Source organism: Ranitomeya variabilis, chromosome 5 (assembly GCF_051348905.1).
Source record: "Ranitomeya variabilis isolate aRanVar5 chromosome 5, aRanVar5.hap1, whole genome shotgun sequence".
Lineage (NCBI taxonomy): Eukaryota > Metazoa > Chordata > Amphibia > Anura > Dendrobatidae > Ranitomeya > Ranitomeya variabilis.
In genome coordinates this window covers 70,631,243-70,762,557 of record NC_135236.1, presented here as the reverse complement: position 1 = coordinate 70,762,557, position 131,315 = coordinate 70,631,243, and the positions used below count along the sequence as shown (strand labels likewise).

Genomic DNA, 131,315 nt, shown 5'->3' with positions numbered 1-131,315 from the left:
AATCGAAAAGGATGCAGGGAGGTCCAAACGGAAGGACACAGGGTTAAGAATCTCCAATATCTTGTACGGGCCGATGAACCGAGGCTTAAACTTAGGAGAAGAAACCCTCATAGGGACAAAACGAGAAGACAACCACACCAAGTCCCCAACACAAAGCCGAGGACCAACACGACGACGGCGGTTGGCAAAAAGCTGAGTCTTCTCCTGGGACAACTTCAAATTGTCCACCACCTGCCCCCAAATCTGATGCAACCTCTCCACCACAGCATCCACTCCAGGACAATCCGAAGATTCCACTTGACCGGAGGAAAATCGAGGATGAAACCCCGAATTACAGAAAAACGGGGACACCAAGGTGGCAGAGCTGGCCCGATTATTGAGGGCGAACTCCGCCAAAGGCAAAAAAGCAACCCAATCATCCTGATCCGCAGACACAAAACACCTCAAATATGTCTCCAAGGTCTGATTAGTCCGCTCGGTCTGGCCATTAGTCTGAGGATGGAAAGCAGATGAAAAAGACAAATCTATGCCCATCCTAGCACAGAATGCCCGCCAAAATCTAGACACGAATTGGGTCCCTCTGTCAGAAACGATATTCTCCGGAATACCATGCAAACGAACAACATTTTGAAAAAACAGAGGAACCAACTCGGAAGAAGAAGGCAACTTAGGCAAGGGAACCAGATGGACCATCTTAGAGAAACGGTCACACACCACCCAGATGACAGACATCTTCTGAGAAACAGGCAGATCCGAAATAAAATCCATCGAGATGTGCGTCCAAGGCCTCTTCGGGATAGGCAAGGGTAACAACAATCCACTAGCCCGAGAACAACAAGGCTTGGCCCGAGCACAAACGTCACAAGACTGCACAAAGCCTCGCACATCTCGTGACAGGGAAGGCCACCAGAAGGACCTTGCCACCAAATCCCTGGTACCAAAGATTCCAGGATGACCTGCCAACGCAGAAGAATGAACCTCATAGATGACTCTACTGGTCCAATCATCAGGAACAAACAGTCTACCAGGTGGGCAACGATCAGGTCTATCCGCCTGAAACTCCTGCAAGGCCCGCCGCAGGTATGGAGAAACGGCAGACAATATCACTCCATCTTTAAGGATACCTGTGAGCTCAGAATTACCAGGGGAGTCAGGCTCAAAACTCCTAGAAAGGGCATCCGCCTTAACATTCTTAGAACCCGGTAGGTACGACACCACAAAATTAAACCGAGAGAAAAACAACGACCAGCGCGCCTGTCTAGGATTCAGGCGCCTGGCAGACTCAAGGTAAATTAAATTTTTGTGGTCAGTCAATACCACCACCTGATGTCTGGCCCCCTCAAGCCAGTGACGCCACTCCTCAAAAGCCCACTTCATGGCCAAAAGCTCCCGATTCCCAATATCATAATTCCGCTCGGCGGGCGAAAATTTACGGGAAAAAAAAGCACAAGGTCTCATCACGGAGCAGTCGGAACTTCTCTGCGACAACACCGCCCCAGCTCCGATTTCAGAAGCGTCGACCTCAACCTGAAAAGGAAGAGCAACATCAGGCTGACGCAACACTGGGGCGGAAGAAAAGCGGCGCTTGAGCTCCCGAAAGGCCTCCACAGCATCAGGGGACCAATCAGCAACATCAGCACCCTTCTTAGTCAAATCAGTCAATGGTTTAACAACATCAGAGAAACCAGCAATAAATCGACGATAAAAGTTAGCAAAGCCCAAAAATTTCTGAAGACTCTTAAGAGAAGAGGGTTGCGTCCAATCACCAATAGCCTGAACCTTGACAGGATCCATCTCGATGGAAGAGGGGGAAAAAATGTATCCCAAGAAGGAAATCTTTTGAACCCCAAAAACACACTTAGAACCCTTCACACACAAGGAATTAGACCGCAAAACCTGAAAAACCCTCCTGACCTGCTGGACATGAGAGTCCCAGTCATCCGAAAAAATCAGAATATCATCCAGATACACAATCATAAATTTATCCAAATAATCGCGGAAAATGTCATGCATAAAGGACTGGAAGACTGAAGGGGCATTTGAAAGACCAAAAGGCATCACCAAATACTCAAAATGGCCCTCGGGCGTATTAAATGCGGTTTTCCACTCATCCCCCTGCTTGATTCGCACCAAATTATACGCCCCACGGAGATCAATCTTAGAGAACCACTTGGCCCCCTTTATACGAGCAAACAAATCAGTAAGCAGTGGTAACGGATATTGATATTTAACCGTGATTTTATTCAAAAGTCGATAATCAATACACGGCCTCAAAGAGCCATCTTTCTTAGACACAAAGAAAAAACCGGCTCCTAAGGGAGATGACGAAGGACGAATATGTCCCTTTTCCAAGGACTCCTTTATATATTCTCGCATAGCAGCGTGTTCAGGCACAGACAGATTAAATAAACGACCCTTAGGGTATTTACTACCCGGGATCAAGTCTATGGCACAATCGCACTCCCGGTGCGGAGGTAGTGAACCAAGCTTGGGTTCTTCAAAAACGTCACGAAAGTCAGACAAGAATTCAGGAATCTCAGAGGGAATAGATGATGAAATGGAAACCAAAGGTACGTCCCCATGAGTTCCTTTACATCCCCAGCTTAACACAGACATAGCTTTCCAGTCGAGGACTGGGTTATGAGATTGCAGCCATGGCAATCCCAGCACCAAAACATCATGTAGATTATACAGCACCAGAAAGCGAATAACCTCCTGGTGATCCGGATTAACACGCATAGTCACTTGTGTCCAGTATTGTGGTTTATTACTAGCCAATGGGGTGGAGTCAATCCCTTTCAGAGGTATCGGAGCCTCCAATGGCTCCAAATCATACCCACAGCGTTTGGCAAAGGACCAATCCATAAGACTCAAAGCAGCGCCAGAGTCGACATAGGCGTCCGCGGTAATAGATGACAAAGAACAAATCAGGGTCACAGATAGAATAAACTTAGACTGTAAAGTGCTAATTGAAACAGACTTGTCAGGCTTCTTAGTACGCTTAAAGCATGCTGATATAACATGAGTTGAATCACCACAATAGAAGCACAACCCATTTTTTCGTCTAAAATTCTGCCGCTCGCTTCTGGACAGAATTCTATCACATTGCATATTTTCTGGCGTTTTCTCAGTAGACACCGCCAAATGGTGCACAGGTTTGCGCTCCCGCAGACGCCTATCGATCTGAATAGCCATCGTCATGGACTCATTCAGACCCGCAGGCACAGGGAACCCCACCATAACATCCTTAATGGCATCAGAGAGACCTTCTCTGAAAATCGCCGCCAGGGCGCACTCATTCCACTGAGTAAGCACAGACCATTTGCGGAATTTTTGGCAGTATATTTCAGCTTCATCTTGCCCCTGAGACAAGGACATCAAGGCCTTTTCCACCTGAAGCTCTAAATGAGGTTCCTCATAAAGCAACCCCAAGGCCAGAAAAAACGCATCCACATTGAGCAACGCAGGATCCCCTGGTGCCAATGCAAAAGCCCAGTCTTGAGGGTCGCCCCGGAGCAAGGAAATTACAATCCTGACCTGCTGTGCAGGGTCTCCGGCAGAGCGAGACTTCAGGGACAAAAACAATTTGCAATTATTTTTAAAATTTTGAAAGTGAGATCTATTCCCCGAGAAGAATTCAGGCAAAGGAATTCTAGGCTCAGACATAGGTGCATGAACAACAAAATCTTGCAAATTTTGTACCTTTGTGGCGAGATTATTCAAACCTGTAGCTACACTCTGAAGATCCATTTCAAACAGGTGAACACAGAGCCATTCAAGGATTAGAAGGAGAGAAAGAGAGGAAGGCTGCAGTATAGGCAGACTAGCAAGTGATTCAATTAAGAGCACACTCAGAACTAGAGGAAAAAAAAAAAAAAATTGTAGCAGACTTCTTTTTTCTCTCCTTTCTCAGCCAGTAATTTAACCCTTTTTTGGGCCGGTCAAACTGTCATGATTCTCAATGGCGAGAGAACATAGCCCAGCATATATGAGAACTAGCTCTTGGAAGATGGAAACTATACTGACCATGAACTAAACCTGCCGCACAACTAGAAGTGGCCGGGTAGCATGCCTACGTTTTTTATTCCTAGATGCCCAGCGCCAGCCGGAGGACTACCTAATCCTAGCAGAGGAAAATACAGTCCTGGCTCACCTCTAGAGAAATTTCCCCAAAAAGGCAGACAGAGGCCCCCACATATATTGGCGGTGATTTTAGATGAAATGACAAACGTAGCATGAAAATAGGTTTAGCAAAATCGAGGTCCGCTTACTAGATAGCAGGAAGACAGAAAGGGCACTTTCATGGTCAGCAGAAAACCCTATCAAAACACCATCCAGAAATTACTTTAAGACTCTAGCATTAACTCATAGCACCAGAGTGGCAATTTCCGATCACAAGAGCTTTCCAGACACAGTAACGAAACAGCAGCTGTGAACTGGAACAAAAATGCAAAAACACACAAGGACAAAAGTCCAACTTAGCTGGGAGTTGTCTGGTAGCAGGAACATGCACAGAAAGGCTTCTGATTACATTGTTGACCGGCATGAAACTGACAGAGGAGCAAGGTTATATAGCGACTCCCACATCCTGATAGGAGCAGGTGAACAGAGGGGATGATGCACACAAGTTCAATTCCACAAGTGGCCACCGGGGGAGCCCAGAATCCAATTTCACAACAGGCCACCAAAAGGACCTGGCCACCAAATCTCTGGTACCAAATATTCCAGGATGGCCCGCCAACACCGAAGAATGAACCTCGGAAATGACTCTACTGGTCCATCTATCTGGGACAAACAGTCTATCCGGTGGACAACGATCAGGTCTATCCGCCTGAAACTTCTGCAACACTCGTCGCAAATCTGGGGAGATGGCGGACAAAATCACCCCTTCTCTGAGGATACAAGCCGGCTCTGAATCTCCAGGAGAGTCAGGCACAAAACTCCTAGACAGAGCATCAGCCTTCACATTCTTCGAACCAGGCAGGTACGAGACCACGAAATCAAAACGAGAGAAAAACAACGACCAACGAGCCTGTCTAGGATTCAGCCGCTTGGCCGACTCGAGATAAATCAGATTTTTGTGATCAGTCAAGACCACCACACGATGCTTAGCTCCCTCGAGCCAATGTCGCCACTCCTCAAATGCCCACTTCATAGCCAACAACTCCCGATTACCGACATCATAATTCCGCTTGGCAGGCGAAAACTTTCTTGAAAAGAAAGCACATGGCTTCATCACAGAGCCATCAGAGCTTCTCTGCGACAAAACAGCCCCCGCTCCAATCTCAGAAGCATCAACCTCGACCTGGAAAGGAAGAGAGACATCTGGCTGACATAAGACCGGAGCAGAAGAAAACCGTTGCTTCAGCTCCCGAAAGGCCTCCACAGTCGCAGGAGACCAATTAGTAACATCAGAACCCTTCTTGGTCAAATCCGTCAAAGGCTTAACAACACCAGAAAAATTAGCGATGAAGCGACGGTAAAAATTAGCAAAACCCAAGAACTTCTGAAGACTCTTAACAGATGTAGGCTGAGTCCAGTCATGAATAGCCTGAACCTTGACTGGGTCCATCTCAATAGTAGAAGGAGAAAAAATGAAACCCAAAAAATAAACCTTCTGGACTCCAAAAAGACATTTTGAGCCCTTCACAAATAAAGCATTGGCACGCAGGACCTGAAACACCATCCTGACCTGCTTAACATGGGACTCCCAATCATCAGAAAAAAACAGAATATCATCCAGATACACAATCATAAATTTATCCAGATATTCGCGGAAGATGTCGTGCATGAAGGACTGAAAGACAGAAGGAGCGTTAGAAAGTCCAAAAGGCATCACCAAGTACTCAAAGTGGCCTTCGGGCGTATTAAATGCAGTTTTCCATTCATCACCCTGCTTAATACGCACAAGGTTATAAGCACCACGAAGATCTATCTTGGTGAACCAACTAGACCCCCTAATGCGAGCAAACAGATCAGATAACAATGGCAAAAGATACTGAAATTTGACCGTGATCTTATTTAGAAGGCGATAATCAATACAAGGTCTCAGGGAACCATCCTTCTTAGCCACAAAAAAGAACCCCGCACCAAGAGGGGAGGAGGAGGGGCGAATAAGTCCTTTCTCCAAAGACTCCTTTATATAACTCCGCATAGCAGCATGCTCCGGCACTGACAAATTGAAGAGTCGTCCCTTAGGAAACTTACTACCAGGAATCAAATTTATAGCACAATCACAATCCCTATGAGGAGGTAGAGAACTGAGTTTGGGCTCATCAAATACATCCTGGTAGTCCGACAAAAACGCAGGGACTTCAGAAGGAGTGGATGAAGCAATTGACACCACAGGAGCGTCGCCATGAATTCCCTGGCAACCCCAACTTGACACAGACATTGCTTTCCAATCCAGGACTGGATTATGAGTCTGCAACCATGGCAGACCCAACACGATGACATCATGCAAATTATGCAGTACAAGAAAGCGAATTACCTCCTAATGAACAGGAGTCATGCACATGGTCACTTGCGTCCAGTACTGAGGTTTATTCATAGCCAATGGTGTAGCATCAATTCCCCTTAGTGGAATAGGGAATTTTAAAGGCTCCAAAACAAAACCACAGCGCCTGGCAAATGACAAATCCATCAGACTCAGGGCAGCACCTGAATCCACAAAAGCCATAACCGGGTAAGATGACAGGGAACAAATCAGGGTAACAGACAAAATGAACTTAGGCTGTAAAGTACCGATGGTGACAGACTTATCAATCTTTTTTGTGCGCTTAGAGCATGCTGAGATAACATGAGCTGAGTCACCACAGTAAAAGCACAACCCATTTTGCCGTCTATAATTTTGCCGTTCACTTCTGGTCAGAATTCTATCACATTGCATAGACTCAGGTGTCTGTTCAGAAGACACCGCCAAATGGTGCGCAGGTTTGCGCTCCCGCAAACGCCGATCAATCTGAATGGCCAGAGTCATTGACTCATTCAGACCTGCAGGCGTAGGGAACCCCACCATGACATTCTTAATGGCTTCAGAAAGACCTTTTCTGAAATTTGCAGCCAGGGCACACTCATTCCATTGAGTAAGCACCGAACATTTCCGAAATTTCTGGCAATACACCTCTGCTTCATCTTGCCCCTGAGAGAGGGCCAACAAAGCTTTTTCAGCCTGGTTCTCAAGATTAGGTTCCTCATAGAGCAATCCAAGGGCCAGAAAAAACGCATCCACACTGAGCAATGCAGGATCCCCTGGCGCCAATGCGAAGGCCCAATCTTGAGGGTCGCCGCGCAAGAAAGAAATAATAATCTTAACTTGCTGAACGGAATCACCAGAGGAACGAGGTTTCAAAGAAAGAAACTACTTGCAATTGTTCTTAAAATTCAGGAACCTAGATCTATCTCCAGAAAACAACTCCGGAATAGGTATTCTAGGCTCTGACATAGGACTGTGAACAACAAAATCCTGAATACTTTGTACCCTTGCAGAAAGATGATCTACACTGGAGGCCAAACTCTGGATATCCATGTCAGCAGCTGAACTCAGAGCCACACCAAGATTAAGAGGAGGAGAGAGGCTAGACACACAGAAACCAAAAAAAAAAAACTCAAGGCTTCTCTTCTCCTGCTTCTGCCATGCAATTAACACTTTATCGGCCGGCTGTACTGTTATGATCCTAGTGGCAAGGATCGCAAATCTGACTAGCTAAGAAACTGAACCAACGACTAGCTCTGGGGAAGTGGTAACTGAATTGACCGCAACCTGATCCTATCCGCAAACAACTATAAGTAGCCGTGGAACGTTACCTGGAAATCCTAGACGTCTCGTCACGGCCTGAGAAACTGACTATTCCTAGAGAGAAAGTAAGTCCTCACTTGCCTCAGAGAAATTACCCCCAAAGATATAGAAAAGCCCCCCACAAATATTAACGGTGAGTTAAGGGGAAAGCACATACGCAGAGATGAAATAGATTTAGCAAATGAGGCCCACTAACACTAGATAGCAGAAAATAGGAAGAGAACTGTGCGGTCAATGAAAAACCCTATTCAAAATATCCACGCAGAGATTGCTCGAGCCCCCGCACCAACTAATGGTGCGGGGGAAGCAACTCCGTACCCCAGAGCTTACCAGCAGCAAGAAATCACATATTAGCAAGCTGGACTAAACTCATCATAAACAGAAATCATATTGCAGACAGATGAGCAAAAAGTAATCAAACAGAACTTAGCTTCTCATGAAGAGACAGAAAACCAAGATAGTCAGGAGTAATCAGAATAGCACTGAATACATCGACAGCCGGCAACAAGTGGAGGTAAAGCAGAGCTAAATAGGAACCTCCCTAGAGAATAACGAGGCAGCTGATCCTAAGACAGACCCGCAAGATAACAAACAAAGCCACCAGGGGGAGCCCAAAAATAAAACTCACGCAATACCACCTGTGACCACAAGAGGGAGCCCGAAAACAGAGTTCACAACAAATACCCACGGTTCAAGAACATCGTCGTCGGCTACGGACAATTCAGCGTCTAGTGAAGAACCGGCTGCAAGAATTGGAGCATCCCCAGGTAGCTCCTCAAAAGGGGACAGCCCTGCAGCCTGGAGAGCGAGTCAGAGTGAGGGAAAAGCGCCCACACAACAAACTAGCGTACCGGTGGGAGAAAAGGCCATACCGAGTGAAGCGGCGTCTCGGCAACGGGGGTCCCGTTTATGAGGTCCAGCCCGAAACGGAAGAGGGGACGCCCACCCACACACTGCACAGGAATATGTTGCGTCCCTGTTTGTCTCGCGATCCTGAATCAGTCCAATTGGCTCCAGCACCCCCACCAGCTGCGCCAGTGATCAATGTAGATGTGGAAGGCGAGGAAGACTCCCAATCTCTCCCAGGGAACCCAGAAACAGGGCTGGTGCCTGAAATTACCAACGTATCGGAGAAAACCTCGACTCCTCCCACAGCAGTTGACACCACCGCCCCTGCTGATTTGAGACGCTCTGAACGTTCAACGGCTGGTGTACCCCCTGTTCGCTACAATCAGGACAAGTTCATCTGGCAGCAGATTGTGCAAGGACTGGAAGATTGCCAACAGGAACTCCTGAAAATCTCGCCCGTGGAATGGTGAGCAGAAAGAGGGGGGAATGTAAGGAGGTGAAGTACAAGAAGAGTCTGGGGCGGTTACCTTCTCGGCTCTATGCCTGGAACCAATGAGCTGTGCTGCAGGTTCCCCAGGGGGAAGACTTAGAGACTGGGACAGGAAGAAAGCCGGGCAGAGAGCGGGAAAGGCACGCGCACAAGGAACAGAGCAGCGTGAGCAGTGGTCAGAGCAGGGTGCAGCTGCGCTCCGGGAGAGAGAGAGTGCCCGGTCAGAGGACAAATACAGGGAGATTGCCCAGAAAGACTGCATCTTGTGAGTACATGAAAGTGGACTCTGCTGTGACTGGAGAGGGGCGTTTTGAGACCCATGTAGAGACATTGGCCCGTGTAGAGACTGCGACCCCCTGGTACCCGCGGTATCAGTACAGAGACTGTGACCCCTTGTACCCACAGTATCAGTGCAGAGCCCCTGATTCCTGGTGAGAGACTTAACAGTGCAGAGCCCCTGATACCTGGTGAGAGACTTAACAATAGACTGACCATCGTTTTCCCGGGATAGGCTGTGCTGTAAAAGCTAAAGACTCAGAGCCTGTGCATGTCACATTAACCCCAAGCAGCGGGCTCCTAGAGACTACTCAGCCCATGGACAACAGAGGGACGACAAGTGCCGCTGTTTCTCGGCGCCTACGTTGGAGAAGACGACCCTTCAAGCAAGTCCTCATCAGACTGATAAGTGTTCTTTTCTCAAGAAATCCTGCTTACTTCAGTTAGACTGTTTGACTCCCATATTTTTGCACTGTTTTATTTTTATTTTTTTAATTTGTTTATTAATTTCAGAATAAAACAAACATTACACATATTTGCATTTGTCATTGTCAATTATACCATAGGATACAAATAATTGCAGAGTTTCATCTTATCCAAAGTTTACAGGGCAATAAACTCTGCATGTTAAATCACTAGTACCTTATAAAATACCTATTTTACAACTTTAACTACTTTAACTATCTATAGTAAGTCGCCGAAAAGAAATCAAACGTGAATCCTGCTCTGCAAGCGATGCCCCCAAAACCACACGTCCACCTCCTTGTGTAAGCATCTAGTCAGTGTAGACTATAGAGTATGATAAGAGGAATTCCATCTACCCCAGATCTTTTCAAATTTACCTGGACATCCTCTATTTTGGTACAGTGTTTTTTCATACGGGATAATCGAATTTACCAAATCTATCCAAGCCCTGAGAGTCGGGGGGGGGGGGGGGGGAACCACCCATCCACCTTAACGCCAGCACCTTCCGTGCCATGAAGAGGGTTTCTCGAAGAAAGATCCCAGTATACTGATCCCAAGTCTCCGTATCCCACACCCCGAATAAGCAGGTCAATGGCTCAAGTGGGACAGGAATCGACAATAAAGATGTTATTAGTGTCGTTACCTCTTTCCAGTAATGTAGAACTACCGGGCACTTCCAAATCATGTGGATAAAATCTGCATCATGTGTATGACACCGTAAGCAATCTGACGAGTGGAGGCGACCCATTTTGAAGAGTCGTGTCGGGGTCAGATAAGTCTGATATATAATATATAACTGGGTCATCCTATTATTTATTGAAGGAGAAACTTTAGTTGGAGACTCCAGAATCTCTTCCCATTCCTCTCCCAGTACATCGGGAAGAAGTCCTTCCCACTTCCCTTTGATAGAATTGATGGTGGACCCATCTCCCACAGATAATAAATATGTATATAAAGAAGAAATGAATCCTTGAGGGCCCTGTGATTTGAGGATACCTATCAAAGGTAAAGATGAAATCGCCCAACCTGTACCCACACTTCGTATGTGCGATTGGAAAGCTGACCTTAGCTGTAAATACCGGAAGAATTGAGATCTCGGGATGTTATAAGTATTTTGTAGTTGTTCAAAGGATACAAAAACCCCCTGGGCATGTACATCACCTACCGAGAGAACACCACACGAAATCTAAAAATCAGTAGATGGGTGATTCAGTAGCTCTGGGAAACAACTATTGCTCCACAATGGCATTTCAACTACTATATCTACAAATTTAATAACTCTTTTAATTTGTCTCCATATTAATCTCACCAGTCAGAGTAAAGGTAGCAAACGAGGAGTACTGACTTTCTCCATCTCCAAGAACCCCAGTGGACAATCAATCCGGGCAGAATGAAGTAAATGACTCTCAGAATTAAGTAGAGAGTTATTGAGCATCCATTTGTTTATCGCCTTGGCTTGTCCGGCAAGGTAGTACAAATAAAAATTTGGCAAGGCCGCCCCACCCCCGTTTTTCGGTTTCTGCAGAGCATATAACTTAAGTTTGGGCCTAGTTTTTCCCCATATAAAGGATGTGATTAAGGAGTTTAAATCTGCAAAGAAAGACTTGGGTATTGATACAGCACTATGTTGAAAACAGTAATTAAGTTTGGGAAGCAATATCATTTTAATTAAATTAATGTGGCCTGCAGGGCCGGACTGGGACTAAAATTCAGCCCTGGCATTTGAAGTTACACAGGCCCACTTGTCACATGGTGACTGTATAATATCTTTGTACACTTGTAGGCAGGGCCGGTTTTAGGCAAAGTGGGGCCCTAGGCAAAGTTTAAAATGGGTCCCCAAATGCTAACATATTGCACATCACACAGAAGCCTTTCTGTTGTATTTACGTGCGCTGAGTTTAGGCCGCTAAACGAGTTTGATCGACAATACTGAAGTTGTTCAACGCTTGTTTCCCGGCCTCTTTCCACCAGCTGAGGAATAATGATGAGACAGAACGATCACTAATAGATCACCATACAGTATCATGTTTTCAGCAGCACATCTACAGTTTACACTGGCAATGTGCTGCTGACAACAAGGCTTTTTGTTCCAGCAAAAACAATCCGAATATGCAGCATTTTACTTGTTTAGTAAAATACACCCCATAGTCCTCCATATATTATAATGTGCTCCATAGTCCTCCATATAGTATAATACACTCCCTATAGTCCTCCATATATTAAAATACACTGCTCAGTCCTCCACATAGTATAATACACTCCTCATAGTCCTCCATATAGCATAATACAATCCTTATAGTCCTCCATATAGCATAATACAATCCTCATAGTGCTCCATATAGTATAATGCACCGCCACAGTCATCCATGTAGTACAATTCACTTCCCATAGTATAATGCACCCCATAGTTCTTCATATAGTATAACGTATTCCCCATAGTCCTCGATACAGTATAATGCAGCCCACATATAGTATAATGCAGCCACCCCAGAGTATAATGCAGCCACCCCAGAGTATAATGCAGCCACCCCAGAGTATAATGCAGTCACCCCAGAGTATAATGCAGCCACCCCACAGAGTATAATGCAGCCACCCCAGAGTATGTAACCCCCATAGAATATAATACAGCCCACCTCCCCATAATATATAATGTAGCCCCCCATAGAATATAATGCAGCCCCCCATAGTATATAACGCAGCCTCCCCCATAGAATATAATATACCCCCACAATAGTATATAACACAGCCACATAGTACATAACATGGCCTCCCCCATAGAATATAATATACTCCCCATAGTATATAGCAAAGCCCGCATATTATATAGCACAAACCGCATAGTATACAGCACAGCCTGCATACTATAGCACAGCTCGCGTAGTAGATAACACAGCCCACACAGCAGTATTCAGCACAGACCACACAGTAGTATACAGCACAGACCACACAGTAGTATACAGCACAGCCCACGTAGAAGTATACAGCACAGCCCACAGAGTAATATATACAGCACAGCCCACAAAGTAATATATACAGCACAGCCCACAAAGTAATATATACAGCACAGCCCACAGAGAACTATATACAGCACAGCCCACAGAGAACTATATACAGCACAGCCCACAGAGAACTATATAAAGCACAGCCCAGAGTACTATATACAGCACAGCCCAGAGTACTATATAAAGCACAGCCCAGAGAGTACTATATACAGCACAGCCCAGAGTACTATATACAGCACAGCCCAGAGAGTACTATATACAGCACAGCCCAGAGTACTATATACAGCACAGCCCACAGAGTACTATATACAGCACAGCCCACAGAGTACTATACACAGCACAGCCCACAGAGTACTATATACAGCACAGCCCACAGAGTACTATATACAGCACAGCCCACAGAGTACTATATACAGCACAGCCCACAGAGAACTATATACAGCACACAGTAGTATACAGCACAGAGCACAGCCCACAGAGAACTATATACAGCCCACAGTAGTATACAGCACAGAGCACAGCCCACAGAGAACTATATACAGCACAGAGCACAGCCCACAGAGAACTATATACAGCCCACAGTAGCATACAGCACAGAGAACAGCCCACAGATAACTATATACAGCCCACAGTAGTATACAGTACAGAGCACAGCCCACAGATAACTATATACAGCCCACAGTAGTATACAGCAGAGCACAGCCCACAGAGAACTATATACAGCACAGAGCACAGCCCACAGATAACTATATACAGCCCACAGTAGCATACAGCACAGAGCACAGCCCACAGATAACTATATACAGCCCACAGTAGTATACAGCACAGAGCACAGCCCACAGAGAACTATATACAGCCCACAGCAGTATACAGCACAGAGCACAGCCCACAGAGAACTATATACAGCCCACAGCAGTATACAGCACAGAGCACAGCCCACAGAGAACTATATACAGCCCACAGTAGTATACAGCACAGAGCACAGCCCACAGAGAACTATATACAGCCCACAGCAGTATACAGCACAGAGCACAGCCCACAGACAGGGCCGGCGTTAGGGGCAGGCAGACTAGGCAGCTGCCTGGGGCCCCCGCTGCCCTAGGGGCCCCCAGCCAGGGGCAGACATACTGTTGATGGCACTGCTCCAGGGCCCAGAGGTGGAGGGGGGCCCCTGCAGGCAGGCCCGGTATCATGCAGGGTCGGGCCCCTCTCACCCCCGGCCCCTCCTGTAATCATGGAACACTGAGTGTCGGGGAGAGAGCGGGGCGCGAAGTGCAGGAGATCAAAAAGGGGGCGTGTCATGCAGGGAAAGACGCTGGCCAATGAACGCTTTCCTTACCTCACAGTGACCAGACTGAGGAGAGCGCTCACTGGCTGCCGTCTGTCCCCCTGCATGGAGCGTCCCAATCGTGAGTACTCGCCTACAGTCAGGGGCCCCGGCTGCACAGCAAATAGAGACAGCAGTGGAGGAAGAGCAGGACTTACAGGGGGTCTTCTGCTCCCTCCACTGTTCTGTTCAGAGCAGGCTGCAGCGTCTCCTCACAGAGCAGAGATGGGGGAGGAGGAGCGCACTGCAGGGGCAGCACGGCAGCAAAATGTATGCTGTGAAGTGACCTGAAAAGTACTGTGCAGTTATAGTGCTCTTTATAACTTATCTCTTTATAATTTTAGTCATGGAACTTTTTGAATTTGAGTCTTTTCCTCCCTTACTGGGAATTTATCATCAGGTGCTGTCTGCTCTGTGCCCCATCCCCCACAGTGGGGTCTGCAGCCTTCTCCAGCTGAACTGACCTGCAGGGCTCATCTGATCACCTATACAAGATTAGTATGTATGTATGTATATGCATGTGTGCATCTGTGTGTATGTTTCTATCTGTGTGTATCTGTGTATGTACAGTATATGTGTGTATGTATATGGTATAGTTGTATGGCTGTGTGTGTATGCATGTACAGTATGTGTGTATCTGTGTATGTGAAATAAATTTGTATGGATATATGGTATATATGTATGTTTATGTGCATGTACATACAGTATATGTATATGTATGTACGGTATGTGTATACTATGTGTATATACTGTATGTGTGTATGTACGGTACGTGTATGTGTATCTGTATGTTCGGTATATGTGTGTGTATGCATGTACGGTATATGTATGTATGTACGGTATGTGCATTTGGGTGTATTTTATATGTATGTACGGTATGTTTGTACTATATGTATATAACTGTATCTGTGTATGTACGGTATATGTGTGTGTATCTGTGTGTATGTACGGTATATGTGTGTACGGCATTTGTGTGAATGTACGGTATATGCATGTGTGTATGTACGGTATGTGTATGTATGATGGTATATGTATGTGTATCTGTGTGTATGTATGGTATATGTATGTGTTTGCATATACTGTATTTGTATGTGTATCTGTGTGTACGTACGGTGTATGTATGTGTATTTGTGTGTATGTATGGTATATGTATGTACGGTATGTGTATACTATCAGTGTATATAACTGTATGTGTGTATGCATGTAAGGTGTATGTCTGTGTATGTACGGTATGTGTATCTGTGTGTATGTACGGTGTATGTATGTACAGTATATGCCGGAACAAAAATCATTGTTCTCATCAGCACATCGCCCAGTTAAAACTGCAGATATTCTGCTAAGATGATACTGTATGGGGACAGATTGATTTACTAGTGATCATTCTCTCCCCAGCCAGTGTAAAGAGGCTAGAAACAAGTGGCGAATGACTTCAATATTGTTGATCACGCTCGTCTAGTGGCCTGAAATCAGCGCATGTAGCTACAACCAAAATGTTTCTGTTGGTGCAATATGTTAGCATTTGGGGCCCCATTTTAAACTTTTGCCTAGGGCCCCACTTTGCCTAAAACCGGCCCTGCCCACAGAGAACTATATACAGCCCACAGCAGTATACAGCACGGAGCACAGCCCACAGAGAACTATATACAGCCCACAGCAGTATACAGCACAGAGCACAGCCCACAGAGAGCTATATACAGCCCACAGCAGTATACAGCACAGAGCACAGCCCACAGAGAACTATATACAGCCCACATCTCTTCTCTTCCTCCCCTCACCTCCTCCGAGAATGGCCCCACAGTCCAGAAAAAAAAAAACTCTCCTCACCTCTCCTCGTGCCCAGCGTTGCTTCCTGGTTCCTGCTCCTGTCTCAGCAGCTGCAGTCTGCCCGGGACACAGCAGGTGCGCGATGATATGACATCATCGCGCACCCGCAGTGTCAGAGGCAGAGCGGGGAATGATGGGAGAGGAGCGTCTGTAGACGCTCTCTCCTCCATCATTGCATTCAACTGTACCGGCGTCTATACGCCGGTATAGTTGAATGCGACGGCGGGGGCGGCGGATTGAGCGGCCCACCACTGGCACCGGCCCTTCTGGCATTTGCCAGAAGTGCCCTATGGCCAGTCCGGCCCTGGTGGCCTGCAACAGAGAGGGAGTTTGCTCCAAGTTATAAATTTAGATTTGACCAAATCCAGTAGTGGATAAATGTTAAGTTGTAGGTCCAACCGACTACATTGAGACATATGGATACCTAGATATTTGAAATTAGAGACGATAGGTAGAGGCGAGAGAGTTTCGAGACAGGGCATCGGAGCATGAGATAGAGGCATCAGAGCAGATTTATCCCAATTTATATAAAGATCGGAAAATTTACTAAATTTTTCTATGGTCGCTATTACTTGTGGTTATGTTTCTTCTATTTTATCTATAAATATTATCATGTCATCGGCATAGAGTCCTATGTTATTCACACGGTCCGCAATATTTATTCCCTTAAGATCCATAGAGGATCTTATGCGTATTGCCAAAGCCTCTATCGCAAGGGCAAAGAGGGCCCGGGACAGAGGACATCCTTGGCGGGTTCCTCTATGCAAGGCAAAAGAATCGGAAATGGAGTAATTCACAGTTATAATCGCCCTGGGATTCTTATATAGTGTGTCTATCCCTCTAATAAATGTATCCCCAAAACCGTATTTTCGTAGGCATGCAGAAAGGAAAGGCCACTCGAGAGAGTCAAACGCCTTGGCCGTGTCTAGCGATGCTAGTGCCCAATTATTATCTGACTCTAGAGAACTGTATTGAATCACCGATTGGACCCGCCTGATATTGATGGAAGTACTTTTTCCAGGCATAAAGCCGGTTTGATCTGGGTGTATAAGGTCTAATATTTTTGCACAGTTTTATTGCTAGTTATATTCCATTGCTTCCTCCCTGCGAGGAGAACCTGATTCCTGTTATTAAACCCTTCAACTGTTGGTCTGTCTGTTCCGTGGTGACATACTCAGTACCTGCATACTATTACATGTTCACATTGTGTCTTTTAAATGCCGGCGCAGTTTTTCCAGGTGAGGTAATTTCAGCTAATTGTCAGTAGTTGTTTTCTAGATTCGCAGCCGATTCTGCCGTCGCTTTTGTGTCTTTCCTTTAGGGTTTATTCAGACATCAGTTTTTCACGTACCAGTACTATCTGTGTTTTTTATAGATAGCACCCGTACCTATGATATCTATGGGGATGCTCATGTCCATGACTTTTTGGTCCATGCAAAATCGCAGAGGCATGTCCAACGTTGATCCGAGTGTCCGATCAAACTCTGCAATGCAAGCCTATGGGTCCATGAAAAAAATCGGACCGCACTCAGATGACATCCATGTGCTGTTTGTTTTTCACTGAGTGATATATGGAAGTGGGGAATCAGTGAAATAACTGATGAAACGCTGATAAAAATCAGTGATGAATCTCGGTCTGTTTTTCTCCTACAAAAAAACCTGAGAGTGGCTGGCATCCTATATGAAGAATGAGCATGTCACTTTTTTTTAACCACTTCATGGTTTCGGAACCTTGAAAGAAGTGACATAAGACGGAACGTGTATGCAATGTCATTTTTATGTACATTTTATGGGGCACTTTTGTGGTGCTTTTATTCAAGCGGAATCTGTCTGAAAAAGACATCATAGGTGTAGTGCTACCACTACCCCACCATGTCATGCTCCCATATGGTGTTTAGTTTGGAACCAGGAAGATCAGGATGAAGAGAGATTAGCAGTACTCTGCAATGTAATCTATTGGGACCTCCTGAAGATGATGTTTTCCACGTTGAAACCAAATTGCACGTCTGAACACTGCTTTTGGGAGCACCATATTGAGTGCTGAGGGGGAGGAGGACATGGTGTGAATGCTGCTAAATTGTTGCATAACACACCTAAGTAATAGAAAAGTGGGTTACACAATATCACCGGCGCTCTGCGTTCCCCCATTATCTTTTTATCTTTACACACATTTAATAACTTTAACCATAATTTTAATGAAAAATTAAGGACATAAGTCGTGACCGGTATCACAATGGCTGCTTAGTCCCAGGGTCGGCTATCGCAGCCAGCCGTAGGGTATTGCTGTGACTTAGTAAAGCCATGTAAGGGTATGTGCACACGTTGCGGATTTGACGCTGCGAATTCGCAGCTGTTTTCCATGCGTTTTACAATAGCACGTTAACCTATGGAAAACCAAATCTGCTGTGCACATGCTGCGGAAAATTCCACGCGGAAATGCGGTTTATTTTCCGCAGCATGTCAATTCTTTGTGCGGATTTCGCAGCATTTTACACCTATTCCTTAGTAGGAGTCCGCAGGTGTAAAAACGCAGGTGAAATCCGCACAAAAGCAGCAGGGAATCTGTAGGTAAAACTCAGGGTGTTTTACCTGCGGATTTTTACCTTAGGGTAAGTGCACACGTAGTCTTGGCCACTGCGGATTTTTCCGCAGCAGATTTGATAAATCTGCAGGGCAAAAACGAAGCGTTTTTACCTGCAGATTTATAGTAGATTTACCATGGTTTTTCTGCGGTTTTCCACAGGGGCAGCTGTAAAACCGCTGTGGAATCAGCAGAAAGAAGTGACATGCTGCGGAATGTAAACCGCTGCGCTTCCGCGCGTTTTTTTCCGCGGCATGTGCACAGCGTTTTTGGTTTCCCATAGGTTTACATTGAACTGTAAACTCATGGGAAACTGCTGCGGACCCGCAGCTGCAGAAACACTGCGGATCCGCAGCGTGTGCACATACCCTTAGGCTGTGTGCACACGTTGCTGATTTTTCACGTTTTTTTCGCTATAAAAACGCTATAAAACCGCAAAAAAGCGTACATTATGCATCCCATCATTTAGAATGAATTCCGCAATTTTTGTGCACATGATGCGTTTTTTTCCACGAAAAAAAAACATTGCGGTAAAAAATGCAGCATGTTCATTAATTTTGCTGGGTTTTTTTTTTTGCGGATTTCCCACTGTATAATACATTGGTAAATGTCCGGAAAAATCTGCAAAAAAAACGCACCAAAAACGCGCAAAAAACGCATGCAGATTTTTTGCAGAAAATTTCAGGTTTTTCTCAGGAATTTTCTGCAATAAATCCTGAACGTGTGCACATAGCCTCAAGGTCCATATATAAGGCACAATTATCATGATAATTTCTCCTAGAAACACTCATTTCCCGATCATTTTCTATGTCATCTTTACATGACATAGAGAATTATTCTATGTAAAAGCTCATTTTAAAATCGCATTGCATATGGATTGCATATGGATGCCATTGAGAAACATCGCATTGTATTCACATGACTCTCGTCCGACTTTTTAAGGAACATCGGACTGATATTATTAACGCTGATGGGAATGAGCCCTAAATCCGCAGCTGTGATGACAGTTCCATGTAAAACCTGAGAAAAGTGTGGACTTAATATAATTCGCTACTTGGGGGCAGTAACCCTTATGGGAGAAATGCCTGAGTTTACATTACCTGGCAGAACATTCTCCAGACGTGGCAGAAGAGTCGCTGCCTGCTCTGCTAGAAGTCACGGATAGCTCCATTATTTTTGGGACGTCCCGGTAGCATCGATATGTATAGAAATACAACCACTGAGGACTCTCAATTCTAAATATTTTTCTATAGAAATACAAAAAGGATTGAAATACCTGGAAGAAGCAGAGACTGAATAAAAACATATGGACAAGTGACCCCAATGCATGAGCATGAAGCTGAAATATAAGCACATTCACATGGTCAGTATTTTACCTCAGTATTTTACCTCAGTGTTTTACCTCAGTATTTTACCTCAGTATTTTACCTCAGTATTTGGTCAGTATTTTACCTCAGTATTTGTAAGGCTAGGTTCAAATTGCGTTAGGGCAATCCGTTAAGCGCATAGCGCTAGCGGATTGCGCTAACGCAATGTTTCTCTAGGGTCCGCGTTCGCCGTCCCCGCTAGCGCAGATCCCCGATCTGCGCTAGCGAGGGACGGACCTCGGACGCCCCTCGGACACTGCAAGCAGCGTCCGAGGTCCGTCACAAAAGAACGGCACATCGCTAGCGCGTGCCGAAAATGGCAAGCGCTAGCGATGCGCTACAGGCAGAAATCACATTGCTGTCAATGGGCGCGCTAACGGACCCGCTGCATGGCGTTAATTGCGACATTTTCGCCGTGCAACGCAGTCCGTTAGCGTTAACCCATTAACGCAATGTGAACCTAGCCTAAGCCAAAATCAGGAGTGGAACAATCAGAGGAAAAGTATAATAGAGACACGTCACCACTTCTGTATTTATCACCCACTCCTGGTTTTGGCTTCCAAATACTGAGGTAAAATACTGACCAAATACTGAACATGTGAACGTGACCCTAGAATAAGCTTCCTATACATGGGAAAACCAACACGTTTTTATCCAAAGAGGTTTTAAAGAAAAAAAAAAAAAAAAAATTACGTCAGTTTTTTTTTTTTTTCCTTGCAGATTCAACCTGGAAGTTTCAGGCGGCAAAAAAGGCTGAAAAGAAAAAGCATTATAACCACATCAGATTTGACAATCGCCTAGAAAAGCATGAAAATTCAGTCGCAGTTTTCCATTTTCAAAAAAAATCAGTGTGAACACGTCCTTAGAAAACGTTTTTGTTTGTTTTTGCACTGACTCACAACATTTTAATAATAAAAAAAAATTAATCAAAATATCTAAATAGATTTCCAATCATTTCTATGTGATCCTTGTCACATAAGATGTCATGGGATATAAAAAATAAATAAATGCATGCCCCCTCCCCCGAAATAAAAATTACGCTCATGAATGAATGGGGGGCTAAATGTCCAGTAATAAGGGGGTTAAAGAACAGGGCCTGGACAGATTTACACCATTTGGAGGTTAATGGAATTTTCCATATACTGACAGCAAGCAGAGTTAGAAGAATAACACAATATTATTTGCAAAAATGTAAAAAGCCTGAAAAGAAAAAGATTGCATGCTGTATATATGAAGCTCTGCAGTGAAATGAGAACCTGTGTGTGTATAAGACCCTATAACAGGACTACCACCCCCATCATACACGCACCCTGACTGCAGCAGGACTACACTATGTGCTGCACAGACCGTGATTGACAGCAGGCGCGGCCAACCAGAAAGAAGGACCTTACAGCCAATCAGCTGCTAGCCACGTGGAGGGGGTGGGGCTACCATCCAAATAACAGATCAGCAGAGGCGGAGGGGCGGCAGTGCCCGGGTGACGGCCAGAGGAGCAGGAGGAGGCGCTGCGGAGACAGTCACAGGTCAGAGGCCCCTCTATGGGACGTGTTCACTGCAGCTGACGCATTAGGGGGTCTCTGGCTGTCTGTTCTATGTGGGGGGACAGGTAGCTGTGTTGTACCACATATTATGCCATGTAACTGCATGTCACATACTTTTTGCACCAGGATACGGCCAAGTGGGCACAGGGGTGCCAAATAGTAACCCAGGTTCCAAAATATCATCAAATAGTTATATATCTATAGCCGTTACATCGACCACAGGATGGGAAGGGGGGGAAGCGCCTCAAGAAAAAAGGGTACCTTAATGGGCACCGAGAGTGCCCCTCCCCCTGATGGCACTGCTTTGTAAGTTGAATCCGACAGTTGGTCAGTATCAGCCTGAAAGGGTATGTTCACATGCTGCGTTTTTTATTTTTTTTCATGTGTAAAAAAATAAATAAAAATGTATTTTGCAGTAACTACAAAGTGAATAAAATTTCAAAGATGCGTTTTTGCTGCAGAAACAGCGTGTGATGGTGTGAACATGTCCTAGACTTATTCTTTGCTGACAGAGTTCTGCAAACTTCTACTCTCCAGCTGTGCCTTTCCAGTGCATTCCTACACTGTGCCTTTTCCAGGATGTTCCAAAGATGTGCCTTTTCCGGTGTGTTCCCACGCTGTGCCTTTCCGGTGCATTCCCACACTGTGCCTTTTCCAGGATGTTCCAACCTTGAGCCTTTTCCGGTGCGTTCCCATGCTGAGCCTTTTCCGATGCATTCCCACGCTGAGCCTTTTCCAGTGCATTCCAACGCTGAACCTTTTCCGGTTCGTTCCCACGCTGCTCCTCCTTTCCGGTGCGTTCCCACACTGCTCCTTTCCAGTGCGTTCCCACGCTGCTCCTTTCCAGTGCGTTCCCACACTGTGCCTTTCCTGTACGTTCCCGCACTGTGCCTTTCCTGTGCGTTCCCGCACTGTGCCTTTCCTGTGCGGTCCCACGCTGCTCCTTTCCGGTGTGTTCCCACGCTGCTCCTTTCCGGTGCGTTCCCACGCTGCTCCTTTCCAGTGCGTTCCCACACTGTGCCTTTCCTGTACGTTCCCGCACTGTGCCCGCTGCTCCTTTCCGGTGTGTTCCCACGCTGCTCCTTTCCGGTGTGTTCCCACGCTGCTCCTTTCCGGTGTGTTCCCACGCTGCTCCTTTCCAGTGTGTTCCCACGCTGCTCCTTTCCTGTACGTTCCCACGCTGCTCCTTTACTGTACGTTCCCACGCTGCTCCTTTCCAGTGTGTTCCCACGCTGCTCCTTTACTGTACGTTCCCACGCTGCTCCTTTACTGTACGTTCCCACGCTGCTCCTTTACTGTACATTCCCACGCTGCTCCTTTACTGTGCGTTCCCACGCTGCTCCTTTACTGTGCATTCCCACGCTGCTCCCTTCCGGTGCGTTTCCATGCTGCTTCTTTCCGGTGCATTTCCACGCTGCTCCTTTCCGGTGCGTTTCCACGCTGCTCCTTTCTGGTGCGTTTCCACGCTGCTCCTTTCCGGTGCGTTTCCACGCTGCTCCTTTCCTTTACGTTTCCACGCTGCTCCTTTCCGGTGTGTTCCCACGCTGCTCCTTTCCGGTGTGTTCCCACGCTGCTCTTTTCCGGTGCGTTTCCACGCTGCTCCTTTCCTGTGCGTTTCCACGCTGCTCCTTTCCTGTGTGTTCCCATGCTGCTCCTTTCCGGTGCGTTTCCATGCCGCTCCTTTACGGTGCGTTTCCATGCTGCCCATTTCTGGTGTGTTTCCACGCTGCTTCTTTCTGGTGCGTTCCCACGTTGCTCCTTTCCGGTGCATTTCCATGCCGTTCCTTTCCGGTGCGTTCCCACGCTGCTCCTTTCCGGTGCGTTCCCACGCTGCTCCTTTCCGGTGCTTTCCCACGCTGCTCCTTTCTGGTGCGTTCCCACGCTGTGCCTTTCCTGTGTGTTCCCACGCTGCTCCTTTCTGGTGCATTTCCACCCTGTGCCGGTGGGTAAATCTGCAATATATTGCAGTACCAGCAAAGTGGATGACATTTCTCAACCTGAGTCGCACAAAAAAAATATACAGTAAAAATTCAATACAGCAGAGATCTTAAGGCCTTGTGTACATAAGGAGGGAGCTTTCTCTACAAACTTCCTGGAGAGAAAATTACTTGTGAGATTTGTTGAATTTTATCTATGATACACAGCAGGCTTTCCAAAAATCTGCATGTACGTCGCTGTGTACATGTGATATTACGCTGCAGATTAACACTTTGGATTCTGCCCTAGATTATTCAATTTGCTGCAGATCCTCAGCGCTACTGCAACTAAATCCATAGCAAAGGGGTCCAGTCTGGAGGTATCCACATTGTCTCTATTGAGAGGGCGAAACTCTGCTCTCTCGCACAGGTGCAGGGCTTGTTACAGTGCAGTAATCGGGGCTGTGTGTTTGAAAGGAATCTGTCATCAGATGTACGCTGCCCCAAACTCAGGCTATATAAATCAGTCTGTGCGATTGCAGCCAGGTATATTTTATTCTGAAACACTGCAGCATTTCAGAGTAAACATACTTTGAAAAAAATGTCCCCGGGACTATGGAGTTAATTTCTCCAAACTTTTTCTCCAGATTTCTGGTGAAAAAAAAAGCCTTGAAAAGTTGCATTTATTTGCACAAACACAAAAACAACAACTTTTGGAGTGAACATTGTCGCCGCAGTTCCAAACAAGTTGGTGGAGGTGGGGGGCGTGGTGACCCCTGCTCACCAAATACATGAGGAGCGGCAGCGTTTGATACAAATTTAATTCCAGCAAGGGCTGGAGTAATATTTGTGGCGAAACGTACATACCGGTGCACACCAATACTCTCCTCGCCTGATTCATTAAGAGGCACGAGCAGCTGCTCTAAATTGCCCCCTCCAGGGTCACTGTGTCTAACCCCCTGCTCAATGCAGGATTCACTAAACTATCCCAGATGTCCAGCCTCTGTTTGAAGACTTCCATTGAAGGAGAACTCACCACCTCTCGTGGCAGCTTGTTCCACTCATTGATCACCCTCACTGTCAAAAACTTTTTTTTCTAATATCTAATGTGTCTTCTCCCTTTCAGTTTCATCCCATTGCTTCTAGTCTTTCCTTGTGCAAATGAGAATAAAGATGATCCTTCTACAACGTGACAGCCCTTGAGATATTTGTAGACGGCTATTAAGTCTCCTCTCAGTCTTCTTTTTTGCAAGCGAAACATTCCCAGATTCTTTAATCGTTCCTCGTAGGACATACTTTGCAGTCTGCTCACCATGTGCATCCTACAAATAACTCACGGAGCAAACAGTCCAAAACTCATGTTTTTATCCGCTCACCATCCTGGTAGCTCTTCTCTGAACTTGCTCCAATTTTTTTTAATGTTTTTTTTAACCCCTTCATTGCCGGAAGTATTTTTGTTTTTGTGTTTTTTGCTCCCCTTCTTCACAGAGGCATAACTTTTTTTTATTTTTTGTCAAAATAGCCATCTGAGGGCTTGTTTTTTGCAGGACAAGTTGTCCTTCTGAAAGACACCATTGATTTGAACATATAGTGTACTGGAAAATGGGGAAAAAATATCTAAATGTAGTGAAATTGCAAAAAAAGTGCAATTCTACAATTTTTTGTTTTGCTTTTTTACAATGGTCACTGAATGCTGAAACTAACCCACCATTATAATTATCCACGTCATTACAAGTTCATAGACACCAAACATGTCTAGTTTTTTTTTTATCTAAGTGGTGAAAAAAAAAGTCAAAGTTTGTTAAAAAAAAATTGCGCCATTTTCCTATACACGTAGCGTCTCCATTTTTCGTGATCTGGGGTTGTGTGAGGGCTTATATTTTGTGCGCTGAGCTGACGTTTTTAATGATACAATTTTTTTGTGCACTTTTGATCGCCTGTTATATTATTTCAAAACACTCTTTTTCGGCGATTACTTTGTATCTCCGTTCATACTGCACACACACAAATGATACACCATTAAACTTGCCCCCTTCAGCAAGAAAATAGCCAAACAAACCACACATCCATGATGTGATCACAAAATACAGTTTAAACATTAATTTTCATAAACCTGCAGTAAGGAAAAATGACCTGCAGGTGGCACCACACTACCCCAAAGCACACTACCACAAAGCTGCTTACAGACATCACAAACAAATCCTAACAATTGCCTTGGGGGCTTTCCAGCTTGCCGAACTCCTTGCCCAGCCAATTTCAGGCACATTGGAGGATTGCACACTTCCCTGCAGGTGAGTCACATATGCAAACACATTTGTAAACATGCACTGGCTATTCAATTGCACACTTGCTCCATTTATACTCCACCGACACACACAAATGATACACCATTTCAAAGGTCAAATTACCTGCAGGTGGCATTTGCCTTGGGGTCTTTCCAGCTTGCCTAAGTGCTTGCCCAGCCTATTTCAGGTAAATTCGAGAATTGCACACTTAAGTGCAGGAGGGTCACATATGTAAACACATTTGTAAACATGCACTGCTTTTTCAGTGATTACTTTGCCCCACACACACAAATGGTGAGTCACATATGCAAACACATTTGTAAACATGCACTGCTTTTTCGGTGATTGCTTCGCCCCACACACATAAATAATACACCATTTGAAAGGTAAAATTGCCCCCTTCAGCAAGAAAAGACACAAACAAACCACACCCACGAATTGATCAATACATAAAGTTTAAACATTCATTTTCAGAAACCTGCAGAAAAGAACAATAACCTGCAGGTGGCACCACAACCGCAATACATTTTTTTTAGCCTCTACTTATCAAACCAATTTATTGTATTACCAATCTACATACCGTATATACTCGAGTTGAAGCTGAGATTTTCAGCCCACTTTTTTGGGCTGAAAGTAACCCTCTCGGCTTATACTTGAGTCATACCCAGGGGTCGGCAGGGGAGGGGGAGCGGAGCTGTGAAATAATACTCACCTGCTCCTGGGGAGGTTCCTGCACATCCCTGGTTCCCAGGCGCCGGCAGCTTCTTCCTGTAGTGAGCGGTCACATGGTACCGCTCATTACAGTAATGAATATGGACCCAACTCCACTCCCATAGGGGTGGAGCCGCATATTAATTACTGTAATGAGCGGTACCATGTGACCGCTCACTACAGGAAGAAGCTGCCGGCGCCGGGGAACAGACGTGCAGGGACCGAGCCCGGAGCAGGTGAGTATAACGCAGTGCGCGATATTCACCTGCTCCCCGTTCCACCGTCGGCGCCGCCGCGTCTTCCGCGTCCTCTGCAGTGATGCTCAGGTCAGAGGGCGCGATGATGCGATTAGTGTGCGTGCCGCCCTCTGCCTGAACAGTCAGTGCAGAGGACGGGGAAGACACAGCGGCGCCCATCGGTGGAACGGGGAGCAGGTGAACATAGCAAGTGCTGGGGGCCTGAGAGGTGAGTGTGTGATTTTTTATTTTTTTTAATCGCAGCAACAGCATATGGGGCAAATGTCTGTGTGGAGCATCTTATGGGGCCATGTGCAGCATTATATGGGGCAAATATCTGTATGGAGCATCTTATGGGGCCATGTGCAGCATTATATGGGGCAAATATCTGTATGGAGCATCTTATAGGGCCATGTGCAGCATTATATGGGGCAAATATCTGTATGGGGCCATGTGCAGCATTATATGGGGCAAATATCTGTATGGGGCCATGTGCAGCATTCTATGGGGCAAATATCTCTACGGAGCATCTTATGGGGCCATAATCCACATTTGTGGAGCATTATACGGGGCAAATGTGTCTATGGAGCATCTTATGGGGCCATAATCGGCATTTGTGCAGCATTATATTTTAATATGGAGCATCTTGTGGAGCCCATCATAAACTGTATGGAGCATTATATGGGGCGTATTTTGTATGGATCATCTTATGGGGCCCATCATGAACTGTATGGAGCATTATATGGGGCTCCTGATTCAATATGGATATTCAAAATCACTTAAACTACTGATGTCTCAATTAATTTTACTTTTATTGGTATCTATGTTTATTTTTGAAATTTACCAGTAGCTGCTGCATTTTCCACCCTAGGCTTATACTCGAGTCATAAAGTTTTCCCAGTTTTTTGAGGCAAAATTAGGGGGCTCGGCTTATACTCAAGTATATACGGTATATAAATACGTCTCTGTGTTCATCATCTCATTAAATACATTTACATTTGACCAGCTTGATTTTCCTGAAATTGCCAGCGCCCCGACAACCAATGTGCAAAAATTTTGCACGGGCCAACTAGTTGCATTTTAATGCAATGTTGTGGTGACCAAAAAAAGTAATTCTTGCATTTTCACTCGCTACTCCGTTTAGTGATCAGGTTAATAATTTTTTTATATTGATTGGTCAATTCTGAACACGATGATACCAAATATGTGTATTTTTGATTTTTTTATATATTTTATTTTGAATTGGGCGAAAGGGGGGTGATTTGAGCTTTTATATATTTTTTAAAACTTTTTTTTTTTACTTTTGGCATGCTTCAATAGACTCCATGAGACTAGAAGCTGCCATAACCCGATTGGCTCTGCTACATACAGGCGATCGGGATGTAATTTATCTGGACCAGGAGATCTAAATTAATTTAAATTAGTTAAGTGTTCCCTTGCGATCTCACTGTTCATAGATAGTGTGGATTCTTTTTTTTCCTCGATGGCACTGTGAAGATCAGTTGCTGTTACAATTGCTTTCTTAGAGAATACAGATGCAAAATAAGAATTTAAAAGTTCGACCTTCTTAACAACATTTTTGACCACTTCACCCTTTTCATCCAGTAAAAATCCTATAGTAACATAGTAACATAGTTAGTAAGGCCGAAAAAAGACATTTGTCCATCCAGTTCAGCCTATATTCCATCATAATAAATCCCCAGATCTACGTCCTTCTACAGAACCTAATAATTGTATGATACAATACTGTTCTGCTCCAGGAAGACATCCAGGCCTCTCTTGAACCCCTCGACTGAGTTCGCCATCACCACCTCCTCAGGCAAGCAATTCCAGATTCTCACTGCCCTAACAGTAAAGAATCCTCTTCTATGTTGGTGGAAAAACCTTCTCTCCTCCAGACGCAAAGAATGCCAGCTTGTGCTCGTCACCTTCCTTGGTATAAACAGATCCCCGGAGAGATATTTGTATTGTCCCCTTATATACTTATACATGGTTATTAGATCGCCCCTCAGTCGTCTTTTTTCTAGACTAAATAATCCTAATTTCGCTAATCTATCTGGGTATTGTAGTTCTCCCATCCCCTTTATTAATTTTGTTGCCCTCCTTTGTACTCTCTCTAGTTCCATTATATCCTTCCTGAGCACCGGTGCCCAAAACTGGACACAGTACTCCATGTGCGGTCTAACTAGGGATTTGTACAGAGGCAGTATAATGCTCTCATCATGTGTATCCAGACCTCTTTTAATTCACCCGATGATCCTGCTTGCCTTGGCAGCTGCTGCCTGGCACTGGCTGCTCCAGGTAAGTTTATCATTAACTAGGATCCCCAAGTTCTTCTCCCTGTCAGATTTACCCAGTGGTTTCCCGTTCAGTGTGTAATGGTGATATTGATTCCTTCTTCCCATGTGTATAACCTTACATTTATCATTGTTAAACCTCATCTGCCACCTTTCAGCCCAAGTTTCCAACTTATCCAGATCCATCTGTAGCAGAATACTATCTTCTCTTGTATTAACTGCTTTACATAGTTTTGTATCATCTGCAAATATCAATATTTTACTGTGTAAACCTTCTACCAGATCATTAATGAATATGTTGAAGAGAACAGGTCCCAATACCGACCCCTGCGGTACCCCACTGGTCACAGCGACCCAGTTAGAGACTATACCATTTATAACCACCCTCTGCTTTCTATCACTAAGCCAGTTTTTAACCCATTTACACACATTTTCCCCCAGACCAAGCGTTCTCATTTTGTGTACCAACCTCTTGTGCGGCACGGTATCAAACGCTTTGGAAAAATCGAGATATACCACATCCAATGACTCACCGTAGTCCAGCCTATAGCTTACCTCTTCATAAAAACTGATTAGATTGGTTTGACAGGAGCGATTTCTCATAAACCCATGCTGATATGGAGTTAAACAGTTATTCTCATTGAGATAATCCAGAATAACATCCTTCAGAAACCCTTCAAATATTTTACCAACAGTAGAGGTTAGACTTACTGGCCTATAATTTCCAGGTTCACTTTTAGAGCCCTTTTTGAATATTGGTACCACATTTGCTATGCGCCAGTCCTGCGGAACAGACCCCGTCGCTATAGAGTCCCTAAAAATAAGAAATAATGGTTTATCTATTACATTACTTAGTTCTCTTAGTACTCGTGGGTGTATGCCATCTGGACCCGGAGATTTATCTATTTTAATCTTATTTAGCCGGTTTCGCACCTCTTCTTGGGTTAGATTGGTGACCCTTAATATAGGGTTTTCATTGTTTCTTGGGATTTCACCTAGCATTTCATTTTCCACCGTGAATACCGTGGAGAAGAAGGTGTTTAATATGTTAGCCTTTTCCTCGTCATCTACAACCATTCTTTCCTCACTATTTTTTAAGGGGCCTACATTTTCAGTTTTTATTCTTTTACTATTGATATAGTTGAAGAACAGTTTGGGATTAGTTTTACTCTCCTTAGCAATGTGCTTCTCTGTTTCCTTTTTGGCAGCTTTAATTAGTTTTTTAGATAAAGTATTTTTCTCCCTATAGTTTTTTAGAGCTTCAATGGTGCCATCCTGCTTTAGTAGTGCAAATGCTTTCTTTTTACTGTTAATTGCCCCTCTTCCTTCTTTGTTTAGCCACATTGGGTTTTTCCTATTTCTAGTCCTTTTATTCCCACAAGGTATAAACCGCTTACAGTGCCTATTTAGGATGTTCTTAAACATTTTCCATTTATTATCTGTATTCTTATTTCTGAGGCCAGATTAAGGGCATCTCCAAGCTGGTCAAACTTTGCCTTCCTAAAGTTCAGTGTTTTTGTGACTCCCTGACAAGTCCCCCTAGTGAAAGACAGGTGAAACTGTACAATATTGTGGTCGCTATTTCCTAGATGCCCGACCACCTGCAGATTTGTTATTCTGTCAGGTCTATTAGATAGTATTAGGTCTAAAAGTGCTGCTATAGCATGTTTGACTTTTCTTTTGCCTTTGACATAGGATGTTGGGGCTATTTTACTGCTTTTGGGCTCCCTTGCAAGCCTCACTTCATTACTGGCTTTTGCTCTTCTAACACTTGCCTTGCATTCCCTGCAAACGGCATTATATTCTTTAAAATATATGAATATCCCCCTATATTTCTTGGATTATTAGTGAGTCCAGTCGCACCCTGATCTGATCCCTTTGATTGACAGTCTCTCTGTATGTACATAGGGAGAGACCTGTCAGTCAGCGGGAACGGGGTGGGAAGAAGCTATGGGAACCGGCCTCTAGGGCTAAGAATACAAGAAATATAACGTAATCTTCGGCTGGCTTTTCAAAGTAGGTTTATGGTGAGTTCACACAGGGCGTTTTTGCTGCGTTTTTTTGCTGCTTTTTTATGCTAATTTTCAGCTGCTTTTACAGTACCAGCAAAGCCTATGATATTTCAGAAATCTCATGCACACACATTGGGTTTTTGTTTGATCAGTATTTTGTGCTTTGCGGCGTTTTTTTTTTTACATAAGGCATGTCACTTTCAGTGTTTTTTCAGCATTTTTCACCCATTGACTTGAATGGGTGGTGAAAAAACGCTGCAAATACGCTATGTTGACTTTTCTTGCAGTGTATATGCTGCAGAAAAGTCAAGGACAGCCGGATATGACCTCACACCCGGCCCTGCTACATCTAGATGGCAGGCTGCATGATGCGTCCATGCAGCCTGTCATCCAGCAGTGGACCCCCCTTTCACTTGAATGGGGAGTCCGACATTAGTGTTTGCCATGCTGTCATATGCATGACAGCGCCGCAAACACCGATTCTGATCGGCGGAGAAATCATCCCCGACGGTCAGAGAGCCGCGGCTCCACGCTGTCAGAAGACAGCAGGAGCGATCAGCTGTGATCAGAGGTGTAAACTTCACCTCCGATCACTGGTGTCAGCTGATGGGACTACTGCTCCCATCATCTGACACCTGCCACCGCTAATTACAGTGAAAGCAGGAGCGGAGGATGGGAGTATTCATCTGCTGCTCCTGCGCTATAAATAAATAATGAAAATAAAAACCGGCATGGGTTCCCCCCTAATTTTGATAACCAGCCTGACAAAACTGACAGCTGGGGGCGGCAACCCCCAGCTGTCAGGTTCAGCAAGGCTAGTTATCAAGAATAGAGGAGTCCCCTATTTTTTATTTTTTTTTTAATTATTTAAATAATTTGAAAAAACAGTGTTGGGTCCCCCCATTTTTGACAACCAGCCTTGCTAAAGCTCACAGCTGGGGGCTGGTACACTCAGGCTGGTAAGGGGCCATTGATATAGGCCCTCTCCCAGCCTAAAAATAGCAGCTTGCAGCTGCCCAGAAAAGGCGCATCTATGACATGCAACAATTTTGGCGCTTTGTCCGTCTCTTCCCACTTGTCCTGTAGCGGTGGCAAGCGGGGTAATGAGGGGTTAATGTCACCTTGCTATTGCAAGGTGACATTAAGCCGGCTTAGTAATGGAGAGGCGTCAATAAGACACCTATCCATTACTAATCCTCTAGTTAAAGCGTTAAATAAGCACACACATGCAGAAAAAAGTATTTTAATGAAATAAAACACCACACAGTTTTGACCATATTTTTATTGTTCTGCCATTCCAAAGTGAAGCCCTCAATCTTCTGTAATAAAAATATAATAAAAGAACAAAATTACACTTCCTGATTCGTCGTAGTCCAATATAACGAGTGTCCCACGACGTATCTGGGGGAGATAAAGCTTACAACCGGGAGCGCTGCTAATGTGACCACCCCCAGCTGTAAACTACTGGGGAATGTAGGAGACGGAGCCGTGACGTCACCGAGCCTGCGCTCCCTCACTGCCTGACCTGAAGTTACCTCCTACACCATGGGAAAATGCTGGGGAAGAGGATACCGCAGGTAATCTATCTATTCTATCCTATCTATTCTATCAATCTATCTATTCATTCTATCTACAGGAAGTTTTTTTTTTCTCTGTGTGCACTCAACTTTATTGGCATGCACAAAGAGAAAAAAACGCAAGAAAAAAACGCACCTAAACCTGCGTTTTTGGCGCAGCTTATTTCCTGCCAGGGTGATCAGGTTTTGCTGCAGAAAAAAACCTCTGTTTATTATGTTATTTCTTACCAAAATTATTGCGCTTTGTAGCTATTTATTTACCACATTACATCATATTTTATAATAATTGGAAAGATGATTATGATTATTATTACATATAAAGTAAAAAAAAAATGTATCCTTTTTCCCCATAAATGAGAAAATTCTTGTCTGATCAGAACAGTAATGAAAAGCAAAGGAGAAGCCTTCTTAGGCAGGTCATAAGATTCCTTAGCCCGGTTTCACACGTCAGTGGCTCCGGTACGTGTGGTGACCGTTTCCTCATGTACCGGAAACACTGACACACGTAGACACATTAAGGGCTGTCCCACACGTCCAGATAATTCCGGTACCGGAAAAAATCGGTACCGGAGTTATCCGTGTCCGTGTGCCCGTGAGCTCACGTAGGCCATACGTGCGGCACACGTGTGCCGCCCGTGTGCCGAGTGGGTACCACACGGAGCGTGTGGTACCCACGCGTGTGGTACACTGCATCGTGCTGAAGCCGCGATTCATATCTTCTGTGCAGCAGCGTTTGCTGCATAGAAGATATGAATAATAGTGTTTAAAAGAAAGATCTATGTGTCCGCTGCCCCCCCACCCCCTGTGCGCCCCCCCGCTGTTCTGAAAATACCCGCTTCCCTCGTTGGCTGTCGATGCTTCCTGGTCTGACCGCGCCTTCTACTGTATGTGGTCACATGGGGCCACTCATTTACAGTCATGAATAGGTGGCTCCACCCCTATGGGAGGTGGAGCCACCTATTCATGACTCTAATCGGCGGCCCCACGTGACCGCATACAGTAGAAGGGGCGGCCAGCACAGAACACTGCGAGGGAGGCGGGTGAGTATTTTCAGAACAGCGGGGGGGGCGCACAGGGGGTGGGAGGGCGGCGCACACATAGATCTTTCTTTTAAACACTATTATTCATATCTTCTATGCAGCAAACGCTGCTGCAGAGAAGATATGAATGGCGGCTTCAGCACCTTGTGGGGGGGACAGCGCTTACTGTAGCGCTGTCTCCTGCACGCCACACGGACTGCACACGGAGAAGGTCCATGTGTGGTCCGTGTTTTACACGGACCCATTGACTTTGATGGGTCCGTGTAATACGTGCGCTCCCACGAACACTGACATGTCTCCGTGTTTGGCACACGGAGACACGGTCCGCAAAAAATCAATGACATCTGCACAGATGCATTGATTTTAATGGGTCTACGTGTGTCAGTGGCTCCGGTACGTGAGGAAACTGTCACCTCACGTACCGGAGCCACTGACGTGTGAAACCGGCCTAAAATAAATGTGTCTCTGCAGATGTCAGCGTGTTTTCACGGACTGTGTGTCCGTGTGCAAAACAGAGACATGTCAGTGTTCGTGGGAGCGCACGGATCACACGGACCCCTTAAAGTCAATGGGTGCGTGTAAACATGTACCGTACACGGATGCTGTCCGTCTGCTTTTTTTTAATGTCATAGGGTTAAAATTGAAACAAATTGTTTCAATCCACAGATGACACACGGATGGCCTACGTGCACACACGGACACGGATAGCTCTGGGACCGTTTCTTCCGGTACCGGAAATATCTGGACGAGTGAGACTGGCCTAAGGCTGAGTTCACACTTTGGTTTATTTGGTTCTCATGTAAAATCTGCAGCATAGTACAGTTACTGCAGACTGGATGAGATTTAGCTTTTTCTCCTCCACATTGCATTTGTTTTTTTGTTTTTGGTGCATATCTTGCCTTTAAAAAAAACAAAACACAAAATCTGAATATAACTTGCTCACAGATATGCTGTGTAAAATCTTGCACGAAACAAGTGACCCCAGCCTGATGGTAAACCATGCCGTCTGGCGGCCTCTTGCTGTAGAATTTTGCAGGTTGGCAAGTTCAAGGCCCTTTGTGATAGAGTAAAGAAAGCTAGGTCCCCAGCACTCACGTGTTGGAATTGGAAAATTGATTTTTTTTTTAATTTCAATGCACAAATCCAATTACACATTTCATCCCATCCCAGGCTTTTTTGACAAAGCTTTATTGATGCGCTTAGGCCAGTCTCGCACGTCCAGATAATTCCGGTACCGGAGAAATCGGTACCGGAGTTATCCATGTCCGTGTGCTCACGTGGCACATCAGTGTGGCACACGTGCGGCAGCCGTGTGCCGCCCGAGGACCACACGGACCGTGCAGGAGACAGCACTACAGTTAAGCGCTGTCCCCTGCTTTTGGTGCTGAAGCCGGCATTCATTCCTTCTCTCCAGCAGTGTTCGCTGGAGAGAAGGAATGAAAAATCAAGGTTTTTTTTTTTATTTTATTTTTTTGTTAAAAATAAAGTTTGGGGTCAAATCCCCCCCCCGTGCGCCCGCCCGCTTGCAGAGAAATACTCACCCAGCTCCCGCGATGCCTCCTCTCAGTGCCGGCAGCCTGTTCTGTGTGAGCGGTCACGTGGTGCCGCTCATTACAGTGATGAATATGCGGCTCCACCCCTATGGGGTGACGTGTGAAACCGGCCTTAGGTGCAGATTCCATGTGTTTTTTTTATGCCACCGCTGCCACTGCATGTGCATTTTTTACCTTCGCATTTTCCACAAAAACTCTGTGTCCCCGCTAGAGAAACTGACAAGCTGGAGATTGGAAACACGCACCGCAGGGTTACATTACGCAGCGTTAAAAAGAAGCCCAGTAGGCAGAAGATTTCTATAAATCCCATCCACTTTGCTGGATCTGTAAGACGCTGCATTTTTCACGCAGCAAAAATAGTGTCAAAAACAGACCAAAAGCTCATTGTTCTCCTTCTATGCACCTCTTCAGCGATTCTCTTATGCAAGAGAATCGGATCACACTAAGATGACGCTCAGATCAAACTCTGACAGTGTCATTTGCATAGTCGTCCCGAGAGAATATACATCAGTGTGAGCGAGCCCTAATCATGATTTCCACATACTGAGTAATTTCCTTATATTCTAGATTAGCCTCGATTACAGGACACTGGGTGATCACATTAGATTTTTGAGTAAGATTGATTACTAGATCCTGATTGATCGACCTGTTATATTCTGTGGCCACACACTGCCGACGGCTGGGCGACTAGAGCTCCGTCCACCTGCAGAAAGGTAATGGCTGCACAGTTGGCCAGTGGCAAGCTTCGGGTGTGTGGAGCATGTTGATTGCACCATTAACTCCTTCACGACCCTGGACGTATCCATAAGTCTAGGTCCGTAGGTACTTACCAACCTTGGACGTATGGATATGTCTTGGCGACTTCGTGTGCACACTCGGCACTTTAACCCCCTAAATGCTGCGATCGAATGCAGAATTTAAAAGGCAGGCAGAGGGAGCTCCTTCTGCCCCCTGATTGGCGCCCCTGCGATGGCATCACGCAGGCCTGATCGTTGCCATAATGACACCCGGGTCACCATGCACTGCGCATGATCTAACTAACCTGTGTCTGCATGGCTGACAAGCTATACATCATTGCAATGATCCTGCATTGCTATCCTATATAACAGCAATCAGACTGCAAAAAGTGAAAGTCCCATAGTGGGACTAACTAAAAAAAAAAGGTTATAAAAATATTTAAAAAAATAAATAAATCATAATATAATGGAAAAAAGCATGTACACTGCTCAAAAAAAGTAACTGAATTTTTATACAACACAATGTAACTCCAAGTCAATCAGACTTCTGTGAAACCAACTGTCCAGTTATAAATCAACACTGATTGTAAATCAATTTCTCCTTCTGCTGTGCAAATGGAACAGACAACAGGTAGAAATGAAAAGCAATTAGCAAGACAACCCCTATAAAGGAGCTGTTCTGCAGGGGGAGACCACAGACCATTTCTCTGTTCTCATCTTTTTAGGCTGTTTTGGTAATTTTTGCTTTTTGTCATTGCCCTCACCTCTAAAAGTACAGTAGCATGATGCGGTGTTTATAACCCAGAGAAGTTGCTCAGGCAGTGCAGCTCATCCAGGATGGCACATCAATGCGAGTTGTGGCAAGAAGGGTAGCTGTGTCTCAGCACAGTGTCCAGGGCATGGAGCAGCAACACCGCGACCTCCTCTTTTGTGCATGTAGGAACAGGAGAAGCAGTGCCAGAGCCCTGCAAAATGACCTCCAGCAGGCCACTAACATCCATGTGTCTGCTCAAACTGTCAGAAACAGACTCTATGAGGGAGGTATGAGTGCCCAACGTCCACAAGTGTTTGTTGCGCTTACAGCCCAACACCATGCAGGACGATTGGCATTTGTCAGAGAACACCAAGATTGGCAGATTCAACATTGGCACCCTGTGCTCTTCATGGATGTGAGTAGATTCACACTGAGCACATGTGACAGACGTGACCGAGTCTGGAGACGCCATGGAGAGCGATCTGCCTGCAACATCCTTCATCATGACCGGTTTGGCAGTGGGTCAGTAATGGTGTGGGGTGGCATTTCTTTGAAGGGCCGCACAGCCCTCCATGTGCTAGCTATCAAAAAGATGAATGTAAATAAAAATTGTATCTATAAAAATGTCATCTTGTTCCCCCCCAAAAAAACGAAAAGTTATAGCTCTCAGAATAAAGGGATGCAAAAATAATTATTTTTTCTAAAAAATAGTCTTTATTGTGTAAAAGAGCCCAAACATAAGAAAGATATAAATGACATGGCACCCTCAAACCAGTACAGCAAAATCTGAACTTCAATATGACACTTCTTCCCTTCTGACCTTTGCACTGTTCCTCAAAAGTAGTTTTCAACCACATAGTTTTCAATACACATCTGTGTACTCAGGAGAAATTGCACAACAATTTTTGGGGCTCATTTTGCCCTGTTACAGTTGTGAAAATAAAAAAATTGAGTCTAAATTAAAATTTTTGTAAAAAAAAAAAAAGGGGAAATGTTCATTATTTATTTATTTTTTGTTCCACTTTCCATTCTTGTGAAGCACCTATAGGGTTAATAAACTTTTTGAATGTGATTTTGAGCATCTTGGGGGTGCAGTTTTTAGAATGGTCACATAGGCCCCTCAAAGTCGCTTCAAATGTGAAGTGGTCCTTAAAAAATGTTTTTGCTGGAAATATGAGAAATCTCTGGTCAACTTGTAACCCTTATAACTTCTTAACAAAAAAAATGATGTTTCAAAGATTGTACTGATGTAAAGTAGACATGTGGGAAATGTTATTTAACTATTTTGTGTGACAACTCTGATTTTCAGGGCATAAAAATTAAAAGTTTGAAAATTGCAAAATTTTCACCAAATTCTCAATTTTTTTTCACAAAGGAACCTGCAGCAATTAAAATCACCACATGGTGAAGGGCAGAGTGCTCAGTCACTAAGCTAACATACAAATGACAAAAAGCTGACTGGCACATTCAAACTAGTGTGAATAAGTGCATACCAGGAGCAGCCACCTCCATATACAAAAAAAGGTTGCACTCTGTCGAGCCAAAGCATGTAAATGTGAAATATATGAAATATGAATAGCAATACAGCTTTTGAATATTAGGAAAAAATGAGACGCTTTGCACAAAATTTGGCCAAATAATGTCTGCCCATCAACCAACGTCAATGTGGTCTCAAGTAACTGATGAATTTTTTTTGTATATTGTATATGGAGGTAGGTACTCCTGGTACCCCATGGTGAAGGGCAGAGTGCTTGGTCAGTAAGCTAACATAGAAACAACAAAAAAAATGACTGGCACATCAAAACTAGTGTGAATAGCTATTCACACTAGTTTTGATGTGCCAGTCATTTTTTTGTTGTTTCTATGTTAGCTTACTGACCGAGCACTCTGCCCTTCACCATGGGGTGATTTTAATTGCTGCAGGTTCCTATCTACCTGTAAATACAGGCTTTACTGAGAGAGGTGTCCACATTCACCCAGGAATTCGGACATCAACCTAAGGTGTTCACACTGATTAGGGACCCATCAGTTACTTGAGACCACCTTGACATTGGTTGATGGGCAGACATTATTTGGCAAAATTTTGTGCGATCCGTCTCGTTCATTTTTTCCTAATATTCAAAAGCCGTATTGCTATTCATATTTCATATATTTCACATTGACATGCTTTGGCACGATAGGGTGCAACCTTTTTTAGTATATTGTATGTGGAGGTAGTTACTCCTGGTATGCACTTATTCACACTAGTTTGGATGCGCCAGTCAGTTTTTTTTATTGTTCCTTATTGTGGAGAAACCATGATTCGTAGATACTGGTATGCAGAAAAGTCACCCTATGTAATGAATGAAAGCAGAGGCACAGGTGTTGCAGTGCACATTCGTTTACTTTAATCTTGTGGAACCACGGGACCACGAACCGAGAACTGCAGGGGGCGTAACGATGCGAGCCCCAGACACCCATAGTAAAAGCCCTTGTGCAGGGTCAGAATGGAATGCCCAGGGGACGCAGGTGCTACCTACAGACAGAGCCTGGTTATGTGGAAGCTGGCCCATAGTCAGGCGGGGATATTCAGGCAGGGATAATTGACAGAGTAGTAATAGTTAGATTACTGGTAGCGTAAGCAAGGGATGGAGCTGGCTCAGGCAATACTGTCCTGGGTCCGGGTTAGTAGAACAGCTGGACCGGGTAGCAGTAGTAGAGGCAGTGCAGGTATCGTTCCAGGTTCCGCGTAAGGAGTCACCAGTAGTCTGAGGAGACAAACAGTATTAGTCGTATACAAGGAGGACTCAGGCAAGGCACAGCGGGGCTCAGAGCAAACGGAACACTAAACCGGAAGTTAGCAATAGGAATCACTTGTTGCCCCGGCGTCCTCCCAGTGGCAGAGGGGCCAGAAATAACACACAGCATAACATGATTGGTTAATAGCATATTTTCAAAAATGTCCGCTGTCTCTTTAAGGCTACGTTCACATTTGCGTTGTGCGCCGCAGCGTTGGCGCCGCAGCGCACAACGCAAACAAAAACGCGGCAAAACGCACGCTAAAACGCTGCGTTTTGCGCCGCATGCGTCCTTTTTGGCCGAAAGTTGGACGCAAAAAAAATGCAACTTGATGCGTTTCTTGCGTCCAACGCTTGTGGCCATGCGGCGCAAAACGCAGCACAACGCATGTCCATGCGCCCCCATGTTAAATATAGGGGCGCATGACGCATGCGGCGCCGCTGCGGCGCCCGACGCTGCGGCGCTGACCGCAAATGTGAACGTAGCCTAAGAGAGCGGGAGCACACGCGTCCTCAACACCATACCCAGGGAAGTCCTGGCCGCTCGCGAGGAAGCAGGAGGAAGGCCAGAGACCACAGCAGGGCGCCGGGGAGCAGAGAGAGAGCGGGGGCCCAGCGGAGGCATGGGAGTAACACCCTAAAAATAAACATACCTACCGTTCTGTATACCTCTTTCAACGAAACTAACACCCGAAAGTAGTGACAACTGCAACTATCCTCTGGATGTCAGATACATCCAGAGGAAGTGAGAGTAAAATGGCTTCTGATTGGCTGCAGTGCTCTCATGACATAATGTCATGCAAGCCCCAGGAGAGCCAGTGCCGACACAACTAGAGTGGCACCGGAGGTGAGTATAGGCTACTATTATTCTACATGGGGGGGAGGGGAATATAATGATTGACAAGGGGTTGTTCGTGTAGGGGACAATCCCTGTAATATCTGTATTGGTATTTGTTGTCTATGTCAATAGGCAAAGTTTATAAACCAGTCAGTCTGGTTCTGTAGAGAAATACAATGTAGATGCTAGTATTATTAGTCTGTAATGTGACTGCTGTGCTTCCTCCAAGGAACAATGTGGAAGGCGTTGCTTCTTCATATGTGCCACTTGTCACTAGTGGGCCTTTTCACAGTGATCCATGCCACATGCGATCTACATCCTATTACTGGTGATGATGCTCAGTTTTGTAGGTAAGTTTTTGTTTTTAATTATAGTTCCATATAATCTATAATTGTGCTATATCTGACCCCTTGAAATATAGTTTGAAATTACTTCCTAGTTTTGGGGCATTTTCATGAGGACATGTCCCTCTGTATAATACGTGCTGGATGTGAGGTCTGTGTGTCTAGGAAAATACTATCGTCATAAGGGCTCATGTATTTGCACAGCTTCATTCCTGGACTGATTTACCCTTCTTCAGCCTATGAGGAATCTCCTCTTCTGTGTTATGACCTACACTGATTGTGTGCTTTTATTCTTCCTCCCTCTCTAGAGTCTGCCTTGTATTTGTGTTGTTGTTTTTTTGTCTCTTTACACTCATATACAGCTTATGTTTAAGTTTGCAGATTGCCTTGAGTTGTTGTTTTTTTTATCCCTATCTACATCTTGGGTGATCTGCCTTCCCTGAAAAATTAAATTATTTTTCCCAACTCCACTTTGCCTTGTACAGACTCTACAATTGCAAAAACGGAACATATTTTATCAAAATTGTTGAATTTTATATTTAAGAGACACATACGCATTAATACAAAATAAAGTGCAAGAGTGCACGCAGCCTTTCAGCAACTAAAAAGATTTATTGATTTAGTTTACAATTATTTCAGGAGAGAAAATAAAGTTAATTAGGCCCCCATACCACTTTCATGTTTTGCCTGCGCTGGAAAAATGACTATTTGAACCTCCCACACCACATATCACAAAAGGTAATCTGTTAGGAAATACAGAACACGAAATGTTACCTTCAAAAAACAGGAATTCGGGAGGCAGTGGAACATCCTCAGAAGATGACAAGTGAGAACAACCCCTTCAGCTAGGTGTTAATACAAATATTGTATCACAGTAAACACTGTGCAATATGAAGGTTTTCTATGGTTGCAATCAAAATTGTTGTCCCTCCCCCCCCCCCCCCCAATTGTAAATTCTGATTATTATCAAAATGTGTACACTTTCTGCAATTTGCAATAAACCAATCAAATCAAAACTAATGGCAGATATGGGAGCTCTACTACATACTAAAGATGCTTGTTTGTCATTAAGGGACTGAATAATTTTAAGACTACTATAGTCAGAAAAAAGTGACATTTTGTGCTGAATTTGGAAAACAAAACTCGATGTTAAAAGTATGTAGATATCGCAAAGCCACAAAAGGAGATTGTAAAAGTCCAAAAAAGGCTGGAGAGGAATCATGGTGGCCATTTAGGGTGTAAGGCAGCTTTAAATAGATCAGCGCAGGTTTTATAACAAATGATTTCTCCAAAATTCAGCTCACAATGCCATATTTACTGACTACTGCAGTCTGAGAATTATTCAACATCTTCATGACCGGCATCTTTGGTACTTAGTAGAGCCCCTCTGGCTGTTACGACCTGCTGCGACCATGATGCATTACCAGACAGCAGCTTCTTGCTGTGTTCCTGAGGTTTCTTTATCCACTCCCCATGAGCAGTGACCTCTTCAAATCCCATCAAAGATTTTCTATAGAGTTCAGTCACACTCTACAATTTTTCAAGACTTCTTCTGAGACTAATCCTTGATTAACTAGGAGGTATGCTTGGAATCATTGTCCTCTTGGAAAGTCCAATAATGCCCATGCTTCAGCTTCCTCACAGAAGGCAAGACTTTTTTATAGGACATCCTGGTACTGGATTTAATTAATTTTGTCCTCCATAAGTTGCAGGTTTTCAGTTCTAGAGGAAGCAAAGCCGCTCTGGAGTATAACCGAGCCACCACCATGCTTATCTGTAGGCATCACAGAGACATCGCCATGCTTATCTGTAGGCTTCATGTTACTTGCCTGTGCCATGCTTCTCTCCTTTTTCCTACAGCCAACTCCGTCTGTGCTAGTCCACACTAGGTTGCTGTGGTAGCCCGAGAAGCACCCCTGATACCAGATTTTATTGCAGGCTCAGGCAGCTATGCACTGCCTGAGTATTGAGGTAGTACGCACTCTACTTATGCTATTTTGCTGCTTTTTTGCAGAAAATAGATGCTAATATGTGCTGTACCAACTACTTAAATCCTTACAACATATCTGGGGCACTATTTGCCTTCAAGAAGTCAGTGATAGGAGTGGAATCTGCACAACATTCACTACTATTACAATGATACCAGAGCCACCAGGTGCTTTTCAGGTGCTGCATCGGTGACAGGCACACAGAGAGGGGCGATGGAGAGTCCTAATAGTGCGCCTTCATATAGCAAAGTGAGAGCAGGAAGGAGTCTGCCCAGCTCTCTCGCTGACAATGTAATGATGCTATAGTCAGAGTGTTGTGCAGGTTCTGCTCCTGCTCTCACTGTGGCTTCTAGAAGGCAGAGCTTGTGTATGGCGCTTCCCTCCCTAATCGACTTTGGTAGATCCATATGACAGGTGTACAGATCTAAGCAGTTGTTATAGCACAGTTCAGCATCTGTTTAATGCAGGAAAGTAGCAAACTAGAGTAATTAACCCTATCACAGTATTTTTTCACACTGCATATTGTGGTAGATCGGCTCACTCGGTTGCACACGGAGGAAGACTCATGCAGCATTCTTAATAAACCAGTGAGAGGATAAGAGACAGCGTTCCCGAGTCAGTGCAGAGTTAGCAAAAATCAACAAGGCCTTTTCTGGCCTAATGAAAAATAAAATCATAACATACTGAACAGTCCGTGTGGTTGCGGGGATCCGCCCGTTCAAGAAAATCAACATACACTGGTTCAGCTTCCTTGTCAGGACACATAGCACTGGAGTTCCTATCTCCAGCCCTACCGAACACTGGGGTGGAGATAATGTGGACAACCTCCCATCCGCTCTATGGTTGTGTACAAAAATCCAGCCCTTAAAATGGCCAATTAACCCCTCTCGACACATAGTCTGCTGGAGGAACCTTCTGGGTTTCAAATCACTGAAGATAATAGTCTCAGTGAAACGTATCTCCCCTCCACCACTTTGCCAGTGACTTTGTCACAATATGCAGCATTAAAATGGAAAAAAATTTAGTTAAAAAGTACCGTAATTGATTTCTGCTAATACTGTGCTGAATTGTACTGTTAATACCTACAACTTTGCTGCAACAAGGTTCCTGACTGCTATCCTGGTGCCTTTGTATCTTTTTGCATCCTTTTGCTTGTTTACACAAGGCAATGATCACTTCTCGTAATTTTCTGGACCACTTTCTTCATAACCCAAGAGTATTAGTGAATTGGAGGCCATTATCCATGAGGTTTGGGCTAAGACTCCTCAGGAACCCTGCCTGAAGTTGGTGTCTGGCTATGCATCACATTTGCTTTTCATGAACGGGTGAATAATTCTGAGATTGCAGTAGTCAGTAAAAATGGCAATTCGTGTCAAACACTTTCTCAATCGTATTCTTTATCTTTCTCACAATCTTTCTCTACTTCTGTATTTCTTTAGTTCTCTCTCTTTCAATTCCAATCTCTCTCTCGATTTCTTGATCTCTCTCTATTATTATTATTCATCCACTACATATTGTGATGGGGTCTTGGAGATGGGAATACCCCATAAGCCCACATCCCTGTTTAGAAGAAGGAATTAAAGGGTGAAGGCTCGGGCTCTCATGGGAACGATAGTAGAAGTAGCCAGCCGACAGTCTGTCCATGGTAGCCCTATTTAGAGTTGCCAGGCCACCAAAGTCACAGCCATGTAGCATTCTCATTCTTGAGGTTTCTCGCTCTTGATCACTATCTCTTTCTCTCACTCAATCTCTTGATTATTCCATCTCAATCTCTTGTTCTTAATCTCACATCTTCGATCTCTCTTTCGAACTCTCTCAATTTTCTCGATCTTTCCTGCTCTTGATTTCTTTCTCTCCCTCCATTTCTCATCATTTTATTTCTCTTTCTCTCAGTTTTTATTCTGTCTTCCTCTCGATTTCTTCTTTTCTTCTTTCTCTCGATTTCTCTCTTTCTGGAGCAAGTGAGTAAAAGAAACGATTTTTGTTCAATCTTCTACACTACAATTATTCTTGTATATAAAATATCGGAGACGCTGAAGGTAATGGAACTACTAAAAAAGCCGATTGCTGTGAGGACCTAGGGTGGGTTGGTTGGGAGTCATTTTATAATCCTCTTCTTGTTACTGATGTCCAAAGCTGAGAAGCCATTTAAAGGAAGTCCGACATTCCCACCCCCACCCACAAAAAAAACCCAAAACTTAAATTGAACCATTTTGATTTCAATTTAGGGAACATGGCCTCTATAATAATCATACGGGCACTGTAGAGTTTAGTAAATGTATTTTAGAGAAAAACTGTTTTATTACATATGTAAACGAGGAGGCTTCGGTGCTCCCTTGGTGTGGCCAAGTGCTCAGTGCACCTGCCCACAGCCTAATTTACAATACTCTGCCCCTTCCTTCATGGCGATTGTCAGCTCTCGCTTCGAATCATTTGAACTGACCCCACAGCCCTTCACATACTGACACTAGAGGGGCTGAGCGCCTGCACACAGTGTCAGTCTGTGCAGGTGCGGAGTTGTCACCCCTCTCCTGTGTATAACAGTCGCTCGCTGCACACAGGATCAGACAGCATTGACAGCTGATGCTGACCGGAGAGGGATGAGAACGTGCACGATGTGATCTGGTGCGCGCTCCCTTCTCCCCTCTCTTGTGTATAGTGGCCGCAAGCTGCTGTGTGATCCCGTGTGCAGTGACTGGCCACCATACACAGGTGCTGTGAGTAACATTGATCATCTGATGACAATGGCTCCTGTCAGTTGGGCGGTACATTTCACAGCAAGTGATCAGCTACAGTCAAAAGTGCTGGAAACTGGAAAACAAGCAAGCGAAAGGATGGGAGCAACTAAGACTGAAGCCAAAATATGATGCCAGGCGGCTGGGTTAGAGCATCTCCAATATTTCAGGTATTAGATATTCAACAGAATATGAACAGAAGATCGATACGATCAGAGAAAGCTTTGGCCCACAGCGCCCACTGCCCCTCTTAGCTGCTCACCCCTGCTCCTCCAAAACCAGCTTCTCCACCATGACAGAAGATCAGCTCTCCACCCTCCTGTCAAGATCACACCTCACCACCTGCACGCTCGACCCGCTCCCATCCCACCTCATCCCTAACCTTTCCACGGTCTTCATCCCAACCCTAACGCACCTCTTCAACCTCTCACTCACAACAGGTGTCTTCCCCTCATCCTTCAAGCATGCCAAGATCACACCCATCCTCAAAAAGCCCTCCCTCGACCCATCCTCTGTGTCTAGCTATCGCCCGATATCTCTTCTTCCTTATGCCTCTAAATTGCTGGAGCAACACGTCCATCTTGAATTGTCCTCTCACCTCTCCTCCTGCTCCCTCTTTGATCGATTACAATCTGGCTTCCGTTCCCATCACTCAACTGAAACTGCCCTAACTAAAGTCACCAATGACCTACTAACTGCCAGGAGCAAGCAACACTACTCTGTCCTCCTTCTCCTGGACCTGTCTTCTGCCTTTGACACTGTGGACCACTCCCTTCTGCTACAAATCCTCTCATCTCTTGGCATCACAGACTTGGCCCTTTCCTGGATCTCATCATATCTGACAGATCGGACATTCAGTGTCTCCCTCCGCCACACCACCTCCTCACCTCGCCCCTTGTCAGTCGGTGTTCCTCAAGGCTCTGTTCTAGGACCCCTTCTCTTCTCCATCTACACCTTCGGTCTGGGACAGCTCATAGAATCCCACGGTATGCAGTACCATCTCTATGCCGACGACACGCAGATCTACCTATCCGGACCTGACCTCACCTCCTTACTTACCAAAATCCCGCACTGTCTGTCTGCTATTTCAGCCTTCTTTTCTGCTCGCTTTCTACAACTGAACATGGACAAAACAGAATTCATCATCTTTCCCCCATCTCACTCTACCCCTCCACCCGACCTATCCATCAATGTCAATGGCTGCTCACTTTCCCCAGTCCCACACGCCCGGTGCCTCGGGGTGATCCTCGACTCTGCCCTCTCTTTCAAGCCACATATCCAAGCCCTTGCCTCCTGCCGCCTCAAACTCAAAAACATTTCCCGGATCCGCGCATTCCTTGACCGCGACACCGCAAAAACACTAGTGCATGCCCTTATCATCTCCCGCCTCGACTACTGCAACCTCCTACTCTCTGGACTCCCCTCTAGCACTCTGGCACCACTCCAATCCATCCTACACTCTGCTGCTCGACTAATCTACCTGTCTCCCCGCTATTCCCCAGCCTCTCCCCTATGCCAAGCCCTTCACTGGCTTCCTATCGCCCAGAGACTCCAGTTCAAAACCCTCACAATGACCTACAAAGCCATCCACAACCTATCTCCTCCATACATCTGTGACATGATCTCCCGGTACCTACCAACACGCAACCTCCGATCCTCTCAAGACCTCCTTCTCTACTCCCCCCTCATATCTTCTTCCCACAACCGCATCCAAGACTTCTCCCGTGCTTCCCCCATACTCTGGAACTCTCTACCCCAGCACATCAGACTCTCGCCTACCATAGAAACTTTCAAAAAGAGCCTGAAGACTCACCTCTTCCGACAAGCCTGCAGTGATCCTGAACCTACTGAACCGCCGCACAACCAGCTCTACCCTCTCCTAGTGTATCATCACCCATCCCCTGCAGACTGTGAGCCCTCGCGGGCAGGGTCCTCCCTCCTTATGTACCCGTGTGCCTTGTTTTTGCTCATGTTTAATGTTTGTCTATATTTGCCCCGTACTTCACATGTAAAGCGCCATGGAATAAATGGCGCTATAAAAATGAATAATAATAATAATAATAAAATTCCCAATAGTCATTATCTACCAAACGTGGTCCAAGAAGAGACAACTGCTGAGCCAGGGGCGTACGAGGCTCATTGATGCACGAGGATAGATAACATGTCTGGCAGGGCTGTTGAGTCGGTAAGCCACAGTTGCGACTCCGACTCCTGGATTTTATCAGGTTCTGACTCCGACTCCGACTCCGACTCCTTCATAAATGGCCAATTCGTAACAATAAATTTACTGTTGTAAAATATTAACATCGTGCTTATTCAGTTTCTCACCATCATATAAGTAATCAGACCACTTAGAGCAAAAACTATATTTATTAGAATACAATTAGAATATGACAACCTCCAATCTGGCTTCCGCCCCCGCCACTCCACCGAAACTGCCCTGACAAAAATTACTAATGACCTAGTCACAGCCAAAGCTAACAGACAGTTCTCCATCCTCCTCCTTCTTGACCTGTCCTCTGCTTTCGACACAGTCGATCACTGCCTACTGCTACAGATTCTTTCTTCCCTTGGCATCAAAGACCTCGCCCTGTCCTGGATTGCCTCATACCTATCCAACCGCACATTTAGCGTTTCCCACTCCCACACTACCTCCTCATCCCGCCCTCTCTCTGTCGGAGTCCCTCAAGGCTCTGACCTAGGACCCCTACTTTTTTCCATCTATACCCTTGGCCTAGGACAACTCATAAAGTCCCATGGCTTCCAGTACCACCTGTATGCAGACGACACTCAGATCTACCTCTCTGGCCCAGATGTCACCTCCCTGCTGTCCAGAATCCCGAAGTGTCTGTCAGCCATATCCTCCTTCTTCACCTCTCGCTTCCTAAAACTCAATGTAGACAAAACCGAATTCATCATCTTTCCCCCAACTCACGTATCCCCCCTACCCAGTCTATCTATTATGGTGAACGGCATCACGCTCTCTCCCGCTCCTGAAATCCGCTGCCTCGGGGTAACTCTTGACTCTGCCCTGTCCTTCAAACCTCACGTCCAAGCTCTTGCCACCTCCTGTCGCCTCCAACTCAAAAATATTGCCAGAATCCGTTCCTTCCTCAGTCCACAATCTACCAAAACTCTTGTGCATGCTCTCATCATCTCCCGCCTCGATTACTGCAACACCCTCCTCTGTGGCCTCCCCGCTAGCTCCCTTGCACCACTCCAGTCTGTCCTCAACTCTGCTGCCCGCCTAATCCACCTCTCTCCTCGCTACTCCCCTGCTTCTCCCCTCTGCAAATCCCTCCACTGGCTCCCAATTCCCCAACGAATCCAGTTCAAACTACTAACACTGATCTACAAAGCCATCCACAACCTGTCCCCTCCCTATATCTCTGAACTAATCTCCCACTATCTTCCCTCACGTAATCTTCGTTCATCCCAAGACCTCCTACTCTCCTCCACACTTATTCTTTCCTCACATAATCGCCTCCAAGATTTCTCCCGAATATCCCCCATCCTCTGGAATTCCATGCCTCAACACGTCCGATTATCCACCACACTCGGATCCTTCAGACGGAACCTGAAAACCCATCTCTTCAGGAAAGCCTGCAGCCTACAATACCCGAGCCGCCACCTCACCACCGCCTGAGCCGCCACCGCCTCACCCCTACCTTCTGTCTCTTCCCCACTATCCCATAGAATGTAAGTCCGCAAGGACAGGGTCCTCTCCCCTCTGTACCAGTGTGTCACTGTAAACCTGTTTACTGTAAATGATATCTATAACTCTGTATGTAACCCCTTTCTCATGTACAGCACCATGGAATTAATGGTGCTATATAAATAAATAATAATAATAATAATAATAATTAGAATATAGCAATTCTTGTAAGTAAATATGCAATAAACACTGTTATGCAGTTAATAAGAAGAAATCTATAAATTTGTCCTCAGAAAAAGTATTGCCTCTGTCAGATCCTCCTTCATGGATGCCCTCAAATCTGATCTAATTATTTTGAGAGCAGAGAACAACCTCTCTACACTAACTTGGGTTGGTGGCAAAGCAGTAACCACTCGGGCAACATCTCTGACAATGTCAGGATACAGAGGAATCGCTTGTTGCACTGTTATTTTTGATGAACGGTCAAATTTCTCAATTTCTTTTAGTGCACATGAAAAATTCTGCTGAAATGTACTGGCTGTGTTTGATGGGGATGACTCTTCTTCTATGCGGGAACGCTTTGCACGGTCCTTGTGATCCAAATATTTTTTCTAAATTAAATTCTTCATCAGTTGATGAGGGTGAAGATGTGGCAGGACGACCAAATTCTTCTTGTTCCTCCTGACTGTTCTGCAACCCTTTCATCCTTACTGCTATTTCAAACAGAGCTTCTTTTCCTTTAGTTAGCTGTTGATCATCTAGAAGAATCCGATGCATTGGGTCTACATAAACAACTGCTAAAAGAATGTTATTTTGTAATAGTAGCTCCTCTCTCCGTTTCATTGATGTAGCAATGCCACTTGCAATTAACCCTCCTCTTTGGGACAGGTGAAACATCAGGTTCTTCCACTCCTTTAAGAAAATACCTGGAGTTAAGTCCTCTGCTTGTAATTTTTTAGTCACTGTAAATGGGTGCTCTAGTAATTTTTCCAGCTCAGTCACCTGATTCCACTGACTTTCATTTAGCCTCAGTTGAGGGTTAGCTGTCATGATCTCTGCAGGCAGAGATCATAGCAAGCCTATAGAGGGACAAGCTCTCGGAAGATGGAACTATACTGACCATGAACTAAGCCTGCCGCGCAACTAGAAATAGCCAGGTAGCATTTCCTATTTATCGCTAGATGCCCAGCTCTGGCCTAAGACCTAAATAGCTAGCAGAGGGAAATATAAGACCTGGCTCACCTCTAGAGAAATATTCCAAAGAAGACAGTAGCCCCCCACATATAATGACGGTGAGTTCAGATGAAACAACAAACGCAGCAGGAAAATAGTCTTAGCAAATTTGAGGTCCGCTTACTAGATAGCAGAAGACAGATAGTATACTTTCATGGTCAGCAGAAAAACACTAACAAAACACCATCCAGAGATTACCTTAAACTCTGGCATTAACTCATAACGCCAGAGTAGCAATCCCTGATCAACGAGAGCTTTCCAGACACAGTAACAAAACTTCAGCTGTGAACTGGAACAAATAGGCAAAACAAAACATGGACAAAAGTCCAACTTATCTAGTAGTTGTCTAGAAGCAGGAACAAGCACTGAGAGGCATCAGATAACATTGTTGACCGGCAAGAAACCACCAGAGAAATGAGCTTAAATAGCGACACCCACTACTGATGGAACCAGGTGAAACAGGAAAGAGGATGACAAGTCCAATTCCACAAGCGGCCACCGGGGGAGCCCAGAATCCAAATTCACAACAGTACCCCCCCCTCAAGGAGGGGGCACCGAACCCTCACCAGATCCACCAGGGCGACCAGGATGAGCCCTATGGAAGGCACGAACAAGATCAGAAGCATGAACATCAGATGCATTGACCCAAGAATTATCCTCCTGGCCGTAACCCTTCCAGTTGACCAGATACTGGAGTTTCCGTCTGGAAACACGAGAGTCCAAAATTTTCTCCACAACGTACTCCAACTCACCCTCAACCAACACCGGAGCAGGAGGCTCAACTGAAGGTACAACAGGTACCTCATACCTGCGCAATAACGACCGATGAAAAACGTTATGAATGGAAAAGGACGCAGGGAGGTCCAAACGGAAAGAAACAGGATTAAGAATCTCCAATATTCTATAAGGGCCGATGAACCGAGGTTTAAACTTAGGAGAAGAGACCCTCATAGGGACAAAACGAGAAGACAACCACACTAAATCTCCAACACAAAGCCGAGAACCAACACGACGATGACGGTTGGCAAAACGCTGAGTCTTCTCCTGGGACAACTTCAAATTGTCCATAACCTGCCCCCAGATGTGATGCAATCTCTCCACCACCGCATCCACTCCAGGACAATCCGAGGATTCCACCTGACCGGAGGAAAATCGAGGGTGAAACCCCGAATTACAGAAAAACGGGGACACCAAGGTGGAAGAACTGGCCCGATTATTGAGGGCGAACTCTGCCAATGGCAAAAAAGCAACCCAATCATCCTGGTCAGCAGAGACAAAACACCTCAGATATGTCTCAAGGGTCTGATTAGTCCGCTCGGTCTGGCCATTAGTCTGAGGGTGAAAAGCAGATGAAAAAGACAAATCTATGCCCATCCTAGCACAGAATGCCCGCCAAAATCTAGACACAAATTGGGTACCTCTGTCAGAAACAATATTCTCAGGAATACCGTGCAATCGGACAACATTCTGAAAAAACAGAGGAACCAACTCAGAAGAAGAAGGCAACTTGGGCAGAGGAACCAAATGGACCATTTTAGAGAAACGGTCACAGACCACCCAGATGACAGACATCTTCTGGGAAACAGGCAGATCTGAAATAAAATCCATCGAGATGTGTGTCCAAGGCCTCTTAGGAATAGGCAAGGGCAACAGCAGTCCGCTAGCCCGAGAACTACAAGACTTGGCCCGAGCACAAACGTCACATGACTGCACAAAGACTCGCACATCTCGTGACAGGGAAGGCCACCAGAAGGATCTTGCCACCAAATCCCTGGTACCAAAAATTCCGGGATGACCTGCCAATGCAGAAGAATGTACCTCAGAGATGACTCTGCTGGTCCAATCATCCGGAACAAACAGTCTATCAGGCGGACAACGATCCGGTCTATCCGCCTGAAACTCTTGCAAGGACCGCCGCAGATCAGGAGAAACGGCCGACAAAATTACTCCCTCCCTAAGGATACCTGTGGGTTCAGAATTACCAGGAGAGTCCGGGTCAAAACTCCTAGAAAGGGCATCTGCCTTAACATTCTTAGAACCCGGTAGGTATGACACCACAAAATTAAAGCGAGAAAAAAATAAAGACCAGCGCGCCTGTCTAGGATTCAGGCGTCTGGCAGTCTCAAGATAAATCAAATTTTTGTGGTCAGTCAATACCACCACCTGATGCCTAGCCCCCTCGAGCCAATGGCGCCACTCCTCAAACGCCCACTTCATGGCCAAAAGCTCCCGATTCCCAACATCATAATTCCGCTCTGCGGGCGAAAATTTGCGAGAAAAGAAGGCACAAGGCCTAATGACGGAGCAGTCGGAACCTTTCTGCGACAACACTGCCCCAGCTCCGATCTCCGAAGCGTCAACCTCAACCTGAAAAGGCAGATTCACATCAGGCTGACGCAACACAGGGGCAGAGGCAAAACGGCGCTTAAGCTCCTGAAAGGCCTCTACAGCATGAGGGGACCAATTAGCAACATCAGCGCCTTGTCTGGTCAAATCAGTCAGTGGTTTAACGACATCCGAAAAACCAGCAATAAATCGGCGGTAAAAGTTGGCAAAGCCCAAAAATCTCTGAAGACCCTTAAGAGAGGAGGGCTGAGTCCAGTCACAAATAGCTTGCACCTTGACGGGATCCATCTCAATGGAAGAGGGAGAAAAAATATACCCCAAAAAGGAAATTTTCTGGACCCCAAAAACGCACTTAGACCCCTTCACACATAAAGAATTAGACCGCAGAACCTGAAAAACTCTCCTGACCTGCTGGACATGAGAGTCCCAGTCATCAGAAAAAATCAGAATATCATCCAGATATATTATCATAAATTTATCCAGAAAATCGCGGAAAATATCATGCATAAAAGACTGGAAAACTGAAGGGGCATTAGAAAGACCAAAAGGCATGACCAAATACTCAAAGTGGCCCTCGGGCGTATTAAATGCGGTCTTCCACTCATCCCCCTGCCTGATCCGCACCAAATTATACGCCCCACGAAGATCAATTTTAGAGAACCACTTAGCACCCTCTATACGAGCAAACAAATCAGTAAGCAATGGCAATGGGTATTGATACTTAACAGTGATCTTATTCAGAAGCCGATAATCAATACATGGTCTCAAAGAGCCGTCTTTTTTTGAGACAAAGAAAAACCCAGCTCCCAAGGGAGAAGAAGATGGACGAATATGTCCCTTTTCCAAAGACTCCTTTATATATTCCCGCATAGCAGCATGTTCCGGCACAGACAAATTAAACAAACGACCCTTTGGATATTTACAACCCGGTATCAAATCTATGGCACAATCGCACTCACGGTGCGGAGGTAACGACCCAAGCTTGGGTTCGTCAAAGACGTCTTGATAATCAGAGAGGAACTCAGGGACTTCAGAGGGAATGGACGACGAAATAGAAACCAAAGGTACGTCCCCATGAATACCCTTACATCCCCAGCTCAACACAGACATTGCTCTCCAGTCCAAGACTGGGTTGTGAGACTGCAACCATGGCAATCCCAGTACCAAATCGTCATGTAAATTATACAGCACCAGGAAACGAATAATCTCCTGGTGATCCGGATTGATACGCATGGTTACTTGTGTCCAGTATTGTGGTTTATTATTAGCCAATGGGGTGGAGTCAATCCCCTTCAGAGGAATAAGAGTCTCCAAAGGCTCTAAATCAAAACCACAACGATTGGCAAAGGACCAATCCATAAGACTCAGAGCGGCGCCAGAGTCAACATAGGCGTCCGTGGCAATGGATGACAAAGAACAAATCAGGGTTACAGACAAAATAAACTTAGACTGAATGGTGCCAATGGAAACAGACTTATCAAGCTTCTTTGTACGCCTAGAGCATGCTGATATAACATGAGTAGAATCCCCACAATAGAAACACAATCCATTCTTCCGTCTAAAATTCTGTCGCTCGCTCCTGGACAGAATTCTATCACACTGCATACTTTCTGGCGTCTTTTCCATAGACACCGCCAGATGGTGCACCGGTTTGCGCTCCCGCAGACGCCTATCAATCTGAATAGCCATTGTCATGGACTCATTCAGACCTGCAGGCAAAGGGAACCCCACCATAACATCCTTAACGGCATCAGAGAGACCTTCTCTGAAAGTTGCCGCCAAGGCGCACTCATTCCACTGAGTAAGCACAGACCATTTACGGAATTTTTGGCAGAAAACTTCAGCTTCGTCTTGCCCCTGAGATAGTGCCATCAAAGTTTTTTCTGCCTGAAGTTCCAAATGAGGTTCCTCATAAAGCAAGCCCAAGGCCAGAAAAAACGCATCCACATCGCGTAACGCAGGATCCCCTGCTGGCAATGAGAAGGCCCAATCTTGAGGGTCACCCCTGAGCAAGGAAATCACAATCCTAACCTGCTGAGCAGGGTCTCCAGCTGAACGAGACTTCAGGGACAAATAAAGCTTACAATTATTTCGGAAATTCTGGAAGCTAGCTCTATTCCCTGTGAAGAACTCCGGCAAAGGAATTCTCGGCTCAGATACCGGAGCATGTACCACAAAATCTTGTAAATTTTGTACTTTCGTGATGAGATTATTCAAACCCGCAGTTACACTCTGGAGATCCATTATTGTCAGGTGCACACAGAGCATACAGAGATTAGGAGGAGAGAGAGAAAAAAAGACTGCAGCAAGGCAGACTGGAGGAAAAAAAAAAAAAAAAAAAAAAATTCCAGCAGACTTCTTATAACTCTCCTTTCTCAACCTGGGTCTTTAACACTTTATGGCCGGTCAAACTGTCATGATCTCTGCAGGCAGAGATCATAGCAAGCCTATAGAGGGACAAGCTCTCGGAAGATGGAACTATACTGACCATGAACTAAGCCTGCCGCGCAACTAGAAATAGCCAGGTAGCATTTCCTATTTATCGCTAGATGCCCAGCTCTGGCCTAAGACCTAAATAGCTAGCAGAGGGAAATATAAGACCTGGCTCACCTCTAGAGAAATATTCCAAAGAAGACAGTAGCCCCCCACATATAATGACGGTGAGTTCAGATGAAACAACAAACGCAGCAGGAAAATAGTCTTAGCAAATTTGAGGTCCGCTTACTAGATAGCAGAAGACAGATAGTATACTTTCATGGTCAGCAGAAAAACACTAACAAAACACCATCCAGAGATTACCTTAAACTCTGGCATTAACTCATAACGCCAGAGTAGCAATCCCTGATCAACGAGAGCTTTCCAGACACAGTAACAAAACTTCAGCTGTGAACTGGAACAAATAGGCAAAACAAAACATGGACAAAAGTCCAACTTATCTAGTAGTTGTCTAGAAGCAGGAACAAGCACTGAGAGGCATCAGATAACATTGTTGACCGGCAAGAAACCACCAGAGAAATGAGCTTAAATAGCGACACCCACTACTGATGGAACCAGGTGAAACAGGAAAGAGGATGACAAGTCCAATTCCACAAGCGGCCACCGGGGGAGCCCAGAATCCAAATTCACAACAGTTAGCCATGTCTACAAGAAAGGTTTTCAGTTCAACCAAGCGCTGAATCATTAAGTAAGTACTGCCCCATCGTGTGGCTTGATCAATAATTGCCCCTTTTCCAGCAGGTCTCTTCAAAATTGAGTCAACTTTAGGGGTTCTGGCAACAGTAGCCAATTTTCTCACCTTGCTAATCAGTGCAGCAGCATGTCCTTCTTGCAGACTGTCTCTTATAGCCAGCTGTAGAGTATGCACAACACAGTGCATGTGATGAATGAAAGAACGTATTGAAGCAGTTTCAACAAGATCATCTAAACTATCATGTTGCTGTTCATCTGAAGCAACTTCAGTTTGCTCCTCAGTTACAATACTGTGTTCCTCTATTTCAAACATTTCTGAGTCTGTGGACCCAGAATGTTCTTCCAGCTGCTGGTCACCATCATTACTCTCATTCATTAGCTTAATAGTACTTATCATATTTGAAGCATTGTCAGTTACGACAGAAAGAACTTGCTCTTTTTTAAGTTCATAGTCTTGCAGAACCTTTTCCACCAAGACGTGGAGAAACTCACTGGTGTGATGAGCTTTGGTGTCTTTTACTGCCAATGTCTTGGTAACTATTTCATTTTTGTCACAAACAAATCGGACATTGATGGCAAAATAGTTCACTCTGTGACGTGTGCAGGCATCCATTTTAAGAAACAGAAAGCGTCCCTTGAGAGTTTTTTTAAGTTCTTCCTTTTGTTTAAAAGCTTCTTCGATTACTAATTTTCTAATACTCTCTCTCTCCAGAGAAACACCAAGCTTGCGGGCCATTTCCCAATTCAGACACATAAAAGCTGGTCGTGAAAATAATGAAATAGGCACACTATCCTTTACAACTTGCTCTATGATCTGTTTTTTAAATGTATCTACTGTCATTGTCACAGTAACTTTGTCACTGACAAAATATCTTGCAACTGATGGCTGCAAAGTTCTCTGCTCCTTTGTTTGGCTGGAAGAGCTGGGCACTGGTTCATTGGTTTGGATGCAGTCTCTCTCATCCACTGCTTTCAGTACTTCTGGATGAAAGCGCTGTAAATGTCTCTTTAGATTAGAAGCTCTGGTAGGAGCATTTTTATCTTTGCCTGAATATGCACTGATCTTGGCTTCACAGCATTTGTTTTCGTCTGGATCATTTGTCATACACTGACAGACATAATGTTTTCTATCTTGAGTGATGGTGAAATGTTCAAATACAGCTGATTTAATGTGACACTTATTTGACATTCTCAGGTTTTTAATTCTGCATTCACAATCCAAATGACAATTGTTTTTTCTAAAAACAATTGTACAAAATTGCCAGGTTGTACAACTGATATAGTGGTCAGTAATACTGTTATTCCTCATGTACTCACAGTTAGCTGATGCAAAATTTGTTGAAATGATAATACTTCTTACAGTCTTCCTCTTCTGAGTAGCAACTGTGAGATGCTTGGAAGACGCACACCTAGTAAACATCTAGTCTAGAGGAGGAGCTTTACTACTAAGAATTTGCAACACATTTTCACTTTCAGTTTCATACATTGTAAGTAGGGGGGTTGGGGCAGCATGAGGTTAACCAAGTATAAGATTAGATAAGGGCAGTGGAGAACAGTGACACACAAGAAGTAAGAAATGTCTCTATCTCCAGCAGCACTGCTTATCACTGTTGTTCATAGTTTGATAGAACATATATATTTGAGTAACATTTATAAAATTCATATGAAAGTTCAATTATGAAATATTAATAAATTTTTTTTAAAGCTGGAGTCGGTACATTTCTACCGACTCTGACTCCGACTCCAACCAAAACTAACTCCGACTCCACGACTCCAACTCCACAGCCCTGGTGTCTGGTCCGATTCAATAAAAGGGATATGCAGTGCAAATTACTGTTGGGCACTATGGGCATAATGTTTTCTTTTTTCCGTATCTGTTGTGAAATTGGATTTTGGGCTCCCCCGGTGGCCACTGGTGGAATTGAACTGGTGTGCATCATCCTCTCTGTTCACCTGTTTCCATCAGGATGTGGGAGTCGCTATTTAGCCTTGCTCCTCTGTCACTTCCATGCCGGTCAACATTGTAATCAGAAGCCTTTCTGTGCATGTTCCTGCTGCTAGACAACTCCCAGCTAAGTTGGACTTAGTCCTTGTTTGTTTTTGCATTTTGTTCCTGTTCACAGCTGTAGTTTCGTTTCTGTGTCTGGAAAGCTCTTGTGATCTGAAATTGCCACTCTGATGTTATGAGTTAATACTAGAGTCTTAAAGTAATTTCAGGATGGTATTTTGATAGGGTTTTCAGCTGACCATGAAAGTGCCCTTTCTGTCTTCCTGCTATCTAGTAAGCGGACCTCAACTTTGCTAAACCTATTTTCATACTACGTTTGTCATTTCATCTAAAATCACCGCCAATATTTGTGGGGGCCTCTGTCTGCCTTTCGGGGAAATTTCTCTAGAGGTGAGCCAGGACTATATTTTCCTCTGCCAGGATTAGTTAGTCCTCCGGCCGGCGCTGGGCGTCTAGGGATAAAACGCAGGCTACGCTACCCGGCTACTGTTAGTTGTGCGGCAGGTTTAGTTCATGGTCAGTTTAGTTTCCATCCTTCCAAGAGCTAGTTCGTATGTTTGCTGGGCTATGTTCTCTTGCCATTGAGAACCATAACAGTTTGACCGGCCTAAAAGGGTTAAATTAATTGACAGAGAAAGGAGAGAAAAGAGAAGTCTGCTGAAGATTTTTTTTTTTTTTTTTTTCTCAGTTCTGAGTGTGCCTGCGGGTCTATATGAGTCCATGACAATGGCTATCCAGATCGATAGGCGTCTGCGGGAGCGCAAACCTGTGCACCATTTGGCGGTGTCTACTGAGAAGACGCCAGAGAATATGCAATGTGATAGAATTCTGTCCAGAAGTGAACGGCAGAATTTTAGACGAAAAAATGGGTTGTGCTTCTATTGCGGTGATTCAACTCATGTTATATCAGCATGCTCTAAGCGTACTAAGAAGCTTGATAAGTCTGTTTCAATTGGCACTTTACAGTCTAAGTTTATTCTATCTGTGACCCTGATTTGTTCCTTATCATCTATTACCGCGGATGCCTATGTCGACTCTGGCGCCGCTTTGAGTCTTATGGATTGGTCCTTTGCCAAACGCTGTGGGTATGATTTGGAGCCTCTTGAAACTCCTATACCCCTGAAGGGGATTGACTCCACCCCATTGGCTAGCAATAAACCACAATACTGGACACAAGTAACTATGCGGATTAATCCGGATCACCAGGAGATTATTCGCTTTCTTGTGCTGTATAACCTACATGATGTGTTGGTGCTTGGATTGCCATGGCTGCAATCTCATAACCCAGTCCTTGACTGGAAAGCTATGTCTGTGTTAAGCTGGGGATGTAAGGGGACGCATGGGGACGTACCTGTGGTTTCCATTTCATCATCTATTCCCTCTGAGATTCCTGAATTCTTGACTGAATATCGTGACGTTTTTGAAGAACCTAAGCTTGGTTCATTACCTCCGCACCGGGAGTGCGATTGTGCCATAGATTTGATTCCGGGTAGTAAATACCCTAAGGGTCGTTTATTTAATCTGTCTGTGCCTGAACATGCTGCTATGCGAGAATATATAAAAGAGTCCTTGGAAAAGGGACATATTCGTCCTTCGTCATCTCCCTTAGGAGCCGGTTTTTTCTTTGTGGCTAAGAAAGATGGCTCTTTGAGGCCGTGCATTGATTATCGGCTTTTGAATAAAATCACGGTTAAATATCAATATCCGTTGCCACTGCTGACTGATTTGTTTGCTCGCATAAAGGGGGCCAAGTGGTTCTCTAAGATAGATCTTCGTGGGGCGTATAATTTGGTGCGAATTAAGCAGGGGGATGAGTGGAAAACCGCATTTAATACGCCCGAGGGCCACTTTGAGTATTTGGTGATGCCTTTTGGTCTTTCAAATGCCCCTTCAGTCTTTCAGTCCTTTATGCATGACATTTTCCGCGATTATTTGGATAAATTTATGATTGTGTATCTGGATGATATTCTGATTTTTTCGGATGACTGGGACTCTCATGTCCAGCAGGTCAGGAGGGTTTTTCAGGTTTTGCGGTCTAATTCCTTGTGTGTGAAGGGTTCTAAGTGCGTTTTTGGGGTTCAAAAGATTTCCTTTTTGGGATATATTTTTTCCCCCTCTTCCATCGAGATGGATCCTGTCAAGGTTCAGGCTATTTGTGATTGGACGCAACCCTCTTCTCTTAAGAGTCTTCAGAAATTTTTGGGCTTTGCTAACTTTTATCGTCGATTTATTGCTGGTTTTTCTGATGTTGTTAAACCATTGACTGATTTGACTAAGAAGGGTGCTGATGTTGCTGATTGGTCCCCTGCTGCTGTGGAGGCCTTTCGGGAGCTTAAGCGCCGCTTTTCTTCCGCCCCTGTGTTGCGTCAGCCTGATGTTGCTCTTCCTTTTCAGGTTGAGGTCGACGCTTCTGAAATCGGAGCTGGGGCGGTTTTGTCGCAGAGAAGTTCCGATTGCTCCGTGATGAGACCTTGTGCTTTTTTCTCGCGTAAATTTTCACCCGCCGAGCGGAATTATGATGTTGGGAATCGGGAGCTTTTGGCCATGAAGTGGGCTTTTGAGGAGTGGCGTCATTGGCTTGAGGGGGCTAGACATCAGGTGGTGGTATTGACTGACCACAAAAATCTAATTTATCTTGAGTCCGCCAGACGCCTGAATCCTAGACAGGCGCGCTGGTCGTTGTTTTTCTCTCGGTTTAATTTTGTGGTGTCCTACCTGCCGGGTTCTAAGAATGTTAAGGCGGATGCCCTTTCTAGGAGTTTTGAGCCTGACTCCCCTGGTAATTCTGAACCTACAGGTATCCTTAAGGATGGAGTGATATTGTCTGCCGTTTCTCCAGACCTGCGGCGGGCCTTGCAGGAGTTTCAGGCGGATAGACCTGATCGTTGCCCACCTGGTAGACTGTTTGTTCCTGATGATTGGACCAGTAAAGTCATTTCTGAGGTTCATTCTTCTGCGTTGGCAGGTCATCCTGGAATCTTTGGTACCAGGGATTTGGTGGCAAGGTCCTTCTGGTGGCCTTCCCTGTCTCGAGATGTGCGAGGCTTCGTGCAGTCTTGTGACGTTTGTGCTCGGGCCAAGCCTTGTTGTTCTCGGGCTAGTGGATTGTTGTTGCCCTTGCCTATCCCGAAGAGGCCCTGGACGCACATCTCGATGGATTTTATTTCGGATCTTCCTGTTTCTCAGAAGATGTCTGTCATCTGGGTGGTGTGTGATCGTTTCTCTAAGATGGTCCATTTGGTTCCCCTGCCTAAGTTGCCTTCTTCTTCCGAGTTGGTTCCTCTGTTTTTTCAAAATGTGGTCCGTTTGCATGGTATTCCGGAGAATATCGTTTCTGACAGAGGTACCCAATTCGTGTCTAGATTTTGGCGAGCATTCTGTGCTAGGATGGGCATAGATTTGTCTTTCTCGTCTGCTTTCCATCCTCAGACTAATGGCCAGACCGAGCGGACGAATCAGACCTTGGAGACATATTTGAGGTGTTTTGTGTCTGCAGATCAGGATGATTGGGTTGCTTTTTTGCCTTTAGCGGAGTTTGCCCTCAATAATCGGGCCAGTTCTGCCACCTTGGTGTCTCCCTTTTTCTGTAATTCGGGGTTTCATCCTCGATTTTCTTCTGGTCAGGTGGAATCTTCGGATTGTCCTGGAGTGGATGCTGTGGTGGAGAGGTTGCATCAGATTTGGGGGCAGGTAGTGGACAATTTGAAGTTGTCCCAGGAGAAGACTCAGCTTTTTGCCAACCGCCGGCGTCGGGTTGGTCCTCGGCTTTGTGTTGGGGACTTGGTGTGGTTGTCTTCTCGTTTTGTCCCTATGAGGGTTTCTTCCCCCAAGTTTAAGCCTCGGTTCATCGGCCCGTACAAGATATTGGAGATTCTTAACCCTGTGTCCTTCCGTTTGGACCTCCCTGCATCTTTTTCTATTCATAATGTTTTTCATCGGTCATTATTGCGCAGGTATGAGGTACCGGTTGTGCCTTCCGTTGAGCCTCCTGCTCCGGTGTTGGTTGAGGGCGAGTTGGAGTACGTTGTGGAAAAAATCTTGGACTCCCGTGTTTCCAGACGGAAACTCCAGTATCTGGTCAAATGGAAGGGATACGGTCAGGAGGATAATTCTTGGGGGACTGCCTCTGATGTTCATGCCTCCGATTTGGTCCGTGCCTTTCATAGGGCTCGTCCTGGTCGCCCTGGTGGTTCTGGTGAGGGTTCGGTGCCCCCTCCTTGAGGGGGGGGTACTGTTGTGAAATTGGATTTTGGGCTCCCCCGGTGGCCACTGGTGGAATTGAACTGGTGTGCATCATCCTCTCTGTTCACCTGTTTCCATCAGGATGTGGGAGTCGCTATTTAGCCTTGCTCCTCTGTCACTTCCATGCCGGTCAACATTGTAATCAGAAGCCTTTCTGTGCATGTTCCTGCTGCTAGACAACTCCCAGCTAAGTTGGACTTAGTCCTTGTTTGTTTTTGCATTTTGTTCCTGTTCACAGCTGTAGTTTCGTTTCTGTGTCTGGAAAGCTCTTGTGATCTGAAATTGCCACTCTGATGTTATGAGTTAATACTAGAGTCTTAAAGTAATTTCAGGATGGTATTTTGATAGGGTTTTCAGCTGACCATGAAAGTGCCCTTTCTGTCTTCCTGCTATCTAGTAAGTGGACCTCAACTTTGCTAAACCTATTTTCATACTACGTTTGTCATTTCATCTAAAATCACCGCCAATATTTGTGGGGGCCTCTGTCTGCCTTTCGGGGAAATTTCTCTAGAGGTGAGCCAGGACTATATTTTCCTCTGCCAGGATTAGTTAGTCCTCCGGCCGGCGCTGGGCGTCTAGGGATAAAACGCAGGCTACGCTACCCGGCTACTGTTAGTTGTGCGGCAGGTTTAGTTCATGGTCAGTTTAGTTTCCATCCTTCCAAGAGCTAGTTCGTATGTTTGCTGGGCTATGTTCTCTTGCCATTGAGAACCATAACACGTATCCTTTTGCATCCTTTCTTTACACCTTTTATTCTCTCCTTTCTCGTAGTGATGGGTTCCATGTTGTATATCAAGGCATAGGTGATGTGTCCTGCAAACACGTCCCACCCTGTGAAAACTACACCCAAGCACTGAGTGATGCCCCGGTGATTACATACTCTAACGCCCAGGAGGTAGGTTACATTAAAAAAGTGATGCAGAAAGGTAGGAAGCATGCAGAATGATTTTTCAGACAGCTGTATGGAAAACACGGGCCCGTGGCCTCCGCCGATTGCAAACATGACCGTCTGTCTCCATGTGCTCATGTACATGGCTGACCGGTGCCGGAGATGCCTTTACATTGCACACGTTATTCTGGTCCTTAATCCAGACCTAAAGCTGGTCCTTAAGCTAGACTAAGTAGTTATTTTTGTTCTTTTGGTCTGCATGGAAAATGGGCCATGTGCATACGGACCGATCATACGCTTGTCTCCGCGAGACCTCGGTGGCTTGTACTGCTGGGTACAGTTGGGATCTTTCGTACAATACCACCATTTCGTTGTGGTTTCCGTTCCGAACTGGAGCCATATTGCCAATGTTCTCTAATTCTTTGCTTGTCCTGTTAAATGTATTTTTCCAACCCTGGAACAGGAAGATTGGTGTGAACTGATGCTGATGGGCCAGACATTGATCTTCCTCCTGGAGGGCGAGCGAGGAAAATTATAATTGTATTGTACTGTTTAGGGCTCCCGCGTTGGTTGTATGTTCCTCGTTATATATGGATTTTCTCATTAGGACACCCCCTTCAGTATAAGCTACTGGTGTCTGTGGGTAGGTGACTGCGCTCTGTGCCATCCAGGGCTGTGGAGTCAGTAAGCCAAACCTCCGACTCCTTGACACCAACTCCGATTCCTCTAAAATGGACTCCGACTCCGCGACTCCAACTCCACAGCCCTGGTGCCATCATCTTATTAGCTGGGGTGACGGGCAGATCTGGTTTCGGATTACTTGGCACAAGCACCGTTTACCGATTTGATCTGGATAATTGATCTTCTGGATCTGCTGCTTTGAGGACAGAGGTGAGAAGCCCTCTATAATGTCTCATACCTGTCCTAATATACATGGAGAGCTTTGTCTGACTTGTGGTAGCAAACAAAGCTTTATTTGGTAACTCTATTTGCGTTTCTGTTGAATACACCGAACATGTTAGATAAATATGGTTGCTCTTTTTTATTTCTGAGAACAGCACCACGCCTATTCACATAGTTTTAATGGTATATTGGAGTCCCGTTCACCTCAATGGAGCTGAGCTGCTATACCAGTTCTCATTAGACTCCTCAGACTTTCATAAAAAGTAGCTGGAAGTCTTTCACTATTTTTTTTTTTTCTTTAATAACCAGTCGGTTCTCCCTCTCTTGATCCCACAGAATATCTGCCTCCGCTGTGAATAGGGAGCAGATTTCATAGATTATAGAGGAACACTTTTAAGAACAATGTTTAGTTCTGTCCACTAGATGGCAGTGCTGTAGTGTCAGTGGAAGGATTATAGCGGACACTAATGATGCAGAATATAAAGGATCCAGGCCTGGCTTGGCAAGTGTCTAAAAGGAAAATTGGCTTTGTTGGCCATAGCAACCAATCACAGCGCAGCTCTCATTTCATAAACTGATCTGGTAAAATGTAATCTACTCTGTGATTGGTTGCATATAGGTAACAAAGACAGTTTTTCTTTTAGTCACTTTTGATAAATTTTTACACCCCCCTTAGTTACTGTGCTGTTTGACATACAGAATTTAGGGGGATGTATGTAGATGCACAGGGGGCTGCTAGTATACATTTTGGATCTAACCCTGGTTCATACCTTAGGACAGACTAGAATAAAGGGAACCTGTCATGTCCAGAAATGCTATTTAACTCCTGATATAAAGATAGTCTGCGGTAAAAGGACCAGCTTACTGCAGCAGCTACAGGGAGAAAATGAAGTTATATAGGTTTCATTGGTGGCCCAATGTTATACCATGGGGCAGTGCAGATCTGCGATTGTTTTCTCATGCCGAAATAAAAAAACGCAAAAAGAAAAGAAAAACGCTGCATGGCTTCAGACTCCGGATCACGCACCCATACAGTGGAGAAGATGGAGAAATTAAGTTCTCCATCTTCTCATCTGTGCTGCGATTTTCCTCATGCGAGAGAACCGGATCACACTAAGATGTCATTGGTATAATGGGCCTGATTCTGTCGCATTCATTGCTCATGTGACCCCAGCCTAAGTCCAGTTTCACACATCTTGTTATTTATGGTGCCGGAAGGGGAGAATGATGTGTGCAGTCTTCAGCACCCGGCGCCGGGGAACAGCACTATCTGTACAGCTGCTTCTCAGGTGCCGGTACGTGTCACACGGATGACATCCCTGTGTGTCATCTGCATGGACGTGTGCGGGACTATTTGCGGGCCGTGCTGCTGCTAAAAAACGGACATTTTACCCATGGATACACGATCCATGGAAACACACTGACATGTGCACAGGTAATGGATTTACATGTGTACGTGTCTCCAGTACGTGTGAGAACTGTCATCACACGTACCTGACACACTGACGTGTGAAAGAGGATGGGATTTATAGAAGTCTCAAAGAAGTCTTTGTTTAAAAAATATAACCTACCAACAAAAGCCAAAAAAACGCAGCGGCAAAACGGATGTAGAAAAAGTAAAAATCACTCAAACGCAATTAACCAAATTTCCTTGCAACGTCAAAAGCTCAGAATGGGAACAACCAGCCTAACAAGACGATTGTGATCAGGAAACATCCATAACTATAAGGCCACCTTCAGTATTTTACCTCAGTATTTTACCTCAGTATTTGTAAGCCAAAATCAGGAGTGGGTGATAAATACAGAAGTGGTGCATATGTTTCTATTATTTTCCTCTGATTGTTCTGTTCCTGGTTTTGGCTTACAATTAATAATGTAAAATACTGACCAAATACTGCTAGTGTGAATGCGGCCATGGGCTATTTGTATTGTTTTCCATTGCATTTTTGAGTGAGGTTTTTTAATATTCCTGTCCTCCCATCTCTCTTCTTGCTCCCTCTTTGACCGCTTACAATCTGGCTTCCGGTCACACCATTCCACTGAAACTGCCCTAACTAAGGTCACCAACGACCTCTTAACCGCCAAGAGCAAGCGACACTACTCTGTCCTCCTCGACCTGTCGGCTGCCTTTGACACAGTGGACCATTCCCTATTATTACAGACCCTCTCATCCCTTGGCATCACAGACTTGGCCCTATCCTGGATCTCCTCATACCTAACAGACCGGACATTCAGCGTCTCCCACTCACACACCACCTCCTCACCTCGCCCCCTCTCTGTCGGAGTCCCACAAGGTTCAGTCCTTGGGCCCCTGCTCTTCTCCATTTACACCTTTGGCCTGGGACAGCTTATAGAATCTCACGGCTTTCAGTATCACCTCTATGCTGATGACACACAGATCTACATCTCTGGACCAGATATCACCTCCTACTAACCAGAATCCCTCAATGTCTGTCCACTATTTCATCCTTCTTCTCTGCTAGATTTCTGAAACTTAACATGGACAAAACAGAATTCATCATCTTTCCCCCATCTCACACAACCCCCCTCCCAACAAACCTATCCATTACAGTAAATGGCTGCCCACTCTCCCCAGTCCCACAAGCTCGCTGCCTCGGTGTAATCCTTGACGCTGATCTCTCCTTCAAACCACATATCCAAGCCCTTTCCACTTCCTGCCAACTTCAACTCAAAAATATTTCACGAATCCGTACATTCCTCAACCAAGAATCTGCAAAAACCCTAGTCCATGCCCTCATCATCTTTCACCTTGACTACTGCAACCTCCTGCTCTGTAGTCTCCCCTCTAACACTCTCGCACCCCTCCAATCTATTCTAAATTCTGCTGCCCGACTAATCCACCTGTCCCCCCGCTATTCCCCAGCCTCTCCCCTCTGTCAATCCCTTCACTGGCTCCCCATTGCCCAGAGACCAGTACAAAACCCTAACCATGACGTACAAAGCCATCCACAACCTGTCTCCTCCATACATCTGTGACCTCGTCTCCCGGTACTTTCCTACACGCAACCTCCGATCCTCACAAGATCTCCTTCTCTACACCCCTCTTATCTCCTCTTCCCACAATCGTATACAAGATTTCTCTCGCGTATCACCCCTACTCTGGAACTCTCTACCCCAACACATCAGACTCTCACCTACCATCGAAACCTTCAAAAAGAGCCTGAAGACCTACCTCTTCCGACAAGCCTACAACCTGCAGTAACCACCGATCGACCAAACCGCTGCATGACCAGCTCTATCCTCACCTACTGTATTCTCACCCATCCCTTGTAGATTGTGAGCCTTCGCGGGCAGGGTCCTCTCTCCTCCTGTACCAGTTATGACTTGTATTGTTTAAGATTATTGTACTTGTTTTTATTATGTACACCCCTCCTCACATGTAAAGCGCCATGGAATAAATGGCGCTATAACAATAAATAATAATAATATTCGTTGTTATTGTGGGTTTTTTTTTTCGTCTCTTGTTGGTGTCACGTTTTAACCAGCTGCTTTGTTTTTGATGCTTCCTAATCATGTGCGGCCTACGTTTATCCTTGCGATGCGGAAACGCACTAAAAACGCTCGTGCGTTATTTACCTGCAGATTTTCCACATCTGATACAAGTCTTTGAGAGAACTGATTTGCAAGTGAAAAATATCCCTAGTTATTGACTGGAGCAACTCGGCTCCTAGAAGGGCTTGTCCAGTTGAGGCAATCCTTTTAATTTTTCTTCCATAAGTTTAAAGGTGCGAATGCCTTTTAATAAGATCCCCTAATTGAAGCGCAATATGTTGGTGACCAGGTACCTTTCCCACTCTCCCTGTGCACAGTGGGTGCCGTCCACCCTTCTCCTCGGGGACTCTGTGGTGAGCTCTCCAACAGACGGGTTAATGATGAGTCCATCGTGCCTTGCCAAGCTCAGCAGCCACCGCTCAGTGCTGATAAATGGCAGCGATTCCCGCCGTCCGCTGCCTGATGTATGGATCATATTAACGCTGCTGCTGAGTTCACTTTATTCCTCGCCGGACACTGACACAATCCATCTGCAACCAAAGGAGCAAATGGAGTGAGAGTGATGGTCCGGGCCGGCCTGGGTCAGAAGAATGGGGGGAAAGCTTAAGGTGCAGTCAGCGCCGACTTATCGGACCATTCATCAACGAGAAAGCGTCCGGTGACATTTCTACTGTCTTGTGATATTAACGCGCGGTCATTTTTCATGAGGGGAGTCTCTGTTGCCATCAGGTTGGGTCTGACACTGACGTGAGAATGGCGGACATGTGACATATGTTTTCCACTTGTTCCATTGAAAAAAAACCCACTGCAGTCAGTCTTAAGTGGCTGATAACAGCGAACAACAGATTTTATTCAGCAGACTTGGATAATCTAAAGACGTTAGGTCTGATAAGGTAGAGGGGGTAGTTATTGTGGAGCCGCCAGTTGCAGTATGATGTCACGGGCAGGTTGTGATGTCATCAGCTGGTATATCTAAGCCGTACCTCCGGAGAGCGCTTCACGTTGTTTTTCCCGTGTAATTTAACCCATTTTACTATGAAAATGACTCTCTGTGTAACAAAGCCTGTATTAACATAGCTTCCTCTTTCCCATCCCTACGTCTCTGGTATCTTCCCCGCAGCCCCCGCATGCAGGGGAAGCCCGAATGGTTTTCTCCATTGCAGAGGAGGATAGATAACATGAGATTTGAAGAGAGGGGGCGGTGGGAGGAATGGGGGTCCCTCCTCCTCCACTCGGACAGCACACCTAAAGGAGAAAAAAAAGTCAATATACCCTTAATAAGCGGTATCTCTGCCTGCTGCTGCAGCTGCCACTGGTGTGACGGGCGGTGCAGTACCGGCACTGTGACAGCAGGGGGCCCAGCAGACACTTAATGAGGCCATTTACTAATTCTCCCTTCCTAACACATTAGAGATCACATTCATTATCAGGGGCTCTTTGTTTTATCAATGTAAACTAATTCTGCATAAAAAAACTATATCTTGTTTTGGGTTTTTTATCAGCCAGTGTCTCACATTTCTGTTAGTGCTACCTAGACTATAGAAGGATGAATGAAGGGAGGTCGAAGAAGTGATATGGTCATTGTATATTGGCCGTGTGTCGCCTGTTTTCAGTATATGCAAGGAAAAGCGTAGCTAGGATCTGGTGGTAGATGCTATATATATATATACACACACACAGTACAGACCAAAAGTTTGGACACACCTTCACAGTTAAAGATTTTTCTGTATTTTCATGACTATGAAAATTGTACATTCACACTGAAGGCATCAAAACTACGAATTAACACATGTGGATTTATATACTTACCGTATATACTCAAGTATAAGCCGAGATTTTCAGCCCATTTTTTTGGGCTGAAAGTTCCCCTCTCGGCTTATACTCGAGTCATACCCGGGGGTCGGCAGGTGAGGGGGGGCGGGGGCTATGTAATTATACTTAACCGCTCCCGGCGCGGTCCCTGGACGTCCCTGCTTCTTCCAGCACTGCAGCTTCTTCCTGTACTGAGCGGTCACATGGTCCCGCTCATTACAGAAATGAATATGCGGCTCCACCTCCCATAGAGGTGGAGCCGCATATTCATTAATGTATGAGCGGTAATGGTGACCGCTCAGTACAGGAAGAAGATGCAGCGCCGGGGAAGAAGCAGGGACACAGCGCCAGGAGCAGGTAAGTATACGGGGAGGGGGAGCGCAGCGCGATATTTACCCCTCTTCGTTCCAGTGCGGCTCTGTCTTCATCGTCCTCTGGCTGTGACGCTCAGGTCAGAGGGCGCGGTGACGTAGTCAGTGCGCGCCCTCTGCTGAATGTCAGTGCCGAAGACGGAGCCGCACGAGGAGCAGGTAAAAGTGCCGGGGTCCTGAGCGACGGAGAGGTGAGTATGTGATTTTTTTTTTTATGGCAGCAAAAGCAAATGGGGCAAGTGGCTGTGCGGAGCATCTTATGGGGCCATAACACTTGTGCAGCACTATATGGGGCAAGTAGCTCTGCAGAGCATCTGTATGGGGCCATAACACTTGTGCAGCACTATAAGGGGCAAGTGGCTGTGCGGAGCATCTGTATGGGGCCATAACACTTGTGCAGCACTATAAGGGGCAAGTGGCTGTGCAGAGCATCTGTATGGGGCCATAACACTTGTGCAGCACTATAAGGGGCAAGTGGCTGTGCGGAGCGTCTTACGGGGCCATAACACTTGTGCAGCACTATATGGGGCAAGTGGCTGTGCGGAGCGTCTTACGGGGCCATAACACTTGTGCAGCACTATATGGGGCAAGTGGCTGTGCGGAGCATCTGTATGGGGCCATAACACTTGTGCAGCACTATATGGGGCAAGTGGCTGTGCGGAGCATCTGTATGGGGCTATAACACTTGTGCAGCACTATATGGGGCAAGTGGCTGTGCGGAGCATCTGTATGGGGCTATAACACTTGTGCAGCACTATATGGGGCAAGTGGCTGTGCGGAGCATCTGTATGGGGCATAACGCTTGTGCAACACTATAAGGAGCAAGTGGCTGTGCGGAGCATCTTATGGGGCCATAACACTTGTGCAGCACTATATAGGGCAAATATCTCTATGGAGCATCTTATGGGGCCCTTATTACCCTTTATGCAGGATTATATGGGGCATATTTTAATATGGAGCATCTAATGGGGCCCATCAAACTTTATGGAGCATTATATGGGGCTCCTGATTCAATATGGATTCAAAAACACTTAACCTACTGATGTCTCAATTAATTTTACTTTTATTGGTATCTATTTTTACTTTTGAAATTTACCGGTAGCTGCTGCATTTTTCACCCTAGGCTTATACTCGAGTCATTAAGTTTTCCCAGTTTTTTGTGGCAAAATTAGGGGGGTCGGCTTATACTCGGGTCGGCTTATACTCGAGTATATACGGTAACAAAAAAGTGTGAAACAACTGAAATTATGTCTTATATTCTAGGTTCTTCAAAGTAGCCACCTTTTGCTTTGATGACTGCTTTGCACACTCTTGGCATTCTCTTGATGAGCTTCAAGAGGTAGTCACCGGGAATGGTCTTCCAACAATCTTGAAGGAGTTCCCAGAGATGCTTAGCACTTGTTGGCCCTTTTGCCTTCACTCTGCGGTCCAGCTCACCCCAAACCATCTCGATTGGGTTCAGGTCTGGTGACTGTGGAGGCCAGGTCATCTGGCGTAGCACCCCATCACTCTCCTTCTTGGTCAAATAGCCCTTACACAGCCTGGAGGTGTGTTTGGGGTCATTGTCCTGCTGAAAATAAATGATGGTCCAACTAAACGCAAACCGGATGGACTAGCATGCGGCTGCAAGATGCTGTGGTAGCCATGCTGGTTCAGTATGCCTTCAATTTTGAATAAATCCCCAACAGTGTCACCAGTAAAGCACCCCCACACCATCACACCTCCTCCTCCATGCTTCACGGTGGGAACCAGGCATGTAGAGTCCATCCGTTCACCTTTTCTGCGTTGCACAAAGACACGGTCGTTGGAACCAAAGATCTCAAATTTGGACTCATCAGACCAAAGCACAGATTTCCACTGGTCTAATGTCCATTCCTTGTGTTCTTTAACCCAAACAAGTCTCTTCTGCTTGTTGCCTGTCCTTAGAAGTGGTTTCCTAGCAGCTATTTTACCATGAAGGCCTGCTGCACAAAGTCTCCTCTTAACAGTTGTTGTAGAGATGTGTCTGCTGCTAGAACTCTGTGTGGCATTGACCTGGTCTCTAATCTGAGCTGCTGTTAACCTGCGATTTCTGTGGCTGGTGACTCAGATAAACTTATCCTCAGAAGCAGAGGTGACTCTTGGTCTTCCTTTCCTGGGGCGGTCCTCATGTGAGCCAGTTTCTTTGTAGCGCTTGATGGTTTTTGCCACTGCACTTGGGGACACTTTCAAAGTTTTCTCAATTTTTCGGACTGACTGACCTTCACTTCTTAAATTAATGATGGCCACTCGTTTTTCTTTACTTAGCTGCTGTTTTCTTGCCATAATACAAATTCTAACAGTCTATTCAGTAGGACTATCAGCTGTGTATCCACCAGACTTCTGCTCAACACAACTGATGGTCCCAACCCATTTATAAGGCAAGAAATCCCACTTATTAAACCTGACAGGGCACACCTGTGAAGTGAAAACCATTCCCGGAGACTACCTCTTGAAGCTCATCAAGAGAATGCCAAGTGTGTGCAAAGCAGTCATCAAAGCAATAGGTGGCTACTTTGAAGAACCTAGAATATAAGACATAATTTCAGTTGTTTCACACTTTTTTGTTAAGTATATAATTCCACATGTGTTAATTCATAGTTTTGATGCCTTCAGTGCGAATGTACAATTTGTATAGTCATGAAAATACAGAAAAATCTTTAAATGAGAAGGTGTGTCCAAAGTTTTGGTCTGCACTGTATATGTGTGTATATATATATATATATATATATATATATATATATATATATATATATATATATATATATATATATATAGTGTTAATTACATATCAAAACATACCGTAAACGTATAACCGCGCCACACACTAACCAAATAATGATCAAATAATAGTACTGACATACAGTGATAGTATAAATCCACCATACATTAATCAATAATGGTCATATTGTGATTAAGTAGTACTGCCATAAAGTAAGAGCTTATAATACAGCCACACACTAGCCAAATAAAAGCCTATACGGTGATCAAATACCACTTCCATAAAGCAATAGTATAATACCGCCACACACTAACCAAATAAACTATAGTGTGGTATTATACGATCACTTTAATGCCGTACTATATGAACAATACACTAACCAAATAACAGCCATGCAGTGATCACACGGTACCGCTATAAAGTGATAGCATAATGCCGCCAAACACTAACCAAATGACCTACAGTGTTCAAATGGTAATGCTATAAAGTGATAGTATAATACCGCCATACAATGACCAGTTAACAGCCATACTGTTATCAAATAGCATTGCCATAAATTGATAGTGTAATAATGCCATACACTAACCAAATAACAGCCATACAGTGATCAAACGGTACTGCTATAAAGTGATAGCATAATACCCTCAGACACTAAAACCAAGTAACCTACAATGATCAAATTCTACTGCCATAAAGTGATAGTATAATACCGCCATACAATGGGCAATTAACAGCCATAATGTTATCAAATAGTATTGTCATACATTGATAGTATAATACCGCCATACAATGGACAATTAACAGCCATACTGTTATGAAATAGTACTGTCAAAGTATTATTATTATTATTATGCTATAACAATGCCATACACAAACCAAATAGCCTACAGTGATCATAAACTGATAGTATAATACCGCTATAGAATGACCAGTTAAAAACCGTACAGTAATGAAATACTACTGCCATAAAGTGATAGTATAATATCATCATGCAAGACCAATTTTTTTTGTCAGACTATGTGATGCCCAATTTGTAGCACGGTTCAGGGTGCCCACAGGACATGTAAGAATGCCTTTCGGGTATTTAGGCCTAGGCGGCATTGCATCACCCTCCGGCGGCATTACCCACACATCTCGCAGTCAAATCTAATTCCATAAACTCGCAGAGATCATTCAGCGTCCTGTTTGCATAATCCGATAATGGCGGAGACACTAACAGTGCGTCGTTAAAACAGCGTAATAATAGTCAGCACAGTAACGGTAACCCCTTATCGTGCGTCCGCACGGGACAGACAGGCTGTCGCTTTACCTGGTAGATTTCTGCACACAGAGTGTTCCAGTGTCAGCCATGTGCACAGATCTCAGCCACAAGACGGGGAATTTTTAGAGGGGCGAAGATCTGCCTGTTGCGTATGAGGCTTCTGCTAAGGTTTGCGGACTAAGGCAAAGGTGCACCAGATATTTCAATCCCTTGTGGAACCAAAGTGGTAGCTCACGTTTTTCTTTTTACAATAAAAAGTTACAGGTTGTACCAAGTTACTAAATTATCCCCTATATATTAGTATAGGGTATAAGGGATAAATTTTTATCTCTGGGGAGTCCGACTATTGGGACTCCCAAAATGGGGCTCTGAAAAGCCCCATCTGAATAGAGCAATGATCGAGCATGGGCACCTCCGCTCCAGAAATGGCAAAGATCTGTACTCGGCTGACCCTAACAGTCGCAGTGATCGAGCGGAGGTGGCCATGCTTGATCACTGCTCCGTTCTCAGTCCCAGTCTGGGGATCAGTTGGAATACCAGCGGTCAGTCCCTTACAGGGCTGTGGAATCGGTAAGCCAAACCTCCTACTCCTCAATTTCCATGACTCCGACTCCACCAAAATGGACTCTGACTCTACGACTCCGACTCCACAGCCCTGGTCCCCCAGCAATCTGGACATTTTCTCCTATACTATTGATTGTGTGTAACTTGGCACAGCAATCCTTTTTTTTTTTTTTTTAGACTATTTCTCAATATCAATACTGTTTGAAAGTTCTCAACATCTCTGCTTGCTGTCATACTCTTCAGAGCTAATTTCTAATGGCTAAAAATGTCTCATGTTATGATCACAGCGGTGCGCTCTGGTAGTTATACAACCCCTAGGAAAAATAATGGAATCACCGGCCTTGGAGGATGTTCATTCAGGTGTTTAATTTTGTAGAAAAAAAGCAGATCACAGACATGACACAAAACTAAAGTCATTTCAAATGGCAACTTTCTGGCTTTAAGAAACACTAAAAGAAATCAAGAACAAAAAATGTTGTAGTCAGTATTTGTTACTTTTTGTAACCAAGCATAGGGTAAAAATTATGGAGTCACTCCATTATGAGGGAAAAAATTATGGAATCACCCTGTAAATTTTCAGTCCCAAAACTAACACCTGCATCAAATTAGATCTGCTCGTTAGTCTGCATCTAAAAAGGAGTGATCCCACCTTGGAGAGCTGTTGCACCAAGTGGACTGACATGAATCATGGCTCCAACACGAGAGATGTCAATTGAAACAAAGGAGAGGATTATCAAACTCTTAAAAGAGGGTAAATCATCACACAATGTTGCAAAAGATGTTGGATGTTCACAGTCAGCTGTGTCTAAAATATGGACCAAATACAAAAAACATGGGAAGGTTGTTAAAGGCAAACATACTGGTAGACCAAGGAAGACATCAGAGCGTCAAGACCCGAAACTTAAAGCAATATGTCTCCAAAACAGGAAATGCACAACAAAACATATGGGTGGAAACTGAAGACCATGTCTGTGACCGAACTGTAAGAAACCGCCTAAAGGAAATGGGATTTATATGCAGAAAAGATAAACGAAAGCCATCATTAACACCTAAACAGAAAAAAAACAAGGCTACAATGGGCTAAGGAAAAGCAATCATGGACTGTGGATGACTGGATGAAAGTCATATTCAGTGATTAATCGCGAATCTGCATTGGGCAAGGTGATGATGCTGGAACTTTTGTTTGGTGCCGTTCCAATGAGATTTATAAAGATGACTGCCTGACGTGTTGTGAATTCTGCTCTTGGGCTCCCTCCGGTGGTTGTAAGTGGTAGCGCTGCTGTCTCTGAATCGCAGCAATTATCAGGTGTGTTCACTTTTTGCAATTTTGACTGGGCTATTTAGTCTTGCTTCACCCTTTAGTCAGTGCCAGTTGTCCATTGTTCCTGGAGGATTCACATCCCTGCCTGGTCCCTTCTGCTTTGCAGTTCATTTCATCTAAGATAAGTTCTGGCCTTGATTTTGCTGTCCACATGCTGTGGCCTTATTGTTCAGTTCTTTTCTATGTTTTGTCTTGTCCAGCTTGGTCTGTATAAGGATTTGTTTAGCCAAGCTGGTATCTCTGGAGATGCAGATATACCCTCCATATCTTTAGTTAGCTGTGGAGATTTTGTATTTTCTGTGGTGGATATTTCTAGTGTTTTAATACTGACCGCATAGTACTCTGTCCTATCCTTTCTATTTAGCTAAAAGTGGCCTCCTTTGCTAAATTCTCATTTCAGTCTGTGTATGTTTTTTCCCTCTCCTCTCACAGTCAATATTTGTGGGGGGCTGCGTATCCTTTGGGGATTTTCTCTGAGGCAAGATAGTTTTCCCTTTTCTATCTCTAGGGGTAATTAGTCCTCCGGCTGTGTCGAGATGTCTAGGGAGTGATAGGTACATTCCACGGCTACTTCTAGTTGCGGTGTTAGGTTCAGGGTCTGCGGTCAGTACAGGTACCACCTTCTCCAGAGTACGTCTCATGCTGCTCTTAGGCCACCAGATCATAACACTGACGAGAACATGCAAATTTCCACAGTCATTGATGATATGGGGCTGCATGTCAGGTAAAGGCACTGGGGAGATGGCTGTCATTACATCTTCAATAAATGCACAAGTTTATGTTGATATTTTGGACACTTTTCTTATCCCATCAATTGAAAGATGTCTGGGGACGATTAAATCATTTTTCAAGATGATAATGCATCCTGCCATAGAGCAAAAACTGTGAAAACATTCCTTGAAAAAACACATAAGGTCAATGTCATGGCCGGCAAATAGTCTGGATCTCAATCCAATTGAAAATCTTTGATGGAAGTTAAAGAAAATGGTCCATGACAAGGCTCCAACCTTCAAAGCTGATCTGGCCCCAGCAATCAGAGAAAGTTTGTGCCAGATTGATGAAGAGTCCTGTTTGACACTCATTAAGTCCATGCCTCAGAGACTGCAAGCTGTTATAAAAGCCAGAGGTGGTGCAACAAAATTCTAGTGATGTTTTGGAGTGTTTTTTTTGCTTGTTTTTCATGATTCCATAATTTTTTCCTCAAAATTGAGTGATTCCATAATTTTTTCCCTATGCTTAGTTAAAAAAAGTAACCATTACTGACTACCACATTTTTTGTTCTTGATTTCTTTTAGTGTTTCTTAAAGCCAGAAAGTTGCCATTTGAAGTGACTTTAGTTTTGTGCCATGTCTGTGATCTGCTTTTTTTCTACAAAATTAAACAACTGAATGAACATCCTCCAAGGCCGGTGATTCCATAATTTTTGCCAGGGTTTGTACCATAACAAGCCATGTCCATCACAAATTTGCATAATGAGGATGTAAATAATCAAGGTTCAGACTGACAACAAGCAGAGTTCTTCGACAACCCGGGAAATGTTAGATCTTGTATCAGATTTTTTGTTTGTTTTCGTTTGAGTCTGTATTAATCCAACATTAGAAAAAATTGTAGTCTGCTGAATCATTTGGTGGATTATGGAGGTACTCTTGCAGGGGTCCGTGTTGGGACCTGTTCTCTTCACCATTTATTTATTTATGATCTGGTAGAAGGTTTACACAGTAAAATATCGATATTTGCAGATGATACAAAACTATGTAAAGCAGTCGATACAAGAGAAGATAGTATTTTGTTACAGATGGATCTGGATAAGTTGGACACTTGGGCTGAGAGGTGGCAGATGCGGTTTAACAATGATAAATGTAAGGTTATACACATGGGAAGAAGGAATCAATATCACCATTACACACTGAACGGGAAACCACTGGGTAAATCTGACATGGAGAAGGACTTGGGGATCCTAGTTAATGATAAACTTACGTGGAGCAGCCAGTGCCAGGCAGCGACTGCCGAGGCTAACAGGATCATAGGGTGCATTAAAAGAGGTCTGGATACACATGATGAGAGCATTATACTGCCTCTGTACAAATCCCTGGTTAGACCGCACATGGAGTACTGTGTACAGTTTTGGGCACCAGTGCTCAGGAAGGATATAATGGAAGTAGAGCGAGTACAAAGGAAGGCAACAAAATTAATAAAGGGGATGGGGGAGCTACACTCTTCCTCAAAATAAACAGTCTTCTTGGTTGCTATTACTTCAGCAGGAAGAATAGGAGAGATCAGACCTTGTGTATCAAAGATCCCTACCTAAGCGTTTTAGAAGACTGCATCATACGAAGGCTAGATCCAACATTCTTACCTAAGGTGGTCATGTCCTTTCATATGAGCCAAGAGATCCTCCTACCTTTCATCTGTCAAAACCATAAGAATAGACGCGAGCTTGCGTTTCACTCATTAGATGTAAGGAGGGCAGTTCTTCAGTATTTAAGAGGCTACAAAAGATTGGCAAATCTAGAATTCATTCAGGTTGGGGGAAAGAATAAGGAGAAGAAGGCTTCGAGAGCTATCCTGGGAAGGTGGATTAAATCTTTAATCATTCTGGCCTATTCTGCAGAGGGAAGAACTCCTCCGGATAACATCAGAGCCTATTCCACCAGAGCAATCTCTACATCATGGGCATGGGCCTCGGTGGACCAGATCTGCAGGGCAGCGACGTGGTCAAAACTTAATACCTTTTGCTGACATTGTAAATTGGACATTTTGTTAGGCCAAAGGACTGCCTTTGGAAGGAAAGCCCCCCTTCCCAGGCAGTGGTCCCACCCTGAATGTTTCTATGGTATTCTCCTGATGCTGCGGTCAGGAGGGACATCCTGGAAAGGGGGAATTAGACCTGGAAACACACTTACCGGTAGGACTAATATATATACAATGGCATGTAAAAGTTTGGGGACCCCTGGTCAAAATTATTGTTGTTGTTAACAGTTAAGCAAGTTGAAGATGAAATGATCTGAAAAATGCCTAAAGTTAAAGATGACACATTTCCTTTGTATTTTAGGAAAAAATATATTGTCATTTTTTACATTTTAAAAATTACAAAAAGAAAAATGGCCCAATGCAAAAGTTTGGCCACCCTTGGAGATTTGTCTCCTCAGATAACTTTGACCAAGGTTTCAGACCCTAATTAGCGTCTTAGGGTTATGGCTCGTTCACTATCATCGTTAGGAAAGGCCAGATGATGCAGATTTATGCCAAAAAACACCAGTTGCCTATCACTCTGAAAATGAGAATGGTAGAGGCCCACAAAGGAGGAGAAGGCTATAAGAAGATCGCAAAGTGTTTTCAAGTTGCCCTTTCCTCAGTTTGAAAATGTAATTAAGAAGTAGCAGTTAACAGGAACAGTGGAGGTCAAGATAAGGTCAGGAAGACAAAGCAAAATTTCAGTGAGAGCTGCTGGTGGGATTGCTAGAGAGGCAAATCGGAACCCTGGTTGACTGCAAAAGACCTTCAGAAAGATTTAGCAAAATCTGGAGTTGTGGTACATTGTGCTATTGATCCTAGACACCTGCACAGATATGGCCTTCATAAAAGAGTCTTCAGAAGAAAACCTCCCCTGCGTCCTCATCATAAAATTAAACGTCAGGAGTATGCAAAAGAACATCTAAACAAGCCTTATGCATTTTGGAGACAACCTCATCAGTCCACATGACTTAACATAGAACTCTTTGGCTACAATGATCAAAGGTATGTGTGGAGAAAAAAGGCACAGAATTTCAGGAAAAGAACATCTCTCCAACCAGTAAGCATGGAGGTGGATCAGTCATGCTTTGGGGTTATGTTGCAGCCAATGGCACTGGGAAAATTTCTCTGGTAGAGGGAAGAAAGGATTCGATGGTTAGACCTCAAAATAGCAGCTCATGCAAGACGACACAGGAATCTCACAGAACTGGAAAAGTTTTTCAAGGAAGAATGGATGAAAATCCCTCAAACAAGAATTGAAAGACTCTTGTCAGGCTACAGAAAGCATTTACAAGCGGTGACACTTGCAAAATGGGGGTTCTACTAGATACTAACCATTCAGGGTGCCCAAACTTTTTGGTAATTTTGACCAGGGGTGCCTAAACTTTTACATGTCACTCTACATATGGCTGCACAAAGAATGCTATTACAATCTGAGGCCGGCGTCACACTCTGCGTGTGAAAATACGGTCCGTTTTTTACAGCCATAATACACAGAAATGTTCCCAAAATAGTGATCCGTATGTCCTCCGTAGGCAGGGTGTGGCAGCGTATTTTGCGCATGGCATCCTCCGTATGGCATCCGTACTGCGATATTTTCTCGCAGGCTTGCAAAACCGACATCTAATGGATTTACCGTATGTGCTCAAATGTTCGTTAAAACATATATACAGTATGTATATATATATATATATATATATATATATATATGTCAGTGAGACACACACACGGTATATACTGTATTTATATTTAATTCAGCGCTGGATATCCTAAAAGCCGGTAATTCAATTGCCGGCTTTTCATTTCTCCTTCCCAAACCCGACATGATATGAGACATGGTGTACATACAATAAAACATCTCATATCCCTTTTTTTTTTGCATATTCCACACTACTAATGTTAGTAGTGTGATATGCAAAATTTCGGCGCTGTAGCTATTAAATTAAAGGGTTAAATCGCGGAAAAAATTGGCGTGGGCTCCCGCGCAATTTTCTCCGCCAGAGTGGTAAAGCCAGTGACTGAGGGCAGATATTAATAGCCTAGGGGGGGACCATGGTTATAGGACCACCCCTGGCTAAAAACATCTGCCCCCAGTCACCCCAGAAAAGGCACATCTGGAAGATGCACCTATTCTGGCACTTGGCCACTCTCTTCCCACTCCCGTGTAGCGGTGTGATATGGGGTAATGAAGGGTTAATGTCACCTTGCTATTGTGACATTAAGCCAGATTAATAATGGAGAGGCGTCAATTATGACACCTATCCATTATTAATCCAATAGTACGAAATGGTTAATAAAACACACACACATTATTGCAAAGTACTTTAATGAAATAAACACACAGGTTGTTTTAGTATTTTATTGCTCTCTCAATCCAACAGAAGACCCTCGCTTGGCAAAATAATAAACCCACAATATACATACCATCCGAGGATCTGTCAGGTCCCACGATGACACAGACACAGGGTGTCGTAATATTTTATTATTCTCTTAATCCACCTGAAGACCCTCGTTCTGTAAAAAAGGGAAAATAAAAAATCAACAATATCCCATACCTTCCATCGTTCTGGCAAGTCCCACGATGTAAATCCATCTGAAGGGGTTAAATCATTTTACACCCAGGAGCTCTGCTAAAGCAGCTGTGCTCGTGGTTGTAAAAATACGAGGATTGAATGGAGTGAAGGGGAATGTCCTGTAGTTACCTTGAGTCGTGGTGATGCGCCCTCTGCTGGATGTCCTCATATGAACTCGAGCCTGGGAACTTTTCCCACGCTCGAGTTCATATGAGGACATCCAGCAGAGGGCGCATCACCGCGACTCAAGGTAACTACTGGACATTCCCCTGCTTTCCATTCATTCCCCAGGGTTTTACATCCACGAGCACAACTGCATTGGCAGAGCTCCTGGGTGTAAAATGATTTAACCCCTTCAGATTGATTTACATCGTTGGACGTTCCAGAACACCGGAAGGTATGGGATATTGTTGATTTTTTATTTTTCCTTTTTTACAGAACGAGGGTCTTCAGGTGGTTCCTGTGATCGCGTTGCTCCGAGCGTCTCCTCCATCCTCCTCCTTGCAGGCCCTGGATCCAAGATGGCCGCGGGACCTGTCAGATCGCTGTTCTGACACAGTGCATTGCAAAGTGTCAGATCAGCGATCTGACACTATATTATGATGTCCCACACTGGAACAAAATAAAAAAGTAAAAAAAAAAGATTACTTACATGTGTAAAAAACATAAAAATCCTAAATAAAAAAAATATTGTTCCAAAAAAGACATTTCTTTATGTAAATAAAAAAAAACAATAAAAGTACACATATTTAGTATCTCCGCGTCCGTAACAACCCAACCTATAAAACTGTCCCACTAGTTAACCCCTTCAGTGAACACCATAAAAAAAAAAACAACAATGCTTTATCATCATACCGCCAAACAAAAAGTGGAATAACACTCGATAAAAAAAAAACGGATATAAATAAACATTGTACCGCCGAAAACATCATCTTGTCCTGCAACAACAAAAAAACAAGCCGCCATACAGCGTCATCAGCAAAAAAATAAAAATGTTATAGCCCTCAGAATAAAGCGATGCAAAAATAATTATTTTTTCTATTAGTTTTTATTGTATAAAAGCGCCAAAACATAAAAAAAGATATAAATGAGGTATCGCTGTAATTGTACTGACCCGAAGAATAAAACTGCTTTATCAATTTTACCACATGCGGAACGGTATAAACGCCCCCCCTAAAGAAATTCACGAATTGCTGGTTTTTGTTCATTCTGCCTAACAAAACTCAGAATAAAAAGCGATCAAAAAATGTCATGTGCCCGAAAATGATACCAATAAAAACTCCAACTTGTCCCACAAAAAACAAGACCTCACATGACTCTGTGGACAAAAATATGGAAAAATTATAGCTCTCGGAATGTGGTAACGCAAAAAATATTTTTTGCAATAAAAAGCGTCTTTTAGTGTGTGACAGCTGCCAATCATAAAAACCCGACATAAAAACGCTATAAATATTAAATCAAACCCACTATTATCACCGCCTTAGTTAGGGAAAAATAAAAAAAATGTATTTCCATTTTCCCATTAGGGTTGGGGCTAAAGTTAGGGTTGGGGCTAAAGTTAGGATTGAGGCTAAAGTTAGGGTTAGGGTTGGAGCTAAAGTTAGGGTTGGGGCTAGAGTTGGGGTTAGGGTTTGGATTACGTTTACGGTTGGGTTAGGGGTGTGTCAGGGTTAGGGGTATGGTTAGGGTTGGAATTAGGGTTAGGGGTGTGTTGGGTTAAGGGGTGTGTTGGGGTTGGGATTAGGGTTAGGGGTGTGTTCGGGTTAGGGTTGTGGTTAGGGTTGGGATTAGGGTTTGGGGTGTGTTGGGTTAGGGGTGTGTTGGAGTTAGTGGTGTGGTTATGGTTGGGATTAGGCTTAGTGGTGTTTTGGGGTTAGGGTTGGAGTTAGAATTGTGAGGTTTCCACTGTTTAGGCACAGCAGGGGCTCTGCAAACGCAACATGACATCCGATCTCAATCCATACAATTCTGCGTTGAAAAAGTATTGTGCTCCTTCCCTTCCGAGCTCTGCCGTGCGCCCAAACAGTGGTTTGCCCCCACATATGGGGTATCAGCGTACTCAGGACAAATTGGACAATAACTTTTGGGGTCCAATTTCTCCTGTTACCCATGGGAAAATACAAAACTGGGGGCTAAAAAATCATTTTTGTGGAAAAAAAAAAGGATTTTTTATTTTCACGGCTCTGCATTATAAATTTTAGTGAAACACTTGGGGGTTAAAAGTGATCACCACAATCTAGATAAGTTCCTTGGGGGATCTAGTTTCCATTATGGGGTCACTTGGGGGGTTTCTACTGTTTAGGTACATCAGGGGCTCTGCAAACGCAACGTGACGCCCACAGACCATTCCATCAAAGTCTGCATTCCAAAACGCCACTTCTTCCCTTCCGAGCTCTGCCATGTGCCCAAACAGTAGTTTTCTCCCACATATGGGTTATCAGCGTACTCAGGACAAATTGAACAACAACTTTTGGTGTCCAATTTCTCCTGTTACCCTTGGGAAAATACAAAACTGGGGGCTAAAAATCATTTTTGTGGCTCTACATTATAAACTTCTGTGAAGCACTTGGGGGTTCAAAGTGCTCACCACATATCTAGATAAGTTCCTTAGGAGGTCTACTTTCCAAAATGGTGTCACTTTTGGGGGGGGTTTCCACTGTTTAGGCACATCAGGGGCTCTCCAAACGCGACATGGCGTCCGATCTCAATTCCAGCTAATTTTGCATTGAAAAGTCAAATGGCTCTCCTTCCCTTTCGAGCTCTGCCATGCGCCCCAACAGTGGTTTACCCCCACATATGGGGTATCGGCGTACTCAGGGCAAATTTTACAACAACTTGTGGGGTCCAATTTCTCCTGTTACCCTTGGTAAAATAAAACAAATTGGATCAGAAGTAAATTTTTTGTGAAAAAAAAGTTAAAAAGTTAAAAGTTTTTTTTAAACATTCCAAAAATTCCTGTGAAACACCTGAAGGGTTAATAAACTTCTTGAATGTGGTTTTGAGCACCTTGAGGGGTGCAGTTTTTAGAATGGTGTCACACTTGGTTATTTTCTATCATATAGACCCCTCAAAGTGACTTCAAATGAGATGTGGTCCCTAAAAAAAATGGTGTTGTAAAAATGAGAAATTGCTTGTCAACTTTTAACTCCCTAACAAAATAAAATTTTGGTTCCAAAATTGTGCTGATGTAAAGTAGACATGTGGGAAATGTTACTTAATAAGTATTTTGTGTGACATATCTCTGTGATTTAGGGGCATGAAAATTCAAAGTTGGAAAATTGCAAAATTTTCGCCAAATTTCCATTTTTTTCCCAAATAAACTGAAGTAATGTCAAGGAAATTCTACTGCTAACATTGAAGTACATTATGACATGAGAAAACGATGTCAGGATCCGTTGAAGCGTTCCAGAGTTATAACCTCATAAAGGGACAGAGGTCAGAATTGTAAAAATTGGCCTGGTCATTAACGTGCAAACCACCCTTGGGGGTAAAGGGATTAATGGTTGTCTAAGGAATGTTCTTGGGCAAATCATCAAGATCCGCTGCTGGCAGCTCCCTTTTACGATCGTCAACAAATGATGTGCTCGCTGGGAGCACGGTCTACTGTATCACGAGCGTGACATATACAAATCAGTAACATGTCTATCCATCCTGTGATTTCCATAAGTCCACAACTTTTCCTTCTTGATGTTGAAGTGAATACCAAAGAAAAAGATGTACACTTTATGGAATTATTGCATAGGAGTTTAAACCTATTTCCAGACCCAGGACTTGGAGGATTCCTGCACGCCACGTTAACATCCTTCTAAGTCCTGCTTTTTCTCCAAGCAAAATAGAAAGAATTGTTCCTGAATTCTTCACTTACTTCCAACCAGCAGAGAAGTGGTTACTCCTAAGCTAGCAAGCAAGCAAGCACATTAGTCGGGGAGACAAAGGAAAGCGTGCTGTAGTGTCTCCCAGAATCCTTTGCGCTGCATGTGTCAGGCTGAGCAGTTGTCACAGAAACACAGCTTTAAATAATAATGTAATTACTGTAGAACACGGAACGCGAGGACCGATTCCCCCCAGCTCCAAGGAACGTCTGCTCTGCCGCCTAACCGCTGCGCCTTGCCTCTGTTATATCCTTAGCGCAGGGACCAGTAAGTGTTTCCTGTACACCAACATGGCTGTTAACTATTTCAGTGCTGCCTCCCAGTGCAGTCCAGGCTCTAGATCATCACTGTTACATCTTGTATATTTAAGCTTCTATTCACATTGTGTTCGGAAGCAGATACGTGCAGGGGGCTTCTTGTAGAAAAAAAAAAATATAGATAACATTTTATAGTTTGACTACCTCTTGAAGATCACCAAGAGAATGCCAAGAGTGTGCAAAGCAGTCATCAAAGCAAAAAGTGGCTACTTTGAAGAACCTAGAATATAAGACATAATTTCAGTTGTTTCACACTTTTTTGTTAAGTATATAATTCCACATGTGTTAATTCATAGTTTTGATGCCTTCAGTGTGAATGTACAATTTTCATAGTCATGAAAATACAGAAAAATCTTTAAATGTGATGGTGTGTCCAAACTTTTGGTCTGTACTGTATGTTATATCTACAACTAAAGGCTCCGACACTGTCTGCTCAGAAGCTTAGATTATGTATTTTTTACTTGGATTTTGACGCTGATCCGCTTCAAAATGGACATCAAAGAGTACTGAAGGCTTTTTAGCCAAGTTTTTCGAGGCGTTTTTCGAGCAGAAACTGGGAGGAAACTCTTCAAATTCCTCCTCAAAAATGTCAAACTCCTCAAAAAATTTGAGGTTCTGATCTGAAAAAAAAAACTTGCAAAACTTTTCCCGAGTGTTTTGAGAGGCCGAGTTTTCCCAGGTGAAGCCGTTGCCTGTACACCAGTCTCGTCCTGGCATTGTGCACCACCATAGCACTATTCTTTGACACCACACCCCAATGTTCTTTACTATTTTTCTTTGGTTCCAAGAATAATATGATGGTGATTATTTCCACACTAGGCGTTATGTAGTATCTTTATCTCCTAATCTCAAGTACTAGAGCCCTCTTTTTGTTAGCACATTGTCCTTTTATTTCCTTTATTGTAGTGACTATATAATAAAATATTGTTTCTGATATATATTGGTGAACCAATTCCTATATAGTATATGCTGGTTAATAATTATTATAATTATTTGGAGAAATATTTTCTATGTAATCTGAGAGCAGCATAATGTAGGGGCTGAGAGCCTGATTTCAGCGATGTGTCACTTATTAGGCTGTGTGCTGTAGTTTTAATATAATCAGCAGGAGATTATCAATGCAGGACTAAAGGCCCCGTCTCACTAAGCGATTTACCAACGATCACGACCAGCGATACGACCTGGCCGTGATCGTTGGTAAGTCGTTGTGTGGTCGCTGGGGAGCTGTCACACAGACCGCTCTCTCCAGCGACCAACGATCAGGGGAACGACTTCGGCATCGTTGAAACTGTCTTCAACGATGCCGAAGTCCCCCTGCAGCACCCGGGTAACCAGGGTAAACATCGGGTTACTAAGCGCAGGGCCGCGCTTAGTAACCCGATGTTTACCCTGGTTACCAAAAAAAACAAACAGTACATACTCGCCTTTCGGTGTCCAGGTCCCTTGCCGTCTGCTTCCTGCTCTGACTGAGCCGCCGTACAGTGAGAGCAGAGCGCAGCGGTGACGTCACTGCTGTGCTCTCACTTCTCACTGTACGGCGGCAGTCAGTGAGAGCAGGAAGCAGACGGCAAGGGACCTGGACACCGAAAGGCGAGTATGTACTGTTTTTTTTTTTTTACATTTACGCTGGTAACCAGGGTAAACATCGGGTTACTAAGCGCGGCACCGCGCTTAGTAACCCGATGTTTACCCTGGTTACCAGTGAAGACATCGCTGGATCGGTGTCACACACACCGATTCAGCGATGTCAGCGGGGCCTCAACGACCAAAAAAAGGTCCAGGCCATTCCGACACGACCAGCGATCTCGCAGCAGGGGCCTGATCGCTGGTACGTGTCACACATAGCGAGATCGCTATGGAGGTCGCTGTTGCGTCACAAAACTTGTGACTCAGCAGCGATCTCGCTAGCGATCTCGCTATGTGAGACGGGGGCTTAAGCGTCACGTGCAGGCTAGTCCTGCTAATCTATTTAACCCCGCCCCCTCCACTGATTGGCAGCTTGCTGACAGTGTACACAGGACTCTGCCAATCAGTGGAGTAGGCGGGGTTATACACAGCTCAGCATTCAGAGCTCTGTTACAGCTACCGCAAAGAAAACAGGGATTCTATTAAAACTGTAGCAAGCAGACAAACAAGTCATACATCACATCAATCAGGTTCTCAGCCCCTATATCATGCTGCACTCAGATTGCATAGCAAAAAAAAAATTTGCTGACAGATTCCCTTTAAATCTGAATTTAGACTTTATTATTAGCTGAACATTTTTGTTTTTTTTATGTGGGGGAAAAATTAATCAAATCCATAAAATGACCGAATGTGTGCTTTAGACAGGAGGCTGATCATTTTGGGTGGATGCGACCGATAAAGACCTGTTAGAAGTTTTTCTAAATCTATCCGAATTTTTGCATCTAAGGCTCATTTTACTATTATCCATTACGTCAAGTTCTTCTGACCTCTTCTGTCGGCAAACAGCCTCGTATCACCATAGACTCTGCGCTTCATTATGTGGCAGGGACGCTTTATCATCTTCATGTTATAAGATTTTGCTGCAGTGTTTCTCTCGTTTTTTTTTCAAGCACGAAAGCTGTGTGACTGTCTGCATGCTTACTGATTGGGGGGGTGGGGCGGAAACAGATGGGGGTCTTTAATAGCTGTTCTTTAACAATATGGCATATCTGCTCGTATACAATGTTGTTTCTGTCATTAGAGTGTCAGCTCTTAGTGTATATAGCACAGAGGGCCCGCTAACGACCATTATTTCATGTTTATTATACTGGTGCCTTACTTTTTTTTTTTTTGTCGTGTGTCAGTATGTGTACACAATGTCTTTTTAAGGTGTAACCCGCCTGAAAAAGTGCTAGTGAAACGCTAAAAAGAATGAACATGTGGTTTCACATATTTCTGGTACCGGAAAAAAACAGTACCGGAGATGACAGTGTCCATGCGTGTAATACTCGCTGTACCCCGGCGCTGGGTGCTGAAGACAGCTCTTGTCATTCTCCGCAAGCAGGGAAGAATGATGAGAGTTAAATTCAAGTGATCACAATGACAGCAGGCAGCGGCTGATGGGCCTATTACTCCCATCAGCCTACTCCATCAGCCACTAATAACAGTGACAGCAGGAGCGGCTGATTGGAGTATTCCTCACCCGCCGCCTGCACTATAAATGAATAAATGAATGAAAAACCCGGCGTGGGTTCTCCTCTATTTTCTACAACCAGCCAGGCAAAACTCACAGCTGGAGGCTGCAACCATCAGCTGTCAGCTTCAGCAAATCTGGTGACCAAGAATATATCGCTCACCTCTGTAGTTCTGTCCCACTCCGTAATCATGATAGGTGAGAAGATGGAGAACAAGATTTCTCCATTGTGTGAGTCCTCGTAAATCGGACTGCACTCAGATGTCAACCAAGTGCAGTTAGTTTTCCACGCATCCGTAGATTTGAATGGGTGAGTGGCATCCTATATCACTCGTCTGATGTAGATGCTCGTGTGAGCCCTTAGTGTTATTTTATGTGGGGAAACATGATTGAGAATGGGTTGTCCGAGTGGTGGAAAACCCCTTTTAACGTTATAAATTCTGATTTGTTTTAGAAGAGGGATTGGTTCTGTTTAAAGTGTTAATTTTCTAAAAGAATAGAACTTTACATTTTCTTCTTCTCTCATTCTAGGATAAGGTCTATATTCTGATAATGGTCGATCCAGATGCTCCCAGCAGACAAAATCCAAAATCCAAGCCCTGGAGACACTGGGTGCTCGCCGACATACAGGTGACTGGGAACCTGTCCAATAGTTTGAGCTGATAAATCAGATATATATACATACAGGTGCTTGTCACAAAATTAGAATATCAAAAAGTTAATTTATATCAGTTCTTCAATACAAAAAGTGAATCTCATATTAAAGTCATTACAAACAGAGTGATCTATTTCACGTGGTTATTGCTGTTAATGTTGATTATTATGGCTTACAGCCAATGAAAACCCAAAAGTCATTATCTCAGTAAATTAGAATACTTTATAACACCAGCTTGAAAAATGATTTTAAAATCTGAAATGTTGGCCTACTGAAATGTATGGTCAGTAAATGCACTCAATACTTGGTCAGAGCTCCTTTTGCAGCAATTACTGCATCAATGCGGCGTGGCATGGAGGCATCAGCCTGTGGCACTGCTGAGGGGTTATGGAAGCCCAGGTTGCTTTGGTAGCAGCCTTCAGCTCGTCTGCATTGTTGGGTCTGGTATCTCATCTTCCTCTTGACAATACTCCATAGATTCTCTATAGGGTTAAGGTCAGGCGAGTTTGCTGGCCAATTAAACACAGTGATACTGTTGTTTGTAAACCAGGTATTGGTACTTTTGGCAGTGTGGACAGGGGCCAAGTCCTGCTGGAGAATGACATTTCCATCTCCAATAAGCTTATCGGCAGAGGGAAACATGACGTGCTCTAACATTTTCTGGTAGACGGCTGTGCTGACTTCGGTCTTGATAAAACACAGTGGACCTACACCAGCAGATGACATGGCTCCCCAAACCATCACTGATTGTGGAAACTTCACACTAGACCTCCAGCAGCTTGGATTGTGGCCTCTCCACTCTTCCTCCAGACTCTGGGACCTTGATTTCCAAATCAAATGCAAAATTTACTTTCATCTGAAAACAACACCTTGGACCACTGAGTAACAGTCCAGTTCTTTTTCTCCTTGGCCCAGATTTCTGGCGTTGTCTATTGGTCATGAGTGGCCTGACACAAGGAATGTGACACATGTAGCCCATGTCCTGGATACGTCTGTGTGTGGTGGCTCTTGAAGCAATGACTCCAGCAGCAGTCCACTCCTTGTGAATCTCCTCCAAATTTTTGAATGGCCTTTTCTTAACAATCCTTTCAAGGCTGCGGTTATCCCGGTTGCTTGTGCACCTTTTTCTACCACACTTTTTCCTTCCACTCAACTTTCCATTAATATGCTCAGATACAGCACTCTGTGAACAGCCGGCTTCTTTAGCAATGACCTTTTGTGGCTTACCCTCCTTGTGCAGTGTGTCAATGACTGCCTTCTGGACATCTGTCAAGTCAGAAGTCTTCCCCATGATTGTGGAGCTACTGAAACAGACTAAGGGACCTTTTTAAAACACTTAGGAAGCCTTTACAAGTGTTTATTAATTATTCTAATTTACTGAGATAACGACTTTTGGGTTTTCATTGGCTGTAAGCCATAATCATCAACATTAACAGAAATAAACATGTGAAATACATCACTCTGTAATGACTATATAATATATGAGTTTCACTTTTTGTATTGAAGTACTGAAATTAACTTTTTGATGATATTCTAATTTTGTGAGAAGCACCTGTATATGTTTTTTTCTTTTGCATATAACTCCTTCAGAGTTTTTCTATCCTGAAAGAACACTTTTAAAAACGCAGTACCTATAGCATACTGCATTTGGGTAAAAAAAAACAAAAAAAAAACTTTGGAACTGAAAAATGCTAAATGCCACAAAAAAAAAATTAAAAATACAATTTATTCTTGAACATCATTTTCCTTGATTTTTTTTGTTTTGCCAAAAAACATTGGGCCAGATTCATCAAAGTTTTTACACCACTGGAATTTTTGAAAAAGTCGCATAATTTTGTCGCAACTGACAGCTACGCTAAAATGATGAGACTTCTGATGTTCTCACGCTTTTTTCACAAGGTGGTCAGAGCTGGAGCAGGACGTCAAATTCATGGTGAGGAGCAGCGTTCACTACGCCACAAATCTTACTCCAAGCAGTGACCGGAGTAAGATTTGTGGCGAGGAGCACTCGGGTGTACGCCACTCGTCTGGTGCTCCTGAGGCACGAAGAGATGTCTGACTGCAGCCCATGTGAACAATGCTAGTCTTGATGTGTCCGGCCCATTGTTTCAAATGGTTAGCAGAAAGTTACCAGTACATGATACATGCACCATACAATTTTTCAGTTCTGGAGTTTGGGTTTTTAGGTTTTAGCATTGGCTTCTCAGTAGGAACGACACATAATATATGAATGAAAACATGAAATTCATAGTATTTTTTAACAGAAGAACAACAAGTCTATAAAGGCATATAAACCTATGAAGTTTAAATTCGGTGTTCACGCTGCAACAATAATAATTCACACCATAATAAACTATTATCTGTAAATACACCCTGGAATAAGAGAAGTATATAAAGCAAGGAGACAAGTGGAATAATAGACACTACTGTGACATAATACATCCCTCAATCTAGTAAATGGGGGGGGAAGAGTAAAACCAGATCACTCCGATTATTTTTACATTTTCCTATCACAGACTAATGGTGACAATAGAAGATAATGGCTTATAATTGTGGCAACCTGTTAACCACCTCTTTTTATTGTCTCTCCCTGCAGTAATTACTGATATTGCTCCTCCCATCGGGGGTTAATGAGATATTCTAGCGAGTTGACATTACTAGAGTAATTATTCAGGGCATCGGTAAAATAAGATTGTTTCATTTCAACTATTTTTTTCATTTTTTTAAGACCTAGGAGAAGCTGATTATGTGCAAATCATCTTCACACCACGGATAGAAGGCAGCCATCATAATTATCACTGATGTTTCTGACACCTGCTCCTGGCTGTGGAGAGAGCAGTAAATCTAAAATTGGCACCTGAAATGTTCTCATATCATACACTGTATCGGGACACCACACTCTACACCTACAGGAGCTTTTTTTTACCTCCCGTTCTTCATCCATAGACATTGGTGATTAGTCGGTTCCTTTGCTGCTATAACAGCTTCCACTCTTGTGCAAGATTTTGGAGGCGTCTGTGGGAATTTTTGCCTCTTAACCCAGAAGAGCATTTGTGAGGTAAGGCCCTGATGTCGGGGAGAGATCAGGGTCACAATCTCTGTTCTAGTTCATCCCAAAGGTGTTGGCTGGTGTTTAGGTCCGGGCTCTGAGCGGCCATTCAGGTTCTTGCACCAAACTCCCCCAACCATGTCTTTATGGAGCTTGGGCACTGGGCACAGTCATGGGAAACACAAAATGGTCTTCCCCAAACTGTTCCCACAAAGCTGGAAGTTACAATTGTCCAAAATGTCTTGTGCTGAACCATTAGGATTTCCCTTCCCTAGAATTAACACCTGAATAAACAGCATCCTGGCATTATCCCTCACTTATGCCAGAGTCCTGGGGTGGCGGCTTTACACCACTCCATCTGACGCTCGGCATTGTGCTTGGTGATGTAAGGCTGCATGCAGCTGCTCGGCTATGGAGCTCCCAGCGGGGAAGCGGTGTTTGTGCTGATGTTAATACCAGAGGACATCTTGACTCTGCTGTTATGGAGTCAGCAGAGAGTTGGTGACTTTTCTGCCCTCTGGTCCTCAGTGACCCCACTCTGTGGTCTATGCTTGTGGTTGTGTTGCTGTGGTTTCTAAATGCTTCCACTTTTCAAGAAGCTATGTCTTCCTGTTTGTGAAGCACTGGGGGGATGAGGTCACTGGTTGCTGACACTCTTTGGCAGTGTTTACATGCAGCAGTCAGTGGTGGTTTTTAGCCAAAACATCCCTGTACTGCTTTCTTTTTTATCACTTTTACCATTTCCGAGCACGGTCACTTAGTCTCTAAAGCAGTGTTCCCCAACTCCAGTCCTCAAGAGCCACCAACAGGTCATGTTTCCAGGATTTCCTTAGAAATGCACAGGTCATTGAATGCTTGCCTGTCCAGGTGATGCACTGATCACCTGTGCAAGACCACAGCACTACGGGGCTGTTACAGCTAAGAGCCGCAGCTTGTCCACTGCGTGTGAACACAGGCATTAAAGAGTAATTACAAATCACTTGCCATCAAACGCATTTTTAAGAGGAAGAAATTCACTAACTGAATCTAACGTTATTCACTTCCAGTTCTGGATCAAAGAGGTTCAACAGCAGCTTCAGCATTATAAGGGTCAATGAACAGTCGTAATACATGACACCACTAGGCTTCTTGGTTTTGTAAATGATTGTGTGTGTATGTGTGTGTGTGTATATATATATACCTATACCGTATTTTTCGCTTTATAAGACACTCCGGATTATGAGACGCACCCCAAATTTTGAAGAGAAAAAGAGGAAAAAAAACTTTTTTTTTAATAAGATGGTGGTGCTTCTTATAATCCATGCGTCTTATTGCTTCCCGGGTGTGGTGGCAGCGGTGAAGCGGGGTCCCAAGGTCGCTGGTGGATGATGCCAGAGTGGAGAATTGCCGCAGGCTGGGATGAGTGGGTGTTCCAAAGTGCGGCACGCGGCTGCGGGTGTCCTGGTGGCGGTGCTGTCCTGTGTCCCGGTGACGGTGCTGCTCTGTGTCCCCAGTGGCAGTGCTGTGCTGTGTCCATAGTGGCGGTGCTGTGCTGTGTCCCCGGTGCTGCGGGTGGCTCTGGCAACATTTTGCGAAAGGCCAGAGCCCCCCGCAAGTTCTTCTATGGTTTCCTGACTCCTGTGCGGCGGTGGACTCCGGGAAAATGGCCGCCATGAGGCGGCGTATGCGCAGATCGAGATTTTGGTGCCGAGATCTTGGGAGATGAGATCTCAGCGCTGAAATGTCGGCAAAGCCCACACTGGGGACACAGCGCAGCACCGCCACCGTGGACACAGCACAGCACCGCCACTAGGACACAGCGCAGCACCGCCACCAGGACACCCGCAGCGGCACGCCGATAAGGTATATCCGCATTATAAGACGCACCCCCATTTTCCCCCCCAAATTTGAGGGGAAAAAAGTGCATCTTACAATCCGAAAAATATGGTGTATATATATACATTGCTCAAATATAAATAGAGAGAAAGCATACTTTAAAAAGCCGGCCAGGGATGATACCACTAGGGTGACTAGTCCAAGAGGCAGGTCCCGGACTGCTCCCCTTTTGTGTCGAGTCTCTCCATATGTATGTGTGTGGAGAGACCCGTCAGTGTAGATGAGAAGCCACCAAGGCTGCCTGCCTCTTGGACTCGTCATCCCTGGACGGCTTTTTAAAGTATGTTTGCTCTGGAACGCCCACTTACTGTGGTCAGGTATGAATCAAGTGTTACAACAGGTTGTCCACTATTTTAAAGGGTTTGTCCACTATGTATTTTTATATAAAAAATAGGCCCACCGGGTCATAAAACGAAAAAAGAACAAATACTCACCTACCGCTGATCCTCCAGTTCCCTGCCTGTGTCCCCCTCCGGTCTCCTCCCTTATTTTTCTAGCAGGGGTGTGGGGCCTCATGTGACCACTGCGGCCAATCAGCTGTCACCTTTACTGCAGCCTTGATGAGGAAGTGCAAAGGCTGGAGGGGAACAGCGGACGCATTGCAGAGGAGCGATGGGAGATCGGTGCTGAATTCCAAACATGAACTTTTCCTGTAAGTTCGTTTTAGTGTTCGGAGTTTCGGGAGAACAGAGGAACTATGCTTCTTTACAGCACCAAAGTTTGGGTCCCCATTGACTTCTATGGGGTTCAAGTTTGCGTAGCGTTCTGGTACCTGACCCGAACTTTGGACTTAAGTTTGGACAAACCCTGAACATCTTTGGGTCTGCTAATACCTAGTGAGGATCTGTTAAATGTTCTCCATTTTTAATATAAACAATGTAGTGGACAACCCCTTTTAAAGGCGACCCTTGCTGTCATCAATGAAAGGATGCTTCCTGAAGTAAAAGATTGTAAGTCTTGTCAAAGAGCTGTAAACTGAGCTCCTTTTCCCTGTATTCTGCGGCTTGTATATATATATGGGAGGTGGGTGCATTCTATAAACACTACACACCGGCTCACTATGGAGGAGACGCTATCCCATGTCTGCAGCCTCCTTTCTGGACATATGTTGCAGCAATAAGCTGCGGGATGAGGGCGAGGATGATGATGATGATACAGAATTGTCCTGTCCCATATGCAGGAGCGAATCTCACAGCACCAACCTGACTCATCCCAAAAGCCGAACTCTCTGCAGTTACCAAGGGAACCATCAGGATAAGTGATGTGGAGGGTGGGGAGTGCCTGCGAGGGTAATGGAGGGCAGAGAGTAGTCATCAGGGAGTTTTAGCTTTACGGTGGGGATTTTCATAGACAAGGGGTAGGGTGAGGTCCAGATCTGTTTTGGAGGACTTTGTTCTGGCCCATTCTTGGCACATGAGAGGTCACCTTCTCTCCACCCCTTGCGTTCTCCTGTCTCTCCGTGGTCCTCTGCCTCTCCTCACTCTCCCTCTCCCTTGTCTTCTGCTTTCCACTTTCCCCGTCTCCCACGCCTGGTCTTCCTCCTGTTTCTCTTACGTGTCTGAGTGGGAGATTCCTTGTCACACGTGGTCTGGGAGTGGGAGACTGAAAGAGCTTCCCCAAGATCCAGCTCATCATTATACCCCTCTGCCCTATAGAGCTTACACTTTAATAACCCGGCCGAGCCAGCTGTGACTTCCGATTACGAGACTGCCGGATCCATTGTTACCTATAGACTGATCTCCGCCGCTAATATTAGAAAATGTTCAGGAACACGTCACCTGCCTGACACTCCGAGCTGCAAACTTTATTCCATATACCCCACTGGTAAATTTAAAGGGAACCTGTCATGATGAAAATGGTATCTGATCTGCGGGAGGAGGCGATCAGATTGTTTTCCCAGAAAAATGTCTATCAATCAGTACTTTATTCATTGATACATCTGGTGGTTATTTCACAGGAGTCCAGTAGGTGGGCCTACTAGTGATGGGCTGTCTTCACTGGCTGTTAATCACTAGTAGGATCGCCCTCTGGACTCTTACATAAAAACAGCAGGAACTTCAATAAATAATATATTATACTGAATCTTTTCCAGCAAACCAATATATTATTCTGCTCATCTTCTCCTTCTTTACACCAGGCTGTCCATAGATCGGACTGCATGTACTGATTCCCTGTAACCACTTTATGACAATTTTTTTTCCCCTTGGTTTGACCAGGTTTTCCTTTATAATGGCTCTAGCATATATTAGCAGGTTATGGTACCAACCACTGTATGCCAGGAACTCCCCCTACATGACCTGAAATTTTGGTGGCTAACCATTACTTTTTGTTTTTTTGTCTTATTCCTCATTTTTCCAGCTTCCAACATATCAAGAACTGACAGTTCACTCGCTGCCTAATGTATTTCAGCTCAACAGGTGCCATTGTCAGAAGTAACCTCAACGGATCGGCGTATAGGCAAAAAGATACTGTTTTTGGGGTTACTGTACAAAGCCCACGCTTCTCACAAGAGCTATCACGTGGTGGTTAGCAAGGAATCCTTGGAGATTTCAGTTCTCGGTGTTTCAGAAATGTGAAAATTCCACAAGGTCGGGTCGTTGTAAAGCCCCAGTTGGGAAGTGCCACAGGTGCCTAATAGGGCTGGTAACCCCTCTTGATGAGTAGGGTTTTCCTAACAATGTATTTCTTTATTTTTAAGCACCGCTGCCTCCGTTTTAGCCATGGTTTTCAATCTGGCAAATTTTTTCAATTCTGTCTGGAAGACTATAATATTCTCGGCGAGCCACCGGATTCTCGCACACTTGTGTAACTTAGGCGCTGATGATCTCTCTAAACTTTGATGAAGGGGTGAATGCTTTTGATTCTTGCAGAGAACTGGAGAACATCAGGAGCACTTTATACTTTTGGAGAGGACTCCTTTTCTTTTTTGTAATTTGTAGAAGAGAAAAATCTCAAGATTTCAATAGAGTACATTCACTCCTCGCAAGCAGAGATTTTGAGAATATCGAAAAATTGAAACACAGTTCTTATGTAGCAAAGATACTTTGTATCACAACATATATGGAGAACCTTCCTATGCCTTTATCAAGGGGCTTTCCTAGCAGCCCACCCACACTGCCAGTGTCAGGGATCCCCTGTGTGCCGCATCTTCTGCCCCCTCAGCTCGGCTCGCTCCCACACTTCTGTAACTCCTCTTCACTTCCTGAGTGATGCTGCTGTTTTTTTCTCCCTGCATTAAATACTTTCTATTCTCCAGTCGCCTTTTGCTTCTTACTTATACTTCTCATTTTTACTTCCATCACTTTTTCACTGCTTCTCTTGTGTTTTTTTCTTGTTTTTTTTCTCATTGCTTTAACAGCTCCACTACATATAGTGTAGTAAAGCGATATATGTAGTTTATGTGTAGATGTTATGCAAGCAATTTGTATTTTTGATGATTTAATGTTATGATAGATCAACTCCAGTCCTATCGATCAATCCAAAAGGTTAATAAACCTGAATATTTCAGAAAGTGAGATTTTATCTTTCTTAGGAGAGTATCTGTGTGCAGAATTGTTGGGGTAACTATTAGTGTGCAGAATTAAGTAACAAAATGAAAAATGAAAATTTTCCATCTCAAACGTTTGTTTTCATCTATTAAAGTGAGAAAAATATCAAAAACAACTCAAAATGAACAAAAACATATCAGTGACCAATATAGCTAGCCTTCTTTTCCAGAAGTCATAACCCTTCCATCCTTGGAGTCTGTCAATTTATTAATCTGTTGGATTTCAACTTTTTTCCTGGGTTGAGTAAACTGAGTAGGTGCTGGCCAGTGGAACGGGCTGTCAGGAATGGTCAGTCAGGTATTCATACCTCCTGGCTAGGGTTGAGCGACTTTCATTTTTTTAAGATCGAGTAGGGTTTTGGGAAACCCGATTTTGTCCAGAGTCGAGTCGAGTGCAGTCGGCCGATTATCGCTAAAAGTCGGGGATCGACCGAAACACGAAACCCAATGCAAGTCAATGGGGAAGCATAGTCGGCAGTGAGTGGAGGCCAGGAAAACACCTACAGTGCCCATTTTAATGCCAAAAACATCCATTCTTGTTTCTGAAGCTTGCCAATCTTAATTAACTGTATAATAATAGTTGGGCATAGGGAATTGGGGGAAAGTTGTGGGGGGAGTAGGGCTGGCTCAAGTTTTTCGTGGGCCCAGGAAATGCGGACTACGTCACGGCGGTGTTGCAGGGAAAGGTAAGTATTTAAAAGTTGCAAGTGCTGTGATCCTGAGCAAGCAGGGGGGGCCCACTCGTTCGCATTGCCACTGGCACAGGGCCCCTCAAAGTACGGCGGTGTGTTTGCATGGCGGGGGCGCCTCCCACCAGCAGCGACACTTTTGCGTACTCTGAGGGGCCCTGTGCCAGTGACGTCGCCAACGAGTATGCCCCCCCACCTGATGAAGGAACCTGCACTTTCATCTGCACCTTCCTCTTTGTCCCTGTGTAAGGTGGTATAACATGCGGGAAGGGGAACCTTACTTTCAGCAGGGACAGATTCTGGCTGTGTAGAGTACAAGGGGAATGTAGTGGTCTAGGTCAATGTACCAGCAGACTCATTTAGCAGTGGCTGGGCAATGGGCAGGATGAGGAGGAAACAGATATAGGGCCAAAGAATAAAGTAGGCTACATGCAGTTCAAAATTGGTAACAGGACTAAACAGGCGGCATTGCTTTGTTCAGTGGAGTAGCAAACCCAAGAGCAGCAGACACTGTTTCAAGGGCCTAACCACACTAGTAGGCCAAATGCAGTTTAATATCTGATAGTATAGGGCGAAAGCCAGAATGTGGAAGCTCAGCTTTGTTCAGTTGAGGACAACACCAGGGAGGGGCAGACACCTTTAGTAGGCCGGAAAAGCCTATTGCATTTTTTAAAATGGTAATTTGGAGCAGAAGGTTGAAGCTCAGCTTTATTTAGTTGAGGGCAACACCAGGGAGGGGCAGAAGCCGTTAGTAGGCCCTAACCACCATTTTTTTTTTTTTTAAAACCACTTAATGAGAGCCGGAAGGTTGAAGCTCAGCTTTATTTAGTTGAGGACAACACCAGGGAGGGGCAGAAGCCGTTAGTAGGCCCTAACCACCATTTTTTTTTTAAAACCACTTAATGAGAGCCGGAAGGTTGAAGCTCAGCTTTATTTAGTTGAGGACAACACCAGGGAGGGGCAGAAGCCGTTAGTAGGCCCTAACCACCATTTTTTTTTTAAAACCACTTAATGAGAGCCGGAAGGTTGAAGCTCAGCTTTATTTAGTTGAGGACAACACCAGGGAGGGGCAGAAGCCGTTAGTAGGCCCTAACCACCATTTTTTTTTTTAAAACCACATAATGAGAGCCGGAAGGTTGAAGCTCAGCTTTATTTAGTTGAGGACAACACCAGGGAGGGGCAGAAGCCGTTAGTAGGCCCTAACCACCATTTTTTTTTTTTAAACCACATAATGAGAGCCGGAAGGTTGAAGCTCAGCTTTATTTAGTTGAGGACAACACCAGGGAGGGGCAGAAGCCGTTAGTAGGCCCTAACCACCATTTTTTTTTTTTAAACCACATAATGAGAGCCGGAAGGTTGAAGCTCAGCTTTATTTAGTTGAGGACAACACCAGGGAGGGGCAGAAGCCGTTAGTAGGCCCTAACCACCATTTTTTTTTTTAAAACCACATAATGAGAGCCGGAAGGTTGAAGCTCAGCTTTATTTAGTTGAGGACAACACCAGGGAGGGGCAGAAGCCGTTAGTAGGCCCTAACCACCATTTTTTTTTTTAAAACCACATAATGAGAGCCGGAAGGTTGAAGCTCAGCTTTATTTAGTTGAGGACAACACCAGGGAGGGGCAGAAGCCGTTAGTAGGCCCTAACCACCATTTTTTTTTTTTAAACCACATAATGAGAGCCGGAAGGTTGAAGCTCAGCTTTATTTAGTTGAGGACAACACCAGGGAGGGGCAGAAGCCGTTAGTAGGCCCTAACCACCATTTTTTTTTTTTAAACCACATAATGAGAGCCGGAAGGTTGAAGCTCAGCTTTATTTAGTTGAGGACAACACCAGGGAGGGGCAGAAGCCGTTAGTAGGCCCTAACCACCATTTTTTTTTTTAAAACCACATAATGAGAGCCGGAAGGTTGAAGCTCAGCTTTATTTAGTTGAGGGCAACACCAGGGAGGGGCAGAAGCCGTTAGTAGGCCCTAACCAAAGTTGAAGGCCAAATGCAGTTTAATTTCTGATACTATAGGCCGAAAGCCAGAAGGTGGAAGTTCCGATTTAGACAGTGGAGGACAATTTGAATTAGGGACTGCAGACAGACTTAGTAGGCTGTCCCCTGTGGACCATGCATCCACCACATTAACCCATTGCGCCGTAATGGACACGTAATCTTCCGTGGCCATGCCTACAGGTCCATGCGTCTGTTGTCAGGTGCACCTTTGTACTCACAGATTGCCAGAGTGCATGGACAATGCGGTCTTCTACATGCTGGTGGAGGGTTGGGATGGCTTTTCTCGCAAAAGAAGTGTCGACTGGTTAGCTTGTAGCGTGGTACAGCGTAGTCCATCATGGCCTTATTAATAGTAAATAAAATATATAACTAGGCTCTATGAACTTTTAAATAGGTTCCAGGGGTACACGGGCAGCATTGGTGTGGTCAGTGGAGGAGTATTGCAAGTAGGGGCTGCAGACAGGCTATCAAAGGCCTAAAATAACAAACAGTAGGCAGTCATGGCAGTTTTACATCGGTTACATGGATACACAGGCAGCTAGGTGGTGAGTGGAGGAGTATTTAAAGTAAGGACCGCAGACAGGCTATCAAAGGCCTAACATAACAAACAATAGGCTCATGGCAGTTTTACAGCGGTTACATGGATACACGGGCAGGCAGCTTGGTGGTGAGTGGAGGAGTATTTAAAGTATGGACCGCAGACAGGCTTCGAAGGCCTAACACAATAAAATGGGCTGGCTGTAGGCACTTTAAAATTGGTTCCAGGGGTACACGGGCAGCAGTGGTCTGGTCAGTGGAGGCCTAGTGGAAGTATGGACCGCAGACAGGCTTCGAAGGCCTAACACAATAAAATGGGCTGGCTGTAGGCACTTTAAAATTGGTTCCAGGGGTACACGGGCAGCAGTGGTCTGGTCAGTGGAGGCCTAGTGGAAGGAGGGACCGCAGACAGGCTTCGAAGGCCTAACACAATAAAATGGGCTGGCTGTAGGCACTTTAAAATTGGTTCCAGGGGTACACGGGCAGCAGTGGTCTGGTCAGTGGAGGACTAGTGGAAGTATGGACCGCAGACAGGCTTCGAAGGCCTAACACAATAAAATGGGCTGGCTGTAGGCACTTTAAAATTGGTTCCAGGGGTACACGGGCAGCAGTGGTCTGGTCAGTGGAGGCCTAGTGGAAGTATGGACCGCAGACAGGCTTCGAAGGCCTAACACAATAAAATGGGCTGGCTGTAGGCACTTTAAAATTGGTTCCAGGGGTACACGGGCAGCAGTGGTCTGGTCAGTGGAGGACTAGTGGAAGTATGGACCGCAGACAGGCTTCGAAGGCCTAACACAATAAAATGGGCTGGCTGTAGGCACTTTAAAATTGGTTCCAGGGGTACACGGGCAGCAGTGGTCTGGTCAGTGGAGGACTAGTGGAAGGAGGGAGCGCAGAAAGGCTTCAAAGGCCTAACATAACAAACAATAGGCTCATGGCAGTTTTACAGCGGTTACATGGATACACGGGCAGGCAGCTTGGTGGTGGTGAGTGGAGGAGTATTTAAAGTAGGGACCGCAGACAGGCTATCAAAGGCCTAACATAAAAAAACAATAGGCTCATGGCAGTTTCACAGCGGTTACATGGATACACGGGCAGGCAGCTTGGTGGTGGTGAGTGGAGGAGTATTTAAAGTAGGGACCGCAGACAGGCTATCAAAGGCCTAACATAACAAACAATAGGCTCATGGCAGTTTTACAGCGGTTACATGGATACACGGGCAGGCAGCTTGGTGCTGAGTGGAGGAGTATTTAAAGTATGGACCGCAGACAGGCTTCGAAGGCCTAACACAATAAAATGGGCTGGCTGTAGGCACTTTAAAATTGGTTCCAGGGGTACACGGGCAGCAGTGGTCTGGTCAGTGGAGGCCTAGTGGAAGGAGGGACCGCAGACAGGCTTCGAAGGCCTAACACAATAAAATGGGCTGGCTGTAGGCACTTTAAAATTGGTTCCAGGGGTACACGGGCAGCAGTGGTCTGGTCAGTGGAGGCCTAGTGGAAGGAGGGACCGCAGACAGGCTTCGAAGGCCTAACACAATAAAATGGGCTGGCTGTAGGCACTTTAAAATTGGTTCCAGGGGTACACGGGCAGCAGTGGTCTGGTCAGTGGAGGACTAGTGGAAGGAGGGAGCGCAGAAAGGCTTCAAAGGCCTAAAATAACAAACAATAGGCTCATGGCAGTTTTACAGCGGTTACATGGATACACGGGCAGGCAGCTTGGTGGTCAGTGGAGGAGTAGGGACCGCAGACAGGCTATCAAAGGCCTAAAATAACAAACAATAGGCTCATGGCAGTTTTACAGCGGTTACATGGATACACGGGCAGGCAGCTTGGTGCTGAGTGGAGGAGTAGTGCAAGGAGTGTCTGTCCCAGTACTCCCAAAATATAAATAGATGTTAATGTCTCGCAAAACAACCAAAACAAAAAAAAAGATGGCATACTTAGGTACAGGGGTGGGCTCATCTGCTGTGTTTCTGACATAGTAATTTGGCAGTAACTATTTAATGGTGCCAATATAGGACACAGACACAGACTACTTTAAGTTGCATCATAGATGTCTACAAATTTGTATTGTCAGTGCCAGACATTGAATGATGTCAGCGAATAGACTAAAGATTGGTGGAGCTGTGCGACATAATTTTGCACGTAGTAGAGCCCAGTTTGAGCTGGGGTAGGGGGGAACTCTCTTGAGGCCGGCGGGACCGCCCCAGGGCCACTCATGTTACAACGGTGTGTCTGACGTTGGGTGCGCACCACCACCGCCAGAGACACTACATTGTACTATGAGGGACCCAGTAGCAATGCCGTCAACCAAAAGCGAGCACACCCACCTCTTCAGACAAACAGCAGTCTCACGGGTGCTTGCGCCAAGTCGCGATACCACGGCCCCGTGTGGGGAGTTTGGCCATTTAGGGAGGTGTAAACATGTCGTATGCTGTACAATCTGCAGCAGCAAATTAGACATTAGAAAAGTAATTCACAGGCAAGAGCTTTTCATAGGAAAGCTAGGTGTCGGCCGGGCAAGGTGGGGCAAAAGATTTTGAAATCCAGTTGTGGTTCATTTTAATGAATGTTAGATCGTCAACATTTTGGGTAGCCAGACGAGTCCTTTTTTCGGTTAATATTGACCCTGCAGCACTGAATACTCTTTCTGATAGGACACTTGCTGCCGGGCAAGCAAGCTCCTGCAATGCATATTCTGCCAATTCTGGCCAGGTGTCTAATTTGGAGGCCCAGTAATCAAATGGGAATGACGGTTGAGGGAGAACATCGATAAGGGATGAAAAATAGTTAGTAACCATACTGGACAAATGTTGTCTCCTGTCACTTTCAATTGATGCAGCAGTACCTGTCCTGTCTGCGGTCATAGCAAAATCACTCCACAACCTGGTCAGAAAACCCCTCTGTCCAACGCCACTTCTGATGTGTGCACCCCTAACACTCCTAGTCTGCTGCCCCCTGGAGCTCGTGTGAGAACGATCACGTGCGCTGTGTGCTGGGAATGCCTGAAGCAAACGGTCAACAAGAGTTGATTGTTTGGTTGCTAATATTAGTTCCAAGTTCTCATGTGGCATAATATTTTGCAATTTGCCTTTATAGCGTGGATCAAGGAGGCAGGCCAACCAGTAATCGTCATCGTTCATCATTTTCGTAATGCGTGTGTCCCTTTGTAGGATACGTAAGGCATAATCCGCCATGTGGGCCAAAGTTCCACTTGTCAAATCTCCGGTTGTGATTGGTTGAGGGGCAGTTGCAGGCAAATCTACGTCACTTGTGTCCCTCAAAAAACCAGAACCCGGCCGTGACACGCAACCAATTTCCTGTGCCCCCGTGAAAGTTTCCGCATTAAAAATATACTCATCCCCATCATCCTCCTCGTCCTCCACCTCCTCTTCGCCCGCTACCTCGTCCTGTACACTGCCCTGACCAGACAATGGCTGACTGTCATCAAGGCTTCCCTCTTCCTCTGGTGCAGACGCCTGCTCCTTTATGTGCGTCAAACTTTGCATCAGCAGACGCATTAGGGGGATGCTCATGCTTATTACGGCGTTGTCTGCACTAACCAGCCGTGTGCATTCCTCAAAACACTGAAGGACTTGACACATGTCTTGTATCTTCGACCACTGCACACCTGACAACTCCATGTCTGCCATCCTACTGCCTGCCCGTGTATCCTCCCACAAATAAATAACAGCACGCCTCTGTTCGCACAGTCTCTGAAGCATGTGCAGTGTTGAGTTCCACCTTGTTGCAACGTCTATGATTAGGCGATGCTGGGGAAGGTTCAAAGACCGCTGATAGGTCTGCATACGGCTGGCGTGTACAGGCGAACGTCGGATATGTGAGCAAAGTGCACGCACTTTGAGGAGCAGGTCGGAGAACCCAGGATAAGTTTTCAATAAGCACTGCACCACCAGGTTTAAGGTGTGAGCCAGGCAAGGAATGTGTTTCAGTTGGGAAAGGGAGATGGCAGCCATGAAATTCCTTCCGTTATCACTCACTACCTTGCCTGCCTCAAGATCTACTGTGCCCAGCCACGACTGCGTTTCTTGTTGCAAGAACTCGGACAGAACTTCCGCGGTGTGTCTGTTGTCGCCCAAACACTTCATAGCCAATACAGCCTGCTGACGCTTGGCAGTAGCTGGCCCATAATGGGACAACTGGTGTGCAACAGTGTCATCTGCCGATGGAGTGGTTGGCCGACTGCGTTCTGTGGAAGAGCTGTAGCTTCTGCAGGAGGACGAGGAGGAGGAGGAGGGGGTGCGAACGCCTACAGCCAACTGTTTCCTAGACCGTGGGCTAGGCACAACTGTCCCTAAATTGATGTCGCCTGTGGACCCTGCATCCACCACATTCACCCAGTGTGCCGTGATGGACACATAACGTCCCTGGCCATGCCTACTGGTCCATGCATCTGTAGTCAGGTGCACCTTTGTACTCACAGATTGCCTGAGTGCATGGACGATGCGCTGTTTAACATGCTGGTGCAGGGCTGGGATGGCTTTTCTGGAAAAAAAGTGTCGACTGGGTAGCTCGTATCGTGGTTCAGCGTACTCCATCAGGGCTTTGAAAGCTTCGCTTTCAACTAACCGGTAGGGCATCATCTCTAACGAGATTAGTCTAGCTATGTGGGCGTTAAAACCCTGTGTACGCGGATGCGAGGATAAGTACTTCCTTTTTCTAACCAGAGTCTCATGTAGGGTGAGCTGGACTGGAGAGCTGTAGATCGTGGAACTTTCGGGTGTGCCGGTGGACATGGCAGACTGAGAGACGGTTGGAGACGGTATTGTTTCCGCCGGTGCCCTACATGCAATATTTCCTCCTACAAAACTGGTGATTCCCTGACCCTGACTGCTTTTGGCTGGCAAAGAAACCTGCACAGATACTGCCGGTGGTGCGGAAAATGGTGGCCTTACAGTGACGGAAGGGATGTTGCGTTGCTGACTAGCTTCATTGGCCGAGGGTGCTACAACCTTGAGGGACGTTTGGTAGTTAGTCCAGGCTTGAGAATGCATGGTGGTTAAGTGTCTATGCATGCAACTAGTATTTAGACTTTTCAGATTCTGACCTCTGCTTAAGCTAGTTGAACATTTTTGACAGATGACTTTGCGCTGATCAGTTGGATGTTGTTTAAAAAAATGCCAGACTGCACTCTTCCTAGACTCTGATCCCTTTTCAGGGATTGCAGACTGAGCTTTAACCGGATGGCAACGCTGTGCTCCAACAGGTTTTGGCTTTGACACGCGTTTTGGTCCAGATACGGGCCCGGCAGATGGAACCTGTTGCGATGTTGATGCCTGCTGCGGCCCCTCCTCCACCTCCGCTTCTGAACTACTGCCGCCTGCACCCTGTTCCCCCAATGGCTGCCAATCGGGGTCAATAACTGGGTCATCTATTACCTCCTCTTCGAGCTCGTGTGCAACTTCGTCTGTGTCACTGTGTCGGTCGGTGGTATAGCGTTCGTGGCGGGGCAACATAGTCTCATCAGGGTCTGATTGTGGATCTGTACCCTGAGAGGGCAATGTGGTGGTCTGAGTCAAAGGAGCAGCATAGTACTCTGGCTGTGGCTGTGCATCAGTGCACTCCATGTCAGAATATACTTGTAATGGGCATGGCCTGTTAAATGTTTCACTTTCTAAGCCAGGGACGGTATGTGTAAAGAGCTCCATGGAGTGACCCGTTGTGTCGCCTGCTGCATCCTTCTCTCTTGTTGTAGTTTTTGCTGAGGAGGACAAGGAAGCGACTTGTCCCTGACCGTGAACATCCACAAGCGACGCGCTGCTTTTACATTTACCAGTTTCGGAAGAGGAGGCAAAAGAGCTAGAGGCTGAGTCTGCAATGTAAGCCAAAACTTGCTGTTGCTGCTCCGCCTTTAAAAGCGGTTTTCCTACTCCCAGAAAAGAGAGCGTTCGAGGCCTTGTGTAGCCTGACGACGAAACTGGCTCCACAGCTCCAGACTTAGGTGGAATATTTTTATCCCCACGACCACCTGATGCTCCACTACCACTACCATCATTACCAGCTGACAATGAACGCCCACGACGACCTCTTGCACCAGACTTCCTCATTGTTTTAAAATCTTAACCAAAGTAACTTTATTTGTTGCTATCAAACAACTTACACGGTGAGCTATAACTTCAGTATGATTTCAATATCCCTTAACAGGTTGGTGAGACCACAAGGAAAATCAGGCACAATGTTACACACTCTGTTTTCTGTGGCACAAAATCACAGAGATGACACACACGCAGGACTGTCACTCAAGCACTAATGTCAATATTAATCTCCCACCTAATTTATTTATTTTTTTTTCTCAGGGAGACTTTAGAAACCAAATAATATTAAAAAAAAAAAAAAAAAAGGCTTTCTATGGCCCACAATTAGAGAGAGAGAGGTGGCACAACCAGGAGTCAAGACTGGCGCACAAGCTGAAAGGGCAATATTACTCTCCCACTGTTTTTTATGTTTTTTTTGTTTTTTTCAGGGAGACTTTAGAAACCAAATAATATTAAAAAAACCAAAAAAAAAAAAGGCTTTCTATGGCCCACTGAATGAGAGGGAGAGAGGTGGCACACCCAGGAGTCAAGACTGGCACACAAGCTGAAAGGGCAATATTACTCTCCCACTGTTTTTTTATGTATTTTTTGTTTTTTCAGGGAGACTTTAGAAACCCAATAATATTTAAAAAAAAAAATAAATAGGCTTTCTATGGCCCACTGAATGAGAGGGAGAGAGGTGGCACACCCAGGAGTCAAGACTGGCACACAAGCTGAAAGGGCAATATTACTCTCCCACTGTTTTTTTAGGTTTTTTTTTTTTTTTCAGGGAGAATTAGAAACCAAATAATATTAAAAAAAAAAAAATAGGCTTTCTATGGCCCACTGAATGAAAGGGAGAGAGGTGGCACACCCAGGAGTCAAGACTGGCACACAAGCTGAAAGGGCAATATTACTCTCCCACTGTTTTTTTATGTATTTTTTGTTTTTTCAGGGAGACTTTAGAAACCGAATAATATTTAAAAAAAAAAATAAATAGGCTTTCTATGGCCCACTGAATGAGAGGGAGAGAGGTGGCACACCCAGGAGTCAAGACTGGCACACAAGCTGAAAGGGCAATATTACTCTCCCACTGTTTTTTTAGGTTTTTTTTTTTTTTCAGGGAGACTTTAGAAACCAAATAATATTAAAAAAAAAAAAAAAAAAAAAAAAATAGGCTTGCTATAGCCCACTGAATGAGAGATAGCACACACAGCAGTGGCACACAAGCCCTGACTGAGGCCAATATTTTTCTCCCACTGATTGATGTAGTGTTTTTGTGTTGAGGTAGAATTTAGAACACAAATCACGGAAAAAATAAATAGGCTTTCTATGGCCCACTGAATGAAAGGGAGAGAGGTGGCACACCCAGGAGTCAAGACTGGCACACAAGCTGAAAGGGCAATATTACTCTCCCACTGTTTTTTTAGGTTTTTTTTTTTTTTCAGGGAGACTTTAGAAACCAAATAATATTAAAAAAAAAAAAAAAAAAAAAAAAATAGGCTTGCTATAGCCCACTGAATGAGAGATAGCACACACAGCAGTGGCACACAAGCCCTGACTGAGGCCAATATTTTTCTCCCACTGATTGATGTAGTGTTTTTGTGTTGAGGTAGAATTTAGAACACAAATCACGGAAAAAATAAATAGGCTTTCTATGGCCCACTGAATGAAAGGGAGAGAGGTGGCACACCCAGGAGTCAAGACTGGCACACAAGCTGAAAGGGCAATATTACTCTCCCACTGTTTTTTTATGTATTTTTTGTTTTTTCAGGGAGACTTTAGAAACCCAATAATATTTTAAAAAAAAAAAAAGGCTTTCTATGGCCCACAATTAGAGAGAGAGAGGTGGCACAACCAGGAGTCAAGACTGGCGCACAAGCTGAAAGGGCAATATTACTCTCCCACTGTTTTTTATGTTTTTTTTTGTTTTTTTCAGGGAGACTTTAGAAACCAAATAATATTAAAAAAACCAAAAAAAAAAAAGGCTTTCTATGGCCCACTGAATGAGAGGGAGAGAGGTGGCACACCCAGGAGTCAAGACTGGCACACAAGCTGAAAGGGCAATATTACTCTCCCACTGTTTTTTTATGTATTTTTTGTTTTTTTCAGGGAGACTTTAGAAACCCAATAATATTTAAAAAAAAAAATAAATAGGCTTTCTATGGCCCACTGAATGAGAGGGAGAGAGGTGGCACACCCAGGAGTCAAGACTGGCACACAAGCTGAAAGGGCAATATTACTCTCCCACTGTTTTTTTAGGTTTTTTTTTTTTTTCAGGGAGACTTTTGAAACCAAATAATATTAAAAAAAAAAAAAAAAAAAAAATATAGGCTTGCTATAGCCCACTGAATGAGAGATAGCGCACACACAGCAGTGGCACACAAGCCCTGACTGAGGCCAATATTTTTCTCCCACTGATTGATGTAGTGTTTCTGTGTTGAGGTAGATTTTAGAACACAAATCACGGAAAAAATAAATAGGCTTTCTATGGCCCACTCAGTGAGAGATGGCACACACAGGGATGGCACTGTAGCAGAAATGCCAATCTTAATCTCCCCCAAAAAAAAATCAAAAAAAAAAAAAAAACTGTCCTACAATTACTATCTCCCTGCAGTAATGTAAGCCAGGTATGGCAGGCAGCAATAGGAGTGGACTGATGCACAAATTAAATAAAAAGTGTGGACAAACAAAAAAGATAGCTGTGCAGAAAGGAAGGAACAAGAGGATATGTGCTTTGAAAAAAGCAGTTGGTTTCCACAGTGGCGTACACACAGCAATACAGCTATCACGGAGCCTTCTAGGGCAGCCCAATGAGCTACAGCGCTGAGGGGAAAAAAAAAAAAAAATAGCTTCCACTGTTCCTGCACACCGAAGGTGGTGTTGGACAGTGGAAATCGCTGCAGCACAAGCGGTTTGGTGGTTAGTGGACCCTGCCTAACGCTCTCCCTGCTTCTGATGAAGCGGCAGCAACCTGTCCCTAAGCTCAGATCAGCAGCAGTAAGATGGCGGTCGGCGGGAACGCCCCTTTATAGCCCCTGTGACGCCGCAGACAGCAAGCCAATCACTGCAATGCCCTTCTCTAAGATGGTGGGGACCAGGATCTATGTCATCACGCTGCCCACACTCTGCGTTCACCTTCATTGGCTGAGAAATGGCGCTTTTCGCGTCATTGAAACGCGACTTTGGCGCGAAAGTCGCGTACCGCATGGCCGACAAGCACAGGGGTCGGATCGGGTTTCATGAGACGCCGACTTAGCCAAAAGTCGGCGACTTTTGAAAATGATCGACCCGTTTCGCTCAACCCTACTCCTGGCTAAGGGAGAAAATCATCAGGTGGAGGAATAGTCAGTAAATGAGCCAAGGTCTGAGACAGGAACGATCTCTTGGCCACAGAAGCTGTGAACATGTGCGTTAACCAGGTAAAGCAGAACTTATAACTGGCAATGGGAGACGGACGCAGGGGTTTATATACTGAGCAACCCCAGCCAAGGTTTACAGAAGGAGTTAACAACCAAATTAAGGATAACCCCCATGTTCCCTGTTAAATAGCACTATTGTATTTTCGCCCCACATCGCCCATAACAAAGGTGCAGTACCGTCCCGCTACAGAAGTGGAAACACAGGAACGAGCATCGACATGGATGTTACAGGATGTCATGTGTTTGATATTATAAAGGACTGTGCCATGCAGAATTGTAGTCTGTTAAAGCCACCTGTGACCCAGTAGGAAAACTTTGTCCAATCCTCTCATCCAGCTGAAGGAAGAACTCGTCCACCAATAAACCTCTTCATTAGTCCAGTCCATGTGAGGAAAGTGGCGCACATACTTTATACAGACATCAGAGCCAGAACGGTGGCGCCTGGAGAGAGTAGTATAAAATGGGCTGAGGTCTCTATTTGGGGATCTGATTTGTGTTCTGAATTAATTTAGAGGTTTAAATATTTCCTGTATGGCCCAGCATATTGTAGCTATTACCCTGCTTTTATCTGTAGGAGTGTGAGACTGGATTTGGGAACATCGGTCAAAAACTGTGACTGATAAACTATAATTCACTTGTTGCAAGACTGATGTCCCGAAACATGGCGATCCGAAACCCAGATCCAAAGGCTCCGAAGAGTAACGTCAGGAAAATGTAGGCCAGGGCTATGGTGCTGCCTGCGGCCACACATGGTGGCCGAGCTATAGGCTGCTTTGTAGATGGATGTGACACAATGCTTCGGCTATCACAGGGTGAGATGACATTAAATCCTCTCGCCATTTACCGCTGCATGACAGACACATCATAATTACATGTTTATTGTCCCCTGGTTCGGGCTTTCGGCCGCCTATTTTAAACCAACGTCAATGTATTCATCTCTTCATGTCTATTTTTTATACAGGGTAGAGATCTTCTATCTGGAAAAGGTCCCAATGGAAGAGTAATAACAGGTAAATCTGTTTGTGAAAAAAAAAAAAAAAAGAACTTGATGGGATCAAAATGCAGGAAAATAAATCCACACGAGTGCAACAAGACAAGCGTGGAGCAAACCATCAGATTCCAGCTCTCATGTTTTAGAGTTGGCCAGCACTTCTGTTCTGTGACTCTCCTGCTCTCCACTGATGATCTGGAGGCACCTAAACCCAATCTATGCTTGGTGGCCTTCACTTTGTGAAGAATTCACTATATTTTCTGATTTCATAGTATTCTATGGTTTCCTGAAAGTGACATCTTTATTACATAATATGGTATAAAACATGTAATTATCTCTTTGCTTCTGCTGGAGCAACGATCAATTTTAGGCACCTTATCTGTGCAAGATTTATACAATGCGGCCACGAAGGAAGGAGAAGAGACTTTCCTCTCTCCATTCATGGTATCTGAGTGCAATTCCCTCCCTGCTGTTATCTCTAAGGGCTGCTTCAGAAATAAGGTCCAAGCATGGACAGGCCGCGAGTCTCCTTACTCAAACTCAGCATCCTCACAGGCATATAGGAGGCTGCTGAGTATCCGCGGACAGTCCATGCATTGCGGGCCTAGTTTCACAGATGTCTATGGGAGCCCTAACACTAAGGGCTCATTTCCACTGGCGAGGAAAACGGACGAGTGCAATCCGATAAAAAATCGGATTGCACTCGGACCAATGTTATTCAATAGGTGTCTTTTCATTTGCGATTTTTTTCTCAGCCGAAATCGGACTGAGAAAAAAATCGCAGCATGCTGCGATTTGCTGCGAGTCTCGGACGAGACTCCCCAATGCAAGTCAATGGGTGCGAGAAAAAAATCGCACAGCACTCGCACCATGCGAGTTCTGTCCGATTTTTACGCACCGGTGTCCTTTGAAAAGCCGGTAATTCAGCGCGGTGTACAGTAAAATCACACTGACAGGTTAGAATAGAGTAGATATATACACATAGAATAGGTATATATACATATATATATGTCAGTGAGACACCTATATATGTATATTTATATTTAATGCAGCGCTAGATAGCATTAAAGCCGCTAATTCAATTGCCGGCTTTTCATTTCTCCTGCCTAAACCCGACATGATATGAAACATGGTTTACATACAGTAAACCATCTCATATCCCCCTTTTTTTTGCATATTCCACACTACTAATGTTAATAGTGTGTATGTGCAAAATTTCGGCGCTGTAGCTATTAAATTTAAGGGTTAAATCGCGGAAAAAATTGGCGTGGGCTCCCACGCAATTTTCTCCGCCAGAGTAGTAAAGCCAGTGACTGAGGGCAGATATTAATAGCCAGGAGAGGGTCCATGGTTATTGGCCCCCCCGTGGCTAAAAACATCTGCCCCCAGCCACCCCAGAAAAGGCACATCTGGAAGATGCGCCTATTCTGGCACTTGGCCACTCTCTTCCCACTCCCTGTAGCGGTGGGATATGGGGTAATGAAGGGTTAAGGCTACGTTCACATTTGCGTTGTGCGCCGCAGCGTCGGCGCCGCAACGCACAACGCAAACAAAAACGCAGCAAAACGCATGCACAACGCTGCGTTTTGCGCCGCATGCGTCCTTTTTTTCATTGATTTTGGACGCAGCAAAAATGCAACTTGCTGCGTCCTCTGCGCCCGGACGCGGGCGCCGCAGGGACGCATGCGGCGCAAAACGCAAGTGCGACGCATGTCCATGCGCCCCCATGTTAAATATAGGGGCGCATGACGCATGCGGCGACGCTGCGGCGCCCGACGCTGCGGCGCGGACCGCAAATGTGAACGTAGCCTAATGCCACCTTGCTATTGTAAGGTGACATTAAGCCAGATTAATAATGGAGAGGCGTCAATTATGACACCTATCCATTATTAATCCAATTGTTTGAAAGGGTTAAAAAAAACACACACACACACATGATTTAAAAGTATTTTAATGAAATAAACACAGCGGTTGTTTTAATATTTTATTGCTCTCTCAATCCATTTGCAGGCCCTCGCTTGGCAAAATAAAAACGCACAAGATACATACCTTCTGATGTCCTATCACGTCCAACGAGGTAATCCATCTGAAGGGGTTAACTAATATTACAGGCACGAGCTGCGATAAACCACTCGCTCGTGCCTGTAATCCCCGGGTGCTGAAAGGAAAGCTGGATCTGTACTTACATTGAGTCGCGGTGATGCGCCCCTGCTGGATGTCCTCATGAACTGCAGCCTGGGAACTTTTTCCCACGCTCCAGGTCATATGAGGACATCCACCAGGGGGCGCATCACCGCGAATGAAGGTAACTATAGGTCATTGACCTACATTTCCTTCATTCGCCGGGGATTACAGGCACGAGCACACAGCTGCATTAGCAGGGCTCGTGCCTGTAAAATATTTTAACCCCTTCAGATGGATTACCTCGTGGGACGTGACAGTTCATCAGAGAGGGTATGTATATTGTTGGTTTATTATTTTTCCAAGCGAGAGTCATCACATGGATTGAGAGAGCAATAAAATATTAAAACAACCTGTGTGTTTATTTCATTAAAATACTTTTTAATCATGTGTGTGTGTTTTTTTAACCCTTTCATACAATTGGATTAATAATGGATAGGTGTCATAATTGACGGCTGTCCATTATTAATCTGGCTTAATGTCACCTTACAATAGCAAGGTGACATTAACCCTTCATTACCCCATATCCCACCGCTACAGGGAGTGGGAAGAGAGAGGCCAAGTGCCAGAATTGGCGCATCTTCCAGATGTGCCTTTTCTGGGGTGGCTGGGGGCAGATGTTTTTAGCCACGGGGGGCCAATAACCATGGACCCTCTCCTGGCTATTAATATCTGCCCTCAGTCACTGGCTTTACCACTCTGGCGGAGAAAATTGCGCGGGAGCCCACGCCAATTTTTTCCGCAATTTAACCCTTTAATTTCATAGCAAGAGCCCCCAAATTTGACACACAGACACTTGTTACATTAGTGAAGAGGAATATGTAATAAAAGACGGGATCTGAGATGGTTTACTGTATGTAAACCATGTCTCATATCCTGTCGGGTTTGTGAAGGAGAAGTAAAAAGCCGGCAATTGAATTAGTTGCTTTTATACTATCTTGCGCTGCATTAAAAATAAATATACATATATAGGTGTCTCACTGACATATATATATGTATATATTCCTATTCTATGTGTATATATCTTCTCTATTCTAACCTGTCAGTGTGATTTTACTGTACACAGCGCTGATTTGCCGGCTTTTCAAAGGACACCGGTGCGTAAAAATCGGACAGCAATACGGATGTCATACAGATGTCAGACGGATGTTGCGATAAAAAATCGCATGACACTCGCATGATTTTCCTCCGTTTTTTCGGTCCGTTAATCGGACCGATTTGTCTCTCGCCAGTGGAAATGAGCCCTAAGAGAAGGGGAACGACAGAGTGAGAGAGGGCTCTCGTGGATTTTGTAACATTTTTTGCACAGAATTTATCTAGATAAAGCACTTACAGATTCTCTGTAGCATCAAGGTGGTGGAATATTTTAATTAAAACGATTAAGAAAATGTCTTAATTTTGCATTTAGGAAGTAAATAAATAATAAAATGTATTTGCAAAGTTGCCCAAAGCCTTTAGGATGAGCCATCATACCCAGTCCATTTCCCTCGCACAGTGCTATCAATGGGGCTCGGGAACCTGGAATCAGAGAGGAGTCTATAGTATATGGCAAGCGAGGATTCTGTCTCCAGATTTTGGGGGATCCGATGTTTGTCTATGATATGATGATTAGACCGGATTCTTCCTTAAACCACTTTTTTTCTAATCAGTCTACAAAGGCCCCACTCCCCCTGCGAACACCGGATACCACAGGTATCAATTCCGTCTGTACCTGCAGCCTCCAGGTTCTTTCCCTTCTCTCCCATCCTCTGAAGAGAAATCTCGAGGTACGTTATCTCCTCAGTACCTAAATCAAAATGAAAAGGTTATTTTCTGCATTCATAGTGTCAGTACTTGTTATAGACATATTGCCTATTATTTTCGGATATCCACTAGCCCCGGTTACCAGTAATCTTGCTATCAAATGGATAGATAGTAGTGATGAGCGAATGTCCTTGGATAAGGTGTTATCTGAGCATGCTCGGGTGCTAACAGAGTGTCTGCGGCGTGCTCGAATAATATGCTCCATTCCCAGCTGCTGCTTGTCTTGCGGCTGTTCGACGGACACAACACATGGAAGGACAATCTAACAAACAGGCAATCCCTGCATGTGTGGTGGCTGTCGAACAGCAGTGAGACAAGCCGGCTCTGGGACTTCAGCATATTTTCCGAGTGCGCCAAATACACTCGGTTTGCACTCATGCATGCTCAGATAACACCTCTGCCCAGCACGTTCGCTCATCACTAAGAGATAGATAGATATAGAGCTCAAAGTGTTAGATAATATGGAAAAAGGGGGATACCAGAACTCCATACCCGATCCACTTCATTAAGAGAGTACCAGGCAAAAAATGGAATTACGGGTGAATTTTTGCATCCGCGTTCCAAAGAAAGTTGTTGCACATCGGTTGCAGAATAAAGCGGTGATGGAGCAGTTATGTTCAGGACAATCGGAGGGTCTTGAAGGGACAAAACATTTCAGGCTTTAATAACGCCCACCGGTGCGCCGACCCATTAATCTCTTGTACTCCTGCCATAATATTAATTGAATTTCTTGAAAAAATGCAAGGATGGCAAAAAAAGTGTAATATCCCCACCAAACTATGTCTCTCCCATCTGAGGTAACATTATTAACCCTTCCCTACTTCTGTACTACATTGAAAATGAATACTAAACAATAAAACCCAAAATAGTGTGATGTCCCTCCCCTCCCCCTCTTGAAAGTCCAAACCACCTCTTTAAAAGAAATCTCCACTTATAGGTGCCTATATACCTTAGATAGCTGTCGGCCGTATAGTTGTTCAGCTGACCGCAATGTTCCTTGACTCCCTCATACACATGAATACCAGGTTCGGCTGAGAGTTCATGTGTTCTCTATGGGGAGAGAGGATTGAGCAGCTGCCAGACATCCCAAACTGGACAATCTTTTTCTCACCTGAGATCAGAGGCGTAGCTAGAGGTTTGGTCCGGGGGGGGGGGGGGGGGGCGAAGCTTCTGAGTGGGCCCCTAACCAGGTAACCTTGATTACAACTCGGTGACGTGCCCTAATAGTGGAGGAGAACCTCAGCAGATGACCGCGCTGTTACTGAAGATAATCTCTATATAGAGACCAATATGGATATTACCGCCATATGGTCAGTGGTAAATACCAGCCCTACAGAACATATAAGAGATCACTGCACAGTTACAGATAATGACTTACCGCTGACGTCCTTTCTAATGGAATCGTTCACTTTTCCCGTCTTTCCCATCTGGTCCAGACCGACATGACAACTTCTTCCAGCAACGACTCACCTGCAGAGAATACAACAAAAACACATTTCACTTCTCATATTCCAGCCCCATCACCATCTATAACCAACCTGCACAAACTCCTCATCCTGCTGATACCCCAATACTGAGCCGCTGCTGCCGTATGTGTCCCTATTACTGCCCCTGATACCCCAATACTGAGCCGCTGCTGCCGTATGTGTCCCTATTACTGCCCCTGATACCCCAATACTGAGCCGCTGCTGCCGTATGTGTCCCTATTACTGCCCCTGATACCCCAATACTGAGCCGCTGCTGCCGTATGTGTCCCTATTACTGCACCTGATACCCCAATACTGAGCCGCTGCTGCCGTATGTGTCCCTATTACTGCACCTGATACCCCAATACTGAGCCGCTGCTGCCGTATGTGTCCCTATTACTGCACCTGATACCCCAGTATTGAGCCGCTGCTGCCGTATGTGTCCCTATTACTGCCCCTGATACCCCAATACTGAGCCGCTGCTGCCGTATGTGTCCCTATTACTCCACCTGATACCCCAATACTGAGCCGCTGCTGCCGTATGTGTCCCTATTACTGCCCCTGATACCCCAATACTGAGCCGCTGCTGCCGTATGTGTCCCTATTACTGACCCTGATACCCCAATACTGAGCCGCTGCTGCCGTATGTGTCCCTATTACTGCACCTGATACCCCAATACTGAGCCGCTGCTGCCGTATGTGTCCCTATTACTGCACCTGATACCCCAATACTGAGCCGCTGCTGCCGTATGTGCCCCTATTACTGCACCTGATACCCCAATACTGAGCCGCTGCTGCCGTATGTGTCCCTATTACTGACCCTGATACCCCAATACTGAGCTGCTGCTGCCGTATGTGTCCCTATTACTGACCCTGATACCCCAATACTGAGCCGCTGCTGCTGTATGTGTCCCTATTACTGCACCTGACACCCCAATACTGAGCCGCTGCTGCCCTGTGTCCCCATTACTGCACCTGATACCCCAATACTGAGCCGCTGCTGCCGTATGTGTCCCTATTACTGACCCTGATACCCCAATACTGAGCCGCTGCTGCCGTATGTGTCCCTATTACTGCACCTGATACCCCAATACTGAGCCGCTGCTGCCGTATGTGTCCCTATTACTGCACCTGATACCCCAATACTGAGCCGCTGCTGCCGTATGTGCCCCTATTACTGCACCTGATACCCCAATACTGAGCCGCTGCTGCCGTATGTGTCCCTATTACTGACCCTGATACCCCAATACTGAGCTGCTGCTGCCGTATGTGTCCCTATTACTGACCCTGATACCCCAATACTGAGCCGCTGCTGCTGTATGTGTCCCTATTACTGCACCTGACACCCCAATACTGAGCCGCTGCTGCCCTGTGTCCCCATTACTGCACCTGCTGTGTGGTTCTTTGTGCCTTCTAAATTCTAAAGCAACTCTCTACAATATAGTAATGCCCGGTGCAAGTGCCCTAGAAAATAGTGCCCATATTTTGCCCCTAGAAAGTAATATTGCCCTGTGTGTCCCTTTGATAGCCACAGTAACCTGAGTTCACCTATAACAATAAGTGCCCACTTTACATTTAATAAAGTCCCGAGTCTGCCCTCTGTACAGCTCCCCTATACACAGCATGATGCTCTCTTATACACAGTATAATGCCCCCTCACTATATAGTACCACCCACACAGTATACTGACTCCTCAGTAGCCCTCAAACTGTTTGATGGCTCCAACAATGTATAATGACCCCCACACAGTAATCTCCATACTGTATGATGGCCCCATAGATAGCCTCCATATACAGTAGCATAATGCACCAAATAGTCCACAATATAGTATAATGCACTCCCCACAGGCAGACTCTATAGCATAAGGCAGCCCCCATAGGCAGACACTGTAATAAGGCAGCACCCCCATATAGGCAGACCCTGTAATAAGGCAGTACCCCCCCATAGGCAGACTCTGTAATAAGGCAACCCCCATAGTCAGACCCTGTAATAAGGCAGCCCCCATAGTCAGACCCTGTAATAAGGCAGCACCCCCATAGTCAGACCCTGTAATAAGGCAGTACCCCCCATAGGCAGACACTAATAAGGCAGCACCCCCATAGGCAGACCCTGTAATAAGGCAGACACTGTAATAAGGCAGCACCCCCATAGGCAGACCCTGTAATAAGGCAGACCCTGTAATAAGGCAGCACCCTCATAGGCAGACCCTGTAATAAGGCAGCACCCCTGTAGTCAGACCCTGTAATAAGGCAGCACCCCCATAGACCCTGTAATAAGGCAGCACCCCTGTAGTCAGACCCTGTAATGAGGCAGCACACCCATAGTCAGACCCTGTAATAAGGCAGCACCCCCATAGTCAGACCCTGTAATAAGGCAGCACCCCCATAGTCAGACCCTGTAAAAAGGCAGCACCCCCATAGTCAGACCCTGTAATGAGGCAGCACCCCTATAGTCAGACCCTGTAATAAGGCAGCACCCCTATAGTCACACCCTGTAATAAGGCAGCCCTCATAGTCAGACCCTGTAATGAGGCAGCACCCCTTTAGTCAGACCCTGTAATAAGGCAGCCCCCCATAGGCAGACCCTGTAATAAGGCAGCACCCCCATAGGCAGACCCTGTAATAAGGCAGCACCCCCATAGTCAGACCCTGTAATGAGGCAGCACCCCTATAGTCAGACCCTGTAATAAGGCAGCACCCCTATAGTCAGACCCTGTAATAAGGCAGCACCCCTATAGTCAGACCCTGTAATAAGGCAGCCCTCATAGTCAGACCCTGTAATGAGGCAGCACCCCTTTAGTCAGACCCTGTAATAAGGCAGCCCCTATAGGCAGACCCTGTAATGAGGCAGCACCCCTATAGTCAGACCCTGTAATAAGGCAGCACCCCTATAGTCAGACCCTGTAATAAGGCAGCCCTCATAGTCAGACCCTGTAATGAGGCAGCACCCCTTTTGTCAGACCCTGTAATAAGGCAGCCCCCATAGGCAGACCCTGTAATAAGGCAGCACCCCTATAGTCAGACCCTGTAATAAGGCAGCCCTCATAGTCAGACCCTGTAATGAGGCAGCACCCCTTTAGTCAGACCCTGTAATAAGGCAGCCCCCATAGGCAGACCCTGTAATGAGGCAGCACCCCTATAGTCAGACCCTGTAATAAGGCAGCACCCCTATAGTCAGACACTGTAATAAGGCAGCCCTCATAGTCAGACCCTGTAATGAGGCAGCACCCCTTTAGTCAGACCCTGTAATAAGGCAGCCCCCCTTTAGGCAGATCCTGTAATAAGGCAGCACCCCTATAGGCAGACCCTGTAATAAGGCAGCCCCCCCATAGTCAGACCCTGTAATAAGGCAGCACCCCTATAGGCAGACCCTGTAATAAGGCAGCACCCCTATAGGCAGACCCTGTAAAAAGGCAGCACCCCCATAGTCAGACCCTATAATAAGGCAGCACCCCTATAGTCAGACCTTGTAATAAGGCAGCCCCCCTTTAGGCAGATCCTGTAATAAGGCAGCACCCCTATAGGCAGACCCTGTAATAAGGCAGCCCCCCCATAGTCAGACCCTGTAATAAGGCAGCACCCCTATAGGCAGACCCTGTAATAAGGCAGCACCCCTATAGGCAGACCCTGTAAAAAGGCAGCACCCCCATAGTCAGACCCTATAATAAGGCAGCACCCCTATAGTCAGACCTTGTAATAAGGCAGCCACCATAATCAGATGCTGTAATGAGGCAGCACCCCTTTAGTCAGACCCTGTAATAAGGCAGCCCCCCCATAGACAGACCCTGTAAAAAGGCAGCCCCCTATAGGCAGACCCTGTAATAAGGCAGCACCCCAATAGGCAGGCCCTGTAATAAGGCAGCTCCCCTATAGGCAGACCCTGTAATAAGGCAGCCCCCCCCCATAGTCAGACCCTGTAATAAGACAGCACCCCTACAGGCAGACCCTGTAATAAGGCAGCACCCCTATAGGCAGACCCTGTAATAATGTCACTTGACTGCCCCGGTCCCAGCGCCGGCAATGAAGACTTGTATGCCCAAACTTCAGGTTTGTACCCCAAGGCCAGACAACCCCTTTGATGACTGCAGTGGCAATAACTCCCTCCAAGCTCCAATCATTGGAGGTGGAGTTATGGAAACGGCCAAGAGAAGCTAAACTACGCTGCTTCCATAACTCCTACAGAACTGAATGGGGGTTATGGAAACAAAGCAGCGCTCCGTATTGTACTGTGTTTCATTCATTTCTATTGGCGTTATAGACACGGAGTAGCATGACCGCTCTCGGCTGTTTCCTTAGCTCCACCACAAGTAGTCGGAGCCTGGATGGAGTTATTCCTATCTCAGTCAATAAGGGCTTAGATGGGAATAATCCTTTTAGTCTCATACAATAGGGTATGTGGCATCCACAGCCCTTCACCAGTGATGCAAGGAATGACGGGAGCAGGGGTTGGGCTGACAACAAGAGGGATGTTTTGTAGTCAGGTTCTTGTTTCCTTGTGCGTGCGCTGTAAGTTGCCCTTCTGAGTACACATGCTTCACTGTGCTGCTCCATATATGCCTCCCATCGACACTGTACCCCCGAACACTTCCAGGGGTACAGTGTCGAGGGGTCACGCACGTGCAGTAATAGTGCTGAATGTAACCTCGCTGGTACGAGATTTGGCAAAGTATGGACGTGAATCTTCCAGGCTCATTGCCATGTGGCGCACAAGGTGGCTTGTGACAGCTTCAGGCGCTTTATAGCGTACAATAATAAAAATTATGACCCTGATTCATCATTTACTTTCTAGTGGTATTCGCTGACATTTATTGCGCCAAATTTACCAAAATGGCACACGCAGCTCATAAATTTGGTACAAAGCCAAATAGTCTTTTTCCTGTCGCTTATCATTTCAGCAACTTTTTAAAATGTTTAAAAAGATGAGTCCTATGATTAAGGTGCAGAAAATGACTCCAGTGACAGCCATATGCCTTATTGAGCTGTAGGAGACGGCCCATTTCATGAGGTCATGATAATATTAATCTTCTGTTGCAGGTAACTTTGACCCTGATGAATTCGCATCGCTCTACAGCTTGGGTAGACCAGTGGCCACCACTCAATTTACGGCCCAGAATTCCCAACAAAAGGATACCGTGTCCTTCTGAAAAGGTCAGGTCACCCTGTAACACCCCTGCTGCTCACCTCGCCCCGCAAAGCTACATCAGTATGTCGTCAGATCGATGTTCTCGCATTGTGCCGCAGCAGAAGAGATTACCGTCCTTGGTCAATGATTCATTTTATTCTGGTCTATTCATTTCCAGCAGAAGGTCTCTAATAAATAGAAATGTCTTCAGTCTTTCTTCTTATAGTTGTGTTTCTTTTATTAAACTTTTAGAATTAAAATCGGATATTGACATCAGCCAACGTTATGGCATAGAGCTATGATTGGCATAACATTCTGAATGGTGGGGGTCTGACACCTGAGACCCCCTCCATTCCTGTTGTGTCCTACTTAGTGGCACTGCTGGTGAACCGCTGTGCAGAGTTGCAGGACCGCTCCGATCAAGGATAGTGGGAATGTCGCACTTCCCTGCACAGCAATTGGCCTAGACCAGGGGGTGGGCAATTAACTTTCCCAAGGGGACACATGAGAGACCATGTCTGTTGTGAAGCGATGAACCAATAGAATTAAATTAATTCTGCTCAGTATTAAAATATTAAAATTAATAGGTGCCGCCTCGCCTCTCTTCTTGTGATGCCGTCCTTCTTGCTTTGTGTGGATGACGCGTCCCTCTTTGGGCTTCTGCGCAGGCATACCACAAATTACTGTTCTGTGCATGCGCTGGGAAAGGCCACAGAGTGCAAGCGCTCGCACATTACAGTACTTTGCTCTGCCGAGGCAGGGTAGAGAGAAGTACGCCTGCGCAGGAGTGCGGATGGTGACATTGTGTGGATGACGTAGGGACGCATCATCCACACGGAGGAGGATGGTATCGCAAGAAGAGAGCAGGCGCTGGACGAAGAAAAGCGACGCCGACCGGACCGTGCCGCAGGTGAGTATAATAAAAGGTCTTGCTGTCACATGGTACTGAAAGGTGTTGCCGTAGGTTATATCGTAAAAAACTTGTGACAGATTCCCTTTAGTATGCAGACACCCCCATATACAATATGAGACTCCACACAGCCCCTATATAATATATGAGCCCCTACATAGCCCCTTATATACAGTATGAGACCAACAAAGCCCACTATATATACAGTGGGAGACCCCCACATAACTTACTGTATACAGTGAGACCCCACATAGTCTCTTATGTACAGTATGAAAACCTCACATAGCCTCTGTATATACAATATGAGACCCCACACAACCCCTATATACAGTATGAGCCCCTATATACAATATGAGCCCCTACATAGCCCCTTATATACAGTATGAGACCCAACAGAGCCCACTATATACAGTGGGAGACCCCCACATAACTTACTATATACAATGAGACCCCACATAACCTCTTATATACAGTATGAGAACCTCACATAGCCTCTGTATATACAATATGAGACCCCACACAACCAGTTTGAGCCCCTATATACAATATGAGCTCCTACATAGCCACCTATATGCAGTATGAGACCCCACATAGCCCACTATATACAGTGGGAGACCCCCACATAACCTATATACAGAAAGAGCACACTATATACAGTGAGAGCCCACATAGCCTCTTATATAGTGTGAGAACCCCACATAGCCTCTATATATACAATATGAGCCCTCATATTGCCTCCCCAATACAGTATGAGCCCTCACGTAGCTCCATAAATACAGTGTGAGACCCCCACATAGCCCTCTGAGGATGCAGGTAGCTGTGATATCAGGACGCGGTGATTGGCGAGGGCATGGTGCGGCCTGTAGGCCACTGTTTCCAGCCTTTCAGTTTGTTTCAGTCCGCAGGCGGAACTGGAACAGCCAAAGGGACGGCTGTGGCTTGCGTGCTGCACTTTGCTTTGAAAAGCAAGAATCAAGCAAAAGCAATAACTTGCATAAAGTTTCTTAAGGCTGTATCACACATTCTTTTCATAGTAGTTAAAACGTCCGTATCTCAAGCCGAAGACACTTCTGGAAACTCTCCTTTTCTCTGCAGTTTTCTAAACTTGAAGGGTCACCGACTAGTTGTCCAGGCGTCTTCTGGGTGTCTTTTTAGGCTTTTCAATAACTTCTATTGTAATGTATTGAGTATCTTCCTGGTGGAAAATGCCGGAAGAATGAACATGTCACTTCTTTTAACATTGGAGTCTTTGAAAGCCTGAAGCGTTTAGAAGCCTGGGCATCTGAACGGCAACTTATTTTCACATACAAAGTAATAGGATCATTCTTTGGATCATTTTGTTAGCGCTTTTTCCGACATTTTTTTAGCAGAGCTGCTCAACAAACCGCAGAAAAAGATGCAGTATGAACATACCCTAACAATAAAAGCTATAGTCAGTAACAAAATGCATTGGACAACCAACTGTGATAGGAAAACCATTTACATTGTCTGTGCGCAGTCTACGCTTCAAAGACATAAAGAAAGTGATGACCAACTCGACTATCTGTTTTTGGTGACCCTTGAAGCCAATGGCTCTTTTCAACCTATCACTAACAACTGGTGTTTTCCCCTCAAGCTTTAAACATGCCTCAATCACACCTATCCTCAAAAAGCCCTCTCTTGACCCATCCTCTGTATCTAGCTATCGTCCTATATCACTTCTCCCTTATGCCTCCAAACTACTGGAACAACACGTCTACCTTGAACTGTCCTCCCATCTCTCTTCTTGCTCCCTCTTTGACCGCTTACAATCTGGCTTCTGGTCACACCACTCCACTGAAACTGCCCTAACTAAAGTCACCAATGACCTCTTAACCGCCAAGGGCAAGTGACACTACTCTGTCCTCCTCCTGGACCTGTCCTCTGCCTTTGACACAGTGGACCATTCCCTATTATTACAGACCCTCTCATCCGTTGGCATCACAGACTTGGCCCTATCCTGGATCTCATCATACCTAACAGACCGGACATTCCCACTCACCACCTCCTCACCTCGCCCCCTATCTGTCGGAGTCCGCAAGGTTCAGTCCTAGGGCCCCTGCTCTTCTCCATTTACACCTTTGGCCTGGGACAGCTCATAGAATCTCATGGCTTTCAGTATCATCTCTATGCTGATGACACACAGATCTACATCTCTGGACCAGATATCACCTCCCTACTAACCAGAATCCCTCAATGTCTGTCCACTATTTCATCCTTCTTCTCTGCTAGATTTCTGAAACTTAACATGGACAAAACAGAATTCATCTTTCCCCCATCTCACGCGAACCCCCCAACGAACCTATCCATTACAGTAAACGGCTGCCCACTCTCCTCTGTACCACAAGCTCGCTGCCTCGGGGTTAATCCTTGACACTGATCTCTCCTTCAAACCACATATCCAAACCCTTTCCACTTCCTGCCGACTTCAACTCAAAAATATTTCACGATCCGTACATTCCTCAACCAAGAATCTGCAAAAACCCTAGTCCATGCCCTCATCATCTCTCACCTTGACTACTGCAATCTCCTACTCTGTGGCCTCCCCTCGAACACTCTCGCACCCCTCCAATCTATTCTAAACTCTGCTGCCCGACTAATCCACCTGTCCCCCCGCTATTCCCCGGCCTCTCCCCTCTGTCAATCCCTTCACTGGCTCCCCATTACCCAGAGACTCCACTACAAAACCCTAACCATGACGTACAAAGCCATCCACAACCTGTCTCCTCCATACATCTGTGACCTCGTCTCCTGGTACTTACCTGCACGCAACCTCTGATCCTCACAAGATCTCCTTCTCTACTCCCCTCTTATATCCTCTTCTCACAATCGTATACAAGATTTCTCTTGCGCATCACCCCTACTCTGGAACCCTCTACCACAACATATCAGATTCTCGCCTACCATCGAAACCTTCAAAAAGAACCTGAAGACCCACCTCTTCCGACAAGCCTACAACCTGCAGTAACCACCGATCGACAAAACCGCTGCACAACCAGCTCTACCCTCGCCTACTGTATCCTCACCCATCCCTTGTAGATTGTGAGCCCTCGCGGGCAGGGTCCTCTCTCCTCTTGTACCAGTTGTGACTTGTATTGTTCAAGATTATTGTACTTGTTTTTATTATGTATACCCCTCCTCACATGTAAAGCGCCATTTTGGCGCTATAATAATAAATAATATAATCTGAGGAAATTCGGGCACGTTCAGCACGCAGGTGAGAGAAAACCAAAAACGTAAAAAAAATTAGACCTAACCAGAAAAAAATAGTCACATGTGGAAATATAAAAATAGTTGAATCACAATGTCGGATCCCTTATAGAAAGCCCCTAGGAGATACCTAAAGCTTCACGTCTCACGACAACACTAAAGAAATATAAGGCATAAAAAAGTAAAACCAATATTGCATGTTTGCAAAAGCAAATACAAGGAAAGACCTCCACATTGCTTAAAGACAGGAATTGTGATACAAGACCAGCCCTTAGAAGAGCATCACTCTAGTGGACATTTGGGTCTGTGGTGAGAATCATCCTGGTACATCGAGACCACAAGAATTAGTGGGGAGAAATCTGTCCAAAGAGTTTTGCAGTTTAACTATAATCAAAGTTTCCTGCAGGAAGATTTTGTGGATAATGGAGGAACAGGTCTCCAGGTCCTGAAATATAAGGCAAATTTTGGGGCCCAAAAGAGGCATTCCCATTTTAATGTGGAGAAATTTAATGATTTTCTCCTAAGTTTAGGACAATTCCTTTAGAAACTGGAAAAAACGAGTCGGTACTTTGAACATTAGTCTGGGGTCTGCACCCAAAATATATGTAGTCTAAATGTAGTGTCCAATGCACAATGCAAGACATACAGGTGTGCAGACCGTTGTCCATCATGAGGCAGAACATCTTCTTTGGCATTTTTAACAACCGGGCTCCAGCCAATGCTTCTACATCAGACTCCCAGCCGCATCTAGTACCTTGATAAGCATAGACTACATGCATCGGCCCCTTCTCACATTCCTTTTTTAGCAAGGCACAAAAAGTTTATAAAACACATAATGTGGCACAAAGCATGTACTCCAGAATTAGTACATTTGTCCCATTTGGCTAAGAAAAAAAATCTCAACATTAACTAAAGACAGTTATAGGGGAGACAGAAATAGGAAAGTCACACACGGTGGAAATGGAGATAATGAAACTGTGTTTGCATCACAAGTCAGTCCCACTCTCCCACATGGGGGCAGTGTCTGACCCCCATAGTCCCATACTACCACATGGGGGCAGTGTACGAGCCCCTTAGTCCCACACTACCACATGGGGGCAGTGTCCGAGCCCCATAGTCCCACTCTACCACATGGGGGCAGTGTACGAGCCCCTAAGTCCCACACTACCACATGGGGGCAGTGTCCGAGCCCCATAGTCCCACACTACCACATAGGGGCAGTGTACGAGCCCCTAAATCCCACACTACCACATGGGGGCAGTGTCCGAGCCCCTTAGTCCCACTCTCCCACATAGGGGCAGTGTACGAGCCCCATAGTCCCACTCTCCCACATGGGGGCAGTGTCTGACCCCCATAGTCCCATACTACCACATGGGGGCAGTGTACGAGCCCCTTAGTCCCACACTACCACATAGGGGCAGTGTACGAGCCCCTTAGTCCCACACTACCACATGGGGGCAGGGTCCGAGCCCCTAAATCCCACACTACCACATGGGGGCAGTGTCCGAGCCCCTAAATCCCACACTACCACATGGGGGCAGTGTACGAGCCCCTTAGTCCCACACTACCACATGGGGGCAGTGTCTGAGCCCCATAGTCCCATACTACCACATGGGGGCAGTGTCCGAGCCCCATAGTCCCACTCTCCCACATGGGGGCAGTGTACAAGCCCCTAAGTCCCACACTACCACATGGGGGCAGTGTCCGAGCCCCATAGTCCCATACTACCACATGGGGGCAGTGTCCGAGCCCCATAGTCCCACTCTCCCACATGGGGGCAGTGTACGAGCCCCTAAGTCCCACACTACCACATGGGGGCAGTGTCAGAGCCCCTTAGTCCCACACTACCACATGGGGGCAGTGTCCGAGCCCCATAGTCCCACTCTCCCACATGGGGGCAGTGTCCGAGCCCCTAAGTCCCACACTACCACATGGGGGCAGTGTCCGAGCCCCATAGTCCCACTCTCCCACATGGGGGCAGTGTACGAGCCCCTAAGTCCCACTCTCCCACATGGGGGCAGTGTACGAGCCCCTTAGTCCCACTCTCCCACATGGGGGCAGTGTACGAGCCCCTAAGTCCCACTCTCCCACATGGGGGCAGTGTCCGAGCCCCTTAGTCCCACTCTCTCACATGGGGGCAGTGTATGAGCCCCTTAGTCCCACTCTCCCACATGGGGGCAGTATCCGAGCTCCTTAGTCCCACTCTCCCACACGAGGGCGGTGTTTGAGCCCCTTAGTCCCACTCTCCCACACGGGGCAGTGTCCGAGCCCCTTAGTCCTACTCTCCCACATGGGGGCAGTGTCCGAGACCCTTAGTCCTACTCTCCCACATGGGGGAAGTGTCCGAGACCCTTAGTCCTCTCCCACATGGGGGCAGTGTACGCGCTCCTTAGTCCCACTCTCCCACATGGGGGCAGTGTACGAGCACCTTAGTCCCACTCTCCCACACGAGGGCGGTGTTTGAGCCCCTTAGTCCCACTCTCCCACATGGGGGCAGTGTATGAGCCCCTTAGTCCCACTCTCCCACATGGGGGCAGTGTCCGAGCCCCTTAGTCCCACTCTCCCACCTGGGGGCAGTGTCCGAGCCCCTTAGTCCTACTCTCCCACATGGGGGCAGTGTACGAGCTCCTTAGTCCCACTCTCCCACATGGGGGCAGTGTCCGAGCCCCTTAATCCCACTCTCCCACATGGGGGCAATGTCCGAGCCCCTTAGTCCTACTCTCCCACCTGGGAGCAGTGTCCGAGCCCCTTAGTCACACTCTCCCACATGGGGGCAGTGTCCGAGCCCCTTAGACCCACTCTCCCACATGGGGGCAGTGTCCAAGCCCCTTAGTCCCACTCTCCCACATGGGGGCAGTGTACGAGCCCCTTAGTCCCACTCTCCCACATGGGGGGCAGTGTCCGAGCTCCTTAGTCCCACTCTCCCACATGGGGGCAGTGTACGAGCCCCTTAGTCCCACTCTCCCACATGGGGGCAGTGTACGAGCCCCTTAGTCCCACTCTCCCACATGGGGGCAGTGTCTGAGCCCCTTAGTCCCACTCTCCCACCTGGGGGCAGTGTCCGAGCTCCTTAGTCCCACTCTCCCACATGGGGGCAGTGTCCGAGCCCCTTAGACCCACTCTCCCACATGGGGGTAGTGTCCGAGCCCCTTAGTCCCACTCTCCCACATGGGGGCAGTGTCTGAGCCCCTTAGTCCCACTCTCCCACATGGGGGCAGTGTCTGAGCCCCTTAGTCCCACTCTCCCACCTGGGGGCAGTGTCCGAGCTCCTTAGTCCCACTCTCCCACATGGGGGCAGTGTCCGAGCCCCTTAGACCCACTCTCCCACATGGGGGTAGTGTCCGAGCCCCTTAGTCCCACTCTCCCACATGGGGGCAGTGTCTGAGCCCCTTAGTCCCACTCTCCCACATGGGGGCAGTGTCCGAGCTCCTTAGTCCCACTCTCCCACATGGGGGCAGTGTACGAGCCCCTTAGGCCGGGGTCACACTAGACCGTAATACGGACGAGTGCTATGCGATAAAAAATCGCATAGCACTCGGCCCAATGTTAATCTATGGTCCAGCTCCCATCATCCGATATTTTCTCCACCGTATTTCGGATCCGAGGGAACTCGCAGCAGGCTGCGATTGTCAGCGTATCTCGGCCGAGACTCGCCAATGAAAGTCTATGGGTGCGAGAAAAAATCGGATTACACACGGACCATGCGTGTGCATTGCGAGAAATACGCAGCGGTGTTCTATAGAAAAGCCGGTAATTCAATTGCCGGCTTTGCATTTCTCCTTCACAAACCCGACAGGATATGAGACATGGTTTACATACAGTAAACCATCTCATATCCCCATTTTTTTTGCATATTCCACACTACTAATGTTAGTAGTGTGTATGTGCAAAAGTTGGCCGCTGTAGCTGCTCAAATAAAGGGTTAAATGGCGGAAAAAATTGGCGTGGGCTCCCGCGCAATTTTCTCCGCCAGAATGGTAAAGCCAGTGACTGAGGGCAGATATTAATAGCCAGGAGAGGGTCCATGGTTATTGGCCCCCCCGTGGCTAAAAACATCTGCCCCCAGCCACCCCAGAAAAGGCACATCTGGAAGATGCGCCTATTCTGGCACTTGGCCACTCTCTTCCCACTCCCTGTAGCGGTGGGCTATGGGGTAATGAAGGGTTAATGCCACCTTGCTATTGGAAGGTGACATTAAGCCAGATTAATAATGGAGAGGCGTCAATTATGTCACCTATCCATTATTAAACCAATTGTTTGAAAGGGTTAAAAAACACACACACACGCGATTTAAAAGTATTTTAATGAAATAAACACAGCGGTTGTTTTAATATTTTATTGCTCTCTCATTCCATTTTCAGACCCTCGCTTGGCAAAACAATAAACACACAAGATACATACCCTCTCTGATGAACTGTCACGTCCCACGAAGTAATCCATCTGAAGGGGTTAACTAATATTACAGGCAGAGCTGCGATAAACCACTCGCTCGTGCCTGTAATCCCCGGGTGCTGAAAGGAAAGCAGTGATCTATACTTACATTCAGTCGCGGTGATGCGCCCCTGCTGGATGTTCTCATGAACTGCAGCCTGGGAACTTTTTCCCACGCTCCAGGTCATATGAGGACATCCACCAGGGGGCGCATCACCGCGACTGAAGGTAACTATAGGTCATTGACCTACATTTCCTTCAGTCGCGGTGATGCGCCCCCTGGTGGATGTCCTCATATGACCTGGAGCGTGGGAAAAAGTTCCCAGGCTGCAGTTCATGAGAACATCCAGCAGGGGCGCATCACCGCGACTGAATGTAAGTATAGATCACTGCTTTCCTTTCAGCACCCGGGGATTACAGGCACGAGCGAGTGGTTTATCGCAGCTCTGCCTGTAATATTAGTTAACCCCTTCAGATGGATTACTTCGTGGGACGTGACAGTTCATCAGAAGGTATGTATCTTGTGTGTTTATTGTTTTGCCAAGCGAGGGTCTGAAAATGGAATGAGAGAGCAATAAAATATTAAAACAACCGCTGTGTTTATTTCATTAAAATACTTTTAAATCGCGTGTGTGTGTGTTTTTTAACCCTTTCAAACAATTGGATTAATAATGGATAGGTGACATAATTGACGCCTCTCCATTATTAATCTGGCTTAATGTCACCTTCCAATAGCAAGGTGGCATTAACCCTTCATTACCCCATATCCCACCGCTACAGGGAGTGGGAAGAGAGTGGCCAAGTGCCAGAATAAGCGCATCTTCCAGATGTGCCTTTTCTGGGGTGGCTGGGGGCAGATGTTTGTAGCCACGGGGGGGCCAATAACCATGGACCCTCTCCTGGCTATTAATATCTGCCCTCAGTCACTGGCTTTACCATTCTGGCGGAGAAAATTGCGCGGGAGCCCACGCCAATTTTTTCCGCCATTTAACCCTTTATTTGAGCAGCTACAGCGCTGAAATTTTGCACATACACACTACTAACATTAGTAGTGTGGAATATGCAAAAAAAAGGGGGATATGAGATGGTTTACTGTATGTAAACCATGTCTCATATCCTGTCGGGTTTGTGAAGGAGAAATGCAAAGCCGGCAATTGAATAACCGGCTGTTCACAGATATCGCGCTGAATGAAATATAAATACAGAATATATATATATGTGTCTCAATGACATATATATATATATATATATATATATATATATATACTGTATATATGTTTTCCCGAACATTTGAGCACATAAATCCATTAGATGTCGGTTTTGCAAGCTTGCGAGAAAATCTCGGCATACGGATGCCATACGGATGTCACACGGATC

The 131,315-nt window shown here is 45.3% G+C and overlaps 1 protein-coding gene and 1 long non-coding RNA gene across 2 annotated transcripts; both read left to right on the top strand.

Moving 5' to 3' along the window:
* The first annotated feature begins 19,872 nt into the window (after window positions 1–19,872).
* On the top strand, window positions 19,873–20,919 carry LOC143774520 (uncharacterized). The gene is made up of 2 exons (XR_013215548.1): window positions 19,873–19,975; window positions 20,700–20,919. It is a non-coding gene; the product is annotated as an uncharacterized LOC143774520 (long non-coding RNA).
* Window positions 20,920–21,372: 453 nt separating this feature from the next.
* On the top strand, window positions 21,373–121,582 carry PEBP4 (phosphatidylethanolamine binding protein 4). The gene is made up of 7 exons (XM_077262176.1): window positions 21,373–21,502; window positions 40,483–40,603; window positions 62,765–62,888; window positions 88,533–88,631; window positions 110,769–110,817; window positions 114,629–114,745; window positions 121,282–121,582. The coding sequence occupies exons 2-7, from the start codon at window positions 40,488–40,490 to the stop codon at window positions 121,389–121,391; spliced, it is 615 nt and encodes a 204-aa protein (XP_077118291.1). The 5' UTR covers window positions 21,373–21,502; window positions 40,483–40,487; the 3' UTR covers window positions 121,392–121,582.
* Window positions 121,583–131,315: the final 9,733 nt, after the last annotated feature.

Coding starts and splice junctions, on each gene's coding strand:
- PEBP4 (XM_077262176.1), top strand. CDS start 40,488: ATGTGGAAGGCGTTGCTTCTTCATATGTGCCACTTGTCACTAGTGGGC. Junction 40,604..62,764: donor GATGATGCTCAGTTTTGTAG/GTAAGTTTTTGT, acceptor CCTTTCTCGTAG/TGATGGGTTCCATGTTGTAT. Junction 110,818..114,628: donor CAATGGAAGAGTAATAACAG/GTAAATCTGTTT, acceptor TTTTCTAATCAG/TCTACAAAGGCCCCACTCCC.